Here is a 120,445-nt window from a genome sequence, read left to right as displayed (position 1 = left end):
GGCTCATGGCATGCCCAGACCAAGGCTAGCTGGGGACATGCAGTTTTGGGTTTGTCACCATTCTCCCACCATGTCCAGGCTCTGGTTGAGCTGTGAGCCAGCCTGGAGGGGAGGGGGTTGTGCTGAACTATGTCTGCACCCCTTTGACCCTATCTCAGATCTCCCTATACCCTTCAGAATGCAGCCAGCCTGCTCCACCCCCTCCCCACCCCAACCTCATGGAAAGCTGAGCACGGCCAGGCTTCCAGGCTTCACCCCACTTCCCTCCCAGTGTGGGAGTCTCCCCCAGGGGAGGCCGCTGGCCCAAACCTCGCAGCCCCTCACCCCGGGTCACTCCCATTAGGTAAAGGAGCAGCTCGTCCTGGCGGGGGTATCTCCCTCTCGCGCTTTCCTTGTATTGTACGGGCCTGGGTCATCGAGGAAATCTTACAGGTCCTTCTGCTGCCGAGTGGTCACGGGGGAAGCCCAGCCCCCTTCCCCCCATTGTCAGCGGCCGGGCCGTATCCTCGCTCCGAGCCCCGGCCCCTAAAAATAGCTCTTTGTCAGGCGATTGTTCCGACACCTTCGCGGCGGCATTGACGTGGACCGGAGCGGGAGAGCGGTGGGGTAGGTGGAGGGGAAGGGCTGGAGGTCCCCCCTGGGACCACTCTGAGGATTTGCCGCTGATAACGGCCCCTGTTGTGGGGAAATGGGCTCCCGGCGCGAGGCACGGTGCCGAAGGCCTTCCCGTGCCGCTGCTGCTCTCTGGTCACCTCTCCCCCACCTGCCCCAGCCCTCCTGCCAGCCCTGCACCCCACACACCTCGGGTCACCAAGTGGGGGAAGTGTCTTCCCAGGGCACAGAGGGGGATGGAGCCCTCCCAAGACCCCAGTTCAGATCCTGCAGGGTGGGGTCCAGCCCTGCCCCCCCAAAACCAGCTCCCCTGGCGTGTCCCTGCTCCGTTCACCCCATTGAGGCCAGGGCAGGCAGAGGCAGCCCTGGGGGAGTGAGGTTGCCACTGTGTGGGAAGGTCACTTTTTGCAGGCTTTGAGGCCATCCCTGCAGCACTGTTCCTGCCTTGAGCATCTGCAGGTATCCCCTGCAGTGAGACCTTTTCCATCCCCTCTCAGAGCCCCATCTCCAACCACGGTGCCTGTTTGATCGAGTGTGGGTCCTGCCGTGGGATCCCAGGGAGCTGGCACCACTGCAGGGCTTATGCTGGGAAAGGGGCTGTGCGACAAAGACATCCTGGGACAGCCCCCTTCCTTCTCATCCCCTGCCCTCCACTGCCAGATGAAGGTGATGACCCTCCTGGGCCCTCTCCTGCCCAGCCACCCCAGCTGCAGAAATAGGATTTTTTTTTTTTTTTCCCATGAAAAGGTTTGGATTAAAATAACCTTCTGGCCCAGATCCATTTTTTCTAATGTGGCTGGAGATGTTTGCCCACAGCCCTGTTGGGTATCCAAGCCTTGACCCTCCAGGCTGCTGTCCCCATGGTGGGGACATGCCCATCCTCTGCCTGGCCTTCAGGGACGTATCCCTCTCCCAGCCATACCTGGCCTCACTGACTTGGAGCCGCTGGCCCTGCTCAGCTGCTGTCCACAGGCCGAGCTGAGCCCCCAGGGCCGCTGGCTGTGGGGCAGGGCACGGGGCCAGCCCTGCTGTGATTACCCCCAGCGCTTTTTCCTTTTTCTTCCTTAATTTACTGAGGGCTAAATCCAAATATTACAACTTCCCCTCCGCGCCGCTGGTTACGCAGGCGGCCCCGGCCGGGCATTGTCTTATTGTTTGCAGAGGGAAGCTCCAGCGGGAGATTAACCTAGCGTTCACCCCGCGCCACGGCCTCACACCCTGTCCCTGCTGCCGGGCCCGTGTCCCCAGGGACCGCAGCTGGCACGAGGTCCCAGCAGGGTGAACGGCTCCGAGGGCTCTGGTGCGTGGGGGGGACATGGCGGGGTGGTGGCAGCCCTGCAGCAGTGTCCACTGCACCACTGGGATATGTGGGGACTTGCAGCGATCTTGCTGTGCATCCCTTGTGATGGTGAGGATCCCTTATCATGGGACACGGTGGGATCCATAGCCTCAGCAGTGGGATGTGCTGGAATCCACAGCCCAAGCACTGGATGTTACTGGGTGCCCAGCTTCTGCACTAGGACATGCTGGGACCCAGGGTTGTTACACTGGAGCTTGCTCTGGGGTCATTGTGCCATCCTTGGCACTGGGGTGTGCTGACATCCATGGCATTGGGACATGCTGGATCCCATGGGGACCACAGGCAGACCCTTTGTCTGTTTTCTCACCCAGGGACCCTGGCAGGATGCTGGAAGGTCAGTACAGTCGGGGTCTGCTGGCACAGGGAGGCAGGGACTGCCCAGCACCCCAGCCTGGAGGACCATTGTGCTGCCCCTTGGTCTGCCCATCCCATCCCATCCCATCCCATCCCATCCCATCCCATCCCATCCCATCCCATCCCATCCCATCCCATCCCATTCCTGACTGCCCATCCCTCCCTGATCCTTCTGTCCACCCTGCCCTGGGCAGCACAGATGTGTCACCATGACTGCACTCAGTGCTATCTAGACCTTGGGGCCCCCTTCCCAGTCCTTCGCCCCCAGGTTCGACAGGGCTCAGAGTGACCTGTGACACCCAGTTGATGGCTGTCACTGTCACAGGGAGGATTCCACAGAACTTTGCTCCAGGATACGCTGGGGTCTTTATCATGAGTCTCCACTCTGGGGGACGCCCAGGGAGGGTCAGGCAGCACCCAAAGGTGCTGCCAAAGGGCAAGGAATGAGTAGGGCTGGATCCTGGGCCCAAAATCTGTCTTGGTGTCCTCTATCTCTGTCTGGCTCCTCTTGCTCCGCTGACTCAGACGCAGACATGGTTTGACTCCACAGCCCCGTCCTGGAGGTGGTGGGTCAGGAAAGCAGTGCTGCCCACGGACTGCAGGCTCTGCCTGACCCCTCTGCCCTCTGTCCTCCCACACCCCATGGCCAGACAGACCCTCCTGTGTCCCTGCGTGGCCGTGGATCCCTTTCCAGCAGCCCTGATGCACAGCAATACCAGGGGCTATCAGGTCCTGGCCCCCTATCACTGGGGGTGAGCCCCAGCCTGACCCACGGCTCCAGCCTCATCCGTCCCATCAGCAAGGCAGCTCCCGGCACCCGCGGGTGCAGCCCTGCTGCATTCCAGCCTGGCTGGCCAGCCTGCGGGGAGGCTGAAATATTTGGGAGGGGAATGGAGAAGGGAAAGGGGAAAAAAAAATAATAAAATAAAAATCTATAAAAAGAAAGTTTAAAAACACAAGTTAAAAAAAAAAAGAAATACCAGGCGCGGAGTGCAGCTGCGGTTCTGGTTCCAGTTCCCAGGTGATGTCAGGCCTGGAGCCTCTCCAGCCCTGGCCCCTCGGAGACGGTCTTTGTGGGTTCAGCACTGAGTGTTTTTCCTTCCTGAGACTCGGGGACACCTTCCTGTCTCAGAGAAAGCGGCCAAGAGCCTTTCCAAGGGTGTCCGCACGCAGGAAAGGGAGAGGATGGGAGGGGAGCGTGGCTGAACTCAGTGCAGGGCTGTGGCTGCCGGGGAGCCGGCGGTGGCCGTGAGCGATCGGTGGCCACCACACTCACCCCACACGGGGCAAAGGGGCACCCGGCTCCCACCAGCCCGGCAGCTCTGAGTCACCGTTTCCCTCTCGCGGTGCTGGGAGGGGCTGGAATGTTCTGGGACCCACAGCCTTGTCACTGGGACATGCTGGGACCCGTGGCCCCGGTGCTGGGACATGCTGGGATACACAGCCTCAGCGCTGAATGTTACTGGGTGCCCAGCTTCTGCACTAGGACGTGCTGGGACCCAGAGCTGTTACACTGGAGCTTTCTCTGGGGTCATTGTGCCATCCTTGGCACTGGGGTGTGCTGATATCCACAGCCCCAGCACTGGGACATACTGGGATGCATGGCCTTTACACTGGAGCTTTCTAGGGCCCTAGTCTCTGGCGCTGGGACATACTGGATGCATAGCTCCTGTGCAGGGATTCACTGGGACTCATGGTCTCCGTATTGGAACTCGTTGAGGCTCCAGTTGCTGGCACTGGGATGTCCTGGGATACTGGTGCTCAGCCCTGGGACATACTGGAACCTATACACTCAGTGCTGGGACCTGGTGTGCCCTCAGCGCTGGGACCACCAGCCCTTGCTGACCCCCTGGGAGGCTCCAGAGCTGCTACTTCATGAGGACAGTGTCCCCTTTTATGTGCGAGTCAGGTTGTTTGCAGAGCACAGCATCCCCCACGGCCCCTGCCCCCCGATAAACCCGGGGGCAGGGATTCTGTGTCCTGGGCTGTTTGGAGAATCTCACGGCTGTTTATTGGGGTCTGGGACACATTAGCCACGCTGAGAACAAACCTCTCCCACCCACCCCGGTCCCTGTTTGGGACCAGCTCTCACAGCTGCACCGCGCTGTCAGCTCCATAAATCAAACCCGGGGGAGGGAGCCCAGGGCAGGCTCACCTCAGTGAGCAGGGGGCCAAGAGGGGCTGTGGGCTCCCAACAGAGCTCCTACCCTGGGGCAGGCTTCAGCGGGACCCCCAGCATGCTCCCCCTGCTCCATGTAGGCTCCAGGAGCCCAGGGAGAGAGGGAAGCTCCAGTTCTTCAGTCCTTGGGGGGAGCCCCCAGCCGCCCCATCCACAGCTGCCTCTGCTCCGTGGGACACGCCGGCCCCTGGGAGCCGCCAGCCCCGGCACAGCACCATTCCCAGGCTCAGCTATCCGCACCGCCCAGCCAGTCCAGTTCCCTCAAGCAGAATCCCATGAGGGGATCTGGCCTGGGAACCCCCCATGTCCCCACCTGACCCCGTGCTGGTGCTGCTGCCTGCAGCCCCACCATACAAGGCTCTGCATGGTCATCATGGTGGTAGTGGTGGTCACAACAGGGACAAGTCATTGTGCTGGTGGCAGTCATAGTACTGGTGGCAGCGGTGGCAATGGTGACATCACACTAGTCATGATGTACCAGGCAGAGGGCACAGAGCAGCAGTGCAGGGCTGGGGGTCCAGGGCCATCTTGGGGACCCCCACCTCACCCCACACTGGGGTTACAGGCAGGCACTGGCCCATCAGAAAAATAAGGTTTTATTTTCCAAGCGGCTGCACGTGCACAACCAGCATCCCCAGGGCCACGACACCGTCCCCCCGGAGCGCCTCCACGCCGGCCGCACACAGGCCCCTTCCAGTCCAGCCCTGGGGCGCGGGGACCCCCCTCCCCGGCCCTGCCCCGCTTGGGCAGCCTCGGCCACGGGAGCGTCCTCCCGCCCCACTGCCAGCTCCAGGGCCGGTGTCGGTGTGGTGCCAGCCTGGGCTCGGCCGCTGCCACCTCGGGTGAGCAGCTCCCTCCCTCCCCGCTGCGGTCTCTGGGCTGGCGTGTGCTGGCTCCGTCCGCCTCTGCCGCTGTCTCAGGTGGGTGCTGCCGGACCCCGGCTCATCTCCGTGACACTCGCAGGGGTGTGACCCCTCGCACCTTCAGGCAGTTGCCCCCGAGGTCTCTCCGACTGCCCTGCAGAGAGAGGAGGGAGAGCTGCAGGTACCATGGGGTGTCTGGGTGGGGGGCACCCCGCTCCTGCCTGCTGTCCATGGGGACCCACTGTGAGATGGCTCAGTCCTGGGGTGGCTCTGTGCTGCCTGGAGGGGACAGACAGACAGACGGGGCTATGCCTGACAAGTGTTTGAGTGGGTGGCTGGGAGGTGGGTGCTGTGGTGGAGCCCTCTAAGGTGGGTCCCCCTTGGCCTTGTCACTCTGCAGGACACAGCCCCCATGGCTGCTCACCACCGCAGGGCTCAGACCTGTGGCAAGGGCCAGTAGTACCCCAGGACAGACACACAGCCCCAGACAGATCCACAGCCCTAGAGAGATACACACAGTCCGAGCTGGGATGGGGAGACTCAGCCCTGCCTCCCAGTTAATGAGGACAGCATTAGCCCAGTACTGTCCAGTATAACTCAGCACAGACCAGCATGGTTCAGATTTAGCCCAGAGCATTCCAGTATAATTCAGCATGGATGAGCAGGGCCCAACAGAGCCCAGTTCCAACCAAGCCTATTTCCAGCTTGCACAGCCCAGCATGGCCCAGTACAGCCCATTTCCAGAGCAGTACAACCCATTTCCAGCCCTGCCCATTTCCAGCCCAGTACAGCCCCTTTCCAGCCCAGCCTTGGGGCTGGGAGGCACAGAGCTAGATCCCAATCCAGCTCCCCCCATTGCGCTCCAGCTGGAGCTTCTCAGCCCCAGTGCCTCCACGGGGTCCCCTGGGGGATCCAGCACTGTGCCAGACTCCTGGCTGCAGCCCCAGGAAGCAATCCAGAAGATCCCAGCTATGCCGGGGACCAGGGCTGGGGGACCCCAGGAGGGATGGAGAGGCTGCTGAGGGGGTCAGCAGGAACAGGGGAGCAATTAAAAACGGAGCAAGAAAAGCTGAAAAAGCTCTCAGGGCTGGAGTGTGACCCATGGCTGTACTGCTTGAGGTCACAGATGGGACATCCTGAGAGTCCATGGGGACAGTGGCAAGTACAGCAACCCCTGCTCACTGCCCTGAGATCAGGCAGCTTCCAGCCCCTCACCCTGCACCCCATATCCTGCATAGCTGTTCCTGGGTCAAAGGCACCCAGGACCCTGGCATGGACAGCTCACCACAGGAAAGATGTCCCTTGAGTCTCAGGGTGCTGGGGGGGATCAGCTGGGCGGGCAGGGCAGGGGGCACGCTGCTATGGCCCAACTCAGCCGTGTGGGAGCTGTGCTGGTGCTGCCAGCAGACCCTGCACGGGAACACAGGATGGGGAACTCTGTCTGGCCCCCCTCGGGGGGTGTCTGCTGGGCTCTTCCTGTCCTCCTCACGTCAGGGAGCTGCTGGAGTAGCCGTGCTGCAGTGCTGGTGGGCTGGCAGGGTTGGGTATGGAGATGGGGATCAGGACAGGGATGGGGATGGGGAAGAGGTCAGCCAGCAAACTCTAAGCCCCCCCTGGGACAACCAATGCCGCCAGCTCCGGGGTGACTGTTTAACCCCTGAGACCTCCCAGCCCGGATGGACGTGGGGGAGCAGCCCAGCCCTCTGACGTGAGCAGGAGCTGTAGGCGTGTGGCTACAAGCAGGATTTGGCCAGGAGCAGCCGAAACCTCCAGTGGGAGCTGGAGCCAGAAGCTGTGGTTCTCACTAAGCCACGCCGAGTCTCCTGCCCTGCTCCGCCCAGGCAGGGTCTGCTGCCCCCCATCCCTTGGTGGCATGCTGAGCCCCCTGCTCCCTCTCAGGCCAGGAGGGGCAGGAGGAGGAACCCTAACCCATCCCAGAACCCCGCTCACCCCTTTCCTCTGGTTGCTGAGGCAGAAAGTGCAGATGCTGCGGGGCTGTTTGCTGTCCAGGTCGCCCTTGGCACCATAGATGGCACTGAAGCAGGGCTGCCCGTCCTCGCAGCCCTCACCCAGCAGCAGCACGTTGGCCAGGTGGGAGATGTAGCTGGAGGCCAGGCGGAGGGTCTCGATCTTGGACAGCTTCCGATCCACCGGCTCGGTGGGGATGAGGGTCCGCAGGGCGGTGAAGGCCGTGTTGACGCTCTGGGTCCGGTCCCGCTCCCGTGCGTTCGCCGCCTGCCTCTGCTTCACCATCACCATCGGCCCCGGTTTCCGCGGCAGCTTGCGGCGAGCCTCGGCGCCCTCGCAGCAGCCGAACGACTGGTCCGACGTGTCGCTCTCGCTCCGGTTCTCCTCGTCCTCCGACAGCATGCTGAGGTCGGGGTAGAGCACGCGGGCGGCCACGGGGCGCAGCATGGTGAAGGCCATGGCGGGGTGCCCGCCCGCACCCCCGGCCCTGCTGGGGGGACCCCCCGGGCTGCGGGGAGCCTTCCCCCGCCGGCACAGCTGCGACGGCGGCTCCGGACGCCTTCCCGCTGCTGCTCCGCTGCGGCAGCTGAGCAGGGCTGGGACGAGTGTCTGCAGGGGGAATCGGGATTTATACGGCCGGGGAGGGGCCGGCTCCGGAGCCCACCCCCAGCCGGCCCCCCGAGCTCCGGCCAGCGGCCAGCGGCCAGCGTCCTCACCCCAGCCCCGAGAGCCAGTGCTGGCTCTGGCCGCTGGCCTGGCCCCACGCCGGCACGCTGGCCTGGCTGAGGGCGCCTTGACCTCAGGTCATGCCACGGTGGTAACTGAACCGTGGCGGTGCCAGGGCCACTGTCCAACAAGTGCTCCCTGTGCCACGGCCTCTGGCACCTGCGGAGCGATGTCACACACAGTCAGCCCACAGGCAGCGTGTCCCCAGCCCCTGCCTGGCTGTCCCTTGCCAGCTCTGGGTCCTGCTGACCATGAGGGTGGCATGAGATGAACGTGGGGCACAGGAGCTGGGATGGGGAAGGCAACCAGGAGCGGGTGGCACTGGTGCAGTGCCTGGGGTGTTTATCGGAGGGATGCCAGTGGAGGACACGCTGCTGCCCACACCCTGCCCTGCCCCACTGAGACAGGGTCTGTGCCCAGGAGGATGCCCGGGGCAGGCAGGGAGCAGCAAGGGCAGGCAGCCCTGCAGGGATGCACTCCTTGCTCCTCTCTTCCCAGGGCCTGGCACCGTGCCTGCCCACCTTGGGAGGGGACGGGAACACGGAGAGGCACGGGCAGCGCTGTCGGCAGCACTGCCAGGAGCATTTCCTCCCGCGCTGGAGGAAGGTGTGTGCCGGCAGTGGAAACACAGAGTCTTTTCCTGAGAGGGAATCACCAGCCTGTCCGCTGCTCCTTGTTCCTTGGCACTCAATACCACAGACTATGGCCCTGCTCCTCCTCACCAGAGAGGTCCCACTCTATGCAGATCCCACTCTGCCTCCAAACCCCCAGCCCTGCGCCCAACACTCCCAGGAGCAGGCAGCGGGGTAGCCAGCTGAACCAAGCAGGCAGGAGGCTTCCTGCCTGCCTTCCTCCCTTTCCTCCTCCACGATGCTCCAGGCATGATGCAGGTCAAGCTGCAAAAACACGTGGAGGGCAGGATCTGGCTCCTGGCAGACGGCCCCAGGGCTGCTGGGGATGTGGCTGGGAGACTTGGCAGTGCCAGCTGCAGTCCCCACACTCCAGCAGCCCCACAGTCAGAGAGGGATGCTGGGGGACATCTTGGAGGCTTGCCAGGGCTGAGACATTGCCGTGGAATGCAGCCGGTGTATCAAAAACACCCCAGTGAGGTGATCAGCGGAGTGTCCCGCGGGCTGTGGAATGGGGTGGCATCACATTCCTCAATGCCCCGTGGCCAAAAGCCTACGGTTGTGGGACTGCAGCTTGTGGGATGGCTCCTGGGGTCTGGGTGCCCCCATGGGCTCTCCCAGTGCTTCCAGGGCTTGACAGGGGCAGCTGTGCCGCCTGGCACCGGCACCACTTCACTGCCCCCCATCCTGCTGGCTGTGAGCAAACGGCCCCTCTGCCCCCTGCGGGGCACAGGCAGCCCCCGGCTGGCGGGATCCCCTGCCCTGTTTTCCTTCACCATTTGTCTGCCTGTGCAGAGCCTGTAAATCACGCGGTGGGGGGCAGAGAGATGAGCTGGGGGCTGGTGGTCTTGCTGGAGCTGGGGACATGTAGGGCTGCACCAAGGGCCAGGGGTCCCCCTGGGGTAGGGGACGTGCAGGGCCACACCAGGGGCTGGGGACCTGCAGGGCTGAGCAAGAGGACAGGGATCCTCCTGGGAATGAGGATGGGCAGGGATCTGCACTGCGTCCACACTGAGAGCTCTCACCATGGATCAGTCCCCATGAGGGACCCCGACCTTCTTCTGTAGCCCCTGCCCGGGTGCAGACCCCCACAAAAGGGTACATGCAGGCAGTGCCGGGGGCAAAGCTGGGGATGGGCAGGCCCTTGGCATGACAGGCAGGGAGCAGGCAGGGAGCAGGCAGGGAACAGGCAGGGAACAGACAGGGAACAGGCAGGGAGAAGGCAGGTTGCTGTACAGAGAGGGAAACCCCCACTCTGCTCTCCTCTCACCCCAGAGTTCTCGCTGAGATATGTCTGAGGGTCCACAGCAGCCCCTGGCCCTGACAGGCAGTAAGATGGATGGCAGGGGCTGTGTACTCAGCTGCACGTCCCACACATGGCCACCAGCTGACAGGGACAGGCTGGGGGGGTCACCCAGTCCCCACACCCAGCCAAACTGCCCCAGGGCTTTTCTGGGGGGCATAGCCACGTGTGGGGTGCTGGTGGCCTGTGGGGTCTGGAACATGGCAGGGCACAGGCAGGGACAGAGCAGCAGAGAGGAGATGGCTCAGTGTGGGGTGGGGACAGCACACGTGTGTGCACACACGAGTGTGTGTGTGTGGGTGTGCAGCTGCACACATCTGCACATCCATGCATGGATGTGTACGTCCATGTGTGAATGCACAGGGATGTATGTGAGTATGAGGGTGTGTGCACGTGTTTGTGCCGTTGCACGTGGATGTGTGCCTGTGGGTGCCATGTAAACCCCGAATGCCATCCCCTCCTGCTGCAGTGACATCCCCACATTGGCACAGATGTGTGTATGTGTGACCACCGCCTCGCCAGATGCTGCATACAGAAGGATGGATGGACAGGCGCTGTCATCCCTGACTGGGAGAACAGCAGGAGCCATGAGAAGCAGGGAGTGCTCCCTGCCTGTCCAGCTGCTTGTGGATGCTGTGGCTGCAGGGCAGCAGCCGGGTTTTCCTGTGCTACCTGGCAGGCATTTGGTACAGGACATCATCCCCTGTGCCCCCCCAGCTCCCTCAGCACTATGGCCTCGGCTCTGACTCAGCTGGGCATCAGTTGAGGCTGTGGCATCACAAACCTTCTGCCAGCTTGAGTGAGTGCCAGAACACAGTGGCGTTTGGCATCCCAGCTCTCCCAGCTGATCCAGCCGAGCGAACTGACCCCTGGGCAGAGGGCAGTGGGTCAGGCATTCACAGGACCCTGCATGGCACATAGAGCATGGAGGGGACACGGCCTGAGCATGGGGTTGCAGCCCTGACCCCAGTCCAACCAGGCATCCCCTGCTTGGCGGGTGTTGTGGGGTCAGGGTGCTGGGCACTCTGAGGGCTGGGTCCTGCCTCTGCTGCCAGGGAAATGCCCCCTGCCCCCCACACCAGGGAGTGTTTGTCTTCGAGGTGATACTTAAGTGTAAGAAAATAAACAGGGAGCAGATGGGGCAGGGGCCAGGGCTGCCCCCGGCCCCGCGGGATCGCTCCAGCCCTGCTGGGAAAACACCACGGCCGACGAGGCAAATGGATTCCAGACCTGCGGCAGCACTGGAACATGTGGCCACCAGGACACTGGGCCTGACCCTGTTGAGCCCTGGTGAAGCAGTGCTGGACTGATCCATTCAATCCCACCCCATCCCACTGTATCCCATCAATCCCGTTCCATCCCACCCTGTCCTATCCTTTCCCATCACAACCCATCCTGTCCCGGAGCCCCCCGGGTGGGGAGGAGCGGTGAGCGCCACAGGGACTGGGCACTGTGAAACATTTGGGGGAACAGGAGAGTTTCCCCATTCTCCTGGATCAGGGCTGTATCAGGGTGACCTGGTGGGTCCCCAGGCAGTGTGGGAAGCACCAGGCCCCCTCCCCCCCGGGCTGTACCTGCGGGCTGGGGCTGCTGGTCTGGAAGGCATTACACGCCTGTCGTGCAGGGAAGTCTGTCCCAGTTCCGGAGCTGGGACCCCCCCACAGCCGGCCCGGGCTGGGGGGAGCCCACAAAACGCCTTTGTTCCTGCCCTGGAACGAATGGATTGGAGGCAGCCGGATCGGCTGTCAGCCAGCGACACCAGAGACCCCGCGGGTCAGGCAGAGGGAAGGGGGACAGGTGGAGGACGGATAGATGGAGGCAAAGCGGGGCTCTGGAGCGACCATTCCTGTGCCTGCCAGGGGGTTGTGGCACCAGCAGCCCCAGCCGTGGACCGGCTCCCACTGCCCACACCATGGCAGCCCCACAGATGCACCAGTCAGCCCTGGAGACGCTCACGCAGCACCTTGGACACAGCTGTGGGTCCTGGCTCCCATCCGGTGCCAGGGAGCCCTGGGAGTGATGTCAGGACACCCTGGGACTGGCAAGGACCTTGGCACTGTTTGCAGAAAAGCAGATCCTGCGGCAGGCTTTCCAGGTGGAAAAAGCCTCCACGGTTTGCAGGAAAAGGAGCTGCAGGATCTTGGCAGCCTCAGTTCATTCCCACTTTGTGGAATTCCCAGTTCTGCTGAGCTGCCTCTTATCCAAGGGATGAGGGGCACAAGCCCGTGCGAGTGGGGCAAACAGAGTTCATGTGAGATGCCCAGCAGTGGGGGCACAGCGGATGTGGGCAGACATCAGTCCCTGCCACGGGACAGCCGTTCGGGAGCACTCTGGAAATGTCCACATTGCCGCAGGAGCTGCCGCAGGAGCTGCTACCTCCTCCCTCCAACCCCCCGCTCTCTAACAAGAGGAAACTTTTTAGCACGCCACAATTCTTAGGAGAAATTTACGGCCCATCAGGGAGCCGCAGGCCAGGGCTGCTCTCCGTGAGTGCTTGCAGGGCTTCCTCCCGGCACACAGCTTCTTTCATGCGGCACATGCAGCTCTGCCGCGCCGGAGTCTCCCTCCGGTGCCTTCCCCTCATCCAGCACCCCCAGCCCACCCGGCTCTTCCTCCCCAGAGGATCCTGCGGAAACGTGGAGGCAGCGGTAAATTGTTCCCCGTCCGATGCCAGCGCTGCCAGCTCCTGCCATGCAAACGAGCCGGCCGTGCCCTCCTCTCCCAGCCCGTTTCTGCCCGGGGGGAACAGCATCCGCTCAGGGAGGAGCATGGCTGGTGGGGCAGAAGTGTCCGGCCGCAGTTCCTGTCCCAGTCCTGCTGACTCACGGCGTGGTGAGTGAGTCAGTTGGCCTTTCCCCTCCCTGGATGGAGGCTCTCGACTTAGAGGGATGCTGGGATGCCCAGGGGATACTCGAGGCGTTTTCTCCAGGCTGCACGTGGGGTGACGACGTGGTGCTTGCAGAAATGACAGCATCCCAGCATGGCAGGACCACATGCATCCGCAGAGCTGAGCCAGAGCTGACCCTGAATTCAGCTCCATGGCAAGGCAGGCTGGCAGAGCATTGTCCTGTCACAGCATCCATCCCACAGAACAGCATCCATTCCCTCACAAAGCATCTGTCCCTGCTGTGTGCCCACAGCCACTGCTCTTGCTTGGTGCCAGGCCACCGTGCTTGTGCCGTGCTGTGCCATGCTGGACCACTGCATCCCTGCTCCCAACCTCAGCACCCTCTAGCACCACGCCAAGGAGCTGCAGGGGTTTTGATCATCTTTATTCCAGGGGCAGCAGTGGGTGTCCCCGCCACAGGATTTTGGAGATGTCCCCCACGGAGACTGGGACGACAGGTGAGCCCAGAGTCGCTGAGGGAGGGCTGGGGACTGATCATGCCGGGTCGGCTGTGTCTCTTCCCCAAGTCCTGATTCTGTTGTGTCCCAGTTCGTCTGCACCCCTTCCCGGTTCAGCTGTGCCCCGAATGAGCTGCGACTCGTCCCAGTTCCATTGTGCTCCGGTTCAGCCATTCCCGCTTGAGCCATGCCCCGGTTAAGCCCGTTCCATCCCGGTTCGGCTATTCCCGGTTGAGCCGTGCCCCGGTTTAGCCTGTTCTATCACAGTTCAACTATTCCTGATTGCGCCGTGCCCCGGTTCGTCCCACCCCAACCGGTTTGTCCCGTCCCTGTTCATCCCGTCCCGTTTCATCCCGTCCCGTTTCATCCCGGCCCGGTTCATCCCGTCCCGGTTCATCCCGTCCCGGTTCATCCCGTCCCTGTTCATCCCGGCCCGGTTCATCCCGTCCCTGTTCATCCCGGCCCGGTTCATCCCGTCCCGTTTCATCCCGTCCCTGTTCATCCCGGCCCGGTTCATCCCGTCCCTGTTCATCCCGGCCCGGTTCATCCCGGCCCGGTTCATCCCGTTCCGTTTCATCCCGTCCCTGTTCATCCCGGCCCGGTTCATCCCGGCCCGGTTCATCCCGTCCCGGCTCATCCCGTCCCGGCTCATCCCGGCCCGGTTCATCCCGGCCCGGTTCATCCCGTCCCGGCTCATCCCGTTCCGTTTCATCCCGGCCCGGTTCATCCCGGCCCGGTTCATCCCGTCCCGGTTCATCCCGTTCCGTTTCATCCCGTTCCGTTTCATCCCGTCCCGGTTCATCCCGGCCCGTTTCATCCCGTCCCTGTTCATCCCGGCCCGGTTCATCCCGTCCCGGCTCATCCCGTTCCGTTTCATCCCGGCCCGGTTCATCCCGGCCCAGCCCGGTCGCTCCGGGCGGCACAGCGCGGCACAATAGCGCCATCTGCCGGCCCCGCCGGGCGCCTCCCGGTACCGGTGAGAGCCCGACCCATCCCGGCTGGAGGCACCCCGGGGATCCTCCAAATCTGGGGCACCCTGACCCATCCCGGCTGGAGGCATCCCGGGATCTCCCCAGGGCTGGGGCCCCCGAGCACATCCTCACCAGGGGCTCACGGGTCGGAACCAACAGGGATAGAGGGGGCAGCTGGGCGTCCTCGGGGCGCTGGGCTAGCGCAGGTGGGGCGTGGAGGAGCCGAGGTAGGTGCGGAGGTCGCTGAGGGTGGAGGGGATGATCTTGGCGGGGATGGTCTCCCGGTGGAGTGCCTGGTGGGCAGCAAAGCGGTGGCAGCCCCCGAAGGAGTAGAAGTAATCGCCGCCCTCACTGCCTTTGATCCAGAGCACGTCGATGGGGGGCACCCGCTCAGGATCCTCCTGGGAAAGGGGAGAGATCCAAGAGCAACGCACCCCGGCATTCCCAACCCGACCTGATACCCCCCAACCTGTCTGTGCCAGGGTTTGGGTGCTGTCAGCTTCCCCGGCAGCGCCCTCTGAGCGGGTGCAGAGGGGCTGCCTCCGCATCCCGGGGGCTGTGCTCACCTGCAGGGTCTCCATCAGGCTCTGCACCTTCCCCGGCTCCAGCTCTGCCGGGATGGGCCGGATGAGGACACGCATGGGCACGTTGTGCACGGCCGAGATGTGCTGCGTATGAATGCTCCTGTCCTCGGCCTCAGCCATGGCTGTGGCTGCCGGCCGGCCTTGGCCTTGCTCTGTCCCGCTCAGCCGAGCCCCGAGCAGTGCAGCGCCCAGCCGGGCCCCTTTGCTTCCTCCTGGCCCGGCCATCGTCATCACGGCCGCCGCCCCACCGTTTTGCAGAGTCACAGTGCAAGGGGCAGGACAGACTTCCGGGCCGGGTGCCAGAGCCGGCTGGCCCGCTGCCTGCTCCGGAGAGCCTGCGGTCAGGGCTGCCCTCGGCTCTTCTCTCCCTTGGGACACCCGTGGGCATGCAGCAGCTGAGCCCCCACCGTGTGTGCTGGGGGTCCCTATCCTGCCCCCCTGAGGGTCTCGGGTCCCACCTGGCCGTGCCGGGGCACTAAGGATCGTCTTGCAGCTGAGAGTTGCCCCGCACCTGCCGGGCTGTACCGGGAACACGTCCCCAGCCCAGAGCCCCCTCCCTGCTGCGCTGACACCTATGGGGTCCACGGCAAGGAAGGATGAGGCATGAAACATCTGCAGAGCTGAGCAGTGATGCTGGGATGCTCCACAGCTGGGCAGGCGCTGAAGGACTTCAGCCCTGAGTCTTTCTAGGTCATTTCTTCAGACCAGTGTTCCAAACGGGGAGAGGCTCCCGGGACTAACTGGGTCTCCCACCCCTCTGGCTGCTGCAACCGGGACACCCTGAATCCACAGCAGAGACGCGGTGACAGAGGATGGCTGCTCCCAGTGCCCTCACCCTGGCTCCCTGGTGTCATGGAGGGCCCCCAGCCCCAGAGCTGGCTCAGAAATAAGCAGACAGGGATGGCTTTGTGAGGCGCTGGAATTAGTTTTTTTGCCATGTGAATCTGGTGATGACTTTGTGGTTGAAGGATTGCACTGATGTCACTGGGAGCCCAGGGCTCAGCTAGGTCTTTGCTGACAAGCTGGATGCTAAAAATAATTTGCCTTCCCCCACTGGTACCCACATCTGGGAAAGGATGAGGAAAGAGGGGCGGGGATCAGGAATGCCTGTCTGCCTCTGGGAGCGGGGGCTCTGCTGGGTTGTTACCACCGGCGAGTTCAAATAAAATTTGCTCACAGAATCCTCCCCATCCGGCGCTGCGGCGCCCCGGGGGTGTGTGAGCATTACCGGCGCCCTCCCCGGGCTGCCCGCCGGGCTCTGCACCCACTGCCGGGATTTCACACGCCGCTTTACTTCCAGGTCAGCGCTCTGCCGCGCTCACAGCCCCCGGCGCTCTCACGGGCAGGGTGGCATCGTAATCCCTCCTTGTCACGGCAGGGGTTTGTCTGGCTGCTGCCCACTGGCTGAAGGGCTGGCAGGGCCACCTGGGCAGCGTGGGATGCTCCAGGCGCCCCGGCCACCAGTTCCCAGCGGGCTGCCAGGACATCACCCCTCTATTTGGGGCAGTTCTCTCCACGATGCTCCAGCCCAGGAGCGGGCGTGGGCACAGGGCACCGCGGGATGGGCAGGCTGGCAGCTGGCGTGCCGCCACCCGCCACCGCCGACACAAATCGCCCAGGACACACGGTTAGTGGCAGAAATCCCTTTTATATCCCTGAATCGCGTTACAAGTAATACTGCGGGTGGCCGGATCTCAGTAGACTTGTCATACTGGGGCTGGCGAGTACAAAACCTGGCAGAAAAAAATCTATCATGCACGGAAAATTATTGCTGTAGTATCTGCTATTTACAGGAGAGAGGGGCAGCGGCGCAGTGCTCCGAGCCTGCCGGCCTCAGGACGCCGCGCTCCGCGGAACGGCGCCGGCAGCGCGGGGAAAACCCGGCGGGGTGCCCGCGTGGCCAGGGCGATGCTCATCCCCTCTGTGGGGTGCGGACGTGTGGGCACCGTGCCATGGCAGCGAGGACCGTGACGGGGACATCCCCACTCAACCCGTGACCAACGCAGGCACCGAGGCAGCGGGAGGAAGACGGCGCAAGGGAGGAAGACGGCGCAGGAAGACGGTGTGGGGGTGCGCGAGTGCGGCCCCGCGGCGTGCCGGGCTGAGTCCCGAAGTGTTGGGGACCGACACAGGGTGATGGGGCTGTGGCAACTCGCGGCCCGAGGTAGGAAGCGGAGGCGCGGGTCGGGCCCCGCTCCGGAATGCCGTGCGCGGCGCTGGCTCCGGGGCCGGTGCGGGGGCGCTCCGCCGGGAGGTTGCATAGAGTGGCTGGTTTGTCCCCGCTGGGCTGGCGCGGGACACGGAGCAAAGCAGGAGCCCGTGGCAGCAAGGAAGACAAAGGAGAAGGGCTTTGCCTTTGGGGGAGGCTTGCAGGACGTGGAGCCTGGGCTGCCGGGCCAGCTCGCGCCCTCCTGCCTCCGTGCCCGCCGCACAGTCCGCTCTCGGGGTCCTGTCCCCGTCCGTGTCACCGTGGCTGTGTCCTGGGCACGGCAGCTCTGCTGCAGCTCTGCCACCTCCTGCGAGCCAGCGCTGGCATGGCCCGGCCAGTCTTGACAAATAAATAGTGAAAAGCATAAGTTATAAATAATATAAATAAGAACATTTAAATAGACTCACCCAAACTTTACAGCTACTCTGACCCCCTCCTCCTGAGTGCAGGTGGGGGGCAATGGCGAGGGAGCCGGCAGCCGGCTGGAGGAGGGGCTGGGGACACATGGGGGGGTGTCTGGGGGTTCGGGTACTACCTGCCCCAGGGCTGGGTCTCCAGCCCAGCTGCCAGCCCAGCCCTTTGTGTGGTGAAGGGGGCTGCACCTGCCTGGGGGGGCTATTCCCCATCATCGTGGCAGGGGCCAGTTGTGTTGGCCAAGCCATGGGCTGGGAGCCAATGGAGGACGTGTCCTGTGGATCTCTGCTGGAAGCCCCTGGCTCTTCCCTTGGCTTTTCCCTTGGCTCTTCCCTTGGCTCTTCCCCTGGCTCCGGGGCTGGAGATCTGCAGTGCCAGGGTGAACACTGTGCCATGGGGTAAAGGGGCAGCAGGGTGCCCTGTGTGGTGGGCTGCAGGGACCCCAGGCTCCAAGGGTGACTGGCAGCCCTGTCCTCTGTCAGCTTCAGTGGCCATCAGTCCTGCCGAGCCGGCAGTAACACCAGCCCGTGGGTCTCATCAAGATTAGGGTCAAGGGGAGGGTTTGCTCCTAGCGGGGAGCAAAAAAGTGTCTTTTCTCCCCTGGGATCCCCCAGGAGGAGAAGCAGCAGCTCTAAATAAATAATAGTAATAAATTAAATAAATAGAGGTGAAAATCACAAGCTAGGGGAGGAAAGTCTCTCCTGGGTCTGGAAGAGGTCCCCAGGTGAGTCCCCGCAGAGAGACCTGCCTGGCTGCGGGGTGGCTCTGGGACCCAGGGGAAAGGAGCTGGGTCCCACAGTGGGGGACCCCCTTCCCAGGGAGCAGATGGGGAGTGAGTCTGTGGGGACATGTCCTCCAGCCTCAGCACAGCAGCAAACCAGCTGGCTGCAGCTGCAGGAGTGCTGGCACAGGGACCGGGACCAGAATGGGATGGGGATGGGGATGGGGATGGGGATGGGGATGAGGATAGGGACGGGGATGAGGATAGGGACGGGGATGGGGATGGGGACAGGATGGGATGGACAGAGGAAGAGGGATGGGCATGGGATGAGCTGGGGAAGGGGATTGGATAGAAGGATGAGGCTGGGAATGGGGATGTGCCACAGGGGTTTGGGGGGCTAGTTCCCTATTGCACAGCTGTGTTCGGAGCCCTTGAAGCAGGCGGACTCGTAGTGCTTGTTGAGGTACGACTTGAGGGCGAAGGTCTTCTCGCACTGCTTGCACTTGTAGTGCTTGAAGGCGGAGTGGGTCTGCATGTGGGCGCGCAGGTTGGAGCGGTCGGCGAAGGCTTTGCCGCAGTGGGAGCAGCCGAACGGCTTCTCCCCGGTGTGGGAGCGCATGTGGCCCTGCAGCAGCCAGGGCCGGCTGAAGGCTTTGCCGCACACGTCGCACTTGTGCTTGAGGTTGTGGGTGAGGACGTGCATGGCCAGGGCGGGCATGGAGACGTACGCCTTCCCGCAGGTGGGGCATTTCCTCGCCATCTTGCTGTCCAGGCTGCGGTGGGTCTGCTTGTGCCGGCTGAGGTTGGAGGAGGTGGCGTAGGTCTTGCCACACTCGGGGCAGGAGTGACGGTGGCTGCCGCGGCGCTGGCTCTCGCTGCGCCGGCGCGACCGCCCGTCCGTGATGAAGAAGGCATCCATGGAGTAGCTGTCTGTCACTGCCGCCTCCCCATTGAAGTAGCGGGCGGAGAAGCTGGACTGGGGGCTCTCGGGATCGCTGTACTCCTCGTGGCCGGGTGCGTAGGCTGGGTCTGGTGGCGGTGGTGGCAGGCCTTGCTTCTTGTCTGTGTCATAGCCGGCTGGCGCCAGGCAGTGCTGGAGGTACCCTGTGGGGACAACACAGAGGGGTTATTGTCCCTCCAGAGCAGCCTCACCACGGACAGGAAAAAGCCACAAGCTAAAACTTCCCACAGGAGGTGCAGAACCAGGGTTGTCCCTGCCCCATAATGGCTCCTGTCCCTGCTCAGCCACTGAGCACCAGAGCTGCGTTGTCCTGCCCTGGCTCCCATCTGCATCTGTCAGCAGGATGGGTCCCATCCCGTAGGGCTGCCGGAGATGGGAACTGGGGATGGAACTGCGGAATGTCCAGCTGCGCCTGCCCCGGCTGCGGGCAGCCCCCGGGGGCCATTAGCTGCCAGACAGCTGGCGGTGCCGGGAGCTCATTGTTCACCGGGCCGCGCCGGTAATGAGCTATGCTCCGTGGGCAGCCGGGACGAGGGGAATGAGGCTGCTCCATGTTCCCCTTCCTCAGCAAAGGGGCTGGGAAAGCCCCCCCGCCTCTCTGCTGTCCCTGCAGAGCCTATTCCCTGGAGATGGGACAGCACCAGGAGGGCAGTAGCACCAGGTCCCTGGCTTCCTGCCAAACTGAGCGACCCACAGCCCCCCAGATGTGGAGCCAGGCTCGGGTACCACTCCACGGGCATCACACACGTGTGACATTGGTGAAAGTCTGCTCATACGTGGGACTCCCTGTGTCAGAGCGAGTGCTTGTGTCGGCATCCCAGTCGCTCTGCGCTGTCACACAAAGGTCACTGCAGGAGCAGCAGTACAGCTCCCTCCCCATGAGGCCAGCAATCCTGGGGATGTACGGGCACCCCAAGACCCCCAGACTGGTCCCAGCAATCCCCTGCCTTGTGCACACTGGCCCTTGCAAGCTGCTTCAGAGGCCTTATCCCCACTGATAGTGACAGAGTGGCTATCAGGGGCCCGGGGTCAGTGCACGGCTGGGCTGACCCATGCACACCGTGGGGCAGCAGGGACATCCCAGCACAGCTGCAGCCGAGCATCCCCTAAAGCCACACACCCTCTGGCAGCACCCATGGGACCCCTTGGCAAGCAACGGCTGCCATTTGTCCCGTGGCGGTCAGGGGTGCCTGCTGTGGGGAGGGGGCTGTGTGACAGGGGCAGAGCCGGGCCCCCCCCGTCCCCCGCGCCGTGCTGACAGCGCGGGCTGTGCAGAAAGCGCTCTGCTCAGCAATTTCTCACGCTGCCTCCGAGCATGCAGCAAGGTTATTTCCAGGAGAGCAGCGTCGGCAGCTTCTGCCCAGCTGCAGCGCATCCCTCCCCCACCGGCTCCTGCTTGATGAGGGGGAGCAGCGGACGCCCCCAGGCCAGACAGGCTTCGCACCCCGGACCCTGCCAAGGAAAGCCCACCAAGGGCCGGGGAGCACTAGGAAAAGAGGACAAGTGCCGCAGCGGCTGGGAGATGTTAGCTTGTGCGTTGCTGGATCAGGCCCATTCCCGCATCCAGCTCCGTTTCCCCATCCATGAGCGGCCAGGACTCCCCAGCCTACGCAACAGCCCCCCGACCCACGGCCAGCCCCTCTTTCTGGGCAGGTGCCTGGGCTGCCCTGCCGAGGGGCTGTGCCAAGCCGGGGGAACTCCGAGCCCACCCCAGTGCTCCCCTGCAGGACGGGATTCCAAGGGCCACGGCCACCCCCAGCCCAGCCTCTGCACCTTTCCCACTGCTGGGGGTACCCCCTATTCTCCCTCCCCGCTCCCCGTGCCCCGGAGCGCTCCGGCCCCCCCCGCGCTCCCAGTGGGGCTCGGGGCACCGCTGCGAACAATGAAACCCTCCGGCACGGCGAGGCTGCCGCCCCCCGCCGCCCCCCGCCGCCCGGTTGCTTCTTACCCCCTCAACTCGCCGTGGGAAGGAGCCCACCTCGGTGCCCCGTGCCCGGGGGGGGACTCGGGGCTGCCCACGGGGCTAACGCTGTCACGCAGGGGATGTTTCCCCAAGGACCAACTTCGGCAGCGGCCGGTGGCCCAGGAGCCGGGGACAAGACGACGACGAGGGATGACACCCCGCACCCCGCACCCCTCGCCCGCCGCGGGACACAACGCGGGGACCCCCTCCCCGTTCCTGCCCTGCGTCCCCCCCGTGTCTCCTTGCCGGTGCCCCGCCGGACGCACAGACAATAGAGGCGGGGGGGCCCCTCCGGACCCCCGGCCCCGCACTCACCATCGCCGGCGGCGGGGCCGGGCAGCGTGTAGGGGGGCTCCAGGGGGGCGTAGGGGGGCGCGGGGGCCCCGGCGGCCGGGAACGCCTCCGCTTTCAGCTTCTTCACCAGGAAGGAGCGGGGCATGGCGGGGCCGGGCAGCGCTGGACACCTCCGGTACCGGCACCGCCACCGGCCCCGGCCCCCGCACCGGCCCCGGCCCCCCCCGCCCCGGCCCCGGCGCTCGGCCCCGGCGGTGCGCACGGAGAGGCGCGGGGAGGCGAGTGCGAGGGGCGGGGAGGCGGCAGGGCGGCGAGGAGGAGGAGGAGGAGGAAGAGAAGGAGGTGGGGAAGAGGGGGGGGAGGAGGAGGAGGAAGGCAGGCGGTCGGGGGGGGAGGGGGCCGCTTCGCCCGGCCGCGCCCGGAGCCCCCCCCAGAGCCCCCCGAGCCGCCGGCAGCGCGGGGTGCCCCGGGCATCACGACAGTGTGGGGTTCCTGGTCCCTCCCCCTGGTTCCTCCCCCCACCCTGGCCACGGACAATGGGGACACAGGGGGACGGGGGGAGACGGGGGGTGGGGGGGGGGCACATGCCTCTGCCTCCCACCGCCTTTGTCTCCCTGCCGCCAGTCCCCGGGGCCAGGGAAGGACGGGTCTGCCGGGCGGGAGTCCTCACCCCCATCCCTGTCCCCATTCCTGTCCCCTGTCCCTTGTCTTGTCTCCATCCCTGTCCCTGTTCCTGCTTCTTGTCCCTTTCTCCTTTCCTTGTCCTTGCTCCCTGTTCCTATCCCTGTTCCCGGTTCCCATTCCCATCCATCTTCCCTGTTCTAATCTCTGTCCACAGTCCCCTTCATTGACCCCTTTCTCTTTCCCTTTCCCTTCTCCTGTACCTTTTTCTTTCAACCCTTTCTCTCAACCTCAACCCTTTCCCCTCTTCCCCGCTCCCATCTCTGTCCCACCTCTATCTTGTCCTCATCCCTGCTCGCTGTTCCCATCCCTCTTTTCCCACCTTCTCTCCCCTTCCCATGTCCCTGTCCCACTCCCCGTCCCCAGGAAGCACCGTGACCTTCGGAGCCACAACAATAGCCGGGCTCGTGGCAGTTCATTGTTCCCGGGCAGAGCCCCCACTCTCACTCCCCCCTCGTCTCAATGGAGCCCCCACTCCCCCCCTCCTCTCTGCGCTCCGCTGCAGGCAGCTGGTGGTCCGGGGCTGCCTCTCCCTGCACTTGTGCCATCTGAAGGCCAGAGCTGTGCCATCTGAGGGCCACCGCGTGACACGGGGACCTGACTGGCAGCTGGCCGTGCTCTCCCTGAGCCTTGTGCGATGCCGAGAGCGTTGCAGCGCATAGGAAGGACGGACCCTCCGCTGTCACCGCAGGCAGAGCGCTGGCACGGCTGGCACGGGGCAGTGCTGGGCACACCAGCCCCTTTGGCCAGGGACGTGGCACCGGGTCTGGGGACCAAAAGCAGCATCCCCACAGGCAGCCCCAAGGGCCTGCCCGCTCACAGCCATGTCTGCTCCTTCAGTCGTGCCCAGAGGCACATCTGGAGCCAGCCCTGCATCGCAGTGCTCCTGCCCACGGCTTTGTGTGGTACTCTGCAGCCCAGGGCATCCCACATTATCCCGTAGCCCAGGGCATCTCACAGCCCACATTGTTCTACAGCCTAGAGCATCCCACAGACCACAGCATCCCACAGCATCCCACAGCATCCCACAGCATCCCACAGCATCTGATATCCCACAGCATCTGATATCCCACAGCATCCCACAGCTAAGTGTATCCCATGTCTCGCAGCATCCCCCATCCCAGAGCAGCTCATATCCACAGCACTCCACATCCTACAGGATCCCCGGGCTGCTCCCCATGTGCACCGGGGTCTCTCCACTTGCTCCCGCAGCGCTTGGCCAGGGGTTGCCGGCAGCACCACGAGCCCCGTCTGTCCCTGCAGAGCTGCCCTGACGTCAAGGCTCTGCCAAGTTCAAGGTCACCTCTCCCGCAGGGCTGCGGCCCCGAGGGGACATCGCCTGCCGGGCTGCTCGCAGCATCCCACGCACACGCACCGGGCTCCTGGCCCCCGCTCCCTGATTTATTTATCCGTGCGTGTGCCTGCTCTCTCCTGGAAGGCACGTCTGCAGAACGGGCCATTACTTACGCCCTAGTTGGGCCTGCCTGCCCGCTGCCCGCCCGCTGCCCGCTGCCTGCCCGCCCGCTGCCTGCTGCCTGCCTGCCCGCTGCCCTGGGATTTTGTCTCTCTCCAGGCTGCGGTGTAATAAGGGAGGTAATTAAGTGTAAAAGGCAGGAGGAGGGAGGGCTGGGAGGGGGGAGCAGCCCCGGCTCCTTTCGGAGGCAGGGGACTGCGATAATGTATGGTAATAACCGCAGCCAGCCCTGCCGAGCTGATAGCGCTGACGGCAGCGCCTGGGCCCCCCCAAACCTGCCCCCGCCACTGTGGGGAGGGGGAGCAGCGCCAGAAGAAAGGCTCAGCCTTCCTCCACCGGGTTTGTGCCTTCCTGAGCAGCTGTATGGAAATAATTCCCATCGGAGGCAATTGTTTCCCCGACAAGAGGGAGGGGGCTGCGGGGGTACCGTGGGTGAGGGGTTTTGGGGGCTCCCAAGGGCAGGATCACCCTCCTGAGGGGCAGGAGGAGAGAGGTCAGGTCCCTACTCCCGCTCCCAGTCTACCCACAAGGGACGTATCCTGCTACTGGAATGAGACCAGCTGCCCTGCGGTGCCCCCACATCTCCCACTGGTCCTCAGCTCCCCCATCCTCCATGGATCCTGGACACAGGCTGTGGGGTCATCCAGGATCTGTCAGAGGATGCCCAGCAGTGCCAGGGAGCAGAGCCCTCACTCCTGCCCTCTCTGCTGCCTCAGCTGCACGACCCCCAGCGCTGCCAGCTTGGGGGGTGCTGGCCATTAGGTATTCCAATCTCGTCCTTCCCAGAGGCACCCAGGTCGCAGCCGGAGCCCCGAAGTGGCTCCAATCCGTGGTCTGGTGCTGCCGCCGGCACAGGGAGCAGATGCCAGACAAAGGGCCGGGGACAAAGGCCCGGCTGCCTCGTGCCCCAGGGAAGGGGCGCAGGCGCGTGCAGGGCACGGGCGCTGTCCCATCCCGGGGCTGCCGCTGCCCCGACCTCCTGTGCCTGCCATGCCCCGGCGTCCACCCGTCCCCCACCCTGGCTGGCAGGGCTGGGGCACAGTCGGGTACCAGGTGGGCCAACCCCGGCACTGGTGCTGTGCCACCCCTGCCGTGGGCACCGTGCCCGCACTGCTGTGGTGTGAGGCTCTGCTGTGGCCCCTCTCCAGCTCTGCCCATCTCAAGGTGCAGCGGGGCTGAAATGGGGTGCAGGGGTGCACAGGGCTATGGGGAGGGAGCAGAAAGCACGGATGGGAGCACAGCAGAGGGTGGCAAATAGCACACGTGCCGCTCCACTCCCACTGTGCCTCAGTTTCCCCAGCTGCCATTGGGGTCTTGTGAATGCTGCGTGTTCCCCCGCCATCCCCCTCCCCATGGCTGCCTTTGTCCCCACTCCCCCCCAGCTGGCTGCAAGCCCCCTGTCTGGGGGCAGCTGCCACCGCACAGGGCCGGGAACACCACCGGCGCTGCCGGCTGCAGCTGGGGCTGTGCCCACCCACAGAGTCCAGGGGGGCTCTAAGGCACGGTGCCAGACGGTGCCAGACCCCCCAGGGGAAGGGACAGGACATGGCCCCAGTTGGAGGTACCCAGGTGGGGGGCACTGGCACAGACAGCTCCCTCCACATGGGAGGTGTGGGCAGCAGGGAGGCAGAGGGCTGAGTAAAACATCTTCTATTGCTTTCACACGATGGGAACACCCCGTGCCCAGGCTGGGGACAAAGCCCTGGAGATGCTGCTCCCTGGCAGAGCCTGTCAGGGAGCTCTGTCTGCAGCTGTCCCAGTCCCAGCGCTGCTTCCCAGCCAGCCTCGCTGATTTTGGGAGCTCCTGCTGGCAAGAGTGGCGACCTTGGGGTGTCCACCCCACTCATGCTGGGCACTGCAGGCTGCAGTAGTCAGCAGATTTGAAAAGGCCGTAGACGTTGACAAGGGGGAACATGAGCAGTGCCCCGAGGAGGGAGCCCAGCTGCTCCAGCACCCCGTACCACACCAGCGCGCTGCGGCTGCGGCTCCGCAGGATCACCCCGGCCATCACCTTCATGTAGGACAGTGTCCCGGTGAACAGCACCCAGGAGAGGACCTGGTGGCACAGGTGTAAAAGCGGTCAGAGCCAGGGATTCCCCACCGTGGGGACATCGTGGTGAGGTCAGGTGCAGGTGTGGTGTCAGAGACCTCCCTGAGTGAGAGGGACACCGTGACTTACGATGATGGCATTGCCCCACTGGGACTGCTGGAGGACTGGGCAGGGACTCATCACCGCGATGGCCATGTTGTAGGCACCAAAGCCTGTCCCTGCCATGGTGAGGATGACCATCAGGGTCAGGGACCTGCAAGGGACATGTGAGTGTCACTGGAGAGCACTACCTGACCCTGGTGAGCAGCACAGGCAGGCAGCACATTCCGGCTCCTTGCTGGCTCCATCCTCCTTCCCCGGGGGTGTCCGTGCTGCCAGGGCAGGGGCATCCCACAGGCCCCCTCCCACCTACTGCCTACACCCCCAACCCTCGCAAAGTAGGGGCCGCTTTGGGGCGGAAGCCCCTGATGTGCACCCTGCTGCATCCCCCAGGGCCCTGCAACTCACCTGCTGGGCAGGAACATGGCCACGATGCAGGCGAGGGGGTTGGCCACGGAGCTGAGTGTGGCTGCCAGGTGGTAGGTGGTGTGTCCATAGGGCAGGCAGGAGTAGGACTGCACGGATGGCAGGACTCCGTTTGTGAGGGCGCTCACCCAGGTGATGAGGAGGTAGATGAGGGTGAGCTGGGTTAGGGAGTAGGAGACCTTCTGTGGCAGGAGGTCCCCAGGTCCCTTGGGATCCTTTGGGCATGAGCAGCGTCTGCTCAGCTGCAAGTCAGCTCCCTCGTCAAGGATCTGATCAAATGAGCTCAGTACAATGTTGCTGGGAAAGAGGTGCTGCTGAGAGAGCTCCCACACCCTGGGCTGCCGGGTGAGCAAGAAGAAGGCCAGCAAGCAGATCAGCATCATTGCAGTCATGAGAAGGAAAAAGATGAGGGTGGAGAAGTTAGCTGGGAGGTAGCGGGTCTCCAGATGGAAGATGGTGCTCTCCATGGTCTTGTTGCTGGTGGTGATGTTGACCTCGTAGCTGACATTGGCGCAGCTGGAGATACCGGAGCCCTGGCCCAGGGCAATGAGAGCAGGGATCAGCCCACTTAGCCCTTCGCCTATGAAGAAGGTGTTCGTGTACTGGGGCTGCAGCTGCATCATGAAGGGCAGGAAGGTGACAGAGGAGGTGCAGTCCACCAGGGCCAGGAAGAAGGTAAGGATTAGGAAGGGGATGCTGTGGGACGTCCCGGCAATGAGGGACGTGTGGCTCCAGAGGAAAGCCAGGAGGAAGCAGGCCATGACACCCACGGACACGATTACATAGATAACAGCCACCTCCTTCAGCAAGCCGGGCCGAAAGCGATTCATGACGGTGACGAAGAGTGGTCCCACGTTGGCCATCTGGATGATGATGGTGATGTAGGAGGGGAGGTACCACTGCTCCGGCAGCACCGTCACCAGCAGTGGCACCTCCACCCACAGCCCGTTGATGGCCACCCAGGAGCCCATGCCGAAGGCACAGGCCAGAAGGTGGGTGATCAGTGCCATGGCTCAGGGCCGGGTGCCCGGGCCTGGGAGTGATGCTGCTGTGCTGTGGGGAGAGGCTTTGATGAGCGGTGAGGTGAGATCTGACCCTTCCCGATCCCGGCCCTGTCCTCCCGTGACCGCTGCCAGTGTCAGCAGAACAGCTTCCCTCCTACGTGCTGCAGGGGTGTGGGACCCACAGCCCAGCCCTGCCCCACTTTGCCCTCTGCAAACCCTGTGGACCCCTCTGCCCCCTTCAAGTGATGACACGGTGCCCTCCTGCCCTGGGTGTGGATCCTGATGAGCTTCACCTGGTCTCATCCCGGACGAGCTGGGGCTTGGCAGCACCAGGTGCGGTACCCAGGAGGGCATTGAACCTGTGCCAGCTCACGTTGCAGCTCCGCGCAGCCTGGAAAGGCTCGTCGCAGCCGGGTGCAGGGTGAAGAGGGCTCTCACCTGGGGGCCGAGCGGCCTGGGCAGCTGCTCTGCTGGGACCGGACGCCTCGTACCTCCCGCTGCATCTGCAGGAGGACGCAGCGCCCGTCCCCTCCCAGGCGGGACCCGAGCGGTCCCGTCACGCTCCGGTGGCCGCGGCGGACAGGCCCCGGCAGCCCAACCTGCCGCCCAGCCTCTGCCCGCTGATTCAGCTGGGAGCCGGACGCATCCCTTGCTCACTCCCATCCCGCTCCCGGGAAGAACTCTCGCCTCCCACGTCCCTACGTTCCGTGCCCCCGCGGTCCCGCGGAGCCGTCTCCAGCCCTCTCCCGGGCCGCTGAGGCCGCCGGAGGAAACTCACGTCTCACGGGGCTGAGCCCGGCCAGCACAACGACCCAGCCATGGCCCCGGCCCCGCGGGGAGGCTTCGGGCTGGGAGCAGGAGCCAGGAAGGAAAAGGGCTCCGGTCTGACCGGTCCCTCGGCAATCTCCCAAGGGTAACTCACTGCGGTTTGAGGAACCGGCAGCACCACGCGGCCGGGAGCCAGTCCGGGCTGCCGGAGCAGTGACGTGAGGCGGGCGCGTCACCACCTCCGGATGCGGACGGGTGACAGCCTGGCCCTGCTCTGCTCTTCGTCTTGGTGCTGGCAGCTGGCAGAGTCCCCAGCTCAGGGGGGGTTATTATTCCTGGCGGCGTTCTGGACTTTGTCCTTGTCCTTGTCCCCGCCTGAACTGCGTCCCACCTATCACAGACTCTTCTTGCAGGTGCTGGTGTCACCCGATGACGGTTCCCGTCCCCATCAGGATCTCCGCGGGGTCACGGGTTGGCACGGGGCGCCGGGGAATCTCCGAATGTGGCAGCTGTCCCACCTCGGGACGCTGCGGGGACAAAGCCGTGAGCCAGCGGACGAACCATCTGCACCGGTCGGGAGGTGACACGGGTGAGGAGACAGACCCCTGGTCACCCCCGGCAGCGACCCCTCCTCTCCCATCCCAGGACCCACCGCCCCAGGATGGCTCATGGCAGCTCTTCCCCCAGCACCCACCGGGTGTCGCTGGGAGAGCGGGCTGCAGCCCTGCAAAACCCGGGGCTGCTTTCCCTCTCCCGTCTGCTTCTCCGCCTGCTTCCCTGCCCTGCCTGTCTGCGGTGTCCCTCCGGGGAATACAGTCTGCTCCTCCACCCTGCCCTGCGCCTGTGGGAGCACCCATGGCAGCCAGGACCGTTGGGTGTAGTGGGGACAAGGCTGTCTCTTGTCCCCGGGGCTGCAGGGACATTGGGTGACGGTGGCAGGGGCACGGTCACAGTTTGAGGTACTGCTGTGGTTTAATCCCAGCAGGCAGCTCAGCCCCGCTTCAGCTGCTCACTCACACACACGCACCCGGTGGGATGGGATACAAAGTGAGAAAAGATAAAACGGTTAAAGGGACCAAAATGACGGATTTGGATAAAATCAGTTTAATAGGAAAAGCAAGAATGTCCTATAATCCGGGGTATCACGGGGTGGGAGGGGCAGAGTTGTCCCATCCACGTCCCCTCCCAATTTCTATGCACTCCTCCCGCGCTCTCACTCGCTGGTGGGGCAGCGGGAGGAGCAGAAAAGTCCTTGGGGCTCTGAGAGCATGGCTCAGCCACGATCAGCCACTCCTGGGTCATCAGCACTGCTTTCAGCACAACTCCAAAACAGTCCCTCCCTGGCTCCTATGGAGAAAGTGACCTCTATCCCAGTCAAACCAGTACAGGACCCCAGGGGACCTGGAAGGTGGGGAACAGATCCAAGGTGCTGGGGAAACCAGGCGCAGGGGGCTTGGAGTGGGCGCGGGGCAGCTGAGGACATTGTGTGTCCATGGACTCGGGGACAGGGAGGGGACGGCAATTGTCCCGTGTTTGATTTGTCGGCACAAAGAGGCGGCTCGGCCGGCAGTGAGACCCTTCCCAAGGGCGAATGGCTGCGGGGCAGAGACTGCTCGAGGAGGTTCTGGGTGTGGGACCCCCGTGTCGTCCCTTCACGCTACTCACCCAAATCCCCCCGACGCGTGCTGCCTGCCCTGCCTGTGCCTTCTCCGCCCCCTGCCCGCCCCCCAGCTGAACTCCCGGCCCCCCGGCCCCTCGCCCCTCCGCACCCCCGGCAGATGCGAGTGAAGGCCCCGGAGCAGATGGCAACATTTGGTAGCCGAGTGGTCCCTGCCTGCGGGACTCTGCTGGGCTGCGATGAGCATCCCTTCAGGAAGCCCCCTCCTCACCCAGCCAGGGCAGGGGAGACCATCCCAACTGCAGCCAGCGGTGCCAGGGCGTGCAGCGGGGACCCCCAGGGTGGGCACACTGCCCATGCCATGGCGGTGACAGCGTGGCAGGAGGGAACGGAAAAATCGGCAGCCCAGAAAAGCAGGGGTCTGTCCTCGCGCTCAGTCCTAGTGAGACCCATCCCCTAATACCCTCTTCCATGTGGGGATGGCCTGCCTGGGCAGAGGGTGGCTGCTGCTCCAGTGCTGAGGGACAAGGGGACCCCCTCGCTGCAGGGACTGCTGGCCACCCTATTTGAGAGGGTATGACCCCCAGACTTGGGTCTCAGCCTCGACCCTGGCAGCCCCAGCCCTATTTGCATTCCATTTCCATGTGAAAGGAGCAGGTCAAGTTGAAAGTGGAAAGGCTGGTGGGGAGGCAGCCGGGAAGGGGCCGCTGCCGGAGGTGAGACCCCAACAAAAGGGCCGGATCCCCAGGGCCCGGCGCTCGCCTGGCTGTGGGCTGCGGCCACGGCCCCACGGTAGCCGCCATCTGCGGGTCTGTGCCGCCGCCACCATCGGCCAGACAAAGGCCTCGTGCCCAACATGTCCCCATCTGTCACCTCCCTGCCTCCCGGACCCCTAAGCAGAGACAGGAGTGTGAACATGCGGGTGCAGGCAGCACCATTCCATTCCCTCTGCCCACAGGGAATGGGGTGATGGTGGGTGCAGCGGGTGCCTCCCCATTCTCTCCCCATGTTCCTTCTGGGGAGGCTCTGTAGAGCTCTTGCTGGGGAAACTGAGGCAGGAGCAGGTGGTGGCCTATCCTGGGTCAGGGCACGGCAACGGGCTGGAATAAAACACTAGGAGTTAACACCCAAGCTGAAGGGAGGGGAAAGCTCTCAGCTCTGCGGGTGCCTCTCCATGGGGGTGCCCACACTGCCAGCCCCAGCCCTGCGGCTTGGCAGGTGTTGCCAGGAACTCGTAGCTGCCTCCACCCAGCACTTCCAGGGCGGGAATTGGCCTCTGAGTGTGTTTTCTACTCGCTGGCAGCTTAATTTAGCATCCAGGAGGTCCTGGCAGTGGCACGAGGGTGTCTGTGGAAGGTGGGAGCGAAGGCAGTGCCACTGCCTGATTGTCCCTCTGTTCACAAACACCGTCCAGGCGTGCCTGGAGCAGCGGCGGGGATGCTGCAGCGGGTGCTGGGGGAGCATTCCTACAGCAGGCTGCCCTCCCGGGGCATGTCCCGGGATGCTCCCGGGGAGGGCGAGGCTTGGGGCGCTGCCCGGATCCAACGCCCTGCTCCAACGGGCCAGACGTGCCCGAGCAGCTCCCGCAGCCTCCTGCCCGCGCCCGCACAACCTCAGCACCTGTGGGGGGACGCAGCCTGCGGGCTCTGCTCGCGCCTACCAATGGGGATTTTCCAGCTGAGCCCGTTGTGCGAATCTGGGCTCAGGGCAGCCCTCTGGCTTCCAGACTGTGTGCTTCTCTTGGCCCTTCTCCCTCCACCAGCTCCTTGTCTTGCTCCAGGAGCCGTTTGAACGATGCAGGGCTGTATTTGAATGATGCAGGGCTGTAATTAAGTTCCATAGCATGAGCCGAATTCTCGATCCCTCCGTGCAGAGCTGAACGGAGATGCCTGTACCATGGGGCAGGAGCCACCCTGGGGCTGGGCTCAGGCCAGGAGATTCAGGTAGCTGCAGGCCTGGTGACCCTGTTCCAGTCTGTCACCTCCCTTCCTACTACCCAGTTTATTTTCCTACATTTTGGAGGTTATTGCTGATGGGTGTGTGCGGAAACAAGGTGAGATTTCCAAATCAGAGCAGGCCCTGCCATACCAGTGATGTGAGGGAATCTGGGTGCCCACAGGAAGGCTGGGAATTTCCCCTGTGTCCCTGAAGCCCTAACCCAGCACCAGGACCCTCTGCCCACTGCGAGCAGTGACATCCAGAAGCGTTTTGGCTTTGTCACTGTGAGCACCTCGGGCCGGGGGTGCATCCAGGGTGCCCAGCCGGCATCGCGAGCCGAACCGGCAGCTGGGACGTCACCGGGCACCGTCACACTGCCTGACGCAGCCTGGCACGGAGGAATGCCCCGTGGTTTCCATCCCATGTGAGCGCTGAGTTGCCTCGGAGGGCGTCCTCGCCCGGCGCTGACTCAGCGGCAGCCGCCGCATGCAGAACCGCTCCAGCACGCTCCAGCTGCCGCGAGACGGGGAGGACGTGGCTGGGGAGCAGAAGGTCTGGGGGCAGCGGGACACCACCGGGACGCTCTCGGGAAGAGAGCACGGAGAAGAAGGGTGGCAGCTGATCCGTGCCGAGGAGGCTCCCACGCCGCAGGGCCCATCCAGGTGGGTGGCAGAGGTGGTGCTGGTCCCGTGCTGGTCCACTGCCAGCAGAATGGGGCTGGGTGAAGGGGTCACAACCGTGTACCTCTGGAGCAGCTCCTCCAGGCAGGAGGTGACCTGGGGTGCCATGTGAGCCTGGCTGGACTGCCCACCCCAGGAGGAAGAGGAGCTGAGGCCACACTGGGCAATGCCCGGAGCTCAGATCCCCGCACTCCAGCTGGGTTTGGGATTATGTTGCCGTGTTTTTGGGGCTGTTCGGAGGGCGGCTCGGCTCGGAGCAGCTCGGCTCGGAGCAGCCCGGCTCGGCATGGCTGTGCCAGCGCAGTGGCTCAGCACTGCAGGAATGTGGAGCAGCAGGTTGTGCCCGGCTGGGCTGTCCGTGCTGGGGAGGGGACCTCACACCGGCCACTGGCGGCTGTGCTGGCGCTCCCGTGTCCTTGTCCCTGCACTTTGATAGCCATCTCCTCTGTGGCTTGTCTGACTGGTACAAAGCTGAGCTCCTGTGCCTGACACGGGGACATTTTCCTGCTTTGCTTTGCCTTGGGGACACTTTTGCCCCGCTGTGCTGAACTGGGGAGCCCTCCCTGTGCAGCACAGGTACTGTGGAGCTGGCCATTGCCACAGGGGCTGGACAGCGCTGGACCCGAGGAGTTGGGCAGAAGGGTGCAGAAAGCTGTCCCGGGGGGGAGGCAGGAGGATTTGTGCTCTGCTGGGACCGTTCCCAGCTGTCTCCATGCCTGGCCACCCCCTTGCAGACATTTTCCAGGTCAGGAGGCAGCATGTCCCCCCGGGCAGGGGACGAGGATGGGAGAGGGGCAGCCAGCCTCCCCCATGGCCACTCGTCTGTCACAGCATGCCAGGGGGATGCACAGTGTAGGGATCTTGCTGGGGTCCAGATTCTGGGGGAATCTGGCACCCGTGGGCTGGTAGTGGGTGCAGACCTGGCTCAGCTGTGGCTCAGGGTGCCAGGGCTGGCTCCTGCCGCCGGCGGTCAGTGCCGGGACAGGCGCTGGGCTGCTCCCAGGAAGTTTGTGTAGGCAGGTGAGCGGTGACGGTGGCAGCTGCCTGCTCGGGGCTGCCACGGGAGCGAGCGAGGCCCCAGCACGGCGGCCCCGTGCTGCCCAGCACTGCACCCGGTGAGTGCCGCCACAGCCTCGGGGTCATCAGCGCCCCAAATCGGGACCCTCAGGAGGAATCCTACAGCAGCTTGGGAAAGGGGTTGGGGGAGGGGGTCTGACCCACACATGCTCCTGTGTGCCCTGCCGCTGCTGAGCCCCTCCGGGCATTGGGGCTACTCTGGCTGTGTCCACCTCTGGTCAGGGGGCTGCAGAAGGGTCTAGGGCTGGTTTGGGTGCTCTCCCCCCGCTTTTCTCTGTGGGCGGGCTGGTGCCTCTGCGCGACCGTTGTGGCGGCTGCGCTTGTTGGGGCTGGCAGGGACCCAAGGACACGGGGTGCGCAGGGCCTCACGCTGCCCCGAGCATACCGCGGCCGGGAAAGCACGAGTGGAAACCCCCGTGTACTCCACGTACTTTCCGAGAAGCTCCGGGATAAGAGCAGGGAGCCTGGGAGCAGCCCTGGAGCTTGCGAGAGGGTTGAGAGCCGAGGGAACAGCCGAGGGAGTGGAGCACGAATCCACCAGCCCGGCAGGGTGGCAGGTGATGGAACCCTGGGCATGGGGGATGCACGCCTGGGGGCAGGCAATGCAATCCTGGGCACGGGTGATGCAAGGCTGTAGATGAGGCACCCCCGGGAACAATCAGTGCTCCCGTGGGAGCGAGTGCTGCACGCCTGGGTGAAGGAAATGCTCCCCCCGGATGCGAGCAGCGCACCCCTGAGCACGGACGATGGGCACACGCAATGCACCCCTTGATGCGGGCGACGCACCCCCGGCACCTGCGCCTTGGGCAGAGCACCAGTGCGGGGTGCCTGGCTCTCTCTGCCCCCATTCTTTCCCCAGGGCGCTCCTCTCCGGGACCGGGGCGCCCTCCCCGCCGGCGCCATTGGCCCCGGTGCGGTTTGAAGCAGGCGTGCGGCGCGGATTGGCCGCGGCACTTGTCGGGGAGGCTCGGCGGCGGCGGAGGCGTGGTGACCGCCTTCAAATAGGCAGCCCGGAGCCGGGGGCGCAGCGAGCGCGGTACCGCACAGCCCGGGCTGTCTTTGTCTGCCGAGGGGCCGGGGCGCGGGCAGGGGCAGCATCGCCGCCGCTCTCACTCCGGCCCCGCTCTCACTCCGGCCCCTCTTCGCAGCCGACGGCGCCCGAGCCCCTCGCTGCCCGTGGCGGCCGCCCGCCCGTGTGCCGGTGCCGGCACGGAGGATGCCCGTCGAGGCGCTGCAAGCCGGTGACACCATGAAGGGGGTGACGGTGACGGCGCCTTTCACCTCGGCCATGCCCGTCCGTATCCTCCGCAAAGGGCCCGCGTATTTCCGCCGGCACGCCGAGCCGGGCGCCGGGAAACCCAGCGCTGTGGAGAGGCTGGAGGCCGACAAGGCCAAGTACGTGAAGAGCCAGAAGGTCGCCAGCACCAAGCAGGAGCCGGTGAAGCCAGTGCTGCTCAAGCAGCCCCTCTTCACCCCCGGGGTGCGCCGGGCTGTGCTCACCCCCAGCCGCAGGGCGCCCCCGGGGCCACGCCGCGCCGATGCTGCCAGCCCGAAGACCTCGCTTGACCTGGAGATCCTCAACAACCTCATCAACCTCTGTGACAGCCCCTTCCCTAAGGCGGAGAGCCCGCTGGGCAGGGAGTGCAGGTGGCGGGCGGAAGCGCCAGCGGTGGAGGGGGCTGTCAAGCCACCGGAGAGCCCGGCCACCGCCAAGGCCCCCGGCAGTGTGGCCGTGCGGAGGGTGGACGTCCGGCCCTGTGGAGCTCCGCGGAGCCCGGTGACACCTCTGCCTGCATCCCCCGTCCCAGGTGGGCTGCCTGTGACCCCGTCGCGGAGCTCGCCCGCCCGCCCCGAGAGCGCCCGGCGGCAGCCGCTGCTGCACCGCTCCAAGTCGGACCTGAGCGATCGGCTCTCGAGGGCCACCGCCGACCTGGAGCGCTTCTTCAACTACTGCGGCCTCGACCCCGAGGAGATGCAGGACATGGGGGCCGAACGCTTCGCCCGCGCCAGCTCCGACATCGTGTCCCTCAAGTTCCACAGCGTGAGCACGGCCAGCTCGGAGGGCGGCCGCTCGCCACCCAGCGCTGCCACGCCGGAGGGACGGCCGGCGGAGCGGGTGCCCTACGGCATCTCCATCATCGAGCGCAACGCCCGCGTCATCAAGTGGCTCTACGGGCTGCGCCAGGCCAGGGAGCCCCAGCAGGTGTCCGATGTGTAGCTGTGCCGTGGTGGGCACCGGGGATGGGTTGCTCATAAGGGCAGTGCTGGATGGGGACAATGCGCAGGCTGTGCCCTGGGAGGACCAGGGACATCTTGAGAGCACCCTTGAACACAGCCGTGCTGTGCCACAGCATCACTGGCCTGATGTGGTGGCCAGGGATCCAGTGTCAGGCCCCTGTGCCAGCACTGGAGAGCCATGGGAAGGCTGAGGACACGTGTCCCCGGGTGTGTGGCTGGTCCTCAACACCCACGGGGCCTCGTGTGCTGCCCTGCCTGCGCTGCTGGCAGCTCCTGCCTGTCCTGCTCCTCACCAGCACCCCGGGGTGGGGTGCAAGGGGCTGGTCCCCCCTGCATGGAGCAGGGATGCTCTGGTGAAGGAGCTGCCCCCTTGCAGCCTCCATGGAAGGGGTCCCACTGCCTGGAGTGGTGGCCACATCCTGGTGGTCCCATCTTATTGCTGAAGAAAAGCCTGGTGCTTTGAGGGGTGAGGGGGAAACCTGACTCCCTGCTTCGAGCTGCCCAGGGCTGTGTGTCTGTGTGAGTGAGTGTCTCCGGGTGCCTGTGTTCCCCTCCTCAGCTGCCAGTGGGCACAAAGCACCACCCCCCATGCTGGGCCTGGTATTTATGAAGACAACAGTTCCTCTTTTCTACTCTTTTCCTTATGTTTGATCTGTAAATAATAATTATTACAATGCAGCCAGTTTTATTAAATGCCTGTGTTTTGGAGGCTGTGTGTTGTCTCTTGGAGAGGGAGATTGGGTTGGGACAGGGACTCTTGAGGTGCCTGTAGCTCTGCAGGGCTGTGGGTGCTGGAAGGGAATCCTGGGTTCCACCCTGCCGTGTGCCAGCGCGGGGCCCGGCGGGCACGGCAGGGCGGCGGTTGGATCTGGCAGGTCCCGGCAGAGCCCCAGCTGTTGGGATTCCCCTCTGTGCCATGCACCCTCCCCTGCCTCCTTCCCTCGCTCCTGCAAAGCTTGGCCAGGTCCCGGCTCTCCAAGAACTGGGAGATGGGGGCGGCAACAGCAGAGACCTCCCAGGTGGGCCGGGATGAAAGTTGGCGCAGGGAGCGCTTTGAAGATGAAAAGAGCCCCTGTGTTCTCCCAGGGCAGCTTTGCATGGCACCGCAGCCCTCCCCGCACCCCAGGTGCCACCTGTGCCCTGCGGTCCCTGTGCTCCTGATGTGTCCCATGCAGGCAGGTGTCTGCTGGGGAAGGTGACATCAAAGCCACTGGGGAAAGTGACATCAAAGCCACCAGCAAGCACCTGCACCCAGCAACCCTACCTGGACCCTGGGCCTGCCACTGCCTCCCTTCAGTGCCAGCCCCCTCAGCAGCATCTGGCCAAGGCAGAATCACGGGCCCCTTGATGGGCTTTTATCCAGCCCTCGGGGTCTCCAGAAAAGCTGCCATAAAGAAGAATTTACCACCCCAGCTTGATTCCCGCCCTGTTGTGTGCCCACCCAGCTCCTCTGCTTGGGGTGCAGGATCCATCTGACTCCTGCTGGGGTATTGTCAGGTCCAGCTGCCAGGAATGCGGAGGGCAGGACGTGGTGAGAGGACATGGTGACAGGACACGGGGATGGCATCTGGCTGTGAGTCAGGCCGATGACGTGCTCTGGGGAGGACACGCACACCCAGGGGATCCTTAATGATGGCACATGGGGCACTGGGTGCCTCCGCAGGGAAAACACCCCGGAAACCAGAGGGGACCTTGGGCACTCACTCGGGGACAGGCTTTGCCCTTGGGGAAATCTCTGAGGGAACCAGATCCTGGCTGGTGGCTGGGACCGGCTGTCCTGCCGGATTCCTCAGCATGGTGTGTCCCAGGGCTTGGTCTAAATTTGTGGCTATTGCTAAGGAGAAGGGGCGGGGGGGAGCCCACCAGTCCCCAGCCAGGCAAGGGCTGAGCAGCCACATGTCCCTCAGGTGCTGTCAGTCCTTGGCGTGGCTCTGGTGTCCCATGCCCCGCACGGATAGGACCTGGCACGGCCATCCAAAGCCCTGTGTGCTCACGTGTGCATGCAGGATCCCGTGCATGCAGGGTGTGTGCGTGTCCGTGTGCACGTGTGTTTGTGAGCAGCATTTCCATGTGCACACACAGATGCACACGCAGCAGCCTTGAACCAGGAGTCTCCATGGGACTGCCAGCATGAAACCCCAGCACAGACGTGTTCAGACACATGTGTCCCCCTCAGAATGCCCCTCCCCTTTCCCCCTTCCCCCCCCAGCATGTCCCCACTGGGGACAGCAGGACAGCTCCATGCTCCCTATCGCCTTCCCTGGCAGCTGCTTCCCGGTGGCTCTGGTTTCATGGGGAGCGCAGCTGAGCCCATCAGTTATTTCCAGGGAGGAGGGACAGCCGTGGAAATGTCCGTCACCCTCTGTGCTGAGATCCCCCATGGGTGCCCCATGTGCAGGCAGGAGGTGCAGGCAGGCAGCCAGGACAGAAGGAAAACCGGCAGCGCCGCCCCCCGTGTTTTCCATTTTTTAATTATTCCCCGCTGATGAGCATCTTCTGGAAGCGCCAACAACGTCACGTGCTTTAATCAGTGTTAATTAGCGGGTGCCTCGGGACAGTGATGAGGGCAGGCAGCAGGAGCCCCCCCGCTGCTGCGTGCACAGCCGGTGTCGGTGCCAGCACCCACCACCCCCCGTCTCCCAGCCCCTTTAACCCACAGTCCCCTCCCCGCCCACGACCCCCAGCCCCTTCCTGGGGCCCTGCCAGCCCCTGCCAGTGCAGTGTCTGCTCCCAGCAGGAGCCTTCCAGAACTGGGCCACTGGCCATCCTAGGACTGGTCCCCATGAAGGTCCCCAAGGACACTCCCTGCTCTTCCTGATTTTTCTGAGAGCTGAAGAAACCCAGCTCCATCCCGTGAGGCTCCTGCCATTCATGGGGACAGTGGCTCGGGCCATGCTTGGAAGGGGACAGCCTGTGGCCCTCTGCATGGCTGCGTCTGGACAAAAGGGGAAGGGACACCACCAGCCCCCATGCTTATCAGGACTCCTGTCCCACCCAGCCCCTCTAATCCTGCAGGAAAGTGGAATGGTGAGGGATTCACAATATCCAAACCCAGCGAAAAGGCAGGCAGAGCCCCCATCACGTCTGGGGTCCCTCTGAAAGCACATGGTCCTGGGGTTCTCAGAGCCCCATCACTGAGGGGATCTTGGAGCCCTGTCCCCAAGACAAGACCCTGAGGCCCCAGCAGAAATTCAGGGAGGGAAGCTGAGGTGAGATCAGGGGGTTTCCATGTGCCAGAGCCCACTCTGGCAGGTCTGGCTTTGTCCCACTCCAGCTCCTGCAGCTCCCGCTCCTGCAGCGCCCTACACCCCTGCCCACGGTTCCTCCAGCACAGCCGTGGTGACACCGCAGACTTCTGAAAAATGGGATAAACAAGAGTAAAAAACAAAATTCACGGCAAAGGTTCCCTGCAGCAGCTGGGGCATCTTGGCCGCCCCCAACCATCCCTTGTCCCGGCCTTGTCTCTCGGCGCTGGCACGTTAGAAGCCGGTGGGTCGGATCATCATGCGGGTGCCCTTCAGCGAGTAGCTGGGCCCCTGGAAGTGGTGCCAGCGGATGCCGTTGAGCTTGCGGATGTTGTTCCGGGCCGGGTAGTAGATGCCGTTCAGGTTGGAGAGGCCACAGGCATCGAACCACCATCCTGTGGGAAGGGAGCAGGGCGGGAAGGTGGCATCGCAGGCTGGCGCTCACGGGTGCTGCACTGCGGTGTCCCCCAGCTCCACTCACCTCCCGAGAGCATCTGGGCACACTTGCAGAGACAGTTGTCGTTGTCGGCGTCACGGGTGCTGAACTGGGTGCCCTGCAGTGCCAGGCCGCTCTGCCGCCCAGCCGTGCCGCTGTAGTCCTGCAGCGACAGCCTGCGCCCAGCAGGAACACAGCCACTGTCACTGCCGGCTGCTGGAGGTCACAGAGCCCCCAGCACGGCCGTGAGCTCCACACAGCACAGGGCGATGTGGGCAGGGATCCTGCAGTTCCAGCTTGGCCTCCTGTCCTTGGTCCCCAAGAGTGGGGATTGTGGTGTGCTGGGGTAGAGAGGAGCCCCCAGTCTCCTCCAGTCCTCTTGCTGGGGGTGAGCTGGGTGCTTGCATGGGATGGATGCTGCAGGGGATGTTCCACCTCCAGCCCAGCAGTGAAGGCCCCCAGCCGCTTTCCACCCTCCTGCCCATGGCCAGGAGCACGTGGTCATGGCAAGCTGCGCATTAGGAGCTCAGCATCCTTCCCTGGACATGGACAGCCTGGGGATGCCCAACTCCCCTGGGAATGTCTGGTGTCACCTCCCTTGGCCAAACAAAGAGCGTCAGTGCAAGTGCTCAAGCTGCTCCCACTGGGATGGCAAACCCCGCTGCCTTGATGCAATTTTATACACTAAAAGATCTACTTCTCAGGAGCTCAGGGAGAGATTCAAGTCTCACAGCAATGTGCCTGGCACCTGGCATCATAACTACACCAGGACAACCCAGTGAAGCCCCAGGCGATCCTGCACCTCCCTGGGGCACCGCACCCAGCCCTCCCCCCTGGCCACTGCTGCCCACCGGGTTTGGGGACAGTCAGAGACGGGGAGTGCCGGGTGGCTGTTCCCACAGTGCCTCTCCCCTACCTGTAGAACTGCCGCTCACTCCCCAGCTGGAATTTCCCGTAGTGGGCATACACCTGGCCGCCCTCCCAGTCCTGCAGCTCGACCCTCAGGGCGTAGGGCCCCCGGCTCGTCAGCAGGTGCACGGCCTCGTTCCCCAGCCAGTATTCCCCCGACGCGTCCCCGAAGCCCTGTGGAGCAGCAGCGTGGGTGAGCTCAGGGTGCCTGGGGTGCCCCCGGGGTGCCTCCTCCCTGGTCAGGCACACACCTGCTTGTACTCCCTCCAGCTCCTCTGGAAGCTGAGGCTGCCGTTGGCACGAAGCTGGATGATGGTCCAGCCCCCTCGATCCGTCTCCATGTCACAGTATGCCTGCAAGGGGAGTGAGGGACAGGCTGGGGGTGGCTTGGAGTGGGTGCTCTATGGGTGCTAGAGCTGGCTGAGGGGCTGGCTGGGCCCAGTGCCTGGCTGAGGGGTCTCTCCTCCCTCCGTGGCCGTGGGCTGGGGTCTGCTGCTCATAGGTCAGGGTGCCTTTACAATCAGTTTCATACCCCCATTTGGAAGGCTGTGCTTTCATTCCGTGGGCGCTGCCTTCACCCCTGTGCAGCTCCAAGGCTGGATGGGGTGGAGAAACTGCCCTGGGATGTGCCAAGCAACAGGGATCTGGTGTGGGGCTGGTGTGCACTGGGTGGGCAACACTCTGGGGTGCTGCAGGGAAGCCCTCTCTGGGCTGTGCTCACCTTTTTGGGCTCGCTGAGGTTGGCAATGTGCAGGGTGTAGATGCCACTGGCATGGATGCCCGCCCGGCGCACCTCAGCACAGTCCTGGAAATGCTGCTGCTGCCCAGGTGACATGGCTGTGGCAGAGGGGACAGTGAGAAGGCAGAAACCCTGATGGCCCTGCAGTCCTGCCTGGTTTTGCTGCTCTTCTCTCCCTTTGGATGCCTTTGTGTTCAGGGATTATATTTTTTCCTTCTGCGCCATCTCCTGAGGGCTGGGCAAGGCAGCTGCGCCACCAGGGCTGCTGCCAGCCTAACCCCTGGGGGCTTGCCTCGGCTGGGAATGGCATCAGGCTATGGACCCACCCCCTGGGGCCTCAAGCTGCCCCTTGGTTGCAATGAGTGGATCATTTTCTAGTGGAAGGTGTTCCTGCCCACGGCAGGGTGTTGGAATGAGGTGAACTTTAAGGTCCCTTCCAACCCAAACCATTCTACGATTGAACAAGTCCATGATTTTTGAGGTGAAGTCACTCAAGTTGAGCAGACCACAGGGACACCTTGGCACGCTCCTGGGAGGGTGAGAAGCTTTCCCACTGCCCGCACTCTGCCCGCATACCCCGCTCACCTCTGCCCTGGGAGACCAGGCGCACCAGGCTCTGGACAGACTGGATGAGCTGGAGCTGCTGGCGCTGGAGCAGGCTGGTGTTGGCACTGGCAGCCAGCAGCGTCTTTTCCATCTCCTCGATGGTGCTGCTCTGCCGGCTCAGCAGCCGCTGCAGCTTCTCCTTCTCTGAGTGGGCCCCCGCCAGCTCCGCCTGCTGCTTCGTTTCCATCTCCAGCACCCGCACCTCCAGGATGCTGGGAGTGGGATGCAGCGGTGATGGGGTGGCAGAGCGGTCCCAAGGTGTCTGCAGGGACCCTTTGCTGTCCCCATCCCCTGCTGCACCCCTGAATTGCACCCTCACTTCTGGGATGTGCCCAGCCAGGGGAACCCAAAGCCCAGTGGCTGTGCTGGGGCTGGGCAACCCCCTTGGGACCACAGGCAGCACCTGGAGGGGTTCGAGCCCCCGCAAAGTGCAGCGTGAGGAGGGAGAGACCAGCCTCCCTGTGGGGTTGAAGGGCTGTGGGGGTCCCTGAGCCGCCCCAGCCCCTACTTGTTTCTGTTCTGCAGCTTGTGGATCTCATTGGTCTGCAGCAGCAGCTGCTTCTCCAGCTTGGTGGTGGACAGGGAATTCTCCTGGAGCTGCATCTCGATGCGCCACGTCTGATTCAGCACCTGCCTCGGGAGCAGAGGGGAGTCTTGGCATCAGCAGCCAGAGCCACGCCACCGCCGTGGTGTCACCGGGCTGGCCGCTCTCTGGCACACAGCCCCGGTACCTCCGCCACCGGTGCCTTAAACCCTGCGTCACCTTTCATCTGCGGACAAACCGTGCCACCCACCACAGTCTCAGGGTGGTGGGGACGTGGGGACACACGAGCCCTACCTGGGCCTCCACGTCGGTGAGCTTGCGGCTCTGCTCGGCGCTGCGGTTGAGGAGGGAGCTGCCGATCTCCAGCATGGCTGCGGTCTGGTTCTGCACTGCCGTCTGCTGCAGCTCCGCCACCTCTGGCTTCACGCTGCCCTGGATGTAGCTCTCCAGCTGTGCAGGGAAGTGAGGATGCAGGGGGTCATCATTTGGGCACCTCTTCGGGTCCTGTCTCAGCATCCCAGCTGAGCCTGGCACCCCTGGGCACAGCCCCCGGGCACAGCCCCGTGTCTCCACAAGGCTTGACCCACCTCAGGGCCCTTAGAATCTTATCAGAGGACGGAGCGAGCTGAGCTGCTGCAGGGGAGGGACCTCAGGCACCGGCTGCCAAGATTCCTGGGCTGTGGTACCAGCTGGGGCCTGGCACAGGCTTCTGTGTGCCCAGGTGTGCTGGCAAGCTGAGGCTGATGCCCAGCCAGGGTGGCCGCGCAGGGAGTGGCTGGCACTGGATCAGCCTCAGCTGCCAGCCCCCAGTCACTGGTTTCCCAGGAGCGTGAGGAGACACCACCGGCCAGGGAAGGTGGGTGTCCGGCACCCGGTGCTGCTCCACCGCGAGGAAGTACCCGGGGCTGGGAAGGAGCTGGCTGCGAACACAGCCCAGACACAGCTGAGATGACGCTTCCGCTTTCCCAGCCCGCGGGGGAGTCGCCTTTCCCAAAGGCTTTGCTATTTCTGGCAGCCCCGCCATGAGGTTCCCATCCAGCCCCTCCCCAGGGCGATGGCCTCGGTGGGGGCACGGTCCCGGTCCCTCGGCGGGGGCCACGGGGAGCGGAAGGGGCCACGCTGCCGCCCACGCTGGGAAAGCAGCCCCGGAGAGCAGGAGGGCCGGGGGCTGCCCATCTCCCCGCATCCCTCAGATGCTGCTGTCCCTGCAATGCCCAGATCCTGCTCCCTGCCTGAGCTCCCCAGCTGTGCCCCACATCCCCCCACAGCTTGTGGGGTTGTGCACCAGAATCAGCAGGGTCGGGATGCTGCTCCCTGGGCAGTGTCAAAGCAGGCAGTGCTGCCGGGATGTTCTGCACCGTGGCGGAACGCAGCGGTGCTGGGATGTTTGGCACCACGAAATACCAGGATATTCAGGCATCCTGCAGGCAGCGGCGTTGGGATACTCAGCGTGGGCGTGGGGATTGCAGCGGGCCAGGGCACAGGGCTCTGCACTTGTTTGGCGTGATGAAATCTCGCTGTTCCCTCCTCCTCTGCACCGGGCTGCGGCAAAACCATCACCCCACTGTGAGCGTCCATGCGGGGCAGGAGGGTCTCGGGGCAGGAAGGTCCCAGGGCTGACCATCCCAGCCGGCATTGCCTGCACCCGTTTCCCTGGGGGTTTTCCCTCGCAGGAACACGCTCTCAGGGAGGAAGCAGGGAAAGGTCGGAGAGCCGCGTCTGGAAAACATTTCCCCGAGCTGAGGGATTGCTGGAGAGTTTCCCTTTAACCACGTCGTTAATCTTGTTGCTTCACAGGGCTTGGGGAGGCCTTTTCTCCCTCTCAGTCTTGCTTTTCGCTTTTTTTTCATTATTATTATTTTTAAAATAAACATATCTGTGAGCCGAGGGCAGACCATACCCATGGAAAAGGTCAAGCTGGCACGGGGAAGGCTGAGAGCCCTGGAGATGGAGCCCTGGATCCTGGCCCCAGCAGCTCCCTGGGAGCTGGAGTGGGGCACAGTGTCCCCAGGCATGTCTGGCATAGGGGACACAAGTGGGACAGGCTCTGTGCCAAGGACAGGGAATCCGGGATCCCCCCTCCTTCATCTCATGGGTGCTGTTGTGAGCTGGCTCTCCTGGTCTCAGAGACTCATTTCTCCACCCTAAAGGGCAGAGCCACTGGGGGAAAAGCTGTAATGCTGTTTTGGTTATCCTAAAACACCACCTTGGAGCAGGAGGAAACTCGGCCGCTCGCTGTCCCCGTGCTGGGATCCCATTTCCCACAGCTGGATCATCCTGTGCTGCCTCCTTGCAGCCACATCCCTCCCCTGTGTCCCAGTTCCTATCCTGGCCTGGCATTTCTAAACATTTCACAAGCACCAGCCCAGGAATCCTTGAGTCACAGGTGGGTGGGAAACCCTTCACCTGCTCCCCACACCGCTGCACACATCCCGGGGTGAGCAGCATCAGCCCCTGTGCCTCAGGCACCTCAGAGCTGCCAAAATGCCACTACCCCGTTGGAGACCCCATCCCACCCCAAGTCCCCCCCTAGACCCAGCGGCACCATCAAATGTTTGTGTTTGAACTAAAATTAATTCCTCCGGAGACAGAAGCAGCCGATGTGTCCTTGTGTGCCGGGTCCTCGCTCTGTCCCCACCACGGGGCTCTGAGTGGGGAGGGTGGAGCAGCCCCCCAGGCCGTGGATGGGGGTCCTGGAGAGGCTGGGGGGGCCGGGGAACCCTGTTGGGTACCAGGAGACTCCCCCAATTTCTTGGCACCCTGCAGGGCTCCCCATGCCAGGGCAGAGCAGACAGGGATGCAACATTGTTTACGATCTGTTCCTGAACCCAATGCCTCTTTTGAGCCCTCGTTTGTTTTCTCAAGGGCTGGAGTCTGACCAAAACAAGCGCTTTTGGGCAGCTCTGCTGAAATTTGGGAAGCTGAGGAACAACGGCAAAAAACATAGCTGCAGCTGCCTCTAAAAGGAGAGAGCCATGCTGCAGGATGGGGTGGGATGGGATGGGATGGGATGGGATGGGATGGGATGGGATGGGGTGGGATGGGATGGGATGGGATGGGATGGGATGGGATGGATAGAACAGGATGGGGATGGGGAAGGAATGGGCTTCTGTCTGCCCAGTACTCCACTGCCTTGTGCTCCTCGGGGCTGTGGTGAGGGGCATTGCTGCCCACAGCTGCCCAGATGTGCAGTGCCACTTTGACAGGGCCATGTGCAGCTGTGGTGGGACTCTGCTCCCCTGCCTTGCTTGGCCATACACAGGGGGCCCTCATCCCGAGGGAAGCTCAGAGCTGGCCTGGGGACACAGGGCACAAAGACACCAGAGCACAGGGACGCCAAGGCAGAGAGCTGAGGGCACAGGGACCCCAGGACTTGTGTGCACCCAGCAGAGCCAGCAGGTTCCACAGTGACAGAGATTCAGTGCCACCAGCCAGGTTGTCACTGGCCCTGCTGACCCCTCTGCAACACTCTGGGCTGGCTTCCAGCAGAGCCACGGTTCAGCGTTTTCCCATCTCTTGAGGAATTTGTTCTCTAGGATGGCTGAGGGGACAAGGAACAACGTCCTGCACGTCCTTGCTCTCTGCACTGTCCCCCACAGCCACGGTGGCTCCCCAAGCAGTGTGGCTGGCACAGGCCATCCCTGGGAACCCCACTCAGTGTGTTGGCCCCATCCTGATCCCTGAGTGCTGGCACAGGGACATCACCCAGGAAACGGGAGTGCAGAGGCACACTGGTCCCGTTGCAGCCTGGTGGGACACCACAGGACGTGCCTGTGGCTCTGCTGGGTCAGGGACAGCTGGGGACAAGGCGCTTCCCCTCTTATCAGTGCAGGTACCCAGTGTTCCTGGCACGGCTGCGGGGTTGAGGGCCCCCCAGGGATGTGTCCCTTGGGATGAGCTATTCCTGGGTCTGACGCAGGCAGCCGCACTCAGCTGCTGGGGGCTCCAGGAAGGAAATGCTGCTTCCTGCCTCAGGCACTGGGGACGGGGAGAGCCAGTGAGGGAAGGGGGTGGCCATCCTGTGGGTGCACAGCCCCTCTGGTGTGGGACCCCACTGCTCCCACCGTGCCCCACCCACAGGCCACCCAGGAGCCATGGGTCCCACACAAAGTCTCACCAAGTGCTGGGAGCTTTTGCAAAGCCTGTCAGGGGGAAAATGATGAAGCTGGAGAGATCTTGGTCCCTGCCCTCGGGACCCTGGCCCTACCAATGGCCAAACCCCTTCCCAGTGTCCTTGCCCAGAACTTGGAAAGCTGATCTCCAAGGAATGCCTGGCACGGCTAATCCAGCCAGTACCACGAGGAGCTCCTACGGCAAGGACGGACAGGAGATACAGCCTCAGTGGGAAGCGCTCCGGGTGAGCGATCTGCAGCACGCACAAGCTGCAGCCCCCGCAGAACCCGCAGCACGCATCCCCTCCGTGCAGACGGGTGCCTGATGCCAGCTGCACACCTGCAGAGAAAAGCTGACCCGGATGCTCAGGAGGCCACAACGCCCACGGCCGTGACACAGGGACGCCGCGCGAGTGGGTGCTGGACACGGATCCCTGCCCACACCGCCCCGCCGCCTGTCCCGCACACACATCCCGCACATCCCACGCCCAGCCTACCTTCAGCAGCCACCGGGTGCTGTTCTCCAGGATCCTCTCGAGCTGCCGCAGGCGCTGGGCAGCGCCGCGCCCGGCAGCGCCGCTCGGCGAGTCCCGCTGGAGCAGCACGTTGGCCGGGCCGGGGGCAGGAGCAGGGGCGGCCGGGCAGGGCAGGGGCTCGGCCTCGGGCAGCACGAAGGTGTAGCTGCAGTGCCCGTGCTGCACGCGGTGGTAGCGCCGGCGGCCGCCGCCCTCCAGAGCCCGGCGCTGCGCTCCAGCAGCGCACAGAGCCGTCGTGGCGCAGGTCAGGGCCACGAGGCCGAGGCTGAGCGCCCGCATGGCTCGGGGGTCCCCGCGGGGTCGGGGTGCCGCGGCCGGGGATGCGCCGGCAGCTCGCTCCGTGCGCCGGGATGGGTCAGTGGGCGCTGGCCGCCGCGTCCAACCGCGGAGATTTCGGCATTTCCTCCCTCTGAGCCGGCGCTGGCCGCTCCGGCCTTTTATCGCCGGCCCTCGGAGGGGGAGAGGAGAGGGAAAAAAAAAAAAAAAAAAAAAAAAAAAAAAAAAAAAAGAAAAACAAAAGGAAAAAAAAAATCTGTTTAAAAACAATACTTCTATCTTTTTTCTTTCCTCTGAGTCCACTGCGGGGAGATCAAGTTTCACACGTGATCTATAAATGTCTCACTCACACATTCACACACACTCACACACACACACAGTCGCACACGCAGCCCCGTCCCTCCCCCGGCCGTTTCTGCAGAACTCGTCGCACGTCCCGGGGTGGACACAGCGCCACGGCAGCACCGAGCCCTCCCACCCTCCCGTCCGGCACCCAGCGAGTCCCCCCGATCGGCACCCGCTGGGGTTCGCCACACCCAGGCACCCCCATCCCAGGCAGCACAGCTCCGTCCCCGAGTCCCGGCTATTTATAATGCCAGCGGGAGCCAGGCCCGCATTTCGCTGCTCTGGCCGTGGGATGGGCCCGAGAGGACCAGGAGGAGGGCTGTGTCCCAGGCAGAGCCTGGCAGGACACAGCCAGACCGCTCGTGGGGCTCGGGATGCCAGGCTGGGGGTCTGTCGGGGCCACAACCGGGGTCACCACGTCTGTCACAGCCCACGTGCTGGATCTAGGCTGTGTCCCCCAGGAGGAGACAGGCTGGGGACAGGCTGCCAAGGGGATGCCCAAGCATCTCAGCAGAGGGGGATTTTCTCCAACACCCAGAAAAAAAAAACCCCTGGTGGTTCCCAATCCTGCAGAATGTCAGTCCCAGTGTCACACTTGGAGCTTGCCTCAGTGTTGGCTCAAGCAGTGAGCGATGCTGGTGGTACTTCAAATAAAAACTTGAAATAAAATCTTTCCTCAGTACCCCAGCGCTGGGGGGCCAGGGCAGGGTGTCCCCCCACAGGGACCCAAGGTGCAGAGCTGGGGAATGCGGGATTGCACCGTGGCCAAGGCCAGCATCCCCGATCCCCTTCGGCAGCAGCTCGTGGGAATGGGGAAAACAGGGACGCAGGAGCGATGCCGGGGGTTTAATCCGTTTATTTGTCGTGAAGCGATCGGAGGAGCTGCTCCGGCAGCTTTGTGCCGGCTCTGGGGCTGGCTCGATGCTGACACCCAGCGCTCCTGTCCTGAAGGGTCTGTGCCGCCCCCACAGCCTCGACACCCCGCGGCCAGCCCCGGCCTCCCCCTGCTCACGCTCAGGGCTGGGACAGGGAGTTCGGACCTCGGCAAACCCCAAAGGCAGAGCTGCCTGCGGCTGGGCAGCGATTTAAGGACACACACACGGTACATACCCCGACAGAGCCCTCTGTGCCTGTGGACACACACAGCGTGGCAGGGAGGGACAGAGGGGCCCGCCTGGGCTCAGACCCCACGGTCACGGCGGTGGCTGGGAGGGGGTGCAGCGCTGCTTCCAGCACATCCCCTGCCTGGGCTTGCACTTGCCCTGTGCGTGTCCCTGTCCTAGTCCCTGCTGCTTCCCGTGCCTGTGGCTGAGGATGGGAGACACTATCCAGCACCTGGAGCAGCTCAGTGGTGCAGTGTGCCCCCCAGCACTCCCATAAAATCAGGACCCTGTGGAGCCAGGGCATCTCCCAGCCCTGGGGAACACTATCCAGGCAGACATCAGTTTCATTAGCAGGGTCCAACCCCGGCCTAACCCCATCCCACCCGTCTGGAGGAAGGGAAGGGATGGAGCAGGCTAGGGGAGAGGGAACGCCAGAGGAATAAAGGAGCCACCCCTTCCCCAAGCCCTAGGGCTTTGCTTTGGACATTGCAAATTAGATTTTCTGAAAAGGAAATGTTTTACAGGCCATAAATCGTCTCAAAAGAAAAGGGGGATGGGGGCAGAGAAAATTGTGCAATTTTTTTTTTTTCTTTTTTTCTTTTTTTTTTTTTTTTTTTGGAAAAACAGGGGTGATGTGGCCAGAGCATCACGGCAGGAGCTGGCTGGGAGCTCCTGCCATGGTGCCCCAGCTCCCGCGCTGGTGCCTGCTAGGTGCCCGTGTGCCTTTCTGTCTTTGGCTTCTTCTGCCGCTTTTTGCCTTTATTTTTGGGTTCGGTTTTCTCTGCAACAGAAAAAGGAGAAAATTAGAGCTTGGTCGTTGGCCAGGCTACATGATCTGACCTGAGCCCCATCCATGGGATGCTGATCCCATATCCTCTCTCAGGGTGTTAGTGGTGGACCCAGTTCCTGGTTCTGGGGAGCCCGGAGCTCTCTCCCGGTCATGAAACAGCAGTGTGGGTCTGTGGGGGGTCTGGGTGTGCTGATGGCATGGGCAGAGGGACACTGGCATGTTGTCCCCACATCTCCCATGACTGGACTCTCAGTCCTGGTACCCCCAAAATCCCTAAGAATCGGGTGGGGCAGCTCAACCCAACCAGAAGCTTCCTGGAGAAACCCCAAGCTCCTCTCTGAGCGAGGAGTGTGGGTGTTGGAGAGGGGCAGTGGCTGCACCAACACCCCAAAGCCATGGCACAGCCGTGCCCAGCTCTGCCATGGCGTGGGACCCAGACAGCCCCTGGGAGGATTTGGGCACGGTGGGAAGCAAGGTGGCTGTGAAGTTCATCCTTGCATGGGTGTTAATTCTCTCTCCCTGTGGATGCCCTCCACGTGTGGATGGTCCCCATCCCAGTGGCACAACCAATGTGCTGCTGGAGCCTGGATGTACCCCGGGTGAAGCTGCTGCCAGCTTTCCAGGGTCAGGCTGCTGGGACCCGAATCTTTGCTCACCCCTGGAAGCTGCCACGCACCCTCCAGCTGGCTGAGGTGTTGGTGCTGGGACGCCAAAGAAACAGGGATTCAGGATAAACCCTGCTGTGCCATGGGCTGCAGTGGGAGGGGGGAGTCCATGCTATGGATCAGAATGGTTGCCCCAAAAACTGGGCAGCTCTGTCAGTCCTCGCCCCCTGCACCCACTCCAATTAGAGCCACATGGGGGGGTTCAGTGGTGTGAGGGGCACAAGGGACCATGACTGTCCCTGGTGCTGTGTGTGCCAGCGCTGTTGTCCCCAGCCCCTTCTGAGGGCTCCAGTTCTTGTCCTGCCTGGCTCTGAAACCCTTTTTCTCGGCTCTGATCTCCAGACAGTTGCCACCCACAAAGGAGAGGGCACGGCACGCACGCCAAGCGTCTGGAGAGCGGGACAGACACCCAAGGCAGATTTACAGCAGCGTGAGGGGTTTGTGCCACAGCCAAGCGTGGAGGCTTTTCCCTTCCAGCCGCCTGGATGGCTCAGAAGTGGTGGCACAAATCTCTCATCACACGGTTGGGTTCGGCCGCCTGCCCTGGCTCGCCTGGGCTGGGGGTGTCTCAGATGCATCAAGTGAACTCCTCGTCCTCCTCCAGCATCTGGATCCCATAACCCAGCACTTGGCCAGGCGGGCAGGAGCCTGGGAGCGAGGGCAGACGCACGCTCTGCCGTGGCAAGGACTCTGAACAGCCTGCCCAGGAGCGGGAGACACGGTGGGGCTGCTCTCTCCTGAGGGGGCTGCTTGGGGGACACTCATGGGATTCCTTCTGCTGGACAGGGAACAGGCCTGTCTCTGAAGCTGATCCCAGATAGCCTCAAGAGTAGAGTCCTGCCAGTCCCTGAGCCCATCACCGTAGCCCCAGGGCTTCCAGCTTGCAGGAGCACAGAGGCAGGAGGCCAAGCATTTTTCTGGGGTTCCAGTGCCTTCCCAGTAACTTCACAGGATGAGGTGCTGAAACACTGGCACAGTAGCCCCTGTCAGTAGGACCTGCTGTGTGCCAGGCAGGGCAGGCATGGGCACCGTGCTCCAGGACACAGCGCTCCAGAGCAGCCTGTCCTCCCACATTAAATTTCTTGCATCAAACTGTCACCAGCTCCGTGGTTCTGGAGCTGGCACACACCAGCAGGGAGGGGAACATCCTCAAAATTGATGCCACCTGGCACCCCAAAGACGTGAGCTGGGACCTGGGTGGGGAAGGGAATCAGCTCCTCCGCACTGTCAGCAGGAAAATATTACTTAAGATTGATGGTGCTGGGATGAAGCTCTCTCCTGGCCCTGTGGCTCTCACCCAGCCATGCACGTCCTCTGCTGTTGCCCCCCTTCTTCATCCTTTTCCTCTCCACCCTCACAGTCCTGTCCTCTCTGATCCCCGCCACGCTGGCGGTGCCGGCCAGTCCATCCCACGGCACGGAGTGATCCCGCAGCTCCGAACCGCAACCCTCGGTGGCTCAGATCTGCTGCCAGGCACTTCAGATCGGTATCTCATGCATCCCCCTTTCTGCCAGTTATTAAGTGGAGATTTATTAGGGTAGCTTCAGTCCAGGCGCCTGCATCCAAAAATGACATCAGCCACGTCCCGGTTCCCATCGCCAGCCCTGCACCCGTGCACGCACCGCCTGGACAGAGCCTGCAGCGGGTCTGGCGTGTGAAAGGTGGGGAGATCCCTGAGCCAGGGAGCCCCCAGCCTGGGAATGAGGTGGGGGGAAGTTCAGGAGCATGAGTGAACATCTGGCCAGATGAGCCATGGAGGGGAACTGTGCCCTAGGGTGTCTCCCAAAACTTTGGCTGTCAGAAGTCTCCTGGGTGATGCTCTCCCACCCCACAAGCGTTCCAGCTTTTGGGGAGCTCAGAGGTTTTTTGCAGGAACCTCCCCTGTGTGTTCCAACCCTCCTTACTCACAGCTGCATTACAGAAATCCTCCCTTCACGTCGTGGCAGGATGGGAGCCGGAGCTCGGCAGCCTCATCCCACCACGGCGGTTCGTGCCAGTGCCCAGCCCAGCCCAGTCCAGCATGGAGGGGGACACTGGCTTGTCCCAGGCAGTCTCGGGGACTGCCAGGTGGGAGCAGCCAGCCCTAGGGCTGCTCAGCACATGTGCCTGAGATGACGGCTTTACCCAGAATTTCAAAATGCTTGCGAGATGACAGCACGGCTCGCCGGCCACTGCCAGACCCCTGCTGCCACGGGCTCTCGGGCTCGCTTTGGAGCCGTTCCCAGCCCCGGCGGCGCGGTGCTCACCTCCCGGGCAGTGCTTCTTCATGCGGCACCTCCTGGTCTCCAGCAGCGCGGGGCAGGCAGTCCTCTCCTCCCGGGCAGCCTCCGGCACCTCCCGCACCCGCGTCTCCACGCCCCACTTGCAGCCGCAGGTGCGGCTCTCGTGAGTGCAGGCGCTCCACTCGCTCCACGGCCCCGGCTCGCACGTCTCTGCAGGGACACGGACGGGAGGGATTGGTGACCCCGGGGCGCCAGGCGCGTCCCCAGGGACGGCGGGCACGGGGTGCGGGTGCTGCTTACCTTGGCACTCGCGGGTGCCGGGCTGTGCCGCAGTGCCGGGGGGACACTGCCGAAAACACTGGCCCTTGTACAAGTAAAACTTGTCCTTGCACTTCATGCAGAAGTCTCTGCTGAAGCAGCTCTCGCAGCTGGGAGACCTGCACTCTGCCGGGAGGGACGGCCGGTCAGCGGGACAGCCCGGGGCATCCCCGGCACACACCCAAAACCTGCGCGCTCCAGGCCGCTGCTCTGGGCAAGGGAAAAGGGGACGAAGCCCTCCCCAACCCGGCCGCCCCCGGATCCAGCGCCACCAGGAATGCTGTGGGAAATGCATCCACCGCCCTTCCCGCAGCACTGCGACCCGCGGGGTGGCGAGGGGAGCAGGGGACACCAGCAGGAGCAGGGGGACCCCGGCTGGCGCGGGACCTACTTGTGCATCTGTTGACCTCCAGACCCCGCACACCAAAGTATCCCGGGGGACAAGTGTGGACGCACATCCCGTACTGGCGGATGCCGTCCCTCCAGATAAGCAGGAAGAGCCGGTGGTGGCAGGTGATGCAGCCGTTGTCCTCGGAGCACAGGACGCAGCCCGTGCAGTTTTCCAGCAGGCTGGCACTTGCTGCGGGGACAAATGGAGGAGAGGGGCTGTGGCACAGGTGCCGAGGTGGGGCCCAGCCCCATGGCAACCCCTCTCTGGTTCACCAGGGTGACAGCACTGTCGTGTCTCCCTGCAAATGCCACCACACCTCTCTCTGCTCCTCAAATCCCCACCTCTGTCCACGTTGGCAGCAAAGGGACATGTGGAGCCATCGCTCCCAGCTTGTTCATCACTGATGGCCTCCATCACTCCTGACTGAGGGTTTGCCCCACGGGTGCCCAGCACTGCCCACAGTGACAGTCTGAGCCACGTCCCAAGCTAGCCTTGCCCATCCCGTGGGAAGTGGAACAACCACTGGGTCAGCGGGTAGAAATATGGTCTGACCTGGATTAATCAGTTGACGCCTGTAAAGTGTCAGAGGACAAAGGGCATTTTGGATGCACTCAAGAGGAGCTGAGAAAAGGATCTGTCTGTTTGCTCAAGAGCCTCTGCTGCCTCCCTGGCTGCCTGTGCTGCACTCCCAGCCTGTGGGAGGGTGACTGACCCCGAGGTAGGTGACCTCTGTTCCCTGAGACAAGGACAGGGTGCCAACATCCAACAGCCCACTGATACGCCACCAACTGCTTCTGCTCTCCGAGCCCACAGAAAAGCAGCCTGGAGGAATACTCCTGGCACAGGGGCACTTTGGGAGCTGGGGAACATCGAGCTTTGGGGGCTACACACGCCCTGTGTCTTTTTGCAACCCCAGGCTGGCTGGGCATCACAAAAGGGGCCACTGAACTCCTGCATGCAGGCATCCAATGCCTTCACCATACCCCTGTGATGGGAACTGTTTTCTTGGCTCTGGCACCACGGCCTGAGCAGCAGTGACAGTGCCAGAAGCCCTGGTCCAGCAAGCTTAGGACCTGGGCTCTATAGAACCACAGAATCACAGCATGGTTTGGGTTGGAAAAGCCCTTCAAGATCGACTCAAACCCCCTGCCATGGGCAGACACACCTTGCACTAGACAAGGTTGCTACAAGCTCGAGCCACTTGCTGGGTGCTGCCCGGCACGGCCCTAGATTCAGCCCTGGGAGCAACGCCTGGCACTGGCCCCTCTGACCACAGAAGCTGCATCAGGAGGGTCCCATGGCTGTGGGGCTGGGGCAGAGGTGCTGGGGAAGCCAGGGGGATGCTGGCAGAGGATTCTGTCAGGCAATGCCTCGCAGCCCCGTGCGCTGGTCCCTGGCACAAGCCAGTCCACAGCTGTGGTGCCATGCAGTTGTCCCTAAGCCGGCTCATCCCAGTCCCTTCTCTGGGGCACACTGGAACAGCAGCACCACCAGGAGCCTTCATTAGAGCTGCGTCTGCTGGGAGCTCTAACGAAGCACCTTGGATCCATTAAGTTGTTATGGTCTCTGTTAGATATTTACCAAATGCTGACAACATTTGTGTTCCTGGCTGCAGCTGGAGTGGCTTCCCTGGAGACCCATGGATTTACAAGCCTCTTTCCCTTCCCTAATTCTTTTTGATATTTAGGGATTTTTTCAAAAAAAATTTTTTTCACTGCTCTCCTTCCACCTCCAGCCAGGGCAAAGAAAGTGGGGAGCCCTGGATGTGCTCCGGGACCTCCTTCCTCTCACTGGCTTTGGAAATAATCTCGTGGTACGGAGCTGGGAGAAGTGGGGTCATCCTCCTCCACTCCACAGTGCTGCTGGCACATCTCTGCCACCGGGAGTGACACTGGGAGCCACCACAGAGAACAACAGAATGTGGCTCATCCTGAAACCATGGGTTTGGGATTTAGGGACAAGTGGTGGGTTCATCTCCTCCTGTCCAGTGGTGATGGCAGAGTGCAGGGCTGAGCTGGGATGGGCACGGGGCACAGTGGGTACCAGAGTTGTGCTGGACATGGGTGTGACATTCCCCATCTCTGCCCACCCTGCGCCGGGTTCTGCTGGGAACCATGAGTCCCTGGGGCACTGGACTGCCCAGACCAGAGCTCCCAGTGGCAGCAGGGAGCTGCAGAATCTCTCATGGCTCCCAGACTGTGCGCTGGCTTTTCTGTGCAGGTTATCCCAGAGTATATAACATGTCTGGGATGTGAAGCCATGGCCAGACCGCCAGGCTGCCAAGACCTGAGGCCTTTGGAGCATTGTGCATCGAGCACTTGGTAGCTGGAGCCCCTCTTGGTGCTTGGCTGTTTCCCATCAGGGGTGTTTTGGCCACCAGCCTGGCCACCCACATCATCACACACACCTACTGCCTCCGCATGCCTTTAATATGGAGCAACTTCAAGGGAAGCTCTCCGGGCTCCAGCCCTGAGAGCCCTGGGTCCTGGGAGGTCCTGCCTCTACCCTGGCACATGTTGGCCCCAGAACCAAGGCATTCCTGGCACAGAGCTGAGAACCAGCCTGGACCCACTCCTCACAACCAGCTGGCACTGCCTGGCACTGCCCAGTGAGGGAACACATGCCTCGGCACAGCCCCGGCACACCCTGCCCTTGCCCAGGCACCAAGCAGCGGCTCAAGTGGTGGCTCTTGCTGGGGAAAGGATGGGACAGGGGACAGTGCCTGCCGTGGCTCTGAGCATCCTTCCAGGAGTTTTTTTTTCTAAGGCACTTTTGTGTTACGCAGAGAAAGGAAATATGGGAAAATCAGCCCACTTTGTGCTATCCCCACTGTCTGGATCTGCTGGGGTTGGTTTGCAGATCTGGTCCCAGCGCCAGCCAGTGTCCCTTGTGTCCTGCCAGCCCCAAAGGCAGGGCTGGCACTGGGCAGGCAGTGCCATAGGGCTGTGCTCCGCATCCTCCCGCACTGCCAAGCCAGCCACGCACCCAGAGGGGAGCGCAGACGGTCCCCAAAGGGGCTCAAGGGCTTGGGGGTGTTCTGGTTCCTGGTACCTCCAGCCCTGGCTCACAACTCCCTCCTGCTCCTTGCAGGCGGGACAGGCAGCCTGGCGTCGCAAAGCCACCCCGCAGGACCCGAGCGGCACAAGCCCACGGCGCACACTGTACCTTGCTTCTTCCACCGGTTCTGCGTGAGCATTTCCATGGAGCTGATGAATAACAGCAACATGAATATTATCCACTGCATCTGGGCAGGAGTGATGTCGGACAGGGAAGAAATCAAATCATCCAAGCGGCTGGCGGGCTCGGCTCCTGCCAGAGCCGGTGAGGGGTGCTGGGAGGGCGACGAGCGGCTCCGGGCTCACACCATCCCAACGCGAGCTCCGGACACACAGCCACACTTCAGAGCAGCTTGAGCCGGCGACAGTGGGGCAGGCTGGGGCTGTCAGGCCCGGGGAGTGCTCATGGTGTCGGGGAAGTGCCGGCTCCTCCAGGGAGCTCTGCCTTTATAGTCAGTGTCAGCCCCCTCTCCTCACCCTCCCTTTCAAAATAATAATAATCCTAAAAAAAAAAAAAAAAAAAAAAAAAAAAAAAAAAAAAAAAAAAAAATCCCCCAGCAGCAACAAAGCGACTGGCAAACGCCCCGGCTGGATCCCCCTGGAGCACTCCAGCCACCACCTCGGCTGGGAACCGTCCCGCCGTCCCGCCGCGGTCCGACTGTCCCGCTGCCATCCCAGCGCCGGGGTCACAGCGAAGCCCCCTGCAATTTTGGGGGGGTGGAGCCAGGAGGGTGACGCTGCCTGCGCCGGCCCCCCCGGCTCAGCCCCCCCGGCTCAGCCCCCCCGGCTCAGCCCCGCTCGCAGTCCCCGCAGGGCTGGGGGAGCAGTGACAGCCCCCCGGCAGGGCTGAGCCCCCCGGTCGCCCGGAGCCGTGGTGGGTCTCCGGCAGCTCCGGCGGCGGCTCTGGGTCTGTGGGTCTGCCCCGGCTGTCCCCAGCATTGCAGCTGACTCTGATTTTCCGAGAGCTTCTTAACTCACCTCCCTCCGAGCTGCGGGAGCGAAGCTGAGCTGAGACGAGCTGTGCCAAGCTGTCCCAAGCCAGGACGAGCTCACTGAGCTGTTCCGGGCTGCCATGAGGCTGTCCACACCCCTTGTCCCACGCTGTGCTCCCCAAAACCCACCCTAGGGGCTGTGCTGGAAGTGAGGCGCAGGACAGGAGGGGGACACCTCACTGGCCAGGTACCCGGGGTGACCTACGGCCGCCGGTCCCCATCCTGGGAGCCGCACGTGCTCGTCCCGTCGTGCCAACCCTGTGCCAGGAGCCGTACCCTGAAACAGCCTGGTGGTGTCCCAACCAGGGCTCCAAGGCCACCGGCCACCAGTGACAGCCCCTGTGACAGCGCATTCACTCCTGTCATCACCGTGTGCAAGCCAGCACATGGTGCCCCTCTCCTCCCCACAGAAGAGACTTTCTGGGCACCCTGAGCACCCTGGGGCAGATCATCACCCACCTGCTCATCCCACACGCCAAGGAGCTGCAGGGCTCCTTTCCACCCGGGATGCTCCCAGTCTGCATTGCCTGGGAGGGGCGGAGGGGCTGGGGGCTGCTGAGAACCAGCAAACTCACTGCACCAGAGTGGAGTGGCTCACCCACGGGGCCACCGTGGCTGTGCCCCTCAGTGTCCTGGGGTGTCCAACCGTGCCCAGGGACAGTACATTGGGGTTAATCTTCTCTCTACCCCTCGAATTTCTCCCTCCTGTTTCCCTTCTCTCCCCCAGCCCCCCCGAGGCTCTCTCCCCACCGCTCCCATCCGGCACTGCTGCGTTTCATTCCTGAAGGGTTAATGATCAGACAACAAAGGAGCCATTTCAGACCCCTTTGGCCTCACTGTAGGAAACCAGGAGTAATAACTGAGGAAACCCGGAGTAATAACGGTTGGGATCACTTTAGGTTTTTTTGTTTTCTAATTATGAAATAAATTGAAAAATTACACATAAAATGCATAAATTGCAGCATCTGGCTCTGCCAAAATTTCCATAAACAACCAAACCTGCAGCATGGCATCACCATCAGGAGTTTGCAAGGGCAGGGATATGTGGACATGGGGATGCTGCTGCCATCCCAGCATAGAAAAATCGGGATATGACAATGGCATTGGGGATATCTGAGTGTCTCCAAATCCCGGCTGCAGGCGGCTGCATTGGTGTGGAAGGCTGTGACTGGGATGAGGCACGGGTGCCGCAGGGCAAGGAGCTTCCACAAGTCCTGTTGGGTGCCAGCCCAGCTGCCCTGGAGCCCACAGGGAATTTTCTTGTCCAGACCTGGAAGGCAAACACTGGGCAAGGGCCAGGGAAGCGCCTCATTCCTGGTCACGCTCTCCGGCTGCTGGCATGGGTGAGCGGATGTCGGCGCAAGCCTTTGCCAGGGTGACCTGTCACAGGAGGACGCACTATTTACACACCTCTCCTTAGTGCTGGATCCTGGGGGCACCACGGGCCGTTGCTCAGCCCATCCCCAGCTGTTCGGGATCACCGGGGATTTGCCCAGGGCGGCACCGCCGCAGTCCCCGTGCCCCTGCTGCTGCGTGCCAGAGAGAGCAGAGAAATCCGCACGTTTCCCTGATTTTGTCTATTTATGACAAATCCAACTGTGGCTGGGAGGAGAGGTGGTGTCTGTTGTTTAACTGGGCACCTGGCAGCCCTCTGCTGTGCTGGGAGGGGTTTGGGGGGCTGCGGGGAGGGGGAAGCCGAGCTGATGGTGCCAGGGCAGCACCCGCGGTGACTCAGGGATGATGTCGGCGAGAAGCGAGGCTGAGCCGCGGGTGCCGCTGGCAGCTCCCGGCTGCTCACGCAACCCCGCTCCACGCCAGCACAGAGGGAATGAAATGTTCCTCCTCCGTCTTCCAAAGCAGAAGGGAGAAAGTGTCCAGAAAGATAATTTGGAAAGTTTGTTTGACACTTGAGCACACTTTCATCTTCGGAAAAATCTTGGTGACCTTCCAAAGCTGCACCGCCTGCTTCCCGGCACGGCAGGCGCCCCAGGGCACACGCCCGTGGCACCATCCCAGTGGCTGCTTTCGGGATGCTCAGGGCTCTGGAAGGGACGGTGTGGTCCCGCCGGGCCCACAGGTCAGCAGGGATGCAGTCACAGAGGTGGGGGCACAGGGATGCAGGTGCAGGGATGCTCCTAGCAAAGGTAGTAAAGTGAAACTGAAATATCTGGAGCTGGCCAGCGGCAAAAGGAGACAGGAAGGGGCAGGGGGATGAAGGGAGCTCCTGGATGAGGGCGGGGTTTTCTCCACAGGTGCCATGAGCTCCCAGCAGCCGCGAGGTCAGGGTGGGATCTTCCCCGGTGCATCCCAGGCGATGAATGTGGGTTTGATCAGGGGAGGGTTTGAGCGGATGGTAGTGGATAAAGGAAGAAAAATACTTGGCATTCCTCTCCCATCATAACAAGCCCAGATGCTTGGACGGTGGCAGCCCACTTCCCACAGGAATGGAAAGTCACAGCTCCTCTCGCGCCAGTTCGGCAGAGGCCCTTTCCCTGCTCTTATGAAATGCCAGCCCCACCTCGCGCCGCACCGCAGCCCTCACTGGCGTCCCGTGACACGGCTCCCTCCATCTGCGTGTCCCTGGCCGTGGCACTGCCCGTGACCCCGTTCCAGGAGAGGCAGAGCTCGGAGCACGGGAATGTGCTGGGAAAGACCAAGTAACAGATTTACTGCTGGTGCTCCTTCCCACGTGCCGACACGCCGGGATTACCTGGACTAGCGCAGCCCTGCAAGGGAGGAGTGCTCTGGGGAGGCTGACGCCAGGGGAAGCGTTAATGGGAAGCAGCTCCTGTCTGGTCAGAGCTGGTGGGAGCAACTCCAGCCTCCTGGAAGCTCAACTCACCACCTCCCATGCCAGCACAGAGCCAGGGAGGTCCCTCAGTGCTGGGGTGCCACCGGCTCTCCCAGATGAGAAGGAAGGCGTGAAATGGCTGATTTTAGCGCTGACACTGTCAAGGGCAGCCTGCAGCATGTTCATGGCACATTTGCTCTCCCCTCCTCTCCTCTTCCTCCTTTTCCTTCTCCTCCTCCTCCCCATGCCACACTCCAGCCATTCCTGGGTTTGTGCCACCTGCCCTTCCTGCTGTTCTCAGGGAATGTGGCATCCAAAGAAGCTTAAGATTTGCCATAAATCAAATCCTTCATCCCAGAGCGAGCTCTGGAGCTCCATCTCTCCTCTTGGCTCCTCTGGCTTGCTCCAGTCCTGGATGCCAGCGTGGATGCACAGCCCTTGAGTGCTCCAGCTGCCAAAACAGGAGCAAAGCCCAAAGAGGGAATTGGCATCAAGTGGCACTGGAGGCCGAGGGGCAGCAAGAGTAGGACAGGGAGCCGGGAGGAAAGGGAAGATGAGCAGTGGGATGGGAGGGAAGTCTTGGTGTCGAAACTGAATTCCTGGTCCGTGTCAGCAGAGCAGATTTCCAGTGTTTATTTTATCTCTTTAGTTGAGCCCCTTTGAGGCAGAATATATTAAATGGCCTGACTTTATATAATGGAAATAATTGAAACAATACTCCTGCTTCCAGCCGCAACGTGCCGTGATTTCAGCCAAGAGTGGCCAGCCTCCTCGAGGTGGTGGGGACAGCCGCCGCCGCCGCTGGCGCTTGTTCGCTGGTTATTGTTGACACATGTCAGTGTCGCCTTCCAGTTTCCGTCCAGCTGTCAGAGCAGGGAGAACACCCGGCGGCTGGCGCGGGGTGGGCTCAGCGCCGGCCAGCGCCGGCGGGCGCTGGGGAGGACGGCATCCCCACGCTGGGCTCCTCCGCTCCGCGGGCTGAGGGTTATGGCTGAGCTGGGATTTCCCAAGAGGAGGTGGTGTAGGGGCAGCGCTCTCAGGTAGCCAGGAGATGAGGATGGTGGGATGTGGAGAAGCCTGGGAGGACGGAGGATGCACTCGCTTGCTGCATGAACTGTTGAACTGCGACCTTGGTGTTCACTGGAGAAGGTGAAGGGAGGAGATGAATGTGAGGGCTGGGGGTTGTTGAAGGTTTTTATCCAACTCTGCCCCAGCAGAGCGAAAGGTCCTCAGCCCTAACACCCCTGTGGGAAAACACTTGCACTAAGCACCATCCTTGAAGCCAACATCAATCTCCATCCCATGTGAGCCACTGAAACTCCGTCATTGAAAATCTGTCATTGCTCCTTGAGCAGAGCTCAGTGGATGAAACCAGCAAACATGGTGGCGAGGAATCACCAACATTGAGCCAGGCCATAAACCAATTCCCACTTGCAGGTACCACAGGATTTCTGGGAAGAGCTGGCAGGAGGTGATAGTAAGAGCAACAGCAGGCAAGGTCTTTGAGGAACTGAGACATGGTGTGAAAAGTGCTCCAGAATCTCTTCCCGCCATTGCAGCCACTCCCCCTGGCAGTGCACAGTGGGGGCTCTGGGAGGTTTCTCCAAGGGAAGGTTTCTCCAAGGAAAGGCAGGAGATAGGACTTGTAGTGTGGGACAGGGAGTCTGGGGTTTGGGGCAGCTGGACTGCAGATTCCTTCGCTGTAGGGAGCTGGAATTCCCCAGATGAGTCGGGTGCTGCTACTGTGTCCAGCAGGACTCCTCAGCCTGGGCACAGCCTGCTCTCCCAGCAAAGCCAAAGCACCAGTGACCATGGAGCATCCTGCTCTGTGCCAGATGTGACTATCGGCTCCCTCTGCCTTCCCTACAATGAAAATCATGTGTTTGTTACTGGAAGGGAGCAAGGCAGCGGTATTTTAGTATTTGGCCCTCTTCTATTCTCCTAAGGACCATATATGCCAAATTCCATTTTTTAAATTATTTTTTAAAAATATTTGGACTATTTAAGGAAACTATTTAGAAAGACAGATGGAAGCATCAGTCAGATGGATGTTCCTGGCTCCACGTGAGGCAGCACTCAGAAGTCCCATTCTTTTTCAAATAATTTTAATGTGACTACATGGTTCCCTCTTGCACATCATTCCCCAGGAGGGTAAATCCTCTGACTCTGGTGGATGACTCTCACCAGCTGGAATTCAGCAGAAGACAAAGGCTTTGGGCAGGCTGCTGGCTGGGGATGGGGAAATTCCACCCCCCCCTGCAGCCACCGAGACCAGGGAGGGCTGTGGAAGCGGCCACTGCAGTCGTGGCTCTGGTGCCCGTGGCCAGCCCTGCCCATGCCCTGCCCTGCCCACGCCCCGCAGCTGCAGCTCCCAGTGCATGTGCTCCCAGTCAGGGGACGTGGTGAGAGGCTGAGGTGACCCTGGGCAGCGGAAGGCAAGCAGGATGTCCATCTGTGTGCCCTCAGGGAAGGAAAACATGGGATGTGTGGCTGCACCTCAGCTTGTGCCAGGGCTGAGAGCCCGGTGTTGGTGCTGGCATCACTCAGCTGGGACTCGGCCGCCAAAGGCTGTGATGGTGTCTCTGTCTCAAAGTTTACTTTTAAGCCATTTTGTTGATAATCCAACCCGTGTCTCAGCTCTGGGAACTGCCCTGGATCCTCTGGTTGCAGCTGAACTTGGACTTTTGCAGCATCCCAACCCTCGTGGACCCCTCTTGGCAGCAGGATGTGATCATTCCGTGACAAAAGCCAGCGGCTCCTCAGCTCCTGCCTGCCCTGGCCAAAGCTGCAGGGATGTGCTCATGCTTTGGACACCAAGACAGGAGGAAACAGCATGTCTAGGAGCTTGTCCTTTGATGGACCCTGCTGTGCTGGCACGGGGTTGGGAAACACCCAGTTTAAGTTTGTGGTCCACAGGAACTGGAATTTGGATCTCCCACAGGAACATGGGTCCCTCCTCACTCTCCCAGCCTCAGGATCCATCCTCAGTCCTGCTGACATCCCAACTCCTGACTCTGTCCCTGGGTCTCTAGGGCACTGCCTCCCATCCCTCACCTCCAGAAAAACCCAGGGACGTGGCAGAGCAGTGGACTATGGTCACCAGCCCTGCCGTGGCTGCCAGCACCCCAGGGCTGGCGGCCGTGTGCCACGGTGACTTATAAAGGCTTTTTTTTTCAGAATTAATAACAGGAGGAACACAAACTTTAATATTTCTGAAGTGAAAATGGAGTGATAATTGTATTTAGTCGACATTCAGGAAAATTATTACCACCTGGCAGCCCCATTTGTGGCTGACGTCAAAGAGCACCATAAACCACCATTAGTTTGGAGAACACCAGGGGGAAAAAAAAAAAAAGGAAAAAAAAAAAGGAAAAGAGCAGAAATTGTGACCTTTGTACTAAAAAATCCAGGATCAGGAGTATCCTGGGATGTTGGACAGAGCAGGTCCCCTGGGCCTGCTTCCCATCAGGAGTTTGACTAACACTCAGGAGTGCCGGCAGATATGGTCCTCAGAGGCTGAAGGAAAAGACACGGAGAAAAATGTTCCCTTCTCCTTTTTATTTTTTTCAGTCTTTTATATCCTGTTTATGCCACTAACAAATTCAATTTTCAGGAGCTGGAATAAAGACAAAGCCTGAGCTGTTTAAAATGGGTTGCGGGCAGCTCCCGCTCGAAGCAGACAGGGGAGGTCCATCACCCCAAAAGGCACCAAATTGCAGGAGTGGGGAGGAAAGGGGGTTGGGGTGGGACAGTGGAGCTGAAGCAGCGATGGACAGGGTGCCAGTTGGGTGCCCTGAGCCTCATGCCCACTTCTGAGCGCCCGTGCTGCTGCAGTTGGAGGAGGGACACAGGGACACGGTCTCCAAATGGTCCCCAGTGCCATGGCCGGGCGCAAAGCCGTGGCAGCAGGCTCTGGCTCGCGGAAAGAATTCTTCACTTGGGAATTTGAGCAAAAAAGATTAAATGAAGTAAAAAATGCACGCCGCGCTATGAAAGCAGAAAGAGAACATTTCCAAATATCCCCAGCCTCCTCCGCACCCCGCACGCACTCCAGGCGCTCTCAGCTGCCACCTCTCCTTCCCAGCACATTTTGGGGGTTCATGGCTCCCCACCGCAGGGGAGAGTTCTGTCTCGGCTCTGAGGCAACCACAACATGGAGACACATCATGACCTGGTGCCCTCATCTCTTTCCATCCCTCCATCCATCCCCATTCTTCCCTTGCTGTCTGGGAGGCTCCCAACAGAACCAAGCCGGCCATCCATTGCAGTAGGGAATTCCAGAACCTTCCTGCTGAGGTCCCAACCCTGGCCTAGGGGTGCTCTGGGGTGCAAAGCATGATTCCAGTCCCAAGGGAACTGATGCCGCTCAGAGTTTTCCCTGGAGACAGGGAATAAATCTGCATCGGTTCTTTATGGGAGGAGAGATATTCCCGTGTGATATTCCAGGAACAGGGGTCTTGTGAGGACCACAGCAGTGTTTCCCATGGATGGGGATTTCCAGGCTCCTGGCATAGCAGTGCTTTCCCACCATGGGCCTGGAGCAGGGCTGCTTCAAGACATCAGCCTTGAAGCCATCATACTGTGATGAAAGAGTGATGTGTGGCAAGGTCTCCCCAGGTGCAAAATGCCTCCTCCCCTAGGAAAAGGGGATAATTAAAGGCTACTGATGTTTTGAGCTGTTTAACAATGCTGGTTTTTTAATTTGAGCCCTTCTGGAAGACCACACAACAATCCCTGTGCTCCCACACTCTCCCAGCCAGCCCGACAGAAGCAGGGCCAGCAGTGGTTCCATCAGCCAAACCAGTTCTGGCTCCAGTGCTCCCAGTTCCAGTGGAGCCATGGGGATGTCTGTCTGTCCCCACATGCGGACGAGCCCCAGCTCTGTCAACAATAGCAGGGCTGGGAGCACCTGGGTTTGCAGCAGGTTGGGAGTGTCCCTGTCCTTGGCCATCCCAATGGCATCTTATTGAGCCTCAACCAAACAACTGGAGATCACCGAGACCACAAACAAACAGCATTTGATTAGATTATTTTTTTTAACGTATTTTTTCTTTTCCTGAAAAATAACAAAGAGAAGAGGAGAATTTGTATTTCCTGTTCATGTGAAATAAATTTGCCAGCATGTGGCGGGGAAAGCAATGCTGGTGGCCTGGAGAAGCCACCACCTCGTGACTCGAGGGACAAAGAGGAGCCAGGAGGTGGCTGGCAGGGAGGCTCCACAGCCAGACACCTGCACAGAGGCACAGGCTGGAGCAGGGAGCCCTTGCCAAGGCTGTAGCTCCCTAAACCTGGGTGCTGGGAAGAGGCAGGATGGCGTGGCCAGGCCAGGCTCAAGCCCCAGTGCTGCCAGGGTCTGAATGTCTCAGCAGAGCAGCAGCGGCTCCCGGCCAAGGCTTCAGGAAGGAATTTCAGAAAGTTCTTGGTGTGGCCTCCCTTTTCCTAGAACAGATGAAAAGCTGGGATTTGCTGCTCAGCAATCCTCCTCCATAATTTTGCCAAGTTCCCTGCAGGGGTCAGAGGAGCAGAGTGAAGCTGATCTGAGAAGGCCTCGGCGCCCTGGGATTAGGGAGAGAGTCTGGATGGGCAGAAGGATGTGATGGGCAGAGGGACCATCAAGTCAGGACTTGCATCCCTGCATTCCCACAACCCTGAACCACTGCATCCCTTCAAATCTGAGTCCCTGCATGTCTGCCTCCCCCAAATCCCCACTTTCCTGCATCGATACATCCCTCTCTCCCCATATCCCTGCATCCCTGCCTCCCCAGAGCCCTGGAAGTCTGTTCTGTTCCCAGCTTATTCAAACATCCTGTCGTCCTTCCCATGGTCGGTGCTGCTGCTTGTCTGGCACATCTTACTGCACTGGACTGAATTCTTCCGTTTCCATGTTAATAATGGATAAATCCCGTTGCATAATTATTTTCCACATCATCTCCCCTGGTGCTGAGAGGCACCAACCACTCTACAGATCCCTGCATAGCTGTGGTAAGGGATGGGCACCGTGGCACTGCAAAGGGGACTCCATGTCCCTGGTCCCTTGAGGCTGTGGATACTGCTGGGTTTGAGTTTCCCAGTCCCTGGATGTGTTCAAGGCCAGGCAGAATGGTCTGATGGAAGGAGTTCCTGCCCATGGTAAGAGAGTTGGAACGGGATGATTCTATCATTCCCAAAGCCTCCAGCCCCCTCCTCAGTACTGCTGAGGCCCCAGGAGTCCTCTCAAAACACGGGGGGGTCTCAGCCAGACCTTCACCAGACACCGGCACGGCCCCTGCTCCCTCCTCCAAGCACTCCTTGGGCAGGCTGCAAAGGGGAAATGATGTTGGAGAGAGGCAGAATGCAGCATGCCAGGGGTCCTGTGCCACGCAGGGACTTGGACCAAGGTGCAGAAGCCCCTGGGGGACTGGCAGCAGGATGCAGTACCATCCCTATCCGTGGAATGGGCCCTCCTGCTGGTTCTGGGGACAAGGGCAGCTGCGGGCGAAGGGAGCAGCAGTGTCAGTGCACGGCCAGTTCCCAATTTGCACCAGCTTGGAACAATGACAATGACAATGGTAGAAGTCAAGAGATGAAAAATGTGTCTGTGATTTGAAGAAGCTGGAAACACCCAGCAGAGGGGACAGAGGGCAGGAGGGTGGCTCCCGACGGGCCATCGCCCCGGCAGCGAAAGGGGTCCCTAATGCCTCCAAGCTGTGGAGCCCTTCATGGAGGGCAGCCTGGCTTTACACAGTCAGAGCTTGGGAAGAATTCAAAGATTTTCTTGTCAGGAATTTCTTGCCAGGAGTGGCCGTGGGCTTTTATGTCTGCACTGAATGACTGTGAGGGCTTGGAAAGGCAGGCGGGGGCTCAGTGGAGCCCCACGGCCTTGTGCACAGCATCCTTGTCCTGCTCCCATATGGAGAGCAAATGAAAGGGAAAGGCTGAGTGGTGGGAAAAACCACAGTCATCCACGCCTCAGCAAATGGCACCCGTTTTGAGGCAGCGGCCACTTCTCTCCCAGCCTGGTTTTCCATCCAGGATGAAGTGGGAGCAGGAGGGGGCATCTGTGCTGGACCATCCCCAGTGCCTGCCATGACAGAGGCAGCAGTGGCTGGTACTGCAGCTCATCCCCTTCCTGGGGTCTTCTCCTTTCCTCCCTGGAATTTTGCCCTCTTGGCTTTTTTTTTTTTTTTTTTTTTTTTTTTTTTTTTTCATAAAATTTTTCATAGCCTTTTAAACGCTGTAAAAATTTAATACAAAGGAAATTAAAAAACCCAGAGGAACTATTCTCAAAATAATTTCACAATCCGCACATATCCCTCAGCAAATTGAATTTGAAGGAAATAAAGAACAAAATATGACAATAAAGGGCTTCTAAACAAATCCTAATGTGTCACATATGGAAGTACAAATGCCAGCCTGTGTGCAGGCACTTAGCGGAGGTGGGTGGCATGTGGGTCTGGGGGGCACAGCTCCGCCACCCCCCAACACTGCTGGGAGTCCCTGCACTCCTGGGGGCAGCTTGAAGGAGCCGGGGGTGTTTGCTGCCCCAAACTTCACACCATGAACCCTGGCTGAGCATGTCTTTCTTGTGTCCCAGCAGCTCCAGTGTGGTGGCAATGCTGACAGCATGTTCTGCTTCATCAGCCTGGATCCTGACCAGTTCGTGGCAGTTAATGGGGAAAACTTCAAAGGATCTGAATCAGCCCTGCCAGGGTCTCACAGGATGAGCTGGGTACGTCCTGCCTCACAGCAATGCCCATGGCATGGCTTCCCCATGGCCACTCAGCATCCTGGGGGCTTGGTGGTGGGGGGACACAGGTGCTTACTGCAGCCCCATCCTCACACCCCATCCCACACACACCCGACACCATCCCACCCCCTCAAAAGCATATCCCTCCCAGATGTTCCTCGTCCAGCTGTGGCCCTGCTTCTCCCCCTTGTTTTTTTCCTCTTCTATTAATAAACCTGGCACCTGAAGAGGAATTTTCCCTGTAAACACCCAGCCTCACACTTTAGTGACTTTTGTTCCGTGTTTTAATTAATGAACTGGAAAAAATGTCAATTGTTACCCACCACGGGCACGTGTATCCTGCAGGCTGCCAGAGACTGTCCTCCCTGCTCTGTCCCATCCCGTGGTCACAGGGCAGAGCCACTCTGACCCTTTGCCAGAGGGAAAATAGGGGATATCTGGAGGGTTGTACCCAAACTGCTGTTCCACTGCTGCACTCACACACAGCACTGCTCCAGGGGGATCCAGGTGCTCTCCCTTGCCCAGACGCCCCATCCCAGACAGCCAACGCTGCTGGTTTACCACGGTGCAGAGCCCAGCCCACCACGACTGGACCCCTTGCACCCCTTCACCATCCCCAGCCCCACCAGGCAGCACGTTGGACCAGTTTCATCAAGGAATATCCCCCACCAGCTGGGAAGCCAATACTCCTCGAGAACATTGCCTCATCCCAGCCGTGCGTGCCTGGGATGGGGAGAAACGCTGGGGAGCTGCAAAAGACATCCAAAAATTAATGTACTGTCTGCAGCAGCACTGGGGCTGCAGCCCGGGGGAAGCGCCTGCCGTGTGGCATGGAAGGGACTGCAAAGAAAAGGGTCTTGTGAGGATAGCGGGAGCTGCACGGCAGGAGCAGGCTTTGCTCTGAAGGCTTCCCACAGCTCCAGGATGAGCTCGGGACGGGACTGGCTCTTCCCCCATACGCAATGCTGCCTCCTGCTCGCCCCTGAATAGCGAAGGTGCTGCCAGCCCTGGAATGCTACAGTGGAGTCCCCGCATCCATGCACCCCCACCTTTGGTGCTCTCTGCAGCCGCCGTGACCTCGGACATCTCCCTCCGTACTCGGAGCAGGGAGCAGCGCTCCGTCCCGGCTCTGCTGCCGGGGCTCGGGCAGCGAGCGGAGGCCAAGCCCGTGTGGGCAGTGCAGACAGGCAGCCCGTGGGCAGGGCACTGCCCGTCTGGGGCTGGGACACCCCGGCAGCCAGCTGCTCCTGCTTTGATGTGGAATCCCTCAGGCTCCGCACAATGCAGACTGGGGCGGGATGAAGCAAGGGTGATTGATTGCCTTGTTTTGTTCCTCCAAGGCTGTCCTGGACCGCTCGGATTCACAGCTGAGGTCCCCCAAGAGCGGGGGTTGGCTGTGTCCACCCAGGCTGCAGGGATGGGGCTGGTGGGGTGCAGGCTCTGGCTGGAGGCAGTGGGCCGGTGGTCTCAACCCTCTGTGCCTCAGTTTCCCCATCACCACTGCCCTCTTGGAAGCTCTCGGTGTCTCTGGACGAAATACATCCCCTGAATCCGTCCTGCATTACTCTTAGGTGTGCTGGGCATCCCTGGAATTCAGGTCGACAATGGGAGCATAGCAGCCTTACTAAGGGTAAAGTTCATTAGGACCTGAGCACGATGACCTTCGAAAAATGGAGTTTAGCTCCGTCCAGTTGATGAGTCACGACTCTGTTTGTGCGATGCACTCCCTGCAAGCAAGGTTTCCACCGCAGAACTAACAGGCTTTTCTGGGAAGCACTGGGGTTCTGGGTTTCCTAATTATTTTCAAGCCCTACTGGCAGCCTCTCTCTGACAGGGATCACGCCTGATCGAAGCACAGCACTCAGGCGTGTTTGGAGTCCTGAAGCACTAATTGACTTTAGCTCGGCCTCGCTGCTGAGCGCCGGCTCTCGCAGCCCCAGTCCCTCCTCCAGCCCAAGCCTGCCTGCATGTGGTTTGCATTTCTCCCCCGGAGAAAAAACCCCTTTCTCCTGCCTCAGTGTCATCTTTCCCTGGAATTGAATTTAGGGGAAATGAAGGGGAGGCAGAATTTTCATGGAGTGACTACCTCCCCTCTCAAGGCAATAATGGCAGGGAGGGGAAAAGCCCATTCCAGGAACCCCTGCCCTGGTCCACGTCCCTTGGCACTGGTGATTTCAGTCACAATCAGGTGGCTTCTTAGCCAGTAAGCCCTGAGGCACTGAGCAGATTGCGGAGGAGCTACTCCAGCGCTGCTGGCTCTCTCTGCTGTGCAGTAGGGGATCCCATCTTTTCCTCCCACTGTGTGCTAGGAAACTGCTTGCCTACATGGAGCAGGACAGGGATTCTGGTAGAAAACCTGACAGTGCCATCCATCACCCGGCCCTTCTCACCCTGGGGGATGCATGGAGGGCTTTCCCGTCTATGGCAGAGGAGCAGCAGCAAGCTGAGCCCGAGGGAAGCAGCAGCCTGCAACACCTGAACATCAGCCAGGGATTATCCACAGCCCCTCTCTGCCTTCTCCTGTGAGACTCTGGGTCATACCCAGCAGGCACAGCCCTGCACAGGGGCGAGCCAGCTGCCCTGGCCGTGCGGGCTGCCATTCCCAGCACAGAGGGCTCATGGGCTGCCAGCGGGGTGGGTGGTTGGGAAATCTGTTTCCTCTTCTGCTCGTTACGACACCACAGTGGGCTCATGCAACGGGAGCAGTGAGGCAGTGGGAAAGTATGAAGGTCAGGGGAGACTGTGGTTTGTGTGACGGAGGTGACCCCGGCTGATGTAGCCTTTTACCTGCTCCAAGCACCGCTGTCTGGCTGGGATAGCTCCAGCTACTGCCTCCCTTGGGACATCACCCCTATCCATGCTCTCTCAGGGAGCAGGTCCCTGCGTGCTCCTGGGTAAAAGAGGGAGGAAAATGCCCAAGGGCAGCTTCCTTGGTGCAAGAGCTGGGCGTGAATCGTCATGAACACGTGCAAGGCATTGGGGCACTGGCTGCTCTGAGGGCTTTGCTCAGCTCTCACATCATCCCTCCTGCTCCCAGCTAGGCTCTAGCAGTCACAAAAAGGACGTGGCTCCTCTGACAACGGGACCAGCGTGCCCGGCAGCCGCCCTGACACACTCACTCGCCTTGCAGCACAACTGCGCCAGCTCTGCAATCCTCATCACCTCGTTAGTGACTTGGCTGTTGATTCCAGCCCGGGCTGGGCCCTCCATACCTCCCACACAGCTTGCAGGCCCCTAACTCACATTAGGGGGCTGCTTTCATGTGGCCAGTGGTTTTCATCATCAATGAGCCACGGAGCGAGGGAAGCACGGGAGCGGAGGAAGGAGACAAGAGAGAGTCAGGCAACGTGGGCCAGCATGGCACCGTGGGTGCTGGAATAACGGCTTTGATGTAGTGGCAGTCAGCCCCGGGGCCGTGGGCTCAGGTATGGCAGGGGCCTGGCTCCCAGGAGGGTCCCGCGGTGAGGGGATGCGTGGAGGCATCCTGCTTTCTCCTGCTGTGCCCATGGAGAGGCTGAGCCGGCCAAGGGGGACTTGGCACCAAAAGTCACTTCTCAAAAGCAGCTTGTGTCAGGGGCAGCTGACACAACACAGTGTGGGAAAATAAATTAAGGATGAACATGGAGGTGAGGCCACAGGAGGACAAGCTGAGGCCCGGATGGGAGCATGTAGTGAGGGGTGTGAGGGTGGGGAGAGGATGGTGGGTGAACAGGAATGGCAGCAATTTGGATGGGAAACTGAAAGCTTGGCAAGCCCTCAGCAAAGCTTCTGTGTGATCCTGCTAAGACACCGACAGCTCCTGCAGGAATGTAGGGGGAGTCCAATAGCAGCAGTGTGATACAGGATTCCAGATCAGGTTTCTGGAAGGAGACCTATGATTTCAAACCCTGCCTCAGAAGTGGGCATTCGAATGGAGCCACTGGTGAGCTCCTGGCCCACCCAGGGCTGGGCTGTGCTGGGAAAGTAAAATGTGGATGCCGTCAAAGCCTGAAACCATGGCTGCTGCCTGGGAGTGAGCCGAGCCACGGGGTGGAAATGCTGCTGCTGCTCTGAATCACATCTTAGCAATGGAGAAGCTCTGAGTGAGGCATTTCCTGCTGTTCCAAACTCATTGCCATCCGATGCCTCTCTCATGGAGCTCCTGTGCTGAAATCCCGGCCCTGCGGAAAATCCACAGCAGCTTTCCTGATGAGTCCAGCTGTGTCCCCTGAAAAAAGGAGCGGCAGAGTATGGCAGGAGGTGTGGTGTCTCCTGGTGGTGATTCCCATGGGACCTGCCGGGCTGTGGTCGGTTGTTCAGCCTCAGTGACTTCTTGAGAGGGAAATGGAAAGAGAGAGCAGTTCGAGTTAATTAATTGACGCATAATGAAGTCAAGATGAGCATCCCCCAAGGAACTGATGCTCAGATTAGGAAAGCAGCAGATGATGGTGCTCCCTGGCTTTGTCTCCAGCCTCCTGCCAGCCACACTAAGCACACTGGCTCTGGCCTAGGGGCAAGGCAAAAGACCTCATGAATGTCTTTCAATGGCAACTTTAATAGAATTTAGGTGTTATAAGCACTGTGACCCAGACAAGGGAGTTATGGAAGGGGTGGAATAAACTTATCAATGGCTTTTTGGTGCTTTGGTCCCCTGGGTGTCAGCACGAAGGCTTGCTATGGCAGCACAAGCAGACCTTGCATGGACTCAAATGCTTTTCTGATGACAAGAAAGAGCTAGGAGCAGAGAAGGAGACTCGGAGTGACTAACCCGGAAGTTGCTGGATGATGCTGGACAGACATCCTTCACATGATCATGAAACCTTTTAGGCTGGAAAAGCCCGCTTAGATCATTGAGTCCAACGGTTGCCCCAACACACCATTAAACCTTCTGGTGAAGAAATTGTCCCTAATATCCAAAGTAAACCTCCCCTGGCACAACTTGAGGCCGTTTCCTCTTCCTGAGAGCAGAGCCCGAACCCCACCCCAGCTGCACCCTCCTGTCAGCGAGTTGTAGAGAGAGCGAAGATCCCTCCTGAGCCTCCTTTCCTCGAGTCCCCCCAGCTCCTGGTGCTCCAGCCCCTTCCCCAGCTCCATTCCTTTCCCCGGACAAACTTCAGCCCCTCAATGTCCATCTTGTCCTGGGGGGCCCGAAACCGACTGCAGAACTCGAAGAGCCTCAGCAGCGCCGAGCACAACAAAACAAGCGGCAGCCCCGCGGCCTCAGGAGGCGGCTCGGGCCCAGCGCAGCGAACGGGGGCCCTCTAGTGAGGGGCGGTGCGGCCCCGGCTCCGCCCCGGCGCGGCCCGGAGCAGCCATGGCCGGTTTGGAGCCGCTGTACGCCTGGGCAAGGCCCGCCATCTCCCGTCCGCAGGACGCTCTGGTCTGCGGCATCCACTGGGAGCTGATCCGGCACGGCTACCGCTGCCTGGGTACCGGCGACCAGGTACGGGCCGAACCGCGCTGCGCCGCCGCGGAGGCCTAGTAGGCCGCGGTGAAGCCTCGGCCTTTCCTAGCGCCGCTCGCCGGCGCCGTGCGGCCGAGCCGGGTGACCGCTGCCGGGACCGGAAGAACCGGGCGGTGCCGGCGGTGTTGGGGACACCCTGACCGGTGCGGGGTCCGAGGAGCCTCAGTACTGGTGTGGAGGTCGGAGCGGGCGGCTGCGGGGCTGGGGGTGTCCCGGTGTTGGGGAGTCCTGGGGTTAGAGGAGGGTCCCGCTCTTGGGATAATGGCTGTACTGAGAAGATCCCGGTACTGGATGCGTCGAGGGTCCTGATGTTGGGGGTGGTCTGTGGGATGTCGCAGGACGGGAGATCCTGATGCTGGTGCGATCAGTTTGACTCCAGGAAGAGAGTACAGTGCGAAGTGGAGCTTGGTGTTGAGGCAGAACTCCAGTCCAGTGCTGATGAGATGTATCTGGGGTTAGCAGAGGGTGAGGCAGTCTAGTTCTGGACCCAGTGCTAAGATGGGGATCTAATGAATTTGGATCTTGATGGATATTGGGGGGTAATCGGGGGTGCAGGGCACTCTCCAGTACCATAGGAGGGGACAGTGTAAGGTAGGGCCCCCCAGAAGCACTGATGTGGGGCTGGGACAGACATGATGACAGCCTTCCCCCATGCCCCAGACAGCTCTCTATCATGCTAGGGAGGTGAAAGGTGTCTGGCAGGGAAGAGCATTGTTTCCTTGTCTAGGTATTTTTGACCTTCTGCTCAGCAAAGAGTGGCCGTGTCCTCTTTCAGCGCAGGAATGCTGTGGGAGGCTGGCAAGCAGGCAGGACCAGCTTCTAGGAAATACAGTCCTGCTTGTGCTGTCAAAACCTGGAAGGCATTGAGGGATCCCCTCCCTCAGAGAGACCTCACTTTCCTCCTGGATCTCCCTGTGCAGCCATGACAAGACCCCCAGCCCTAGGAGGTCATGCTGAGCTGGGCAGGGTCTCAGCAACTCATCTGTTCCATTGCAGCCAGGTCCTGATGAAAGGAAGTCAGAGCTGTTGCCTGCTGGCTGGGAAGCCAACAAGGAGGTGTATACACTGCGCTACAAGTCCACGGATGATGCCCGTGAGCTGCTGCTGAAGGCCATCATGGTGGAGGACAGTATGATCCTCAATGTCATGGTGAGCACCCATGTGGCCCCTGTGGGTTTGGAGTCCTTTGGCTGAAAAGAACACCAGGGGCAATTTCTCAAATGTTGGTTTTTGCTTGTTCTGCCTGGAAGGGGTGTCTGTCCCTCAGGATGGAGCAGACCCAGGGGGTGTCTTTGTGTCAGATGTGACCCAGCATGAAGCTGGTCAAACTCTGGCTGTGTCAGGGCAGTAGGACAGTTGGCCTTGAACACTCCAGTACAAGAGCTGCCCTGCTTCTGTCCCTTTCAAAGCTCAGGACTTCTCTGCAGCCCCCAACAAGCAGCTGCTGCAGGTGGCTTTGCTCAGTGTTTCACCCCTTTGCAGCCTGAACTGGGGAGAGGAAGCAAGGAAAATCTTGTTATACACTAGGGTTTGCTCCTGGGGATTCAGGCACAGCACAGGGACATGGCGGGAAGCAGGTGAGCCCCATTCCTTGTATCCCAAGCCTGGGGCTGTTATTGTAGCTTCTCTGTCCCTCATTTCCAGCTCTGCCAAGCTGCTCACTGCTTTACCTGTGTTTTTCCAGGATCGTAGCTCTCAGAGGGTGTCAGATGTGACCTTGGCAGTGGCTGACTACATCAACCCAGAGCACCTGGACGATTTCCACAAGTAATCTCAGTTTCCTGATATTTTCCTCAGGAGCGAATGTCCTATTTGCGTGGAGAGGGGGGCAGAAATCAGATTGGGAGGAACTGAAGGACTTAATCCCCAGTACAAAACCAGTCCAGCCCTGAAATGTAGCCAGAACTTTGTTCCCTGCCTTTCTGTGCACTGGCATGAGAGATATAGAGGACAGTGGGATTGTGGGTTGGAGCCCAGGGGAGGGCCACCTCACTTGGGAACAGGCTGGGCCAGCAGATTTATTTCCAGAGCATTGTGCTGGGTGGATGCTGCCCAGCAGTGTGACAGCTTCAGCCATGTCCTCAGTGTCATGTGCTTTCCTGCAGTGCAAACTGGTTGGGTTGGAGCAGAAAGGAGTGGCTGGGTGGCACTCTGCCCATATGAAATGGGGTAAAGCCTTTGGTTCCCCCGTGTGCTGTTATCCCTTCCTGTCCCCTCTGTGCTGCCAGTGGGGGACATATTTTGTGTCAGGGACACTTTGGGCTTGTCCGTCCCTGTGCCTGTTGCAGCCTGTCCAGCACCCCATGTGCTGTCCTGGTGCCATGGCCGCCCCACCCCACTGCCTTCCCTCTCCTTGCTGCAGGGTGTACAAGAACACCGAGGAGCTGAGGACAAGAATCGCTTCAGGCATCATTGCTCCCCTCGGGGCCCCTGCAGGAAAGGCCAGAAAGGAGCCTGAGTCCACAGAGGACGTGCACAGGGATGAGAATCCGCTCCGGCTCCCTCCCCGGCAGCCGCTGGGCACCAGGGCCCCATCCAGGTGAGTAAAGAGTGTGTGGCTGCTGAGAGCTCCCTGCTAGAGGGGATGTGGTCCTGGCACAGCTCCTCAGACAAAACATCAGGTTCCCATCTTGCACATGTGGGATGAGGAGTGGAAAGGATCCAGACCTTCCCCAGCTGGATCAGCCTGGACACTTGGATTTGATTTGGTTGCTGGAGAGGGGTGGGTGGTTCTGGAGCTGTGTGCTGGACTGACAGACCCAGGAGGGAACAGGTAGGGTCTGGGGCTGGGAGGTGTGGGTTCAAGAACAGTGGCCCTACTCCTGCTGGCTGAGGGACCATCGGGGCTGGCAGAGCAAGGACAGCAGTGGGAAGGACAGGGCCATTGTGTGGCTGAGCAGCTTTTGGGAGAGACACCCAGCCAAGGTGGGGTGCAAGACTTCTTCTTCCTGTTCTCTTGACCCCACTTTGCCCTTGGAACCATTGCTGGCAATGCTGGGTAGAGGGGACACATGGCACCTGCTTTGCCATCTCTTCCTGGCCCCTTCAGTCATCCCTTGTACGTGGAGGGCGGGTTCCCTCCTCTCACACACAGCAATCCCCTTTGGCTGGAAGTCAAAGACACTGCAGTGGCTCTGCCATCTCTTGGGGACCAGCTGTGACCTCTGGCTTGTGTGTCACCTCACTGCTGTCTGCTGTCACTCAGGGTGCAAGAAACTCCATGGAGAGGCCTGGGAAGACAGGCTAGAGCTGGGCACTGCTCTGACACCATGTTATTGGCATGGGTTATTGACAGGGAGATGTGCCAGCTGGCTGCAGGCCCCCCACCCCACTGTCCCCACACCCCTAGAAGTGGGACTGTGTCTCTGGCTGGGACATGCTGGAGAGCCTGGCCTAGCCCAGCACTGCTCAGGGGCACCCTGACGTGGAAGCTCCTGAAATACACGGACAGCTCTCGCTCCAAGCAGTGGGAACAACAGGGAGAACAACATGGCTCCCTTTATCTCAGCAAGCTGCTGCAACACACATCAGTGTCCTCATCCAGCAACACCCTGGAAAAGAGAATGCTCCTAATGGCAGCCTCCTCATGCAGGGTCCCAGAGATGCCAGGGCCCTCCAGGTGCTGCACCATTTGTTGTGCATGGAGCTGTGCCATGGCACAGCTCCACGCAGCTTCTCTGCTCTTCTGAACATGTTGCTGTGTCCTGTGTTTCAGGCCTTCCCCCTTGAGTCCCTTTGCTGTTGGTGGAGAAGACCTGGACCCTCTTGGGTGAGTAAGGCTCTTGAAGCACACCCTGCTCTGCCAGTGGGAGACATGGGGTGTGTGGAGATCGCTGGAACAGCACCCAGCCAAGTGTCTCTGAGTGGCGGCAGTTGCTCACTGCAAATTGTGAGGGACCAATTGACAGTTGCTGAAGCTCAATATGGTTCTAATATCATAATAAGATCCTGTCTCTTGCATAAATGATAGGTTGCAATCTGCGTCTGTTTAATAATCAGCTTGTATTCATTTAACACACAGTAATTCCTGCAGTAAATCAAAGCTGAATACGTCGTTAAGTGAATATAAGCCTCTAATTTAAACTGTTACCAGCTGCTGTGTCTCCAGCCCAGCAGTCTGCAGAAGGGGAGGCTGAAAGCCCAGTTCACAGATTCTCAAGTCCTGCTGCCAGCCTCTCGGCTGTCTGAGGCACTTGGAGAAAGCCTGGGCAGAGGCTGGGCTGTCTGAGAGACTGAGCTTCACAGATACATCCTTGATATTTGGTTTGGTCAGGCAAGGAGAACCTGTCATCTTCTGCTCCACTTAAAAGCACACAGACAATAACCAGCTTGTGGTGTCATTGTGGAGTGTCCTGCAGCCCAGAGGAGTCTCCTCTTTGGAACCACTCTCCTGTGGGGATGGCATTTTTTCCCTCTTGCAAGACTTGTTTCTCCATGGGTTTGGCTAGAAAAGCTAAAAGCTAAAAATGTCCCTGCTCAGCTGGAAAGAGAGGCCTGGAGCTGGCAGGACTGGAAGGAAATCTGATTGCACCAGGCGGGGGAATTCATTCTGGAGGGTGTCCCTGTTTCTCTTGCTGCCTCCAGCCCTTCATCAGAGATTTCTCTGTAAATGACAAAAAAAGATGGTAAATGGAAGCAGATATGCGTGCTGACACCTGCCAGTGCTGGGGATGGAGACCCAGATTCCCAGGAATATGCTCATGGGACCTAGCTGTCCCGGGGCGCTTTGGGCAGCTGCTCTGGCCTAATGGAACTCATTAGCACAGTTGTTAATGACTTTGTATGATGGCAGCGGTGTCCGGAGGCTCCAGCCGCATTTGCACAAAGCCGACCGTGAGGAATGGCACTCACAGTGTGGGGCAGCTCTGAGGAGCCGCCGTGGTCAGCAAATGGCTTCCAGGCAGCTCTTTGGAAAGGCTTGTGGGAGCCCGGCCGGCTCTTGCAACACTGCACAGCGCAGGATGGGAAACAGGGATGGAACGTGGGTCTGCAGCGAGGCCCAGCAGGTCTGGTGCTTCTTGAGGGAACAGCCAGCAGCTCTGCTGTGGAGACAGGCTGAGAGAGCTGGGGCTGTTCAGCCTGGAGAAGAGAAGGCTTCAGGGACACCTTAGAGTCCCTTGCAGTGCCCAGAGGGGCTCCACGAGAGCTGGAGAGGGACTCTAGACAAGGGCCTGAAGTGACAGGACAAAGGGGAATCACTTCCCACTGACAGCAGGCCAAGTTAGATTGGATATTGGGAAGAAACTTTCCTGTGGGGATGATGAGACCCCAGACCTCTGGTTGTTCAGAGAAGCTGTGGCTGCCCGATCACTGGAAGTGTTTGAGATTGGATGGGGCTTGGGACAACTTGGTTTAGTGAAAGATGTCCCTGCCTGTGGCAGGGGGTTGGAATGAAATGAGCTTTGATGTCCCTTCCTACTCAAACAATTCTGGGATTCTCTGCAAGGCTCTCTGTTATTCTGCCATCGGCTGCTGCACTGGCTGGTCCTGGGAGCTTTCCTTCCCACATGCCACGTCCCCCCTGTTCCCATGCTCAGCATTTCTTCAGTTCTCTTCAGTGCCAATCTCATCTCCTTCTCTGCCTTTTCTCTCCCCAGAGGTCGGAGTGGGGGAATGATTGTGGATCCTCTCCACTCTGGCATCCCGCAGCCCGGCATTGACCCGTCGTCAGGCATCCCAGGCCGGCTTCCCCCGGGAGCTGTTCCACCAGGCGCCAGATTTGACCCCTTTGGCCCCTTAGGAATTGGGCGACCCGGGTAGGTCCTTGGCCATGCTGGTATTCCAGCCTGCTTCCAGCCTGCCACTGGATCCCAGCTCATCCCTGTTGCTGCAGTTCACTTCTGTTTGACTCTGCTCTGAATTTCTTTCCAGGCCAGATCCTGACCACCTTCCCCCTCCAGGCTACGATGACATGTTCATGTGAGGAGTCACCACGTGGCTGCTCGTGAACAAGTCTGGGAAGCAGAGGCACTCCACCTCTTCACTGCTCGTCTGATGGATGTGATATTTCCAGCAGCATTTTCCTTCTCTCCGTTTTGGGCCACATTCCCATGTGTCCCATTAGCTATAAAGGCTTCCCTGTTTGCAGAACAGAAGAGGAGGCAGTAGTAGGTCATTTCGTTCTCTGCTCCTCTGGGGGTGCCTGGCTGTTTGCACCCAGCATGGTGGGAGTGTGGGCTGCGGCGCTCTGGGAATGGCCTGGGTGCTGTGGGATTTCTCTGCTTCTCTGGGGTGGCAGAGCTTGCTGCTGGGGTCCCACAAGTGGTGGGTTCTGAGGAGGGAGCTGGCTCCTTGCTGCTCCTCTGCAGGAAACCACAGCAACCTCCTGAAGGGGACAGCTGGAGTGGGCTGCCCACAGAGCGGGTTTCTCTCTTGCTCTGTATCTGAGCAGCATGCTGATGAAGGGCTGGAGAGCCCAACCCACAGGGTCTCCATGGGCAGACCCCCAGCAGCAGCTGGATGTACAGCTATGCCTGCTGGCTTTGAAGAGCAGCACCAAAAAAGCCTTTGATGTGCATGAGAAGAGACACAGATTGAATTCCAGGCTCACCTTGCCCCCTCTCTTCCCTGAAGCCGTGGTGTTTTTCATTCCTGGGGTGTCTGTGAAGCCCTGCAGGCAGTGTGGCGAGGGATACCCACTGGGCACTGCATGGATCTGGAGTAAGTGGGAGGGACAAATCAAGAAACATGTTTTCCTGCTGCCAGTCTTGTTGCGTGTGGCTCTGCCTGGCTGGTTTGGGGAGATTGGGTGAGATCTGCTTGGCTCAGGCTCCTGAGCTCTCTAGAAGCCTCCCTTCCCTACAGATTCCGCAGCTCAGTTGATCGCTGCAGCTCATCTCTCCTGTCAGGGGCTCACACTGTTTTTCTTCTCATGGTTTGATCTCTTGGAAAAATGTTCATGAGACTGAAATAAAAACCTGACAACAGTGTTGTGCTGGTGCTTACTGGGGTGGCCCCTCTCTTACCCGCTGTGCAAAGGGAAGCCCCAGAGTCCTTCCTGAGGCAGAGGATCCACACTGGGAACCCGCTTTGTACTTTCCTCTGAACAGCAGCGCTCTCCCAAGAGAGAAAACTGTATTAGGAAAATGAAGTGGAGAACAGCCCAGCCCTGCTCCTGCAGTAATTGCCTCTCGGGGGCATTGAGTGCTGTTGGAACACTGCACGCAGCTGCGTTGGCAGAAATAAAAAGGGGGAAGGGATCCCCCATCTATCTCTTTTCCCAAAAGGCTTTTTCCTTTTAAAACCTCTTTGCCTACAAATGCCTTTAATAAAGCTGTGTTACGGTGTGTGCCACCCTGAGCCCTGCACGTGTGGGAGCGGGGAAGAGCAGCTGGAGAAATACGGTGCTGGGAGCAGTTGAAGCATCCCCCGCATCCCCCCAGGGCTCGTGTATGATCCCCTGTTCGTGGAGGGGCTGGTTCTGAGCTCAGACCCCCATGTTTCAGGGGAACTCCCAGCTGCAGCCCCACGGGTGGGCTGTGGGTGATGCCCATGACCGGAGCAGCATGGGAGGGATGGAGAGACCCAGGGCTCGGTGAGGCCATTGCTCTTGCTGGTCCCCTCTGGCTCCTGGGACAGCCTGTGCCTATCCACAGCTTTGCTCCAGGGGAAAGAAGCTCCCAGTCTTGCTGCTGGGATTGAGAGATTGGACAGGGGGGAGATGAAACAGCTTTGGCCCCATCGAGAGGCCCTCTCTGCGGGGAGTGGCTGTTTTCTGTGCCTGAATTAATCATGTTCTGCGACCTACCAGGAGGGAGAGACGCAGCCGGCTTTGATGGGGCTAATTAAAGCGAGTCAGCGCGGAGAGAGGCTGCGGCAGGGTGAGGAATCGGCTTTTGTCTGCAGCGCCCGGCCCCGGCGGGGCCGTGGTGTTGTGCAGCTGGGAAACAGGTGGCAGAGGAGGGGAGTGGGTTCCAAAGGGGACAAGTGTCTGCTGCAGGCCTCTGCCTGAGCCTCTGGGCTCCTAGGGCTGAGCCGTCCACTCTCCAGAAAGGATGGGTAAAAGGAGGCAAGGATCCTCCCTCCTCTCCATGTCACAGGACAGTGGGAACAGGAGACTGTCCACACAGCTGGCTTGGGTGCCACTAAAGGAGCTGGAGCATGGCAGAGGTTTCTCCTGAGGATCAGTGATCCCAAGCGCATTCCTTATTCCATCTGTAGGGCTTGTGGCCAGCACAAACCCCATTCCCTGAGAATGGTTGGGGGCAGCCACCCCCCTTGCAGGTTTTTTGTTCCACAGTGGCTGCGAGGGCCAGGTCTCCCTTCAGCAAGAGGGACAGTTCAGGCCCTCAGCCGTGTGTCCCCGTCCCCAGCACCACTGTTTTTGCCCGAAGCGACAGGAAACATTAAAATGCACGGGAGCACACTAACACACCCCGTGTTAATTTTTATGGGGAGGCTGCGAGGAGTGGCTGGGGCTGGGTGTGCGGTCTTGGCACAGGCTCAGCCTCTCTCCTCCAGCAGCAGCACTTCCACTACAGGTTTGAAGAGAGGCACTGGATTATTGGTAATGGCTCAGGATCCCCAGAGAGTCCTTCAGGCCATCTGCCAGCCCGCCCAGCCCACAGCACCTGCCTGCGTGTTCCCGACGGGATGGCAGAACCCCCCCAGCGTCGCTAATTACCCTGCAGCCGGTGCTACATCCCGTGGATCCTGGGTACAGGGAAGAGTGTGTGTGGCCCAGCAGGAAAACAAAGCAGCCCCCGTTATATGGAACTGGGAAAGGCACGCTGGGCCTTCCCTGCTTGCTTTGCTCACCCCTGGCACAAAGAAAGACCCCCCCCCCCCAAAACACCAGCACTGGGGGACTGGAGAGCCATTGACCCTCATTCCACTCAGGCTGCACAGCATCAGCCTTTCCCAGCCAGATTTTTCTCAGCACTCTGGAATATTTTGGATTGCTTCCTACTACTCCCCTGTACATTAAGCACCACATGCTAGTGCCTCTTTCCCAGTGCCTTCCGGAGTGATGAAAGGACAGCCAGGTCAGACAGCTCCATGTCTCTCTGCCACAGCCACCCTACACCTCAGCCTAGGGTGATTTGTGTACAAGATCACATCCCAGCCCTGGAATTCTCAGTGGGGAACCTTCTTTTATGGCACTCCTTTCTTGACACAGCTTGTTCATTGTAAATATATCTCTCTCCATGTAGAGGCTTCCTCCCAGTCCTGCAGGGACTCAAGGCACAGTCCAGCCATGCGCTGACAAAGCAATAACAACCCCTTCCTGCAGTTTCTTGAGCAGCCTCATGCCCTAATCCATGGGAGTATTTCTTGTGCTCACGTACAGCAGGTGCTTAGCAGCTGTAACCTTCACCAGGCTCAGCTTTTCATCCTGAAAACACTCTATCTTTTTTAAAGCAACAAAAAAGGAATGAGGATGCTTTTTCCATCTAACGGGTTTATTTTTCTAATCCAGAAATGCAGGGCCAGTGCTGAATTGCAGGAGGGACATCTGCCCTCTCAGGGCAGAGTCTTGCTTGGGAAGACTCAGAGCTCCCCCTTTCTCCCCTTCTTCTCCCCTTTCCTTCCCTCTCTTCCCTCCCTCCCGTGGCATCACACCTCCCCCCTCTACAACCTAGAGCCACTCGGTGACAGCCACAATGACATTTCATCCCCCTGCTCTCCTTGGACCCTTCATTGGACCCCTCAGGCTCTGATTAAAGCAATTTGTCCCAGGGCTGTTTGGGACAGGCGATGCTTTTTGGGGACAGTGAAGGACAGCCCCACATTTCATCCCAAGGAAAGGTGCCTGGGGGCCAGGATTGCAGGTGTGAGGTGATTCAAGGTTGTTTACTGGGATCCTACAATAAATACAGAGCATGGCTGGTGATGTGGCAACAGGAAGAGGGGCATGTGGCATGTGGCCCTTCACAACAGCAGGAAGGATAATCTGTGAAGCACTATATGGAAACACAGGGCAGAGGACACCATTCCCAGCATACATGATATGCTGGAAGCCCTGGAATAAAACCCTCCCCAGGCAACCAGATGCAAAAATCGCTTTTCTTTGTATCAGGCTGTCTGGAGGGATTTGTCCCTGCCTAAGAATGTCTGAAGTGGGTAGCTTATGGGATGGATTGAAAACTGGTGGCAGTTCATGATAAACAGCACCTTTTGTGGGTCTGTATTTTCCAGTGAGATAATTATTTCCCCTTCCCAGCACATTGCTCATACCCATTTCTCTTTCCACAGAACATTGTGCTTTAATGACGCTTTATGTTTAATTCCCGAGATGCAATTTTGCCTTCACACCACAGACAATGGCCCTTGAATCAGCAGAAAGGCCAGCGTGGGGACAGCCCGGCAGCAGCGCTGCCAGGCCAGCATGGGACACATCCACCACGTCACCTCGAGGCACTGAGAATCATCCACTCTCTTCTGTACGGAGCACCATGGTTTTTGGAGAGGCCATTCCAGGGCTGCTGGTGGTAACAGGACGCTCGGCACGGTACAGGCACGTGTCCTGGCCTTCATCCTGCTGTGCAGAACGGGGCTGGTGGGGTGTGAGGGCTGGGAGGTGGCAGGGGGCTGGACCCCACCCCACGGGTGGTGGCCATGCTTGCTGCCTCCTCTTCTGCCCGAAGCAGCGCAAGCAGCAGCTCTGTGCCAGAGTTTTACAGGAAACTATTGCTAAAAATGGTCACTGATGGCAGAAACAGACCTGTCAGAAGAGCAGTCAGGTCATGGCTGTAGGAAGGAGCTCAGCCTCATGTCCAACCCAGGTGGCAACTGACCATGGCACAGAAATCCCATGGCTGCCTTGATTGTGCCACTGCCATGATGCTGGAGGCAGGATCCCGTCCAGGAAGGTCCTGGGGAGGCGACAGGATGTCCCAAGGCCATGCTGTCCCAGTGCTGGTGGTGGGGAACAACCCAGGCCAGGGCTATGCAGTCTGGTAGAGTACCCCAAAGCCTCATCAGTCCGGTGCTGTTGGGCCAGAGCACCATTCAAGAAGGGTTCCAGGAGGTGAGAATGGTGGCTGAAGGTTGGCGTGGGTGAAGTTCCACCTAATGGTATCGGTGTTGGAGTGCAGCAAGAAGACCCCCCCGCTTTCTGCCAGCGGCGGGGGGTGCCTGGGGTGCGCACGGCTAGGAGCCGGGCCCCTCGGGGGGCTGGGGTGGGGGGCTCAGCTGGCTCTCGAGCAGCGCCCGCGTCCCTTCAGCCGATACCCTCCGCAGCCGCAGCCGTACCGAGCCATAGGTGCCACCCGTGCGGCGGGCGGCCCGGGCGCGGCGGCGGGCGGCGGCGGCGGCCAGCAGCAGGGCGGCGAGCAGGAGCCCTCCCAGGGCCAGCAGCGCCAGCCCGGCCACGGTGCAGCGGTCGAGGCGGGCGCGGAGCCGGGCTGCCCGAGCCTCCAGCCGCTCCATCTGCCGCGCCGGCACCGCGGGGTCGGGCCGCGCCGCCCGCGGAACGGCCCCCGCCAGCACCACCAGCGCCGCGCCGCCCAGGGCGCAGCCCAGCGCCAGCGCCAGCCCCGGGCCCGCCGGCACCGGCCCCCCCCGCACCCGCACCGGCCCCCGCACCCGCGGCCGCCGCCTCGTCCGGGCTCCGCAGCTCCGCCGCCCGCGGGGACGCCATGGAACCGCCGCCGGCCTGCGCGGCCGAAGGTGAGCGGTCGAACCGGGACGGGATGCTCCTCTGGGTCGGAGACGGGTCCCTGAACCGGGACGCTTCCCCAAACCAGAGCCGAACCCCAGGGGCGGGATGCTTCCCCTCCCCGGAGTCGCCTCCCCTGAGCGGGCTCCCAACCCCACCCCGCAGGTCTCCGAACCGGGCTGCTCCTTCTCCCGGGACCCCGCTTAGCCGAACCGGGCTGCCTTCGGAGCTGAGACCCCTCCCGGATTGTTCCCCTTGCCCGGAGCCGACCCCCAGACCGGGCTGCTCCCCTTTCCTGAACCCGGCACCTGCCTCTCCGAACCGGGTCGTCCCACCTGGCTCTCCCCCTTCCCAAACCAGGCTCCCACCGCGCGACACACCTTCCCGAATCCGTCTGAAACCCCCTGTGGGCACCCGTGTCCCCGTGACTCCACTAAACTGCCCCTCACCGGACCCTCCTTTCCCGCCGGGCTCTGCCCTCTGGTTCCCCGCTCCCGCACCGGGCTGTGGCCCCGCTCCGTGCACCGGGCTCCGCTCCCGCTTCTCCGCTCGGTCTGCCCTCCCCGCCGATGCCCGCACCGGGCTGCCCCCCTTCCCCTCCCGGTCCCCCGCGTCGGACTGCCTACCCCCGCCGCCTCCCCGGCTCCCCGGGCAGGTGCCGGTGCCGGTGCCGGTGCCGCCGCGGGGCGGGCGGTGGGTGCCCCGAGCGGCGGTCGCGCACGGCCGCCGCACGCACACGCACACACACACACGTACGGGGGGCACACACATGCACCCGGGCGTGTGCATACCGGCACCTGCTGTGCACGTACCCTCTGCAACAGGGACCCCACTTGTGCAACCCCTTGACAGCGCCGGGACGCTCCGTGGGAACCCCGGGGGTCTGCGTGGGGAGGGGCTTTGGAGAGAAGAGACCAGCACGGTGGGTTTTGTGTGGGGTCTGTATGGAGGACGTGCCCCCCACAACCAGCAGTCCCCTGTGGGACCCGAGGCGGAGCTGGGCTGGGGACCCAGCCCCAAAGACGCCAGGGAGAGGTCCCATATGGACATTGCCCAGCCTGTCCCCAAATTCCCGGGGAAAGTGGGGGTTGACCTGGGTTTGGGCAAGGTATGATATGCCCCAGTCTGGAACAGAGGAACTCCTGGCCCCTGTGGTGCCACCACAATCCCATTGCAGTCCCATGGCATAACATCCCCCCCATCACACACACACATTATTTATTCCATTTTTCCCCAGAGCATTCATGTCAGTGCCTGCACTCTTCTTCTCCCTGACCTGGCACCAGACCCAAGCACGTGCCCCAGCAGCGACCTGCTGGCAGCCACATGCTTCCCTCGTTTGTTAATACAATGTGGTCTATTTCCACATTTGGAGCAGTGCCTAGGGATGTGGATGTAAATCCCAAGCAATAGCGGGTGGGCTGCTGACAGCTGCCGGGAAGGTTTGTCCATCACATTGCCATTCCCTTCAACACCTTCACATGCTTCCAGCATCTCCACAAGCACAGTGCTGCAGGCACTGAGTAGCTCAGTGCAGGGGCTGCAAGGATGTCCCTTATGCCCTGCACTCTGTCTTCATCATGTCCAGAACCCTGTCCTCACACACAGTGCGTTCTTCTGCAGCTGCACTGGGCTCTGTGGTATCCATAGTGTCTGGGCACTGCTCTGTATGGAGATATCAGATGGGAGTCTCCTGCCACCTGTGTCATGACAGGGCAGGGATTTTCTCTGAAGTCTCTGTTATATACAGCTAAAAAGGATGAAAAAGGGTCAGAGAGTTTTAGGGCGTGCCACACAAATAAACAGATGCATTTGTGTTCCCTGAGGGCTGGACAGGTGTAACATGATCCAGGCTCAGCACCTATCCAGGCACAGTGTCTATCCATGATGCTGACTGGAACCCTCTAGACCAACACATGGCACCTCCAGTCTCTGAGCTGCAGCAGGGGCATGGAGCTGCCATGTCAGGGGGCTTGGAATGAGATGATTTGTAAGGTGTCTTCCAACCCAAACCATTCCATGACTCTACGAAACACAGAGGCTTTCCAACACAGTGTCCCCAGAGATGCAGCCAGAGTGGGCCGAGAAAGAAGCAGAATTAAAAATAAATGTAAGTGCCTCCTGCCATGTTAACTACATTTAGAAAGGCTTTAGTACCAACCCACTCCGCAGGAAGGCAGGAGATGCTTGGAGACAAGTAGGTCATGGGACACAGATTGTCCCAAATCAGCTGGGAAAGATGGACTTGGAGCAGGCGGGCATATCTCTGTGAACAGATGGGCAGGAGCAGATCTGCTGCCTCACCATCACCAAATTCCCTGGGAAGAAAGAACTGCCGCCAGTGTGCTCCTGAGCAGAGCTGTGGTCAAGCCCTCTGTTCTGGAGCACCGAAGCCCTGTGGTTGCCCATGCACTCATGCCTGCCAAGGCCAGGGGCTCAGCCAGGATGGGAATTTGTGGGGCAGAAGCAGAGGCACTCAGGCTGTGGGTCCCACCTGCCCTCCTACTAGGCTGAGCCTGCTGTGGGGTCAGGGCTCTGTGCTGCCTGGGGGGCTGCTTCTGCACCCCAATCCCGCAGCAATGCTTGAGAGGCCACCTGTGACGGGTGAGGTGGAGGGATGCGTCCTGCTGGCATCACTGCTTGCACTGTGCTGCCCCAGGATCCCACTGTCATTGCTGGATGGGAGCTGGAGGGGACCCCAGGCCTTTGAAGGGGCCTCAGAGTAGCCCAAAAACCTTCCCCAGCTTGAACCCGAGTGGCTGAGCATGAGGCTGGGGACTGGCAAATGCCACTCCATCCCCAAGGTGCTGGCACTAAGGGAAGGGGAGGAGAGACTGAGACAGCCAAGATCTATGCTGCCAGTGCAGGAGCAAAGAGAGGAGAGAGACAGCCAAGGTCAGAGTTAGCACTGCCAAAATTCACAATGAAACTGCAGGAGTGCTGGAGGGGAGAGACAGACGACTTGGAAAGAAAAGGAAAGAGGAGGGAGGGAAGGACCTGGGAAATGGAGCAGGGTGAAGGAGCCAGACAGGGAACCAGGAATGGGTACATGTCATTCCTCAGACGAAATTATTGAACATGGATGAGAAGGACAGTGAAAGGGAGCCTCAGGCAGGCAGAAGACAGCCAGGAACAGGAATGTGATGGAGCTAGACAGGCTGTTCGGCTCTGTCCCCAAACACAGCCCTGTGCAGCACAGCCCAACTTTGGGGAGTGCACAGCTGCCCACTGGCAGTGCTGACCCCTATCCAGCCTCACCACTGAGGTGGAGTCTCATCCCTGCCTCCTTAGCATTCACAGCATCCCATGGCAGAGCGAGCGCCCGCAGCCAGCACAGCTCAAGGTGACTCGGAGGTCAGGGAAAAAGCAGGCAGGCAATTCAGGAGCTGGCTCTACCTCACCAAGAAATCCAGCAGTTTGGGAGGACCAGAGGTGTCTGGCACATCGTGGCCTCCCTGCCTGTCACTGCCGGTCCCTGTGCACCCCAGACACAACATCCCAGTGCTCCCCATGGATTGGGGGTCTGTGGGGTTTCCTGATCCAGCAAACTGCTTCTGGGAGCTGTTGCCACCAGCAAGGCAGGCAGGGCTGGACATCAGCCTTGGTGCTGGGGAGGGCTGGAGCTGCACAGTGGGCATAAGTGAGGGTGGTTCCCCTCTTGCAGGCATGGAGTTCCCAGACAGGTTTGGTGCCCTGGAAGAGCAGTGGATACCTGCTCTGGGGCTTGTGGGAAGTTCCTGCAAGTCCCCGTTGGGGATACACCATTCCATGGATGGATTATAGCAAAAATCCCTCTCCTTCCCCAAATGTCTGAGTCCCAGCCCTAAGGCAGCTGGAGGGATGGAGCCCTGCTTGCCACTATGACCAGATGCAGAGCCGCACTGCAAAGAGGCTCAGCACTTCTCTGGCGATAATTAAGATCTCTTTATCTTCAGCTAACACCAGGGAGACAGGGAAAACCACAGGTGCCTAGTGACATGGCAACAGCTGATGCTCCGGGCTGTGCCTGGGAGCAACGGGAGTCTCGCTGTGTTCTGCCTGAATATAAAGCAAAAAGCAGAGGGTGACAAACTATTTTTTTTTCCTGGCTGCTGACACCTAAGTGTGCAAACATACTGTCTTCTCTCAGGGGTGGCTGGAGCTGACACGGATGGCTGTGCACCTTTCTCCTTCACCCTCTGAGCCTCATCTGAGGCTCTGGGGTGTGGGTTTTTATTTTATTTGTTTGTTTGTTTTGTTTGTTTGTTTTTGGTGGGTGGGTAGTTGTTTGTTTGTTTGTTTGTTCTTTGTTTTTCTTCTGCAGATTTGCTTCACCAGGGGAGTTTTATCAGACGTGTCTGGAGCCACGCAGGAGCTGCTCACCTGCAGAGAAAGAGATGGGGCGGTGTCTGCACACGGGCTCTTAGAATGCCAGGGGAGGAGGAGGGGAAGAAGAAGGAGGGGAGGGGAAGACGAGAGAGGAAGGAGGAGAAATGGATGGGGAGAGTGAGGTTGCTCTCCACTCTCATGAACCTAAAATGAGGGGTGCGGCACCGCGTTCCCGGGCATGTGTGGCTACTGCCGCTGAGCCCCAGGAAGGAGCGGGGAGCCATTTACAGCGGCAGGTCCCTGCCGAGGGCTCCGGGGCTGTGCGAGTGGACACGGGCCGGAGCTGCCCTGGGGCGGGCCCGGCCTGGGACCCCGCGCCGCCCTTCCCGCCCTCGGCTGAGCCGCGGCTGAGGCCCCAGGAGGGTCCGCCCGCCCCGCCGAGCCCCCTCAGCGCCTGCGGATCCCCTTCGATCCCCCCAGGGCCCTTCAGCGGCCGGCTGTGCCCATCCATCCCTCAGGATCCCGCTAAATCCGACACGCCTCTCCTTGGCATTGCTCCGGCTCTCTGTCCCCTCAGATCTCACCAAATCCCCCTGTCCCCTCAGCGTCTCGGTCACCCCATTCCCTTCAGGGCCTGGCTGGATCCCCTTGTCCCCTCAGGCATTAAATCCATCCTCACCCATGCCCTAAGGATCCGGCCAAATCCCCTCCTGCCGCCTGAGGGTGCCGCTAAATCCTTTCATTCCCTCGACGCTCTCAGGGTTCTCCCATTCCCTCAGCGCCCATCTAGGTGATCCCAGCCCTTCTGGATCCTACTAAATCCTCACATCCCCTCAATATCTGCTTGGGTGCCCTGTCCCCTCAGGTCCCATAAATCCTCTCATCCCCTTCAGTGCCTGGTTGTGTCCCTCCATCCCTCAGATCCCACCAAATTCCCCCTTCCCCACAGCTCCCGACTGGGTTCCCCATCCCCTCAGACTCTACTAAATCCCTAATCCCGCTTGGTGCCCCGTCTCCTGTTGCAAGGGGAAGAGCTCAGGGAATTTTGTCAGGGCTGCCCTGGGACCTTTGGCCAGGCACCATGTTCTACGTCAATTTTCTCATCAACAAGCGGGGGCCGCTGGCCAAAATCTGGCTGGCTGCCCACTGGGAGAAGAAGCTCACCAAGGCACACATCTTTGAGTGCAATGTAGAGGCCACCGTACAAAAAATCCTCACCCCAAAGGTAGGCTGTGGCATGAGGAGGGGTCTCCTGGAGAGTTCTGGGGTGGAGGTGTTGATTTCGTGTAGGGAATTCTGTTAGTTGTGTGTAGTGTTTTAATGTTTTCTGCCAAAAATACAAACTCCTGAACAACTTTTTTTTTTATTATTTTAAATCCTCACAGTTTGCTATAGCTCTGCGAACCTCTGGACACTTACTCCTGGGGGTGGTACGGATTTACCACAGGAAAGCAAAGTACCTCTTGGCAGACTGCAGTGAAGCTCTGACCAAAATGAAGACAGCCTTTCGCCCAGGTATACACAAAACCCAGCATTTTTTCATCTGTGCCCTTTGCAGCTCTCATTTTAAAAGTAAATTTTTGGATATTTCTGTTAAATGCACATTACTGAGCCCAAAGGATACTAGCACCTACTGCTCATGTTTAGTCTGGTTTAATTTAGTGCCATTTCAGGTCTTTGACTCCCTTAACAGAAGCAGTATCTTAGGTGGGCTTACAAGAAGAGGCTCGAGTTCAGCTTCCATTGCTAGATAATTAATTTTAATTTCTGATGACACCAACAACATGTCTAACAGTGTCAGTGCCAGACCTGACTGTGTTTTGAGCTCTAGCCATGTGGACAGGGAGAAGGGAGCTGCGATGACTGGAGCCTTTTCCAACAGGCTCTGTGTTTGTCATACTTGGGCAATAAATGGGAGGCACTGTTGTCTAAAAAAAGCCTGAGAACACCAGTGTCTACTGCCAGATTTAATGTGCTTTGTGACCTGGTCTGTTTGCAAAATAGTGACTAATTACTCTACAAGGATATGATTACAGAATTATAGAATCACAGAACCATTTAGGCTGGAAAAGCCCTCCAGAACCCAGCCCAACTGTTCACCCAGCACTGCCAAGGCCATCACTAAGCCGTGTCCCCAAACACCACGTCTTTCAAATCCCTCCAGGGATGGTGACTCCAGCACTACCCTGGACAGCCTGTGCCAGGGCTTGAAAACCCTTTCAGTGAAGAAATTTTCCTTAATATCCAACTGAAATCCTCTGGCCACGACTTGTGGCTATTTTGGAGATAGATCCCATAGCAGCTCAAGAACATACAACAGTCACCGTTGTGGCAACAGAGACTTCACCTAGATAGGAGGGGGGGGGGGAAATCTCAGCAGAAGTGGTAAAATGCTGAAAGAGGCTGTTCAGGGGTGCTGTGAAATCTCCATCAACAGAAATAGTCAAAAGTGATCTGACTTTGAAATTAACCATGTTACGAGCAAAATGTTGGCTTGGATGACCTTGAAAAATCCCTCCTCGCGTGAATTTTTCCAGGATTCTCTGATTTCCAAGTTATTGCAGTCTGACTGCATAATTATTTGATGCTGGAGAACAGTGTTATGGAGACATAGCAGAAGAAAGGAAAACACAGTGGTTCATTTGCAGTGCTGTGAAAAATTCTGGCCTAAACGTCAGCTGGGAGAACCTTCCAGGGACTTAAAGCAGCTGTTCACCAGCACAAGTACTTACATATTTCAGGCCCTGTTTCAGCAGACTCTTTTGTATCTGTCTGTAAAAAATAGATCATCTTAAGGACATGGAACCTGAAATTCTGCTTTCAGGTGCCTAAGCTTTACCTTTCTGTGATTTAAAACGGCAGCAGCCCCTCCTGACAGGTTTATAGGCATATTATAGCTACTTGGGAGAGAACACTACTTTTATTTTATTGATACTTATTTTGTTATGTTGTCTGTTTATTTCAGGGCTTCTTGACCTTCCAGAAGTGAACTTTGAGGCTGCTTATCAGTCCATTACATTGCCTGAAGAATTTCATGATTTCGAAGCACCACTACCAGATGTAAAGTAAATGCTTCCCTAGTTTTTACTCATTCTTTCAGTATTCTTTCAGAAGTAAAAGCTATACTTGCAGTTATCTGATCAAGATTCAGATTGGGTTGTTTTGATTTAATAACTGAATTCTCCTAAATTTTGAGCTCTACAAGGCTACAGCCACAGGCGTTGTGCTTTGGTAGCTTTCCTCAGCCCTTTAATCAACAGACCTTCACAATGAAATAATGTCTTGAACTTAGACTTCAGGGTTTTAAATTGTCTGAGTGAAGGATGCAAGCAGCTTTCTGAACCTCAAGAGAAGAGATAAAAATTAGTATTAATCCTGAAAGATGTGGCCAGTAACCACACAGTGTTGCACTGTTCCAGTGGGTAACTTCATTTTGTTTCTGCTCCACTGCTTCTCTGGGGCTGGGGTGTTTTATCTGCAATAGTCAGCCTGGCTCCTGAGAAAAAGCCAGCATATTTCTTAGGCTTTTTTAACACAAAGCAGCATTAATGTAGGAAACTGATAAAAAGCAGGAGGTTAAGTCATGTTTCTGATGGCTCTGATGCCCTGAAGGTCCAGGACAAGAGATTTCCACCGAGGGTTGCTCTGTACCTCCTCATAAATACGGTTTGATGGGATAAGTTTGAGTTTATTATTTTCTAAGTACAGCTGCAATATAATACACTTTATTCAAGTGCCTCAATGTGCTGACTCTGCAAAGGTGCTTTTGCTGCCTGCCCAAAGAGTTGTGGTATTTGATTTAAATGATGTTTCACTAATTAGTTGCCTTCTGACAAGGGCCTAGTAGATACACAAAAACAAAATCACAACAGCCCAAGTTTACTGGCAAAAGGGAGTGGAGAAATATGGGGACTTGTGATAAAATACCAGGATTGAAGGCTGTGTGGAAACATGTTTTCACATTCCAGCTGAATGCTCAATTGATTTCAGTTCACCCTATGTTTTTATAATATTTTTTCACCAGGGCCATTGATGTTGCTGAACATTTTACCTTGAATCAGAGTAGACCTGAAGAAATCACACTTGCAGAGGATTATGACAGCAGTATACTTCTCTGTGATAGAAACTTTGGTGAGAGGAGTTGAGAAATTGGAAATATTTCATAAGGGGAAGTCTGCTTTATGTGAAACCTTTACGTGAGCCCTTTCCACATGTGAAAAAGCTGTGATTAAAGGTGCATTTGTTTCATGCTTTTGCTGATTGGCCTATCATGATGTCTTAGGTTTAAAATTTTGTGTAAGCAATATAATCTGTTGTCAGAGACTGAGAACCAAACCAAACATTTCCTGCTTTTTACTAAATTAGATAACATTGTTAATTGTTTATTCCATTTGAGGTATGGGATGTCTTGCAATCTTTTAAAAATCACTTGAAAAATCAGGAAATCAATAAATCTGGGTTTCCAAAACTCAAGCAGATGAGGGATCAGGAATTGTGTGTTCCCTCAGATGAAGAAGCAGATGCACTGAGGAGACAGAGCTTCTTTGAGGGCAGTGTCCTGATGAGCAGTAACAGCCTGGTGGCCGATCCCAACTCAGCCAGCACCAGCGGAGACAAATCTGTGCTGCACGAAGATGTATACTGCTTCCAGGATGACCAGTTTGGGGATGAGCAGGATGCTGCAGATATGATTGGTAGGGTTTGCATGGGCAAACAGAGCTGGTTCCTTTCCAAATATCTTTATTCTTAAAGGAGAACAGTCAAGACAGCACCAAAGCGATTGTTGTCAAACGTAAATTCTGTTATTTGTTGTTCTCATACATATTTTTTCCTACCTGTCACTAAATCTATGATCACTTAGAAACTGCCAAATCAAATTGGTTTAAAGGCTGTATTTCATTATTTTAGAATTAAAAGCATTAAATTTACGCTTAATGTTTAACAATTTAATTTCTGTTTTCAAAGGTGAAATAGTGCAATATTTTTATCCTTACTGTTGTAATAACAAAGGCAGCAAAGTAGCTTCTACATCATTACGGCTTAGAGTATTTTTATAAACCTTACAGATTGATACCTGTTAACGCTCTGAAGGCCATAATTTTCCAAAAAAAGTGGAAATCTCAAACTCGGGACTAATCCCCTCCTTTGTGTGCTGTTGCAGACAGCCGTATCACTGACAGCCATCTGCAGAAGCTGAGCTTGCTTTCTTTGCAGAGTATTAACCTTGACTAACATTAGGCTGTATCAGGCTATTTCATGACTTCTAAGGCTAAGAATGATTAAAACTATGTGTTTTGTATTTAAGAAATCCTGTTGAGGCATGAGGAAAATGCCCTAGATAAAGACATTCTTGATGTGGAGGAAGCACATCCTTTGTCACAAGATCTGCCGGAGAACAGCACAGCCAGTGAGTTTGCAGTGTCTGCTCCATCTCAAATAAACCCTCTGTTCCTGTGTTAATGCCTAATGTCGCTCACATTCAGCTTTTTGTAGTATGCTTGTGCCTTTTTCCTTTCTTCATTTATTTTGCTACCTTTTTTTTTTTTTTTTTTTTTTTTTTTCCCCTGAACTGTTTCATCCACCGTTTTCGGACTTTTTTTTTTTGATTTAGGGATTCCAAATTTGTAACTTGACATTACTTAGAAGCACCTTCATGTGACATCCTGTTGGATATGGTGTTGGTCCACCCTGCTGTTCACAGTGTGATGTCCCTTTTGATGGGGAAAGAAACCCAAATAAGGCTGTCCTGTAACAGTGAACTTTCCCAGTGAGAGCTTTAAAGGTCTTTTCCAACAGAAACAATTTTGTGCTTCTATTTCTGGCTTCATATTTCTGCGACAAATGACACTTAAGTAGCTCTTAAAGGTGTTGTTAATCTTCTTGTTTTGTCTGGTATCATTCTCTGTCGTGTGATTGAGAAATTAGTCCATTTTGTAATTTATTATTTTTTTAATTTGGGTTATTTGCTGGGTTTTCTTGCAGCTGAGTCCAACTGTGCAGATACCATTGTTAAGGATGTAAATCACACAATGAGTGAGACAGTCCTTTTGTTCCAGGAAGAAGAATTTGTGCTTGAACCAGTTGATGATACAGGTCAGAAGTTGATCAGTTTCTGATTAATATTTGCATTAACTAGATTTGTTTTGCTTCTTAGTGATGAAAATACTGCAATATAGATTAATCCCACCTTAGATTTCATCTGCTCCTGCTATCAGAGTTCTGTTTTACAGTAAATATTATACAAACCCAGCTTCAGGTTATTTACCTCAGCTGCCCAAATCTCTGCTTGCAGTTTCTTCCATGTACCTAGTCAGGTTTTGTTGCTCTTCAGCTCTGGTAGCATTGCAAGCTTGGCCTCGGGGGTGTTACTGAAGATTCACCTGAAAAAATTTTAATTGCCAGTGACACATTAGTGACTTTTATATTTGAAATCACAATCCTAAAACTTTCAAGCCTTTGGAAAACATTGGTTTGTGAACTTTTAACAAGATCTAAGGTGAAAAGTACTCTATTTCCTCTGTAGAGGAAATCTAAATGTCCCCATTGGTGGCTGTTTATGAATAAACAAGCTCATGTTGACAGCAGTATTTACAATATTTGAATTTTCCAGCCTGCCCAAGTAATATCCAGGAAGTTATGGCTATATAACTAATCTGTGTCTTTCTTTTGTGTTTACATCTTGATTAAATTGCTAAAGGATTAAACTGACAAATACAGATATTAATTATGAGGTAATGAAACCTCTTGAGTGCATCAGCAGTTCCTGGAGCACTTAACTTCCTGATGGATTAAAGACAGCTTACTCAGCCTTGTTGCTCTATCATGTGTTCTTACTAAGTTCTCCTGTTCCCCATTCTTTATTAAAAGAGTCATTTGTCTTCCACAATTAAACATAAGGGAATTCCCAGTAAAAGAGTACAAAGAGTGAAAATTTCATAGAAACTTTTGAAGGAACGACCAGTGCACTTGTACTTTGATTTTCAAGTCTAGGCAGTGCTCAGAAGATCAGCAGCCAGGTTGAGTCACTGGGCTTTTTTTGTGTGCTTAATGTCCTAGGAATAGACCTTAAGACTTGTTATTAATACTTGCTTTATGTAGCTGTCACCCAGAGGAAAAAGAAACAAAGAAAGAGGAAGGTGCTGGTGGATGTAGAGAAGGAGCTCAGCTGCCACACCATTTACAAGCAGCTCACCGACTGCACAGACCTCCTGGCCACGCTGGACCTTGCTCCCCCAACCAAGAAAACGATGATGTGGAAGGAGTGGGGAGGTGTGGATAAACTCCTGACCCGTGCTGCACAGCCCGTGAATCATGCTGAGCTGCAAAAGGTACAGATCAGCTCCTTGTGGGGTCTATGCCACTGCGTGGGTTCCAGGATTGTTGCAGAGCTGGGATCTGACTGGGAGAGGTTTTGCAGACTCTGATCTGAACTTGGAGCTGGCTGCAGGTGTGCACTGAGCGTTGCTCTGCAGTCCAGGTCAGCTGGACACCTGATGGTTTGCACACTCACCACGAATTGTTTCATCATCTGTGGGGTCATGGCCTTAACCTCCTGCACTCCAACAAGTGAAAAATGACAAAAGGAACATGAGAGCTGATGTTTCATTTCACGCACTGGCACCTGACTGATCTTATACTGAGACACGGCTTTTTATTTTCTGTCAATTTCTTTTATACTTCCTCCTTTGTTGTATTGCTTTCTGGTTTATTTCCTCTTTGTAACCAATCTGAGACATCTTTTGTTTATATTTACTTTAAAAGTACACCAGACATTATTATTAGAATACTGTAATGGATTTGGAAGGATTCACTGCAGCAGCGCAGCTTCACCACTTAGAGTCCAGTTTCAGAACTGCAACTTGCTCTTTAAGAAAATGAAAACTGCAGATGCTTCTTTCATACTTCCTTACTGGCTGGCTTCAAGAAAAATATGTTTTTTCATGGAATTCATGTCGGAGCTGCAGAAGGCTATTGCTTAAAAACAAACAACAAAAAAATAGATTTGCAGATTTTCAGAGTGACCTAATTCAAATACTGAAATTCTGGGTTGCGGTCATTAACATACAGCTCATATTCATATCTTTGCGTTGATGTTTGCAAATAATCTGACATGATATTCTGAAAGCAAACATAGAAAAAATAATTATTTTCAGTTGTTTGAAAAATGCTTGAAGACTGACCGATTTAAGATGAGAGCAAATGGAATACAGAGGATGTCTGAAATGAAAGAAACAAGAAAAGAGCAAGATATTACAGGTAATACTTTAATTCTGTTGTGCAGAATTAGCTGATAGAAAGTATTTCCTATTCTACATAATGTTTGAGAGAGACAGGAGGTGTTTGTATGCAGTATTGCACAAACTACTACTTTGCTGTTCTTTTGTTTTTTAGAAATTGAATGAAATCCAAGTCTTTTCTGCCTTGTGGCATAAGGATATATTTTTGGTTTCATCTTTGGTTTCTCTAATCTCTGAAACTGCAGATTTGGGTAATGTTGCTTATGGGTGTTTGTTTTTTTGGTTTTTTTTAAATGTAATTTTTAAAAAAAGCTTTCCACTTATTCTAAGCTTAATCAAACTGCTCTCCAAAATTCCAGATTAATGTAAATAGTTCTGCTTGTATCTGGAAGATGTGTTTGGTTAATATGAGGCAAGAAGAAATGTTCCATTTTAGATCTTCTGAGAAGGTTGTATCCACTTCCACTGGTTTGCTCTGCTGGGAACTTAACCTACCTCAAAAATTAATTAACAAACCCACCTCCTGTGACTCCATAAAGGTCAGCTTTCAGAAAAGGAAAAACTGCCTTGGAAGGTTCTTCTTCCATGCTCCTGTTGGCAATGATGCTTCTTCAGTATTTGCTTATTCTGGCTCTTCCTCTCACAGTCTGTGAACTTGGGTGTGATTTTTGATTTTCAGTGTTTTGGGTTTTTTTTTAAGGACAGTGATTCACAGTAATTGCCTCTTCAACCTTGGTTTTCTATTAATACAGAGATGCTGCCAGTAGAAGAGCCAAGTTACCTGCAGGAGCCAGCTTATTCCGAGACTGAGAGAAAAACTGGAAATGATTCCTTTATGTTGACATCACAGAATGACAGGAATGAAACCAATGAGAACTGTGGTGAAATTATAGTGAGCAGTTTTCCTCAGTATTAGAGACCTAAGTGTGTCTATTGGTTCCACTTTTTGCTAAGGTTCCATTTAAAACATGTTAACAAATTACTAATGTTTGGAAAGGATGCTAAAACCAGTCAAGAGAGCATTAAGTAGCCTGTGTGATGAAAGTTTAATTATAATTTGGTAAACTCCCACAATGAATGAGTGAATAATTAAAATGTTTATTAATCAGCATAGATTGCAGTTTATTCACAAAGTATAAATGAGAGCTTAATGTTAAATATGAAATATTGTACTGAAGAAACAAATATAATCTTTATGAAGAATAAAACTTACCTTTTGTGTCTCATATTGAGGAAATATTGAGGAAATACTTAGGTAATATCTCTTCTGTCTTCACTTATCTTCACTTAAGGGCATTCTTTAGAGGATATGAAGCTCATTAATGTTGAAAAGTGATGAAATTGGAGCTAATCGCAGCAGAAAACGTGTGCTCCATGCCTGAACTCTGCCCATAGGTGTAGATTCAGCTGCAGGAAAAATCCTACAGCAAGGTCCTTTCCTGTATCAGGAAAGAAATGGCAGAAATAGCAGCTATTAAGTAATTTTGGAAAACTTCATTACAATACATTCCTTGAGCAGAACTGTGTTATGAGAATTGCACTGTGTGCATCAATGGTCAGGCCTAGTGATTGTCTTTTTTGTGCTCACAGGAGGATGGAGCAGCTTTTTCTGAAAGCTCAAAAAATTCCCTGGGCCAGGAAGCTGAAGCACAGCAGGTGGAGATGCCAGAGGTGTGTGTCATAAGCTGATGGCCGTCGCTTGTTTCAGAAGAGAACCCTGTTTCTTTATATTAAAAAAAAAAAAAAAAAGAAAAAGATAGCATCATGAATTTACAGGGAGTTTTGCTTCCAGTGAGAAGGAAATCATTTCAACCTTGCTGGCTCTGAGGATGCTCAAGTACTCTGAAACCAGAGCAGTCAGCTGCAGACTTCAGAGGTTAAGCCTAAAATCCCAAGCCAAATATTTGAAAATCTCTTTAAGCCCCTGGCCAGTACAAATCCTCTCAGAATCCCAGTACCACGGGGCAGTACCTGGCTGTGGAGCTGCCCCACTGGGACCATGTCCATGGCCTGTTGCACCTGAGCTGTCTCTGTAGCACAAAGCACACAGGTCCTATTCTTTCCTTTTTTCACACAACCTTGTGTGAGCACAGAGGTGTCACAGGCTCCAGATTCCCGGAGTTTGGCCATCCAGATGCCCAGCTCCAGATGGATTTTCAGTCAGGCTGGAGCTCCTGTCCTTTTTCTCATGGTGTGTGACTTTTTACACACCCTGACTAACATTCTGTTTACTTCCTCTCAAGGAGCAAACAAGGACCAGGAAAGACAGTGAAGAAATAAGATGGGGCAGAAGAACTCTTCGGTTACAAAAAACTTTACAGGTACCAGTGCTGGATTGTGTTATTAGATGCCAAAAGCTGGTGCTGATTTCAGCTGGACCATATTAGAAAAGCTCTTCCTCCTACTGTCTCTGCCTCTCACTTGCTTTTTTTCATATTTCTGTGGAAAATCAGGATTCTGGGTGCTTGATGATGTTCCTTTCCACAGCTGCTGGAATTACTAGAACTTTCTGAATACTCTTTTTTTTTTTTAACGTATTTCAAAGGTTCTGTACAAATACTAAATAAATATTTACACCTGAGTACAGCCTTTAAAAAACAAGAGATAACTCTGAAACCAAAGAATTGCTCAAGGATATTTGTTGTTACCAATCGCAAAGCATGATGGAAGTGCTCCACTGGTGCGATGGAATTTGGTGGAATTGTAGATTTTAGTAACACACATATGTACCAACACTATTATGGCATTAAAATGTTAAGAGCCACTTCTGTAAACACAGATGGAAGATATCCAGAGAGGCTGTGGACTCCCCATCCCTGGAAGTGTTCAAGGCCCAGTTGGATGGGGCTTGGAACATCCTTGTCTAGTTGAAGGTATCCAGGGTGGGGGAATGAGGTGGTCTTTAAGGTCCCTTCCAACCCAAACCAGTGTGTGCTTCCATGATTCTACGGAGATTGGATCCTATTTGAGGCGTTCAGGCAGAGGTATTCCCTCTATGCAGTGCTCTCTGTTTGGTGGAGAAGCTGACCTGACTGATTTGTCATTTCCCTCACGCAGCAACTGAAGAGATCGGGCGTGTGTTCCTTCAGTTTTCGGGAGCTCTGCCGCAGAAACAACCGGAGAGAAGCTGCAGCCACGTTTTACATCTTCCTGGTGCTGAAGAAGCAGCTGGTCCTCAAGCTGCAGCAGCACGAGCCCTTTGCTGACCTCACAGCCACTGCTGGGCCCATGTTTGACAAGATCAGATAAACTGATCAAAGTGCAGCTTAGGTTGCATTTCCCAGCAAATAGTTTTCCTGGAAAAAATGATGGAATGTCTTGTCAAACTGGGGGAGATGAGCAGAGCTCCCTGTCCTCTACACCACCCAGTAATGGCTTGTGCACTGGTCATGCCCCAGGTGATCCCTACAGGGTTTATTATTATTATTTATAGTTACATGATGAGTTATATTATAGTTATACAATATGTTAATAAAATATTTATTCTACATAAGAGATTTACATTGTGAAGGATTTTATAAAGGTCCTTAAAGGAATTTTATAAAAGTCCTTGTGTGGTTTTTATAAAAGTCGTTCAAAACCTTTCTCAGAGACTACCTTTGGAGCTTAAATTATTTTTGACAAAGCTTGTGTCTGTTAGTTTTCTAATACCATCAGTAAGAGTTAGCTGTTTACTCTCTCTAGCAAAAAAAAAGAATTAGAACATTTAAAATTGTTCCTGTCAAAGAATGTTCACTATTTCATATTTTAAGATCTGGGTACTGTCTTCAGTATTGCTTTTGTGTGTTCAGGCAGAGGTTACACTGGCCCTAGAAGAGTCCAGAAGCTGCAGCAAGAAATTCTATTTCCTAGAATCTTACATTTTCAGATTTCACAGAGCTTTTTAACTTATTAATACCTTTATTTGTGTGTAGACCTATTTAAAATGGATGTTAACTGAAATATTATTAGTTCCTTATTATCTAATTTAAGATAAATTTTATCCCTTTTACTGTAATTTTCTGAAGCTCCTGGTTTCTGTCTGCCTCCCACCTGGAGGAGGCATGTTTGTGCTCCACTCAGGTGCTTTGGTGCTGTGGGAACATCACTATTCCTTCATGTAGAATCAATAAAAACCAGAAGATGTTTCCTTTGCTTGTTGGTGTTTCTTCTGAAGGATCAAATCCTATGGGTTCATCTCAGAGTCAGGGACTTGGTGATTTCACTTAAAATGGGAAAGGATAAGTGATACTGTCACCTGACTTCTAGGTGTTCACTCACCTCAGTGCCACTCCTGTTTCTCTGGGCCCACTAATGTGTGTGGTTCCTGTCCCATAGGATTCGGGGAGGTTTGGTTTTGAGGGTCTGTTTAAGGGGGTAAAAAATCTTCAAAAGAGGTGAAGCCCCAGTGTGGGGCAGGGGGATGGCGTGGGGTGGCCACTGGCTGTGGGGGTGTTCCAGCTGAGTGTCCTTTCTGAACAGGAGTATTTAATCAAATAAGTAATGAGCCTTTTCTGCTGTTATCTGAGGGGTTCCTTTTCTGGGTGTAAGGAAGGGAAAAGCATCCCTTTTCATCCCATGGTGAAAACCCCTCTGTTTTCTGCAAAATAAATGCTAATTTTGGGTGGGCACAGGAGCGTGGCTCAGGCTGCGACTGGAACCAAGGGCAGTTCATATTTTCCTTATGGCAGGCCCGGCACTTCCAAAGCCAGGTGCTCAGCTGGGATAAAGGTTTGGGTTTGGTGAAAACCTCTCCCTCTCTCCCTGCAGCAGGCCCAATCTCCCTGGAGTGTTGCTCCCTCTCTTCAGGTCAGAGTATCCTGGGAGACCAAGCACTGCAGACTGCAGAGGGAAGGAGAAACCATTTTTCTTTCCCAAAAGCCATCAGGAATGACTCTGCATCTCACAGCAGAGCTGCTGCCTGTGCCACATGGTCAGAGCTGCTCCAGTGGCAGCCGATGTGATAACTCATTAATTTTCCTTTCAAGGAGAGAGGCTGTGCGTTGGATTCACCGGGAAAGAGGGAAACAAAAGGCAGCTGGAGGCGGGCAGGAATAAATGGGAGGCAGGATATATATATATACACTGAAAACAGTCTGTGTGTCAGGATAAATGAGGTACAAATCATGCAGGAAATAGTGCTGGAAGAAAGACTGACAAACCAAACAGGTTTGTCAAAACTCTGGAATAACCATGGGGGAGTAACAAATGAAGCTGGGAATGTCTGGGAATCACAATGGGCCTCAGGTCCAGACACTGGGCGCAGGTTCTACTCTGACTGAATATTTCCCACATTAACATTTCCCTCCATAAGTCCATATGGATGGATCCACACACGCTGGATGTTCTGTGGATGTTTGTAACACAGGCACCTGTGCATCTCTCACACTCCTGGTCCCTACGGGAGCATCCGCAGCCGACCTTGGCCGCTCCTGGCCGCGGGCAGGGAGCGCCGCAGGAGCCGGTGCCCTGCTGCAGGACGTGGCGCGGGGGCTCCCGAGACGTTTCCTCGGCAAATAATTTGGGAAGGTTGATCTTGACAGTTACAGCAGGAAGCGTGTGGGAAGTGCCGTGAGTAACCGGGCTGTGCTGGAGAACGGGACGTGCCGTGCCGTGCCGTGCCAGCCTTCAGCATCATCTCCCAAACTTCCCGGTCGCCAGCCACAGCCCGGAACAGCAGCTCTGGGGTGGCTGTCGCTGCTTCTCCACCCCAGCCCCGGCGATTAGGGTTGAGCCAGATGGGATTGAAATGGGGCACAAAATTCCGGTTATTTAATGACTTGACTTTATGAAAGTGCGTCACTAATTAGAGGCAGGGATCTCCTCAGAGCTGGACTGCTTAAAATTAAAACTACGACGCTGGAGGGACTCCGAGGGCCGGGTGGCCGCAGCGCGGGGCCGCCCCGGCTCCCCCCTCCCCTTCCTCCTCCTCCTCCGGGGTTACGCGGGGCGAGGAGCCCAGAGCCATCGGGCGCAGGGCACACCCCGCCCGGAGGGCTTCGCAGACTGGGAGGGACCCCGAAAGCCGGCTGGTTTCCTTTTTTCGAGGTGGCTGTGCCGCTCCGGCAGAGGGGAGTTGCCATAGAAACGGGGGGACACCCGGCGGGGGGGGCGAGGGGAGGCACCCGCTGCGCCGTCGCTTTAAGATCGCAGAGGAGGGAGCAAATTACGCAGCTGCACGGCTCATCCCTCCCTGCCTCCCTCCCTTCTCCATCCATCCCTCCCTCCCTTCTCCATCCATCCCTCCTCCATCCCTCCCTCCTCCCTCCCTCATCCCTCCAGCTCTCCCGGCCGCCCCGCCGCACCCATGGAGGCCGGCGCAGGTGATGGAGGCGGGGGAGGGCGCGGGGCGCGGGGTGGGGCGGGGGGCACCGCACCGGGCACCGGGCACCGCACCGGGCCCCCAGCTGCCTCCGCTCACCGTCCGCTCTCTCCCTTCCCCGGCAGGTCGCTGAGCCCCCCACCCCGGCGCTGCCGCCCCCGACATCGGCGGGGCCCCGCGCAGGTGAGCGGTGCGGGGCGCGGTGCGGGGGGCGCGGTGCGGGGCCCCGCGGCCGCCGTGACTCATCCCTTTCTGCGGATTCGGGCTGGGGGGAGGCGGGGGGCGCAGCCGGGTCTGCCAGCGCCGCTCCGCATCGGGGGGGACGGGAGCGGGGGGGGTTTCCCGGGGCACGGGGTGCTCGGGGCGGGTCACGCATCGGGCCCGCAGCGCACCCGCATTGCGTGTGCCAGACCCCCGCGGCACACACCAGACCCGTTCTGCTGCACCAGAGCCCGCGGCGTGCGCTGGACCCGTGTCTGACTTGTCAGACCCATATCTTACCCTCTGACCCACACTGCAAACCCACCTCGACCCCCACCACAGCCACCAGTCCTGCTTCACAGCCTCGACCCGTTTGACGTGCACTAGACCCACACAGCAGCATCAGCCATGCATTTCACTCACCGGACCTGCACTGCACTCGCTAGACCCACATCGCATGCACCTGACCCACTTCACATGCACCAGACCCTCCCTGCATGCCCCAGACCCACATCACACACCCCAGACCCTCTCAGCACGACCCAGACCCTTCTTGCGCACCCCAGACTCACATTTCATGCACCAGACCCTCCCTGCATGCCCCAGTCCCACATCACATGCGCCAGACCAATATCTCATGCACCAGACCCTTGTCTGCATCATTGTCACATGCATCAGACCCTCCCTGCAAGCACCAGACCCTCACTGCACACCCCAGATCCAGATCTCATACACCAGACCCTCCCTGCATCCGCCAATCCCATGTCACATGGATCAGACCCACATCACATGCACCAGACCGTCCCTGCACACCCCAAACCCTCCCTGCATGCCCCGAACCCACATCTCATTCCCCAGACTCTCCCTTCAAGCACCAGCCCCACATCTGCTCATGCAGTATCCCGGAGAGTCTCCGGCACCGTGGGGCATTGCAGGAGCTGGGGCTGCTCTGCAATTGACATTTTATTATTTAATGGCTTCGTGCTCCATCTCCAAAGGGACACAGGAACACCCGAGCGGGTTGATGAGCCGGGTGCTCTGTTCTCTCCTCCCCACAAGGTCAGCGCTGTGGCTGCTGCACAGAACCCACTGCTGGGTGCTTGCTTTGCCTATAAAATCCCAATGTTCCCACCCTCTCTGGGCAGCAGGCACGTTGTGCTATGACCTTGTGCCAGAAGATGCAAATCCTGGTGTGCAGGGGTCCCAGGGTGGGGGTCGGAGGGGCAGTGCCCGTGCTCCCATCTCGGAAGCGCTGCGGCAGGGGATGTGGCGTGTGGTTAAAGTAGGCCATTCCAGCGGTGTGAGGAGCAGGGCTAATCCCCCGGCACCGCCGTCATTGCCAGCCCTCGCTCAAGGTGGATGGTGGTTAGGGGAGACCTGCTTCCGCCGCGCCGAGGCACGGAGGGGAGGAGGAGCTGTTGCACTGGAAGCTGGGTTTGTCTTCCAGGTTTTTGCCTTTGTATCTCAAAGGAGGGGGCTGTTCCTTCTGCTTCACACGGCTCAGCTCGGCTCCTGCCAGAGCACCTCTGCAGGATGGGCTGTGCAGTGGGATGTGGCCTCCATCCCATCCTGCTGACCTTCCTGGCTCGGGGTGAGACCACGGGGTCTGGCTGTCCCACTCCTGCTCTGATGCTGCTACAGCACTTGTCATGGAGCTCTTTTCCCATTTCCCTTTGGCTCCAGAGTCCCCAGCGAGAGTCCAGCCTTTGTCCTCTGGTCAAGCACCTTATTTTTAGCTAATGAGGGCTGGGAATTGCCACCTCCCAGTTCGGAGTTGCAGCCAGGTCAGCTGGAAAAGCGATGAGCTGCATAACCCGAGCTTTCCAAATGGTGTCTGTTTTCCTGTAATCTCTGGATGTCAACTCAGCGTTTTATAACAAATAGGAGGATAAAAGGAGATGCTCCTGCCTTTTGGAATGGGATACAACCACTCTTAGCAACGTTGACTTTTCTGGTGGTGTTGCATAAACACCCCATGGGGTTTGTCTCTGCTTGTGCCCCGAGCACTCGTCTCTGCCCTGAGCTGGATTTAGTGGTGGCTTTGGCAGCGCTGGGTTAGCAGTTGGATTTGACGGTATTAGAGGTATTTTCCTACCTAAATGGGTCTGTGATTCCATGATCTCCCTCTGCCTGGGACCCAGGTGAAGCTCTGGGATGAACCCATCTACACTGGAGCAGAGGCTCCCAGCCTCTGGAGATATTGCCACATCCTTGGAATCTTCTGGGAGCAAAAGCAAAGCAATCCCTGTGTCCCAAAAATCCCCCTTGGCAGGAGGAGTGGACAGAGTCAGGGATGTTTGCCCGCAGCTGCCCAGGTGGTGGCCCCAGTGCTGACCCACTCCTGCGCCAGGACTTCTGCCAGCCCTGGTTGCTGCATCCTGCTCCTTCCCACTGTGACCCAGCTGTATCCCAGTCCCTTTTCCAGTCCAAGCACCCCTGGCCTTGCCACTGTCCAGGAGCGAGGGCTCTGCCCCACATCAGCTGCTGGTTGTTGGCCACATCCAGCGCTTTGCTTATTTTTAGCATGTAGAAAAGCAGAGCCGGTGTCAGTAAGGCAGTAAGGCAGGGTAGGTCCTTGGGAGCCCATTTTGACCCCTGGAAAAACAAAGCTGTGGTTTCCCTCTCCGTGTTCCCGCTGCTTTTAATCTTGTTCATCCTGGGAGGCTGAAGATCTCCCAGGGGAACCATGGGGCCACCACAGTTCCTCTCCCAGGTCTCTGCAGTGGGTGAAGCTGCTCTCAGACGCTTGGGCTCAGTGCCACCATTGCAAAATATTCCACAGACAGGATGTGCCAAGGGAAACACAGGAATCCGGCAGCAGGCAGGGTGATGGGAGCCCCGACAAAGGAAGCAGTGAGCGAGAAATCCGGGGAAATGTGGCGGCTGCTGGCACAGCAGTGTTGTGCTGAGGGTTGACACTGGCAGTGAGCTGAGGGCTCTCACACCTTCTCCCTTGCTCCCTGTGGGGATGGGGTGAGCTGGCAGTGGCTGGATCCCTCTGAATCCCACAGAAGCTGAGTTTTGGAAGCTGATGGAGCAAACTCTTGAGCTTGCAGCCCTGAAACCCTGAGAGGAACAAGCCTGAGGAGCCATCGGAGGCTTCACTGAGCCAGCGCTGAGGGTCTCTCTAGGGGTCCTGTGTCCCTGTTTCCCATCTGAGAAGCATCTTGGAAGAGCCACACCTGCCCAGCCTGGTTTGTCCATTACTGGCACAGCCAGGGCATCCAGCAAGGAGTGGGGAAGTGGGAGGATTTGAGGCGAAGAAGTATCTCTGTGGGGCAGTGATCCAGCTGAGCCTGGGGAAATCTTCCTCTGGGGCACCAGGCTGAGCCCCCACTCTGTCACTGCTCTGCTATCCGTCACTATCATGGTGTGTTCCAAAGGTCAGCAGTGCCCAAGGTCCCCTCTGTGGCAGGTAGGAGCTGAGGACCCACCAGGAGATGAGCCCCATAGTGTCACCCACCCCAGGACAGTGGCACTGTGGGGGACTTGTGCGGATTCTGCCTCCCAGCCCTCTGTGGGGGATCCGCTTTTTCATGCTGTAGCTCCGGCTGTTTCCTTATCAAGGCCCATTGCTTTTATTTACCAGGAATTCTCCAGGCTAATTCCACTGCACAGAACAAACCCTGGTTCCATGGTGCTGTTTTTTGTCAAAGCTCTGCCCTTCTGTTCCACATGTGCTGGGAGACTCACAGGGAGTTTCGCTGTTGGCAGCACCGGCAACACGCTGGTCTTTGCAATGGGCAGTGCCCACCCTGCTCAGCCCTCAAGCTGCATTTTAGGGGATTTTCAGGGTGCTGCACCACATGCCAGTGATTTGCAGGACAGTCTCTGGTTCTGGTATAAGTTGAGGTGTCGGACCCTGGCCCATGCTGGCATTCCCAGGTAGTGAGGGCAGACGCGGAGGTGCTGTGCTGAGCTGGGTCCTGCTGGGCCACCAGTGTGGAGACAAGCCAGTGCCCCCAGGTCACCTTCGTCTGGGGCCGTGCATTGCCCTCACCACCCCTGCTGTGCAGGCAGGCTGAGAGAGCTGGTGGAGAAGAGGAGGCTCCGATGAGACCTTGAGAGCCTCTCCCAGTGCCTAAAGGGGTTCCAAGAGAACTGGATAGAGACTTTGGACAGGGGCATGGAGTGCCAGGACAAGGATGAATCCCTTCCCACTGACAGAGGGCAGGGTTAGATTGGATATTTGGAAAAAATTCTTCCCTGTGAGGGTGGTGAGGCCCTGGCACAGGGTGCCCAGAGAATCTGTGGCTGCTCCATCCTCGGAAATGTTCAAGGCTGAGTTGAGACAGGGCTTGGAGCAACCTGGTCTAGTGGAAGGTGTCCCTGCCCATGGCAGAGGGTTGGAATGAGATGGCGTCTCCAAGGTCTCTCCCAACCCAAACCATTCTGTCATTTTAGCCCTCTGCTGTGGGCAGGGATGCCACCCACTAGACCAGGGTTAATCCTGGATTTCCCCTTGCTTTCCTGGTGAGGCTCTGTTAGTGCTGCAACTGCTCACCCTTGTCCATGTGATGGGGTAATTCTAAGTGCACATCCATCATTTCCTTCGCCTTTAGTAGCCACGTACCGCATGGGAAGCTGTGTGTTCAGCTTTGGTGCTGAATCTGCCCATGTCTGGGGACTGTGGGATTCAGAGGAATCCTAGGCCTGTCCTGGGCGGCCTGTGGGCACAGTGAGGCTTCTGGGGAGACTGAAGTGCCCCACTGATCCTTTGGGCATAATGACAATTTATTATCACTGATTAAATTCCAGACACCCTGGGTGCTGTGGAAGGCATCAAGCCTTGGTGTGGGCACCAGGCAAGTCTGCAGCAGTGGGAGGAGGAGGGAGTGAGGTCCCAGACATGAGGCCAAATCCAGGTGTCCCCACAGAGCCGTTCCAGGCTGCAGTGCTGGCAGCAGGTGCCTGGGGTGTGGTGTGGGGAGCTCTCAGGAGCCCCCTGTGCTGGACACACACGTGCCATCTGCAATGCTGGCACTTGCTGGTGTCACTGGGGCACAGAGGGACCCCTGCACAGAGCGGTGTGGCACGAGGGTGACATTGCCACGAGTGGGGAACGGGTACAGCTGAGCTGATGAGGGGCACCACATGCCCTGGGATAATACCAGATACCACTGGACTGCGTGGGAGAGGGTGAGGAATGAATCCTCGCAAAACTCCCTAAATCCCTGCTTGAGAGCCGCAGGGGTCCAGGCTGTGCTGCAGCCCCGTGTGGCACTGCTGGAGGGTGACAGGGAATCCTGGAGGATGCTCCCTCCAGCGTGAGGCCACGCGCGGCTCTTGGTGGATGCTGATTCACGCTGCTGCAGTAGCAGAGCTCGCTGCCCACTTGGGAGCAGTGATCCAGCAGGACAGAGCACTGCCTTCCCCTGCCCTGGTCATCTCCAGGCAAATCCATCCTAGGTGGGAGCAGCAGGATCCCAAGTCTTTCTTGCAGTGTCCCCGGGGTGCTGGCACCCCTCTGTCACAGGGCACTGTGCCTGCTGGGACCTGGGACTTCACAGCACCAGTGCTCTGGGGTCTTTGGTGCCCTGGTTTGGGGATCTGGGAGCAGCAAATCCTGGGCAGAGCAAGGGCCTGGATTGGCCAGGGTGGGCTTTGAGGTATCCTGGAAGAAAAATAACCTGGGGCGTAATTGCAGAAGGCTGCACTGGGCTGAGCTGGATGTGCCCCCCTTCCTGTTGTCCCACTCCTCGCACTCCCCTGGAGCAGGGCCAGCAGCAGGGAGTGTTTCCTGTCACCCATCGATTATCTGTTGGCAGGTCCCATCTCCTGCACCGCTCTGCCAAAATCTGAGATAAAAGCTGGCATTGTGAATAGGCCTGGGGACGGCGGGGGGGGCGGCCCGTGCTGCCCCTGGCCCATCGGTCTCTGGCAATGTGGGAGCGCAGTGGGGATCCCAGTGATGCCACAGGATGCTCGGCAGGATGCGGGTGCTGAGCAGATGCTTCCCTCACTCCCCCACATCCCACGTGTGCCCGAGGTGCTGCAAGCCTCTGGATCTGGCCTATTTATCTACAGGAAAGCGGGCTCTGTGTTTCCCTAGGGATTAGCAGCTGCTGCCTCATCATGCAGGAATCTGTTCTTCCTCACCTGATTTCACTGCTGAATGGGGGATTTGCACTTAATTAAGGAAAAGCAGGCACGAAGCCCACTGCAGGGAGGGCTGCCTGCCCGGGGAGCTCCACGGCTGGGTCTGAGCCCTTGTACCACTGCAGGCACTCTGTGTCCCTGTGGCATTACCCTGCTTCCTGACAGGGATGGGGCTCCAGACCATGGGCAGGCACCTGCTCTGCTTCTGGTCTGCCCGTTAAATTAAGGGCACTGTGCCCCCAGGATCCTGGTGGGACCACAGGCATGCAGCATTCTGGCATTTCTGGGCTATGGGAGACAAATGGGAAGCAGAGCCCAGATGTACAGGGGCTGCTGTCCTCACCTGTCTCTGTACTGGTGGCCCTGGGGACTATGGTGATGCCTGGGCTCACCCCACAGGGTCCTGATCTCATCAGGGCCATTTTCCTGCCTTCACCTGCTCTCTCTGTTGCCTTTGCCCGCAGTTCCCTGTGCCCAGGACCCGTGGCACCGTGGCCATGTCTGTGCCGGGGAGCAGACGCGCGTCCACAGGATCACGAAGGTGAATATGCTTCAACCTCTGGCCTCGGGACTGGACACCAGCGCCTGCAGCCGGGATGAGACGATCCCCACGATCCCCACACCTCCACCACCAGCTGCCACTTCGCAGCACGAACCCCCAGCCCAGCTTTCAGGGGTTTGCATGGCGCTGCCCGCTGCACAGCACTTCCCTGTCCGTGCATGCAGCTCCCCGAGTGCTGCACGCCCCGTCCCTCTGTCCGTCTGTGCCACAGCCAGGACCGACCCCTCCGTCCGTCCAGGCGAAGGCAGGCAGTGGTGGAGAGCACTGGGTTGGGGCAGTGAAACTGGGAGGTATGTTAGCCCTTGGAAAATGTCTCCTTGAGCTGAGTGATTAAGAGAAAAAAAAAAAAAAGAGGGAAAAAGCATTTATTCCCCTCCCAATGTCTCCATGACCTGGACTGCTGTTATGGAGGTACAGGCTCAGCGTGGGCAGGGAGAAGAGGCAGAGCTGCCCACGTTAGGTGATGCTCTGGCAGATATGGCTCGAGCTATGCCGGGACTGTGCTCCCAGGGGACTCTCAAGGGGCTCCCAAGGGGATCCAGGGGCTCCCAAGGTCCTCAGGGTGCAAGGATGCTGCGCCAGCATCCATGGGCTGCCACGCCAGGGAAGGGGGAGTGGGTGGACATCCCCCCCTAGCCCTGCCTTTGTGCCCGTCACCATGTCCGTGCAATTTTGATCCCTGCTGTTTGTTTTGTCCTTTTGTCTTGTGTGTTCTCGGTGTGGTGGTTGGCAGTCGCGGGGTTTATGGACGGAGTGGCTTTGCCTCCTTCTTTAAGTCTTCAGCGCCCTCAGCCACTCGGCCTGAGACACAGCCTCTTCTCCCTGCCTCCAGGCGCCCCTCGCCCCCCGGGAGGGACACCTACGGCACCTCCTCGCTGAGCAGCAGCAGCAATTCTGGCTCCTGCAAGGGCAGCGACAGCAGCCCCACCCCAAGGTAACCCATCACCCGTGGCCCCAGGGCGGCTGCCGGGTGCCCCCGGGCAGGGGGAGCAGCCCCCCGTGCTGCCGTGCCCAGCGGGGACAGGAGCGCAGGGGCCGCTGCAGCGAGGCTGTGCGCTTGGTGGCTGGGGGAGCCGGAGCTGGCGGAGCTGCTGGTGCGTCTCCAACAGACCCTCACCACCCTCCTGCTCCAAACCTCTCCGCCGCTGTTGTCGTGTCGTCTCCCTCCCTGTGCCCCCGCCTGCCACCCAGGGATCCCCCGCTCCATCCTGCTGTGGCTGTGGCTTGCACGCTGCACGCTCCCTCTCGCCGCTCCCGCGTTCCAAGGAGCGCCTGGATCCTTCCAGACCAAAGGCACGAGAGCAAGAGCTTCGCTTCCGTCCCCTTGTGTTGCCCGGCAAAGGTTTGGCAAGAGCTGGCGGCCCCCTGGCTTCTCAGCAGGGAGCTCCGGGCGTGTTTGGGGCACAAACAGCCGGCACCAAGCTGTGGATGGGCACCAGCCCTGCAGGCACAGCAGCTCGGTGCACTGCTCATCGCCTGCCTGTCCTCTGCCCCTGCCAGCTCCCAGAGGTGGAATCGTTCTGGGAGGATCTGAGGGGCCTGAGGGCGACATGGAGAGCAGGTTCTGTGCGTGCTGCGGCCAGGGGCGGTGGCCATCCTGCTGCCGTGGGGCATTCCAAGGCATGGATGCTTCTAACACAATGCTTCTGGACATGGCTTAAGGCTGCTGGGCTGATGGACACCATGCAGGGCGGCTTTGGGATGCCTCCTTTCCGTACCTGGGGAGTTTGGCTCCTCTGCTGCTGTGCCAGAGCCACTCGTGCAGCTCTCAGCTCTCCATGTGCCTCCCAGCTTGGCTATGTAGCCCTGTCCCTGACCAGCCCCTGCTCTGTCCCAGGCTTTGGGCCAGAGATGTCACTTCATCTGCCCCAGCGCCAGTGGTGGCACAAGGAGGGTCCGGAGGTGCTGCTGGCCCAGCCCGGAGCAGATGCTGGATTCCCTGGCTTCCTCCCCATGGGCAGGACAGCCACTGTCTCAAGACCTGCTCCATCCCAAACTCTTCCATTCCCCATCTTGTGCCTCCACCTCTGTCAGAGCTGATCCCGCTCCGGGGTATCCATCCACACCAGTTGTTTCCAGGAAGGTCACTCTGGGCACACGGAGACCTCGGTGCCCCCGGTTGTGTTCATGCCCCAGCACCACAGAGGGCTCAGCACCTGACAGCAGCTGTGTCCAGGAGCTGCACCCACCCTCCTGCCCAGGGCACAGCACCAAAGACACCCTGCCTGTCTGTCCTGCCAGAGGCACAACACACGGCACCCACCCTGCCCCTCTTGCCAGGGCACAGCACTCTCATGCACCCACCCTGCCCCTGCTGCTCTCAGGCCTCCTTTGGGATGTATTATGAGGCTGCACCCCGAAAGCAGGCCTTAGAACCCCTGGGTCAAGCCTGTGCTGACCCTGGCACTGGCAGTGGGTGACATCTGTGTCCCCGCAGGCGCTCGTCCAAGTACAACCTCTGCAGTGACAACCATGGGATAAAGCCACCGACGCCGGAGCAGTACCTGACTCCCCTGCAGCAGAAGGAGGTCTGCATCCGGCACCTGAAGGCTCGCCTGAAGGACACGCAGGAGCGGCTGCAGGACAGGTGAGCGGGTCATGCCAGCACCAGCCATCGCCCCTGCTCCTGTCTGTGGCAGCTCCTGTCTGGGACTGGTTCTTCTGGGTGTCCCAGTTCCCAGCATGGCACCTTGTCCTCGTGCCCTGGGACCGAGGTCACGGCTGTACCACGGCATTGCTGGCGTGTGGGATGTGGTGCTGCTGCCTGTCCTACCTGTGAGCCACAGATTTGGAGGCTGGAGGGTCCCACGTCCCACCTGCAGTGGCTCTGTTCTCCTCTCACCCTGTTTAAGTCCCTGCCATTTCCTTTGCTGAATTTCAGCGTCAGAGGGTGGCTAATCCCCATCTGCTCCTCTCAGGCTTAGGCACAGCCCCGCCGCCGTGCCAGCTGCCACGCACCCGCCCGGGGCACCTGCCCACCCCCACGCAGCCCTCGGGAGACCTGGGCGCTGCAGCCTCTCAGGGAGAAGGCTGGGTATCACTTCCAGGGATCCCTGAGCTCCCAGTGCTCTGAACAGTGCTGTCACGGAGCCCTGAGCATCAGTCCTGAGGGTCCTCAAGCATGAGTCCTGAGGGTCCTCAAGCATCAGTCCTGAGAGTCCCCACGTATCAGTCCTGAGGGTCTCTAAACACCCATCCTTGGGGTCTCTGAGTGTCACTCCTGGGGGTCCCTAAGCATCACTCCTGGGGGTCCCTGGACATTGCTCCTGCGGCTCCCTGAGCATCACTCCTGAGGGTCCCTAAGCCCCTGGATCCATCCCTTGTTCCCCGTTGGGAGGTGTTACTGGGTGATCTGGTTGCAGCCCAGTGCTGGGGCAGGGGACAGGGCTGTCCCTGCAGCCCCCTCAGCGCCGCGGTGGTGCCCTCCCGTCTCCACAGGGATGCTGAGATCGAGGACCTGAAGACGCAGCTGTCACGGATGCAGGAGGACTGGATCGAGGAGGAGTGCCACCGCGTGGAGGCCCAGCTGGCGCTGAAAGAGGCTCGCAAGGAGATCAAGCAGCTGAAGCAGGTGATCGACACGGTGAAGAACAACCTGCTGGAGAAGGACAAAGGCCTCCAGAAGTACTTCGTGGATATCAACATCCAGAACAAGAAGCTGGAGACGCTGCTGCACAGCATGGAGGTGGCACAGAACGGGGCGCTGAAGGAGGAGGGCGCCGGCGAATCTGCCGGGGGGTCCCCGGCCCGATCCCTCACCCGCAGCTCCACCTACACCAAGCTGAGCGACCAGGGAGCCGGGGACCGCAACGTGGGGGGCTCGCAGACCATCTCACTGGACGAGGGGGCCGACAGCGGCTTCGTGGGGATGGAGGAGGCTCCGGGCCACACGGACTCGCTGGAGGAGGGGGGCGAGCCCGGCGCCCGCCTGCCCCCCAGCAACACCTACGAGAAGGTGCTGGGACTGCGGAGCAGCGCGGAGGCGGGGGTGCAGGCCAGCTGCATGCAGGAGCGGGCCATCCAGACGGACTTCGTGCCCTGCCAGCCCGACCTGGACACCATCCTAGAGAAGGTGATGAAGTCCCAGGCTTGCAGCTTGGGCAGCCCCACCTCCGCCTGGGTCTCTGAAATGGAAGACACGATGCCCGTCCCCGAGCTCGCCAACCCCACCGGGAGCACGGACCTGACGGTGGCCGAGCCCGACGCCGCGACGGCGGCTGCCGGTGCCGAGGGGAGCGTTCCCTGCAAGCCGGCGGTGCGGCAGCCCCCCAGCGCCAGCCCCTCGGTGGCCATCGCCTGCGTGGCGGAGGAGGAGCTGACGGAGGTGACCGGCTGCGAGACCAACCCTTCCAAGAGCTACTGGAGCCGCCACTTCATCGTGGATCTGCTGGCCGTGGTGGTGCCGGCGGTGCCCACGGTGGCCTGGCTGTGCCGCTCGCAGCGGCGGCAGGGCCAGCCCATCTACAACATCAGCTCGCTGCTGCGGGGCTGCTGCACCGTCGCCCTGCACTCCATCCGCAGGATGGGCTGTCGCCCCGTCGCCAGCCCAGGAGGCGCTGCCCAGCCCTGACCCCTCCGACGCCCCCCGCCCGCCCCCACGGACCCGACTGCTGATTGTAAAGCCCCGGCGTGGCTCTGGCGGGTGGGAAGGGGCCGAGGGCTCTGTGGGTGCACCGAGGTGTGCTGGCCCCCCCCAGCTCCTTTGTCCTGGAGGAGGGAAAGAACCGTTGTTGGAAGAGGGGTCAGCGTCACCCCGCGCCGATGGACACCCTGTCCGTGCCTCTGGCTGCGGGGAGCTGTGGGACTGCACCCGCCACGGGGGCTCTCCCTCCATCGCACTTGCTTTTTGTTTGTCGCTGGGTTACCCCCGGAGCCAGCCCTGCCACGGGCGGCTGATGGCAAGGAGCCGCTGGCAGCGCTGGTTCTTTGCTCCAGGTGCTGCCTCTGTCTGTGGGCAGGGGATGGGGAGTTCCTGTCCAGACACAGGGATCGGCTCCGGAGCGGTTCGGGCCAGCCCCCCATTCCCTAGGAGATGCCTCCCACACTGGGGTGGAACTGGGCCGCAGCTCACGCACGGAGCCCCCCGAGGAAGCTGTGGGCTCTCCCTCCCTTTGCTTTGCACTATATTCACTTTTTTGGGGGTACAGACTGAAGCCCGGCTGTTGGGACTCTGGCTGCCGGGGGCTCCTGCAGTTTTGTCAGCCGTGATGCCGGCGGGTCCCACCATGTGCTGGAGCTCGGATGCCTTTGCTGGGGTGCGGGCCTTGCCATGCAGGCAGAGCCAAGCCCTTTGCTGCCCCGGCCCACCCAAACCTCTGCTTTGCCGGTGGCCTCCGGAAAAAATGCCTTTTTTGTTGTTGTTGTTGAAACACAAAGACAGCAAGGATTGCTCAGCGGGGCTGCTGGGGTGCGGGACTTGGGGCTCCCCCGGGCGCGCCGCACTCCCACCCCACGAATGTCTGTGGTTTCTTCGTGACTTGAACTAACAGTGTTTCTCCCCAACCCCAACCCAAGCCCTCTCCCCCACCCATGGGTGCCCCCGGCCAGGTGCCCTGGCAGCCGGTGATGCTCCACACGCCGGTGTCCAGCGGTCCCCAGAGGGGCACGTGCCACATCCCGTGTGCCCCACGCTTCCCTGCATCCCCTTCCCGCTGGCTCTGCCCGTGCTGGGGAGCAGTGGGGACAGCAGCTCTGCCACCAGCACAGCACCAGGTGCCGGGGGAAAGATTTGGGGAGCAGCAGTGTCCAGGCAGCCGGGGCAGCTGGGATATTCGCCTCTCGTGCAATGTATTTGTGGATCTGTGTACACGTCTGTTAGACTATCCAAAGCTTTGCCAAGAAATAAATGTAACGACTATATTTGAAAGACAAATCTATATAATATATTTTTTAAATACAGAACTGAAAAAGCTGTAACCCCCCTCTTCTTGTTTCCCCTGTCCTGTACTCGCTCTCTGTGGTGGATGTAATAAACGTCTGGGTCTGTGTCTGCTTTGGCTGGAGCCAGCCCTTGGCATCCGCCCTGAGGGGGGGTGGCCCAAGCAGGGACACGGGGACAACGGGACCCTGGTACAAGACATCTGCCCCATCCCTGCTGAGGAGAGGAAGAACCACCCAGGATAAGGGGTTTTGTGCTAAAATAGCTCCTTTGGAGGTGCTGTGGGGTCCCCTCAGCGGGCCCTCTGGGCTTCCAGCATCAGCTCCCCAGAACAGCAGTGATGGTGTCACAGGTCAGGGATGGAGTGGTCCATGGATGACTTCACCAGCCCTGATGAGAGCCTGAGCAGAGGGAAGGGAGGTCAGTGGGGGGAACCTGGGGGTCCCTGTGGGGTGGAGGGGGTCCTTGCAGCCCCACATTCTCACCGTTTGACCATGTGCTCGTAGATCACGGTGGGGATGATGGTCAGTGTCACCACGTTCCCAGCCCCTGCCAGCACCTCCGTGAGCTGCTTATCCTGCGGGAGAGAGCCGGGGGGTCCGTGGGGTGCCCAGCTTTGCTCAGTATCCCCCTCCCTCCCGGATTCTCTGGCCACACCCTGGACTCCCCAGGCACGTCATGCCCTGCCCAGGCACAGCCCTACCTTCATGCCGATGACGTTCTGGCCGTTCACCTCGCAGATGCAGTGGTGGGTGAGGAGCCCGTTGCGGGCGGCCGAGCTGTCCTTGGCCAGCGACACGATCTTCCCCTTCTTCACCACTATGCCGATGTGGCCGGTGCTGTCCTTGTGCACGGTCACGGTGCGCTGGAAAGGCCTGCGGGGAGAGCGCCGTCACTGCTGCCACCGGCACTGCCACCACCGCCAGCGGTGCCGCCGCCCGCTCACCTGTCCCGCACCACCATGACAATTTTCTCGGGGTTGGCCTTCTTCAGCGCGCGCTGGGCCTTGTCACTGCTCCATCCTGCGCAGTTCTTGCCGTCGATCTGCAGCACCTGGTCCCCGAAGCGCAGCCCCACCAGCGCTGCCGGCGAGTTGGCCTTCACCAGCTGCACGAAGATGCCCTGGGGACGCAGTGGAGTGGTGGCACAGGGCTGGTGTAGGGACCGGTGGCCGTGCCGTGCCCCATGCCGTGCCATCTGCACCCTGCTGTGCTGCGGCACGCCGTGACATTCAATGCCACACGCCGTGACATTCAATGCCACACGCCGTGACATTCAATGCCACGCGTTGCCGTGCCATGATACGCTGCCGTGTCACGCTGTGCTCTACTGTCGTGCTTGTGCCATGACACACCGTTCTGTGCCAGCCCAGCCCCGTGCCAGCCCAGCCCCTCACCTGGTCGACGTTCTTCAGCTGCAGCCCCGTCTTGCCCCGCTCGTCCTTGCACAGGTGGATCTCCCGCACGCCCGGCTTGATCTCTGCCCGCCGCATCCCCGCGTTGTTCCCGCTCAGGGGAGCGACCAGCTGGCCTGGGGAGGGCCCGGCGGGGGTCAGCGCCTGCGGGGGAGCTGGGGGTCAGTGGGGACAGGGGGGACACAGGGCCCTGTGCACCTCAGCCCTTGGGAGTGCTGCATCCCTTTCCCAGGCAGGATGAGGAACCAGAGGGACCCCCATTCTGCCATGGGGAGCCACACGGGGCAGGGAGCTGCCAGCCCAGACACCTACGGTGCTGTCCTCCGTGCGCAGGTTCTTCTGGATCTCCTCGCTGGAGAGCGCCAGCCCCATGTAGTTCTCCAGCTCGGCTAGGTTGGGGTACAGTACAGGCGGCTCTGAGGGACATACCGAGGGTGGCCTCAGCTCCTGGGGCCCCCAACCCACAGCCATTGCCCCCTCCCTCCCGGGAGCCCCTTGGGACCCTGGGCCAGCAAAAAGAGACCCCAAAATCCCATCCCCAACCCACGCACTGAGTTATGGGGGTCTCAGCTGAACACCCCCCCTAAGCCTCATAGCCCCCCCAGACAGCCCCTGCACAGGGTGAGCTGATCACGCCCCACCTTACCAGTGCCCGAGGTGAGCTTCGGCTTCTCGGTGACCACTGTGGTGGCGGGGGTCCTCACCCCAGCTGCTGCCTGTGCCTGCCAAGAGACAGGATGCTCAGTGCTGTGCCCTCCACCCTGGGGACCCTCTGAGGTGAGACCCCACAGGGACTCGCTGGGGTCTGCTCACCCCCTGCAACACTGCTGATCTGGCACTGACCTGCAGGACCTGATGGCCCTTCATGTCCTCCAGGGAGGGGTAGAGTGTTGCCATCGCTGCTGCTGTCTGGGGACAGGGATGGGGCAATTTTAAGGACAGGGTTGCCTCTCTCCAAGCATTCCTCCCAGCCCGTGTACCGGAGATGGGCTGTCACCTGGAATCTCCAGTGTGACTCAAGGCTGTGTCACCGGGGCCATCACCACTTCCTGGTGGCTGGGACACGGACGGCTGTGTGCCGAGCAGGTCCTGCTCCCCAAGTTCAGCTGTCCCACAGAGCCATCCCAACTCCACGCAGATAGGGGATGGGATATCCCATGGGAATGGCCCCTTTGGCCCTCATCAGACCCCTCATGTCCAGCTGGCCTGTGGGGCCATTCCAACATTACCCAGACACAGCCGTGAGATGTCCCATGGGAACAGCCCTCACACACACCATCAGCCCCCTCTGCACCCCATGCTGTGCCCATGGCTGTGCCCCCAAACCTACTCTATGGCATCCTGTGCCCCAAAGAGCTTCCCCCAAAACTGGTGGTGGAGGGGTCAAATCCAGACCCAGCTCTGCACCCTGTGGGAACCCAGCAGGATTCTGCCTGCAGCCCAGGGATAGCAGCAGCATCCAACAGACAAGACTCCCCAAGTCCAACCCTGGCACCCCTGGACTCACCTGCCAACAGCTCCCAGTTCCTTGTGACACCCTCTGCCTGGCCCCGGGATTTTATAGCCGGGCCCAGCCCAGGGAGGGGCCAGATAGCCTCAGATGATTGCACCCCCACCAGGTAGGGCACAGGTGAGGAAGAGGAAGGTGAAGGCAACAATGCAGAGCCCTGGCACTGCAGGGATTGGGATGGGGTCAGGGATGGCTTACTGTAGGTTTGGGCATCCTGGGGGAGCAGGGATGGGGCTGGATCCCCCATGGTGCCCCCTAACCCACACTGCATCACTTCTGCCCCCCCAGCACATGGCTGGGCCACTCAACTGGGCCCCCCCTCATTATCCTTCCTGGGCTCCACAGGCCCTGTTGTGGGGGGCAAAGGGGGTTCCCCTCCGCAATCCCCTGCGTGGGCGGTGGCTCCCGCTGACACCTCGCTGCCCTGGCGCGTGGGGCTGACGCGGCCGTGACAGGGATCCCGTGTCCCACACCCTTCCAGCCGTCACCTGGGACACGTGCCAGGCGTGGGAGTCCCATGCTGCAGGTGGAGAAACTCAGCCAGCGCAGAGCTCAGCATGGGGCGGCCGTGGCATCCTGCTGCCATCGCCGTGTCACCTGGGGATCCAGCGGCCAGCGGTGACATTCTGCTGTCGGCATTGACACCGTGTCCCCAGGAGCCGGGCAGGGGGGTGCTGAGGGCGCTTGGGCAGGCCTGGACCTGGTGGCACCAGCCCAGAGCTCCCTGGCACGGGGCCAGTCCCGCTGTGGAGCCGCAGCCAGGCACGTCCCAGCTCCCTGTGCCTCCGCTCCGGCGTGCCAGGCCAGGAGGAAGCGTTTTATTTACTGGTGTTATTTTTAGCTGGATGGTGCCCGGCTGCCTTGACCAGCCCAGGACAAGAACAGCCCGAGCTCCCGTGGTAGAGAGTTCCACACAGAGAGAGAGGATTGTTCTCTGGAGCCTGTTCATTCCCTGAAATCCTCATCCCTACAAAAGCACAGCTGGAAGGACTCACACCCCACCTGCACTCAGGGGTGCTGCAGGAGCTGTGCAGGGGCTGAGGGCCCAAGGGCAGGTGGCTTCCCTCGGCCTCCCCCCTGCCCTGGCTTAGCCCCAGACAGAAGCCGTGGCACTACCTGGCACCTGGTTAATAATTAAAGCAAAAAGCTTTGCAGGAAGAGAAACCCAGACTGGCCTCAAGCTTCCACCCAGAAACAGCCACAGCAAAGGACAGAGCAGGGTGCTGGTGCCCCACAAGCTCCTGTTCTGCTTGATTGAGCAGCAGTCAAGGGCAGTGCTAACTCCCAGTGCAAGCACTGGCGCTCTGGGATCCATCCCAATGGCCGAGCTGCTCCTGCCCCAGGGCCACTGCTCCCTCCAGGACACACAAACTTTGCTTGGCAGCTGAGACAGGCAGTGTTATTGATCGTGGCTGTGTTATCAGTTATGGCACACTGATCAAAGGTTGTCAGCAGAGGAGCCAGGCACTGGCCCACAGTGGTGCCTGAGCAGGTCCGACACACAACACCCACAGCTGCAGCAGCAAAGCCCAAAGCAGGCGATGTTCTGTGCCCCAAGTGCCACGTCCAGCTTTCAAAAAGG

General features: G+C 59.1%; 11 protein-coding genes across 15 annotated transcripts; 4 read left to right on the top strand and 7 right to left on the bottom strand.

Annotated features, from left to right (window-relative positions):
* Positions 1-5,087: 5,087 nt before the first annotated feature.
* TCF15 (transcription factor 15) lies at positions 5,088-7,916 on the bottom strand. The gene is made up of 2 exons (XM_040079979.1): positions 7,319-7,916; positions 5,088-5,522 (listed from the first exon to the last, which is right to left on the bottom strand). The coding sequence occupies exons 1-2, from the start codon at positions 7,793-7,795 to the stop codon at positions 5,448-5,450; spliced, it is 552 nt and encodes a 183-aa protein (XP_039935913.1). The 5' UTR covers positions 7,796-7,916; the 3' UTR covers positions 5,088-5,447.
* A 5,329-nt stretch (positions 7,917-13,245) lies between these two features.
* On the bottom strand, positions 13,246-15,136 carry SRXN1 (sulfiredoxin 1). The gene is made up of 3 exons (XM_040080053.2): positions 14,877-15,136; positions 14,443-14,711; positions 13,246-13,592 (listed from the first exon to the last, which is right to left on the bottom strand). The coding sequence occupies exons 1-2, from the start codon at positions 15,123-15,125 to the stop codon at positions 14,508-14,510; spliced, it is 453 nt and encodes a 150-aa protein (XP_039935987.1). The 5' UTR covers positions 15,126-15,136; the 3' UTR covers positions 13,246-13,592; positions 14,443-14,507.
* A 1,386-nt stretch (positions 15,137-16,522) lies between these two features.
* Positions 16,523-21,604, bottom strand: SCRT2 (scratch family transcriptional repressor 2). The gene is made up of 2 exons (XM_040080278.2): positions 21,478-21,604; positions 16,523-19,342 (listed from the first exon to the last, which is right to left on the bottom strand). Exons 1-2 carry the CDS (start codon positions 21,599-21,601, stop codon positions 18,636-18,638), a joined length of 831 nt encoding a protein of 276 aa, XP_039936212.1. The 5' UTR covers positions 21,602-21,604; the 3' UTR covers positions 16,523-18,635.
* Positions 21,605-25,175: 3,571 nt separating this feature from the next.
* SLC52A3 (solute carrier family 52 member 3) lies at positions 25,176-28,249 on the bottom strand. Of its 2 annotated transcripts, none has more exons than XM_040080275.2 (4): positions 27,969-28,249; positions 26,169-27,239; positions 25,791-25,914; positions 25,176-25,667 (listed from the first exon to the last, which is right to left on the bottom strand). In XM_040080275.2, exons 2-4 carry the CDS (start codon positions 27,194-27,196, stop codon positions 25,455-25,457), a joined length of 1,365 nt encoding a protein of 454 aa, XP_039936209.1. In that variant the 5' UTR covers positions 27,197-27,239; positions 27,969-28,249; the 3' UTR covers positions 25,176-25,454. The 2 variants fall into 2 exon arrangements, with proteins under 2 accessions (XP_039936209.1, XP_039936211.1); XM_040080277.2 differs by having other exon boundaries at positions 28,113-28,211.
* Positions 28,250-34,457: 6,208 nt separating this feature from the next.
* Positions 34,458-36,186, top strand: FAM110A (family with sequence similarity 110 member A). The gene has a single exon (XM_040080051.2). It carries the CDS (start codon positions 34,488-34,490, stop codon positions 35,487-35,489), a length of 1,002 nt encoding a protein of 333 aa, XP_039935985.1. The 5' UTR covers positions 34,458-34,487; the 3' UTR covers positions 35,490-36,186.
* Positions 36,187-37,961: 1,775 nt separating this feature from the next.
* On the bottom strand, positions 37,962-47,119 carry ANGPT4 (angiopoietin 4). 2 transcript variants are annotated; one of them, XM_040080214.2, is made up of 9 exons: positions 46,598-47,119; positions 42,283-42,438; positions 41,953-42,074; positions 41,424-41,656; positions 40,821-40,936; positions 40,351-40,452; positions 40,107-40,273; positions 39,236-39,366; positions 37,962-39,149 (listed from the first exon to the last, which is right to left on the bottom strand). In XM_040080214.2, exons 1-9 carry the CDS (start codon positions 46,913-46,915, stop codon positions 38,989-38,991), a joined length of 1,506 nt encoding a protein of 501 aa, XP_039936148.1. In that variant the 5' UTR covers positions 46,916-47,119; the 3' UTR covers positions 37,962-38,988. The 2 variants fall into 2 exon arrangements, with proteins under 2 accessions (XP_039936148.1, XP_039936149.1); XM_040080215.2 differs by lacking the exon at positions 46,598-47,119 and adding an exon at positions 42,576-43,854.
* A 1,873-nt stretch (positions 47,120-48,992) lies between these two features.
* On the bottom strand, positions 48,993-56,188 carry RSPO4 (R-spondin 4). Its single transcript, XM_040080131.2, has 5 exons — positions 55,912-56,188; positions 52,747-52,935; positions 52,338-52,481; positions 52,062-52,247; positions 48,993-49,141 (listed from the first exon to the last, which is right to left on the bottom strand). Exons 1-5 carry the CDS (start codon positions 55,988-55,990, stop codon positions 49,068-49,070), a joined length of 672 nt encoding a protein of 223 aa, XP_039936065.1. The 5' UTR covers positions 55,991-56,188; the 3' UTR covers positions 48,993-49,067.
* A 16,386-nt stretch (positions 56,189-72,574) lies between these two features.
* Positions 72,575-79,680, top strand: PSMF1 (proteasome inhibitor subunit 1). Its single transcript, XM_040080391.2, has 7 exons — positions 72,575-72,733; positions 73,751-73,903; positions 74,439-74,521; positions 75,117-75,293; positions 76,470-76,523; positions 78,352-78,510; positions 78,626-79,680. The coding sequence occupies exons 1-7, from the start codon at positions 72,605-72,607 to the stop codon at positions 78,675-78,677; spliced, it is 807 nt and encodes a 268-aa protein (XP_039936325.1). The 5' UTR covers positions 72,575-72,604; the 3' UTR covers positions 78,678-79,680.
* Positions 79,681-89,084: 9,404 nt separating this feature from the next.
* On the top strand, positions 89,085-101,014 carry RAD21L1 (RAD21 cohesin complex component like 1). Its single transcript, XM_040080289.2, has 13 exons — positions 89,085-89,886; positions 90,047-90,176; positions 91,627-91,726; positions 92,686-92,792; positions 93,170-93,355; positions 93,967-94,068; positions 94,644-94,754; positions 95,760-95,989; positions 96,815-96,917; positions 97,651-97,790; positions 98,489-98,569; positions 99,142-99,219; positions 99,956-101,014. Exons 1-13 carry the CDS (start codon positions 89,743-89,745, stop codon positions 100,145-100,147), a joined length of 1,704 nt encoding a protein of 567 aa, XP_039936223.1. The 5' UTR covers positions 89,085-89,742; the 3' UTR covers positions 100,148-101,014.
* Positions 101,015-102,858: 1,844 nt separating this feature from the next.
* SNPH (syntaphilin) lies at positions 102,859-115,977 on the top strand. Of its 3 annotated transcripts, none has more exons than XM_040080285.2 (6): positions 102,859-102,925; positions 103,325-103,382; positions 109,964-110,040; positions 110,795-110,995; positions 112,499-112,648; positions 113,500-115,977. In XM_040080285.2, the coding sequence occupies exons 3-6, from the start codon at positions 109,997-109,999 to the stop codon at positions 114,629-114,631; spliced, it is 1,527 nt and encodes a 508-aa protein (XP_039936219.1). In that variant the 5' UTR covers positions 102,859-102,925; positions 103,325-103,382; positions 109,964-109,996; the 3' UTR covers positions 114,632-115,977. The 3 variants fall into 3 exon arrangements, with proteins under 3 accessions (XP_039936219.1, XP_039936218.1, XP_039936217.1); XM_040080284.2 differs by lacking the exon at positions 102,859-102,925 and adding an exon at positions 103,074-103,200; XM_040080283.2 differs by lacking the exon at positions 102,859-102,925 and having other exon boundaries at positions 103,327-103,382; positions 109,964-110,351.
* Positions 115,978-115,984: 7 nt separating this feature from the next.
* On the bottom strand, positions 115,985-118,871 carry SDCBP2 (syndecan binding protein 2). The gene is made up of 9 exons (XM_040080286.1): positions 118,861-118,871; positions 118,197-118,262; positions 118,000-118,075; positions 117,666-117,769; positions 117,336-117,497; positions 116,886-117,061; positions 116,643-116,814; positions 116,425-116,516; positions 115,985-116,340 (listed from the first exon to the last, which is right to left on the bottom strand). The coding sequence occupies exons 2-9, from the start codon at positions 118,248-118,250 to the stop codon at positions 116,286-116,288; spliced, it is 891 nt and encodes a 296-aa protein (XP_039936220.1). The 5' UTR covers positions 118,251-118,262; positions 118,861-118,871; the 3' UTR covers positions 115,985-116,285.
* Positions 118,872-120,445: the final 1,574 nt, after the last annotated feature.

The sequence above is a fragment of the Hirundo rustica genome, chromosome 16, assembly GCF_015227805.2.
Source record: "Hirundo rustica isolate bHirRus1 chromosome 16, bHirRus1.pri.v3, whole genome shotgun sequence".
NCBI classification, from domain to species: domain Eukaryota; kingdom Metazoa; phylum Chordata; class Aves; order Passeriformes; family Hirundinidae; genus Hirundo; species Hirundo rustica.
The sequence above is the reverse complement of the archived record's forward strand: the minus strand, read 5'-3'. Positions and strand labels throughout refer to the sequence as shown.

Excerpts from the sequence above, each read along its gene's own strand:
- SLC52A3 (XM_040080275.2), bottom strand. The coding sequence starts at position 27,196 with ATGGCACTGATCACCCACCTTCTGGCCTGTGCCTTCGGCATGGGCTCC. Across the intron at positions 25,915-26,168 it reads GCCATGTTCCTGCCCAGCAG|GTCCCTGACCCTGATGGTCA; the intron begins GTGAGTTGCAGG and ends TGTCCCTTGCAG. Across the intron at positions 25,668-25,790 it reads AGTGGGGCAATGCCATCATC|GTCCTCTCCTGGGTGCTGTT; the intron begins GTAAGTCACGGT and ends CTGTGCCACCAG.
- SNPH (XM_040080283.2), top strand. The coding sequence starts at position 110,047 with ATGCTTCAACCTCTGGCCTCGGGACTGGACACCAGCGCCTGCAGCCGG. Across the intron at positions 110,996-112,498 it reads GACAGCAGCCCCACCCCAAG|GCGCTCGTCCAAGTACAACC; the intron begins GTAACCCATCAC and ends GTGTCCCCGCAG. Across the intron at positions 112,649-113,499 it reads CAGGAGCGGCTGCAGGACAG|GGATGCTGAGATCGAGGACC; the intron begins GTGAGCGGGTCA and ends CCGTCTCCACAG.
- SDCBP2 (XM_040080286.1), bottom strand. The coding sequence starts at position 118,250 with ATGGCAACACTCTACCCCTCCCTGGAGGACATGAAGGGCCATCAGGTC. Across the intron at positions 117,770-117,999 it reads GAAGCTCACCTCGGGCACTG|AGCCGCCTGTACTGTACCCC; the intron begins GTAAGGTGGGGC and ends TATGTCCCTCAG. Across the intron at positions 116,517-116,642 it reads AGAACGTCATCGGCATGAAG|GATAAGCAGCTCACGGAGGT; the intron begins GTAGGGCTGTGC and ends TCTCTCCCGCAG.
- TCF15 (XM_040079979.1), bottom strand. The coding sequence starts at position 7,795 with ATGGCCTTCACCATGCTGCGCCCCGTGGCCGCCCGCGTGCTCTACCCC. Across the intron at positions 5,523-7,318 it reads TCAGCAACCAGAGGAAAGGG|GGCAGTCGGAGAGACCTCGG; the intron begins GTGAGCGGGGTT and ends CTCTCTCTGCAG.
- SRXN1 (XM_040080053.2), bottom strand. The coding sequence starts at position 15,125 with ATGACGATGGCCGGGCCAGGAGGAAGCAAAGGGGCCCGGCTGGGCGCT. Across the intron at positions 14,712-14,876 it reads GCCTGATGGAGACCCTGCAG|GAGGATCCTGAGCGGGTGCC; the intron begins GTGAGCACAGCC and ends CCCCTTTCCCAG.
- ANGPT4 (XM_040080214.2), bottom strand. The coding sequence starts at position 46,915 with ATGCGGGCGCTCAGCCTCGGCCTCGTGGCCCTGACCTGCGCCACGACG. Across the intron at positions 42,439-46,597 it reads GCACCCGGTGGCTGCTGAAG|CTGGAGAGCTACATCCAGGG; the intron begins GTAGGCTGGGCG and ends TTCCCTGCACAG. Across the intron at positions 40,937-41,423 it reads CCTGGTCTCCCAGGGCAGAG|CCATGTCACCTGGGCAGCAG; the intron begins GTGAGCGGGGTA and ends CCTCTGCCACAG.
- PSMF1 (XM_040080391.2), top strand. The coding sequence starts at position 72,605 with ATGGCCGGTTTGGAGCCGCTGTACGCCTGGGCAAGGCCCGCCATCTCC. Across the intron at positions 72,734-73,750 it reads GCCTGGGTACCGGCGACCAG|CCAGGTCCTGATGAAAGGAA; the intron begins GTACGGGCCGAA and ends GTTCCATTGCAG. Across the intron at positions 73,904-74,438 it reads GTATGATCCTCAATGTCATG|GATCGTAGCTCTCAGAGGGT; the intron begins GTGAGCACCCAT and ends GTGTTTTTCCAG.
- FAM110A (XM_040080051.2), top strand. The coding sequence starts at position 34,488 with ATGCCCGTCGAGGCGCTGCAAGCCGGTGACACCATGAAGGGGGTGACG.
- RSPO4 (XM_040080131.2), bottom strand. The coding sequence starts at position 55,990 with ATGCAGTGGATAATATTCATGTTGCTGTTATTCATCAGCTCCATGGAA. Across the intron at positions 52,248-52,337 it reads CGGCACCCGCGAGTGCCAAG|AGACGTGCGAGCCGGGGCCG; the intron begins GTAAGCAGCACC and ends GTGTCCCTGCAG. Across the intron at positions 49,142-52,061 it reads GAAGAAGCACTGCCCGGGAG|AGAAAACCGAACCCAAAAAT; the intron begins GTGAGCACCGCG and ends TTTCTGTTGCAG.
- SCRT2 (XM_040080278.2), bottom strand. The coding sequence starts at position 21,601 with ATGCCCCGCTCCTTCCTGGTGAAGAAGCTGAAAGCGGAGGCGTTCCCG. Across the intron at positions 19,343-21,477 it reads CGGCCCCGCCGCCGGCGATG|GGTACCTCCAGCACTGCCTG; the intron begins GTGAGTGCGGGG and ends TTGTCCCCACAG.
- RAD21L1 (XM_040080289.2), top strand. The coding sequence starts at position 89,743 with ATGTTCTACGTCAATTTTCTCATCAACAAGCGGGGGCCGCTGGCCAAA. Across the intron at positions 90,177-91,626 it reads GAAGACAGCCTTTCGCCCAG|GGCTTCTTGACCTTCCAGAA; the intron begins GTATACACAAAA and ends TGTTTATTTCAG. Across the intron at positions 98,570-99,141 it reads AGCAGGTGGAGATGCCAGAG|GAGCAAACAAGGACCAGGAA; the intron begins GTGTGTGTCATA and ends CTTCCTCTCAAG.